Raw genomic sequence first — 114,658 nt, 5'->3', positions numbered from 1 at the left:
CCAGCCCGGCAAACATTCTTGATCCCTTACAATATTTGGACAGGCGCCTGAGTGGGTCACCCAGTGGTCATCGTTCTCTCAGGCTGAAGGCAAAAGAACAAAGAACTCCATGCTGGGCTTCATTTCTAGGGAGTCTAAGAAACACATTGAATTGGGGTCTTACAGCAGAGACACCTACTTTTAGGAATAAATAGTGTAGGACACACATAGCATGTCAGGAGTACATAGTTTAACAGACTCAGACTCTCAGGTGGCATTGCTCATTTCTCAGTCTTTAAAACATTAAGCCCTATTATATAAAGTATTGAAAAAAATTTAAATCACATTACAATTACACAAAACAAAACCTGAAGATTGCAGAGCACATGACCTTCTGCACAGTTCGGATGGACATTCAGAATAGAATCTAATGCATTCACATTTGATTAAGACAGTCTCCACTGACTATCTTTTATGCGTTTATATACCATGAAAACCAAAATCCACCATGGACATGAAGATTGATAATCAGTTATCTTATTTCCTCTTGACAACCAATGTTCATTACCTTCTTTAAATCTTTCCTCGTGCCCTAATAGTTAACCTTTATTATTCTCTTTTCTAAATGACATACTTATTCTAAATACATTTTAAATGTGGACAGATTTTAGTGATCCCTAGCTAGATCCCAAATGAATCCAATAGAGAATTTAAGGTTTATGTGATAAGCTTTATAACACAATAACTGGGCAGTTAATCTATTCGAATCCTCTAAGGTAATCTGGCTACCTCCCTGCCCAAAAACCCTGAGATACTTGTATTTTAGTTTTGATGTTGCTCTCTGGGATTCAGGTGTTTTTCCATGATGTCTCTCCTGGACTGCTTCCTCCTGGCCTGTCCTCTATTCTTCCTTTGTCTAACAGAAGTCCCGCCCTATTCTCTCTTTTGCCTAACCATTGGCTGATCAGCTTTTATTAACAAGTCAGATAATAAGTGGGGAATAATGTTTGCACACACTTGAGAGGGGAGATACTTAAAATAAGCACTACAATGTCATGTCTGGATTACAACCATATATGGGGGCTGAGAAATCAGGATTTGAATAATACAAGGATAATCTTTACACAGCGTACAATAACATTATGCCTGCAATATACTGTACCCACATGAAAATTTCTTCACATATATACATATAGTACTGTCTAGATTAAACACCTAGAAGAACATGCAGTGTTTACCTTTATAAAACTAAGTAATATCAATATCATACATACTATGTCAGTCCATTTCTTAGTAAAATTTGTGATTACAGTATCTTAGATCCAAAGAGCATCTCTCTCTCTCTCTCTCTCTCTCTCTGTAATAAATATTTATATTTACCAAATTGTTTTCCATTAATATTTTCATGGATATCTATGTTGATTCTGGTTGTTTACTGTTGGGAATAAAGAGCAATAAACATGGGGGCACAAATACACCTACATACAGCAAATTATCAGGTTCTCTGAGTATAACCACAGGATTGAATTAGTAGTGAGAGTGCAGAGACTGGTTCCATTCGGTTGAGGTCATTATGGGAATTAATCTGTAAGGTTCCAGTGTTTATTTCAGCACCCATAGTCTATGCTTCTGTACTCTTAGAGGCTACTTTGGGTCTGTGTTCCACAGTGGAGTAGACTCCACTGCAGCTGATGTTTTAGTACCTGCCTTTAGTTCACAGGATCTAAGGAATGGCCAAGGCATTGACTCCATGTGATCCCCTGGCTGTTTTGTGAGCAGTCCCATGTACACTGATTTCTGAGGGCTCTCAGAAAGAAATCCTAGTTGCAGGTGAGGGTGGATACCAATTTAAAATGTTTGTGCTCTGTATACTCTTGTTTCTACAGTACAACTCAAAGCCTTTGCATTTATGTCTCAACTACATACAACAAGTTGGAGAAATGACTGGATGTGTGACCTGCTTTTATTACAGACACCTTTCTACCAACAGATCAACAGTAGTAGTCTCTGTTGGACATAGGTAGCCTGTTAGCTGGTTTTAATCAATGCCTCCTTGGGCTGCTTGTTGATCTCCTTTCCAATGTCTGAGAGTCTGGGGCATTAACTCGGGACAAGAGATTTAGAGGAATGTTAGATAGACACTTGCTTGGGTGTGGCTTGGGAATGTCAAATTTTATCTTCAGAGTCAACCTCCTTGGCCTGCTCAAACAGCATGTGTTCCTGTATATGTAATATTAGCAATGCCCTGGAGGAATTATTTCTATATATTCGAAAAGTAGAAACACAAACAACAGTATACAAGTTTGTTGGGGCAGAAACCAAGCCAGCTTTGTACCGCAAGTCCATTTGTCAAAAGTTACTGAGGAGCTAGGAGCATAGTCAGGCACACCAAGGTTGGTTTCAAACATCCTTTTATAAAGTTACGTTTCCTTCCCACGTAGGTTAGTGTATTGCTTTGTTATTTTAACGAACTACTAAGTCAACGTTTTTTGTTTTTTTGTTTTTTTCAAGAAGTAGTAATATTAAACTTACAACTAGAAATGACTTGTAAGCCATATGTTTCTGTCAAAGGCTCGACTCATATCCGTACATCTCCGATGTGGTTCTGGGGTCCGAAACCAAATGGGGTCGCATTACCCATAGCTTTTCTGCAGAAAAGGCTTCCTCCTTCAACCTTCTACTTTGTGTTACCATCCACGTACCTCTCCAAACAGTAGAAGTCACCCACCCTGGGTTCTGGGATTTCCTTCGCACAGACTTCTGGGAGATGTAGTCCGCACCGCTGTGACCACTGGGAGCCTTCCAGGAAATCCCCTTCTGACTTCAGGTTTGTACTTGTGCCTCTTCCTCAAAGTTGGGCGGAAATCCTATGCGGCTATCTATTCCAGTTGTCTCTGACAAGAAGGTTGGTCCAGTCAGCAGCGTTGCTTGGGGCTCTGTGCGGGGTCTGTGTCAGGGAGGTTGGTTCAAGGAAGCAGCATAGACTGGGGTGGGTGCCAGAGCAGGGCTCTGTCTTGGAGGGAGCGCTTCTGGGCTGGGTGGGAGGGCGGAAGCAGCTGCCAGGACTTGCTGTGCTGAACTGGCTGGGACCGCTGAGGCTGCAGTTTTGGAGTGAGGGGACTGGCCTTTTGGGATTGTGTCCTGAGTGAAGGTTTCCTTTAGAACACCGAGAGCAGCCCGAGTCTGCCTTGGTTCTCTGGTACACTGGAGCAGCTTGGTAGTGGGGGACTAGATTGCAAACTAATGGTGATGAGCTGACTACCTGCTCCTGAGAGAGTGCCAGAGCCCACAGACCTGCATTGCTGGAAACGCGCATTCCTGGCTGCCCCCATCTCACCTGGATGCTGCCAGAGTCCTTTGTGTCTTTAGAGTAAAAGGGTTTCTGGTCCCCGTGTACTCTGTAGCCAGCTTATAGCAATGGCCTTGAGGTCTGACTGTGTTCACTTTTCTCTGCCAGTAAAGAATTAAGAGAGGAAAAATCCGAGGTACTACAGGTGTCGTTTAGGGGAATTCTGGGACACTGCCAACAGATCTGCCTGAATGCACTGAAAATCTTGGACTAGGGTTGAAGAAACGCATGGAGTGGATACACTGGCAGGAATGTCTACAAGGCAGAGTGGGATCGAGACGAGCTCACATCATGTTTCACCTTGAGGGCTGTATTTTCTAAACTTTTGAAAGGACCTCCATCCCTACTTTACAGTTGAGAGTTTTAAAAAAAGAGATAATGTCCGCTTGGCCCACAATGGTTCCGGTCAACATGACATTATCAGGGCTTGGACTTGTTGAAGAAGTTTATGAACATTGTGTATATTTCTGCCAGTGTTTCTGTTATCTTGTAGCTTTGCTGCCCATGGTAATATGAGGTATAAAAGGGCGGTGAATAATAAACTTGAGGCTGCTGTGGTATTGACCAGCAGTCCTCCCAAGTCTATTTCTTGGCTCTGCATCTTTTTTCGGCCTCTCCTGTCTTTAATCCTCACTCCACACTCAGAGACTCTTTGACACTTGGCACAACCTAGGAGTTGCTGCTTCATGATCTGTGTTGTATGTATTTTAAGCACTGTGTAGTATAGACAGGCTGGTAGGGAATGGGGAGTCTGTATTGTTTGGAACCTGATCAGGAATCCATCGTTCTCTTTGCCTCTCTCTCATGTTTACTTCCCATCAATGTCCTGTTAATCTTTAGATCTGCCCGACTCTCTGAAAATTTATCTCTGATTGTCACTGACAGGAGATGCAAGAGTTCTTAAAACATCTGCGCTGTCCTTTCTGTTGCTCTAGACTTCCTCTAGGATGGGCTTCCATTGAGTGGAATGTAACCATCGAGCTCCCAGTTATTGGAAGGATAGGTAGTAATTGTTAATGGGTGGAACTGTTCCTGCCTCAGGTCAGACATTATTTGCATTTCTTTCCCATTGAAAGTGAATTTTGCAAGTCTCTGATTCCCCTGCAATGTTTGCTGTTAATTGTACTGGCTATAATCCCCACAAAACGGTATCCTGTTTACAGGTCCCCGGACCTCCACCCCCAGGGTCTCACAGGAGATTGTACTCAAGACAGCAGACACTTGCCCATGCAGAATGGAGGAAGCCAGTGCTGGCCAACATAGGGAGTGAGCCCCGCAGTTAATTCTCCATTGTGAGCATGCTCTGATTCTCTCACAGAGAGTTGTTTTGGTCTTTGCTCTGCTCTGGGCTCCTGCCATTCTCCACATTGCTGGTTTTCCCGTGGCCTTGGTGATGCAAACATTAAAAAAAGTGTAATCTGCTTTTTCATACTCGTAAAGACAGGATCTTTCTCTACTAGCTGTACAGAAGGTTTCAAGACCTTTCAATTTATTTTTCCCTTGAGAAACTCCTATTCACCAAAGTGCTTCATTATGCCGGTTAATTTTGGAGATGTTCTGGCCTCTTTATTGCTGCTGAATGCTGCTCATTAGACAAAAGACTATTTTCTGCGCAGTCAATCTTTAAAGAAAATATAATTTTGTTGTCCTATAAACTCTTGTGACAATAGCTATTCCCTCTTCCCAAGGGTGCAATCACCTTGCACTTCAGACAGAAGACTCACGGGATTGCAGTTGGATCTGACATGAAGATCTGAACAGGGACGAGTTATCCATACAGATTTAAGGTGCTTTGCCAGGTTCCAAGGGAGAGAAGAAATCAGTAGCCCTGCTTAGCTCTTATACCAGTGTGCCACAGCAATGTCCTGTATGTCATTCCAGCCGTAAAGATGCCACAGTGCCACTCAATATCTGACCTATGCAGAAGCTGTCCAATGGGACTTAAAGCCTCATCAATAGAAGTTACATCATGCTTAGAAGCTGCCGCAGGTGACTTGTTAGGTTGAAACCTTAGAGGGGAACATACTAATGCCATGTTATTAGAGCATCCTAAGATCTCACTGCATTCTGATTGCTTTTCCTTAGACCTACACATGAGTGTGTAGCTCTTACTGTTCAAAGCGCTCCTACACATGAGTGTGTAGCTCTTACTGTTCAAAGCGCTCCTACACATGAGTGTGTAGCTCTTACTGTTCAAAGCACTCCTACACATGAGTGTGTAGCTCTTACTGTTCAAAGCGCTTCTGGCTGCATCAGAGAGAGCTCTGCAGAAAACTGAAACTTAACAAAGCCCAGAGGACTATGTATGATCTTGTGATCTGACCCAATAGGTATGTCTACAATTTCTGCACATACTAGCCAGGGAATATTTCTGGAGCAGGAGCAGTTTGAATATGAGGACCAGAGGTCCATGTCAAAACCAGAGGTTTGCTGTGAGTTTATTGATGATTTTAATTAATTATAGTTGTGATATTATTCATTGGTCTTTATTTCAGGAAATGTTGTCCTTCTGGGATGTAGCCATTGATTTCTCTCCAGAAGAGTGGGAATGCCTGGAGCCTGCTCAGTGGGATCTGTACAGGAATGTGATGCTGGAGAATTTCAGCCACCTTGTGTTCCTGGGTGAGCATTGTATCTATAGAGAATTCCTATCTCACCCCTACCATCAACATGTCTCTTCCCCGCTTTGTACAATATCTCATGGAAGTATTTCAACAATGAGTTTCATACCCATCATTTGAAGAAAAATGAGGGAGGTTGCTGTACAGCTAAGAAACATGTCATTGTTTTTCCTCACTGTGTTTGAAATGTCTGTGTTGGAAGCATGCCTCCTTTGCTCTTGTGGGACTGTTAGAAATGCACCGGCATCAGGCGTGGACCACATTTGTTAATGAAATTGTTTCTCTATTCAGTTTCATGTTTTCCCTCTAAAGAAACTCAGAATCAGGATATTGTACATTCCTTTCTGTATTTTACTGTCCATGTCAGAAACCCTTGAAGGAACTAATTGTCTGCAGTTATTTATTGTATCATGTCTTTCCTTATAAACACTGTACTGAAAGAGAGAGTAAAAGAACACTGAAGCAATCTTAACCTCTTGTTCTCCAAACAGGTCTTGCTGTCTCTAAGCCATTCCTGGTGACATTTCTGGAGCAAAGACAAGGGCCTTGGGATATGAAGAGACAAGGAGCGGCCACTGTGTACCCAGGTATGTAGGAAAGTGGGTGTCAGGGGACAGAGTTCAAGTCCAAAGATCCAACAACCACCCAGGCTTTCCCAAGTGCCTTGAAATATGTATTATGAACATCATTCTTTAGGTCTCTCTTAAACATCTCTCAGACATTTATGGTGGTTTAAGTCTCTTAGGATTTATATTTTGCAAACAGTGTGCCCTGTGCACGAATTTACAGGGACTTCCAAGGCTTTTCTTGTTGCTGAGTCTCTATTGTAGTGTTTAACACTCAGGGAAATGCAACTGAGTATTGGTCAGACCAGGAGTCACTTTTTTGATGGTGTTAAGGCAGACTTGTGCCAGAAAGCTCTCATACTGAAGTGAGCATGTCTTGGTTAATAAAATCAATGATACGGCCGGGCGTTGTGGCACACGCCTTTAATCCCAGCACTCGGGAGGCAGAGGCAGGCGGATTTCTGAGTTCGAGGCCAGCCTGGTCTACAGAGTGAGTTCCAGGACAGCCAAGGCTATACAGAGAAACCCTGTCTCAAAAAAAAAAAAAAATCAATGATACGTTCCCATGACACAGAGGCAGGCAGAAGCAGGGAGCTCATCAATTTCCATTCTGTTGATTAGGACAAATTGGGCTGGGAAGCAGTTGGATAAATTCAGACTAACAGGAGTCCCTTTGGACATTTCATTTCTCACTGATCTTATGTAGCATCTGTCGAATATTGTCTCACAGTCTGCTGAGGACTGCTTATAGAATCAGACTCAGCTCCAGGGCAGGGATTAGCTTTGGTAGGGGGAGGAGAAATGAAAGCAACGGACAGGGCAGGGCCATTTGAACTTGCATGTAGTTCCCATACCATTCGGGTGGCAGTGTTGGTAGGAGGTTCCTCTGTACACAGTATCCTCAGTTTTCATATAAAGAGACACTGTGTGCAGGGTAATTGCATTGAGTGCTTGCATTTGAGACATCTAGACTGTGGTGCTGAGTCCAAGATCCTCCTCAGCATGAGAGGATCCATCCCCTGCCTTGTGAGACAGGAGGAGTAATCCATCTTCCCTGCAGATTAGGAGTAGGAGTTCCTAGTCTGGCTTACAGGTCAGAGGGAGACAGGCGCAGCAGATGCTGGCAAGTCCTGTTCCCCATGCTTCCTTATCCTATGATGAGGCTAGCATGCATTTCCTCTGATAGGTCTGTGTCCCATTGGACAGTGTGCTAATAGTAATCGTGTTCTTCTACCCTGGATGTGTTCTGTCATGCAAGCTCAGTGGTATGTTAGCCTTCTTCACTCAAGCGTTCAGTTTCATTAACCAGTTTATAAACCACACCGGATTTTGAATATTATGCCATACTGAGTAAACTTTAAGGTGACTATAAATTTGTTTGAGCTCCCTGTTTTAGGCTAAACTTTGACATGTACAGAGGACTGTATAATGGAACATTGGTATTAGTCACTTACTTCAGTATTGTCTCTATGAATGAATTACATTTGAATTCAGCATGAATCCAAACACAATTTGGGCACATTGACTGTCACTCATTAAGTGGATCATCATTACCAGATATGGCTTAAATATATTTTCTGTGGCACTTACAGTGGATTAGTGACTCTCATCAGATTAAAATTTTAATAAATGAAAGAAATTATCTCTATTAAAATTTTCAGCCTCAAAAATTACAATTGTTGGGACTTGAGAAATGGCTCACCAGTTAAGATCACTGGTGAACTCCCGAGGAAGAGTTCAGTTGCCAGCGTCCACATGGCAGCTCACAAGTGTTTGTAACTTCAAATCCAGGAGATCTGACACCATCACACAGACATATATGCAGACACGCATTTAGCAAAACACCAATACATGTGAAATAAAAATTAAATTAATAAAAAAATTACAGTTTCTGAACTGCAAACCTCTTATCTCTTAGTAAACTTGAACATAAATACACCCTGGAGGAGCTGGGGGCCTCACTGTCCTGATCTCTTTGTGGTGCCCCTTTCCACAGTCCAGGTCAGTCCTCCAGACAGTCTCTGTGCCTTGTTTCATTTCATCAGGAAAAATACAGAAAAGACAATAGTATGTCTGGCCTTTCCAAGAATGAAAAGGCATATAAGTAATTATCATTTCTTGGCATGACACCATTTTCCATGTACTTAAAGTTTAAGAAAGTTAGTGAAGACATAGTGACTAGATAGACATCTTTAAGTCAGAAGTGTTTTCTAACCTGAATAGAAGTTTATAACTTAGGAACATAAATAAATTTGACCACTGACTGTATTTTCTTTAAATCTCTTTTCCTATAATGCCTATGTTTCTTAGTCTGACCTAATGTGACCTAGCCTCATGGTTTTGTACATTTGTCCCCCTCTTTATTTATATGATGAGCATTATTTTAAATAATTTAATCTTTTTATTAGAGGTATAATTTCAAATATGAATTCTTTGAATCTTCTTAAAATATTTACACTGACCTACACAGAGAAAAGTTATATGCCAGCAAGAGGTTTAGAGATGTCAGTAGACTTGGAAGAGAGGCATCTTTTGTGAACAAAGATGGGAAGGAGAGTATAGCAGTTCAGTCTGTAACTGACTGAAGAATCAATTAGCTGACCTTGCCTATTACACCCATTTCTGAAGGAATCCGAACATTGAACAAGGCCAGCTGTGATTGTATTTAGCAGGCACAACTAGACTTATGAAGATGGTAGTTGTTCAGCTTAGTAGATACTGTGCAACATCGGCTGAATAAAAGAAGGTTCCAAGCAACCTACACAGCGAGGGTAATTTGATGAATGAATTTGACCTGTGCACGTACTGGTAACCTATTGTGCCTTGACAGTTTCCAGGGAAACCCAAGATGGTCCTTATGGTTTAGTTAGCATGTAGACTTACCATAGTCACTAAGTTGATGATTATAGCATCATCAGAACTTAGTTATGATTTTGGAGTTATTATCAAGATACTTTAGCATCTTTAATCTAATTTAAAGGTGTGCATTCCCTTAGTTGTTCTTACTTTATACAGCTTTCTACCATTATATAATTACTAGCAGCCTCTTCTGGAAACAGTTCACCTCTTAGCTGTTCTCAAATGCATGGTATCTTTCCCCAGACTGTCCTGATGTTGTCCTTCTACCTGTCACAGAGTCAGGGAGCCAGTCTGTCCCTGGACAGATACTGTCGGAGAAACTTGAGTCAGTTATACTTGAGCCTTGACTCGGTGGGGCTTATCCTATCCCTGGAACCAGGTTTTCATTGAGCTAAAAAGCCAGAGAGAAAATACCTTCTTGGAGGACCAGAAGGACTAGGTCGCATTTTGGTGTGAGAAATGACATCGGTCATTCCAGTACCCTCTGGCCCTCATTTACTTGGTTTTAAAAGCTGACCCACAGTTGCATGATACCAGAGGCAGGCCAGTGTCCTGAAATTTCAGACGTTTTCATTCTATCTATTCAGACCATTCAAAGAGTGGCTCTTCCCAAGCTCCAGGTTTGGAGGCCGCAGGACAACATTTTCTCAGCAGTATTGCTTAGCTTGGGTGAGCTGTCGGCTAAAAGTCAGGCCAAATGGAGTCACACTGGGCAGTAGCAGTCTCTGCACTGTTTGCACACAAATGAAAATTTGTGTACTTTACTGTATGAAATCATTGTAAGAAACTAACAGCACACTTAAGTGTGTCTCAAGTCATTTACGCTCATGCTAGTGAAACTGATGTCAAGAGCTCTTTGTGAAGGATGAAAAGTTTCTAAAATTTTTTCCTATCACATAGTCAATAATAAGAATTTAACATGCATGCCTTCTGTGGATACATAATTTGAAGATTAAACTATGCCACTTGGAGTGTGTGTTTAATACCTCCTCAATAATTTTCAGAATTTTGTGGATCCAAGATTTTTTTCCTTTGTCCTTTGGTCTTGTGTATCGTTGTTTCTGAGTGGGCGTTGCCTATCATCACATGGTATGCTCACCCTATATATTTTGTTCTATTTTTAAAATACCTTGATAGAACACTTGAGGAGAGTGTAAGATAAAAATACCTATAATCTTTGCTTCTGTTATATTTCCCTTTATGGATAACCACGGATCTGCCATTGTCATGCCTTGTTCATTGTCTCTCTACACTCAGTGCTCAATGGTTATTTAATCTGATAAATTAATTAGTTTTAGAAATAGGTAATTTTATTGGCAGGACTGGTGTCCTTGGCTGCCATTAATACCAGCACTTGAATCATGGTAGCAGGTAGATCTCTGAGTTCAAGGCCAGCCTCATATATGTACCAATTTCCAGGACAGGCAGTTCTACAAAGAAACCCTGTCTCAAAAAAATCTGAGACCACCCAAACAATATAACTAATAGATAATTGAGATATCTATTCATTGACACATACGTTGCTCCAGCAAAATTTCTGTTACTCATGGGTGAGCTTGATATTTATTATTCTGCCTTGATATTTCTCAAGTATATATTTTCCATTCATCAGTATAAATCATAAAATACTGTCCCAAATCCTTAGGCTATATGATTTAATCTTGATGTGGACAGTGTACTTGTTATGCAACATATCTTTTATACCTTCCATAATAAATCTTTTTACTTAAGATAAAAGTGTGTTCATCCTATCTCACACAATCATAATTAACTTTTTCTTTGTTTAGGCTTGGCTACTTTAAAATTTCATGGATGTGTGGCCTCATAATATCTATATTGCTTGAAAGGCTTACTTCTGGTAGTAAAATGACCTTACAACTTATTTAGGCATTTACCTTTGAATAATATGCCATTATTTCTATGTTCTCTTTGATTATACTCTTGCTCCAGTCAAAATACACATTGTTTCAACCTACTATATTTGTGAATTTTCCTCAGTGCCACACGCATTGAAATATACTGTGGATTTTTATTTATGCTTTAATATATATGAGTTAATGTCTTCATTCTTAAAAAATAGGCCTTCTAATAAAAAAGAATATTGCTTAACTTTTGTTCATATCTCATCTTTGGCTCAACAGGAATAACACCCAATGATCCTAACAATTACAGCAAACTGACTAATTGTAAATCGCTCCTTATTACACAAAGAAGAAATCATATAGGGGAGAAACCCTACAAGTGTGGAGAATTTGGTAAGGCCCTTAGTTCTCATAAAACACTTTCTATACATCAGAGACTTCACACTGGAGACAAACCTTACAAGTGTAAAGAGTGTCATAAGGCCTTCAGTACTCGCTCATCACTTTTTATACACATGAAAAATCATACTGATGAAAAAATCTACAAGTGTGAAGACTGTGGCAGAACATTTTACTATCTTTCAATGCTGAAGCAACATCAGAGAATTCATTCTGGAGAGAAACCCTACAAATGTGAAGAATGTGGGAAATGCTTTGGCTTTCCCTCGTTCCTTAAGCAACATCAAAGACTTCATTGTAGAAAAAATGCCTACATGTATGAAGAATGTGTCAAAAGATTTCCCCCTCCTCTACCGCTTCAGGAACATGAGCAAATCCGTACTGAAGAGAAACCCTACAAGTGTGGAGAACGTTATAAAACCTTTCGTTATCACTCAGCCCTTAGGATACACAAGGCAGTTCATACGGGAGAGAGACCTTATAAGTGTGAAGAGTGTGGCAAATGTTTTTCCTCATCTTCCTGCCTTAAAAAACATCAAATACTTCACTCTGAAGACAACCCTTACAAGTGTGAAGAATGTTATAAAGCCTTTCGTAATCACTCAGCCCTTAGGATTCACAAGACAGTTCATACTGGAGAGAGACCTTACAAGTGTAAAGACTGTGGCAAATGCTATTCCTCATCTTCCTGCCTTAAAAGACATCAAATACTTCACTCTAAATACAACCCCTACAAGTGTGAAGAGTGTGGCAAATGTCTTTCCTCATCTTCCTGCCTTAAAAGACATCAACCAATTCACTCTGAAGACAAACCCTACAAGTGTGAAGACTGTGGCAGATGTTTCTGCTCATCCTCATCTCTTAGGCGACATCAAAAATTCCATTCTGAAGGCAATCCCTATAAGTGTGAAAAATGTGACAAAAGGTTTTCATGCTCTGGAAGTCTTCAGGAGCATCAAACAACTCATACTGGAGAGAAACCATACACTTGTGAAAATTGTCACAAAGCCTTTTGTTATCGCTCATCCCTTAGGAAACATAAGACAGTTCATACCAGAGAGAAATCCACACAAATGTGACAAGTGTCCTAGGGGCTTTTCCTCATCCTCATGCTTTGTACAACATCAAACAATTCACTCTGAAGACAATCCACACAAGTGTGTAGAATGTGTCAAAGCCTTTGTTAATGTTATAGCCTGATCGACACATGACAGTTCATCCTGGAGAGAAATCCTACAGAGGTCTCCTATCATTATCAATTGGTTCTGAAATTATTGTATTTTCATCTTGTAAATTGAGAATTTATTGATACATAAATCTGATTGGTTAATTATGAGCTTCTAGAGACTTGTTCCTACTGGATAAATGGATGTTGTCATGGCTGACCACAGAGTGGACAGTCATGCGGTGGGGGTGAGGGGGTGGGGGCTAGCCAAAGAGTTTCCAGTGGCAGGAGAGTTGGAAGCCTGTTAATCCAGCCCTTGACAGAGAGTTGGCAGGCTGAGAGAAACTGAAGCATGGAGAGTTGGCAGTTTCTTTTTTAATTCCCTCAATGGTCATTAAAAGTTTATACTTCTTCAGCCCTCAAAAGACCTCAACTAATTCATACTGAATAAAATTTTGTGTGGCCTGTGGTAAAAATCATTCCTTTGCTTCAAAGCTTATCCAACTCAAATCAACCCATAGGGTAGACTATTAAGTGAATTAGTTTGGAATGTCAACACCACCATCTTACTCCCAGGAGCACAAATGTTGAGAATGTCATCAGAGAACTGTAGAGACTTCTCTTTACTATAACCTCCCAACCAGTGTGTTCTATAGTGTGCTTGAATATGGCATGGGTTGTTGCATTTCTTTCTTCTGTAGCTACAGGCAAAACTGTTATTATTTTGTAACGTGAGATCTGGCCCATTGTATAGTTACTGTCTTTTTCCTCAGTGGGGTCACGCAAGCTCCCCCAATAATGTTTCTCTTGAGCATGTAAAAAGCTCGATAAACTCAGATGTCTCACTTTTTGTAAATTGATCTGCACTGGTTCTAACCTACGTTGAATGGGCGTTAGTGTTTCTCTCTCCAGGAAATTCTAACAGAACACACTGAAGTCATATTTAGTTCCAGAATGAAGGATCTTTATTCACTTTGATTACAGAACAATGTTTCTCTTCTTATTCCAACTTTCATGTCATAGAAACTTGACAGCGAATTGAAATATGCACATACTCAGTAGAAGGGATGCATTTGATTGGTGAATATCTGATGTCAGTTGTGAAACATAGTGCAGTTCTTATTTTATTATTGATACAGATCCTAAAAAGTCATCTCAAACTTGAGTTTACTAATTTGGGTAATATGGGCAATTAAAACCTAAAAGTTAACAATTAATTTTTAAGTGACTAAATGTCTCTAGTATACCTAAAATTGTAGTTTTAGTCCTGGTAAGTACAAGTGAATTTTAATTATGGAGATAAGTTAGGATGGAGAGGCCAATTTATATCTCTCAATCTTTAGTCTTCTGTCTATGCTATTGAAGTATATCTTAAAAACACATACCTCAATACAAGATTAAAATTAACTTAGTGTATTGAATATAACATAAAATTTAAAATCAACTGTAATTATATTTTTAAAAATCTTGGTCTGAGAAATATTTTGGAACTAAAGGCATTAAATCTACAATATTCTTAGACGGCAGGACAACCCCAGGCTCAAGAGTACCACTCCTCTTGGACAGGAAATAGACCCTATCAGAGTAAATTGCAGGCTAGCCACATACCATAACATGCTAAAGATGTAAGGAAAAAGGCTTTGTTCAAGTCTGGTGCTCTTGTCTGTTGTGCTCCATCGGATCTTACAACTGGGCTCTGATGAATTAACTGGTTGTTAATCTTTTTCAAATTTTAGGTTGCCTCAAGAAAAATGAGTCCAAGGGCCCAGTTCCTGCCCCTTCATAAAATTCAAGGATTCGAAAAGAACTAATAGAACTGGGGAATAAGGTGACTTAGGCCAGGCCAGGTTATCCTGACACTGTACCTCATAGCCTCTGGAGCCTCCTCAGGGAAAGAAATTGTATCTCCCATCTTCTGAAAAAGAAATTTGTCTTTGCTGAGTCAGGATTTATATGGATACAAAGGATCCCTTCTGAAAACTGTCCATTGTGCAGGCGTACAGTGAAAAACCAAACAATAACAAAAAATCAACCAAACAAAACAGAACCCTTTGTGTGCATCTCATGTGATGTGAGTGCAGCCTTTTGACCTTTAAAACTCTACCCCTACTCCCTTTCCTGTTAAGATCCTTTCTGAGTGGAAGCCCAAGCTTGCTCACGAGTACCCTTATTGACTTAATAATAAGGAAAAGTTGTAACTCTCACATGGTCTATTTCATTTGCCAGTTCTCAAGTCAAGATAGAATTCTCATTTGATGAATAGTGGCTGTTCATTTATACCCTCAGCTGGTACCAACTGAGAAGCTTGCTGTCTGCTGGCTACCTTTCATATTGGTGGCACAATCTAGGTATGCTACCATCGAAGTACCTGAATAAACAGTCTTACCCAGCAGTGAACACAGGGAGTAGAATAAATGGTCAGGCAAATTGAAGTGCCAGTGGAACAATAGGGACAGCAAAATTATGGGAGTGACCAATTATTTTCTGGTTGAATTCAAAGCTCATTCCATGGACAGTAACTAATAACTGGTGATGTTAATCAGATGATAAAGCTGGATATATCTAGGTGCTATGCCCTAGGGAGAACCTATTCCTTTTTTTCTTATGGGTGAAACTAGTAACTAAATGACCCCAAGCTCTTATTTTTGTACCCACAGACTCAGGCACCTTCTACCACCCAACAGAAAATTTAATTGTGTGGTAGATGGAGAATAATCCAGTGACTCACAGTTGGTCAAAGTGTGGAGGGCACTGATCTAGATGCTATACCTTTATCAAACCACTAATGCTGAAACTCAGGAATGTCTTAGGGAGAAGTGGTAGAAAGGTGGTGAGAGCCAGGTAGAGTTATATCTACAGTGAAACCATATTTGCTAGAAATGTCAGGACCATTTCAATCAGGATCACACTGTGACTAATACTCCTTGGACAATATGTGCAGTAGCTAAAACCAGCTATGCAACAAGCATGGTTGCATAAGGGCTTCATAATATCTCACCCTGTGTGGAGGAGCTATGGTTCTTGAGGGAGACAGTCATTTTTGAGAGGATTCCTTTCTACAGTAGATTGACCTCCACTGATGTGTTCATAAATAGACAAAAAGAGAGGAGATAAGTTCTATGGAGGTGTGGTGAGGTATGGGGGATGAAGTTGTTTCAGCAGGCCCATGCAGAGGCATCTCTTCCCCCTGAGGGACTAGGCACAGGATGGTATAGTATACAATAGAGTTTATTCAGGGCATGGGGAGGGGAATTAAGAAGGTAATAGAGGCAGAGAAAGGCATAAAAGAAACAGAGACAGATACAATGAAAAGAGTAGAGAAGTAGAGACCAGCCATGAGCATGTGGAGAGGGGGGAAGGAAATGGAGAGAGAGAGGAAAGGGATGAAGGGACAGAGAAGGAACAAGAAGGCAAGAGAAAAAGGAGGGGCAAGTAGCCCCTTTTAAAGTGGGTCAGGCTTACCTGGCTACTGCCAGGTAACTGTGGTGGGAGTTTACCTAGCTATTGCCAGGGAACTGTGGGGTGGAGCTTAGACAATGCTAAAATTCACCCCTACACAAAAGGGAGCACTGAGTGGTAACAAGAAATTAAGAAAGTCAAATCAAAGACATTGGAGCATAAATTGTTATAAAGGGTAAGCAGTGGGAGTCTCCTCAGGAGAGTGATGCACAGACTTGGCTCCCCTGGGGCCCGCCCTCCTGCCAGCCTTGGTATGGTCTCTATTGCTCCCTGAGGTGGCTGAGCGCTGAGCAGAGGGCCCTGGGTAGAAGGCCTGGGGTGACTGGGCGCTGAGAGGGAGGGAGGGCAGGCGGCCAGTGGGGGTGCCGCGGATCTCTATATGGCAAAGGCTCTATTGTGTTTGGCTTTTTAACTGGTAGCAATGGAGTATTTCAGGGAGACTGACAAGGGACCAAAACACCTAGTTCTATGAGCCTTTGAATGTGAGGTCTGATGCCCTCTCGGGCCTCTTTGCCCATGGGGTATTGTCGTACCCCAAGAGGAGTTGCACCAGTTTTTAGCGTCAGAACGATGGGGGGCACCCTCTTTGCCTCTCTCATACCTCCAGTCTCTACCCAGGCTTGAGGATATCTCTCTAACCAGGTCCCTTCTAGTACTTTTCTTGATGGGGCTTGAGGCTCATGTAATCTATATTCTTCTTTTAATTTTAAAGCTAAAATTATAGAGATAGGGGCTTGCCAAGAGACTGAAGTTCCTTCCAAAGAGAAGCTTATTTGGGCTTTTAATTTTGATAGTAGTCTCTCCCCAACAATGGGATGGGGCATTCAGGAATGACGAGGAAGGAATGAGTTACTTGGCTTCTTCCCAAATCAACTTTCCTATCAGTGGTCCAAGAATATGGTTTCTGACCAGTAGCCCCAATTACTACAGTTTTTTTGTTCCTCGATTTCCCCAGTGGCTCTTTCAGGACTGAAAACTCTGCTCCGGTATCAACAAGGAAATCCGTGGGGGTCCCCGCTACAGTTAGGGTTACCCTAGGCTCGGGGAGGGGGTCTGAGCCCTGTCTCTCCTAGTCATGATCCTCTAGGGTAAGAACCTTGGGCGGTCTGGTATCTGTCTCTTTCTTGGGGCAGTCTCTTGCCCAGTGTCCCTTTTCTTTACAGTATGCACATTGGTCCTTATCTAGAGGTGGTCGTGAAGGTCCTCTGGAGTTCTGAGGTCTTCTCGGCTCTGTGTTGCCCAGGTACCCTGTCTGCCTACTTCCTCTCTGCCTACTTCCTCTACCTTTTCTATAAACTTCCTTATCACCTGCGAATGTAGCCAAAATCTTAGTTAAATTTCTTTCTTGCCTTCTATCTCGTCTACTTTCTCTTGCCTCAGCCTCTCTCTTTTCTCTTTCTCCTTTTTTCTTTTTCAGTCTCTCTCTTATGGTACACTTTCTTTGCCTCCTTAACCAGATCTTGCAAAGATAATGTTTGCAGACTCTCTAGATGCTGTAACTTTCTCCTAATGTCAGAAGCAGACTGCCCAATGAAAGCCATGGTAACCGCCACCTGTTGGCCCTCTGACATAGGGTCAAAGGGAGTGTAACACCTGTATGCTTCTAAGAGGTGCTCCAAATACAGTTAGGGGCTCCTTTTCCCCTTGTAGGATCTCTCTTACCTTGGCCAAATTGGTGGGGTACCTGCCAGCTCCTCTCAGTCCTGCTACCAGAGCCCGGTGGAAAACTGTCAACCGCTCCCTACCTTCAGGCCTGTTAGGGTCCCAGTCAGGACATGTCAGAGGGAAGCCTGCATCTATTTCATTCAGAAGCTGTGTTGTCCATCCATTGGCCCCCAGCACGTTCTTTCTTGCCTCCAGCAGAATCCTTTTCTTCTCTTCTGTGGTGAAAAGAACCTGTAAAAGCTGCTGACAATCATCCCAAGTGGGCTGATGAGAGAACATGAGAGATTCCATTAGATTAGTAAGGCTAGAGGGGTTTTTAGAGAAGGGGGTGTGATTTGCCTTCTAATTATAGAGATCAGAGGAGGAAAAAGGCCAGTACTGAAGGGGCTGCAGTTGTCCAGGGTCCGCTGGAGGAGTGCCATAAGTACATAAAGGCAGTGTGGTGTTTGAGTCTGGTGCCTCTGGGCTCCGCACCCGCCAGCTTTAGGTTCCAGCAGCTGATGCCTCCCCCGTGTCTCCAGCAGCACCCTATTGAGAGATCTGGGAGGGGACCGGTTGGGGATATGGGGGTGGGGTGTTATGCCATTCTGGAGGTTCTTCTATCTCTGGATAGATCCTAGGAGGAGCCGAGGGTTGTGGTTTAGCCCCTGCCATTTTTATCTTAGTTTTTTTTCTCTGAGTGGCGGAGAGCCAGGACTCGGAAGCCCGGCTTGTTCCTCTGAACCCAAGGCTTCAACCAGGATGGGGTGTCCTGCGCTAAATTTTTCCAGATGAGAATGTAGGGCACTTGATCTGGCTGAGACCCCATCTCTTCTGCATAACAATATCTTTTTAAAAAAGATTTATTTATATTTATTATATATAAGTACACTGTAGCTGTCTTCAGACACACCAGAAGAGAGCATCAGATCTCATTACAGATGGTTGTGAGCCACCATGTGGATGCTGGGATTTGAACTCAGAACCTCTGGAAGAGCAGTCAGTGCTCTTAACCATTGAGCCATCTCTCCAGCCCAACAATATCTTTAATGGCAGAAATCAAAATCAAATCAAGTACCCTCTGTTGGCCAACCAACATCAAAAGCTGGCCATTCTGTAGAGCAGAAAGCTCTCTAAAATCTTTCTGACATCCACAGACAGATTGTGAGTCCTAGTCTTAATTTCAGTCCAATGCTCAAGAGTCAGTCCAAGGGGAGTGCTAATATTCTGTCCCATCGTCAGAGTCACATACAGAGAAACAAACAATATATACACACACAAAGATTACAATAACCGAGACCAGGACCCAATCAGACGGCTGAGTGAGCACACTCTCACTTGGCACCTCGATGGGAGATCTCCAGGTGTCCCTGGAGCTCCCTCAGACTTCCTGGGACGTCTCCCAGGGTGGCAGCCAGTTACTCCTGACACTTCTGTCAGTAACCCTCCCCTCCTTCCCGGACAGGGAGTTCGTTGCTCTCACGAGCACGGACTACTGCAAACTAGAATACTGAATTCAAACACAGCTGGCAGACAAAGATACAGACAAAAATATAGACAAAGATAGGATCCTACCTCCAAGCGGGGTCTCTGAGAACTGGGGTAGGCCACAAATCCCGCGGACGAGCCCCCATATGTAAGACTCCCGAAGCTGGGCCTCCGCTCAAGTCCAAGGATGAGCTGGCCAACGCCCTAACATCCCAAGAGATAACCACACCTGATGCAAACTGCAAGAGGTTTTATTATCAGCTAGCTGAGGACAAACCCCTCGCACCTCACAGGGCAGGGGAGTTCGACCCTGAGCGGTGACAGTAGGAGACTTTTTAACAGCTAGCTGAGGAGTTGAGAGGAGAGTTTGGAGGAGTTGGGAAGAGTTCTTCTCTTCCGGGTGTCCTTGGTGAAATTTACATGGCAGGAGTGGGGAGTGAGTTCTTTCTGAATTTTCATCTCCTTGTCCTTGGCACAGGAAGGCAGGCATCTCTGGTTGTACAGTATAGAAACAAAAAAGCTTTTTGTTGCCTATAGAGAACAAAGAGCTTATTTCTAGCTGTATTTTTAAAGATCAGGAAAAACAAGCTTGGGGGAATATCTAGGGGCTTTACCTTCCAGGGAGAAACGCTCTAAGTCGGGGTCTCACAATCCATTTATGTCTCATGCAGAGTGTCAGTACAGAGGAACAAGTGTTATTTATTTATTTGCAATACTGCGTATTAAGACAGAGTCTACATTAGAGTCAAGCGCTTTAATGTAGGCCAAGTTCCAATATAAAGACAGAGAGAAGGCTACAAATCTAAGAACCAGGTAAAGACCACATTCAGTTCCAGGAATACCTTCGCACAGACTTCTGGGATATGTAGTCCATGCGACTGTGCCATCATGAGGAGCCATCCAGGCAATCCCACTTTAGCTTTCTTTCTGTACAAGTATATCTTCCTCAAAGTTTTGCGAGAGTCCTGAACGGCTGTACACGCCTGTTGTCTCTGTCATGGAGGTTGGTTCAGGAAGCAGCATAGCCTGGGGCTTTGTACAAGCATTGGGCTGGGAAAAGGCGAGTAGAGTGGGGGTGTGGAAGGTGGGGGCTGAGTGGACCTGGGCTAGGAGGGAGGGCTGAAGAAGCTGCTGGGATTTGTTGTGCTGAACTGGCTGGGTCACGGGACATTGAAGTCCTGGACAGGGAATGGGGCGATTGGGATTGTGTCCTGGGTAAGGGTTTTCATAGGACACCACAGGGTGTTCTTGGACATAGGAACATTCTGGTAGCAGGGGCCAGGATTGCAAGCTAGTGATGGTGAGATGACTACTTGCACCTGAGGCAGTGCTGGGAACTCTTTGACAGCTTTGCTGGGAAGCATGCTCCCCTAGCTGCCCCATTCTCAGGTGGATGCTGTCAGATGCCTCAGTCAGTACCTTTACAGCAAATGGGGTACCTGGTCCCCCTATACTCTGTATCTGGCCGCTTTCAACAATCCATATTATGTTCATTTTCTCTGTCAGTTAAGGAATTAAGCGAGAATAAAAATCCAAGGCACAACAGGTCATAGATTGGAAAATCTGGAACACAGCAGAGAGATCTGCCAGAATGGGAGGTCACTGAGAGTCTTTGACTATGGGTGAGGAAACACATGTAGTGGATACACAGAGGGAAGTCAGCAAAGCAGGCAACCTGCTACCTGGTTTCACCTTGAGGGCTGGGTTTCCTTAAGTCTTGGATAGGTTTCCTGTCCATAAAGTAGGGTTGCATAATTGTAAATAAGACACAATGTCTGCTTGGCACACTATGATTATGTCAACGTCATTGATCAGGCCTTGAACCTGAGAACGTTTATGAGCAGGGTATTAGGAGCTGGTGAAAACTAACGTGTCCTTGTTTTAGGGGGGCCAGGCTTTTGTGTCAGGTCAGCAGGGTGAGGAAGAGCTCACAGACCTGTGTGTATTCTTGTGACTTAAAGTAAACAGACCTGTGATAGAAAGAAGCTTGAGCCTACTGTGAGGCACATCTCTGTCATCTCTGCATTTGTGAGGGGGAGAGGGCAGGACCCTCTGGTCATCCCCTGCTTCATAGCAAATTCGAGGCCAATGTATATATATAATCCTGGCACTTGGGAGGCAGAGGCAGATGGATTTCTGAGTTTGAAGCCAGCCTCATCTACAAAGTGAGTTCCAGGAGAGCCAGGGCTACACAGAGAAACCCTGTCTTGAAGAAAAAAAAAAAGCCAAAAAAAAAAAAAATTCAAGGCCATTGTAGGCTGCCTCAGGCTGTGTCAGAAAACATTTAAACATGCTTGATGGATGTGAGAAATACTCTGTATGATTCATTCCATGTCTTCCAGTGAGAGCCGTGGCAAACCCCTTTGGTGTCTTACAAACTACATGTGCTTCCCTTCTGCTGACTCAATCCATGTGGGGATTCAAACTTTGTTTTCACTAACATGCTCTTGTTAAAGATGGTACATTTGGGTGATTAGTTGTTTGGATTTACTGTGTGAGGAAGGACTCTCCTCTTTCCCTTGCTTGAATATTCTGCCTATTTGCAGCAAATATCCATCCTTTTTGGATAGCTAGCTTGTGTTAGATCATGCCATGACCTGAGAATGCTTCCTTCTGGTCTTCCCTGAATTCTTCCAGTTTGGTCCTTCCATATCTAGGCAGAGACTCCTTCATTTCTTCATTGCCTTTCTGCAGTTCTTTTTTTTTTTTTTTTTTTTTTTGGTTTTTCGAGACAGGGTTTCTCTTTATAGCTCTGGCTGTCCTGGAGCTCACTTTGTAGACCAGGCTGGCCTTGAACTCAGAAATCCGCCTGCCTCTGCCTCCCAAGTGCTGGGATTAAATGCGTGCGCCACCACACCCGGCCTTTCTGCAGTTCTTGACTGATGCAGGCTACTGTGGCTTACGTCTCTGTGTCTTTTTCTGCATCTTCATCTGGGATACCTTCCTGTGTCCCTGTCCCACAGGTTTAGCTGCTTGTAGAGGCTTCTTACAGTTAGCTGGAACAAACCCACGTCCTCCACGGTCCCTCACACAGGTACTGCCGTCTGCAACCAGTAAAGCAAACTGCTAGTGTGGGATGCCGTCCTCTTGCACAGGTTTAAGTCTAGGTCTTAAGTGCAGTTGTCCCTCTGTCCTCCCAGGCTTCCTAATGTTAGTATGAGGTAAGGAGTTACTTGTCTTTACAACTCATGCATGAACCTTGCTGTATTAGACAAGTCATATCTAGAAACTTCTGAGGGGGTGATGGGTGATGGCAGTCAGATCCTGCTGACGTGTGTGATTATATCGAGGCCATGAAGACAAAGTACAAAGGATTGGAACAGGAGTCAAACACATATGCAAAGAATCAACCTGAGGAGTGCAGATTCTTATTACATTGCCATTTTGTGTTATTAAAGTATTTTTCATAGTGTCCTCCATAGTCATCATCCTATGTAGTATCCTATGTAGTAACTATGTGAAAGGAGTCTGGTCCCATGCCAATTCTCTATAAGTCTCCTTTCCATTGTTCTCCTCTTTCCAGAATCCATGTAAAAATAAGTCAGATGGATCAGGGTGCGAGTCCCCACGCTTAACTGAATACACTCCATGTACTGGTGCTTTCAGACTCAGAAAAATACATGGGATCTTTAAAATCCACAGATTCATCTAGACATCTAATGTACACAGCCTAGCATGATATATTTATTTTTAAATTAAAATTACACAATTCCTGTTTCCAAAGCAGATTCTGTATATTGCGGTCTCCCATATTTTTTTTCATGGTTTATTCATTTCTCAGTCATAAAGTTGCAAAATGTATTTCCTTGAAGCAAAAATTAATGATTGTTTCATACCACTCTTATGTGAATTAAGCCTTGGGGCAAAAGTCTAGGAGGTGCTGCTTTGTGATGTGTGTACTGTGCATTTTAAGCACTATGGTGTTTAATGTACATAGGCTGGGTTTGAATGGAGAGTCAGTATTGTTTGGAACCTAATCAGGAATCCAATCCTCTCTTTGAATCTCACTTTGACTTCCCACCAATATCCTGCTAGTCTTTACTTTTGTGTGACTTCTCTGAAAAGATATCCGTGAGAGACACTGACAGGAGACGCAAGAGTTTATAACACATCTACTCTGTTCATTCTTTTACTTCTAGGGTTGCTTCTGGGACCAGTCTCCATACAAGTGGAGTATAGATATTTAGCTCCCAAGTATTATAAGAATAAGTAGTAGTTTTGATGAATAACAATTTGCCTCTCTCTGGAACAGACATTATTTGCATTTCCTCCTTAATGAAAATGAAATTTTCAAAAATTTCTCTTTAATGATTCTCATTAATTATATTGGCAAAAATCCCTTCTAAGTTCAAAGACCTACCACCCATAACCCACAGAATCCCCAGCACACTGGCCTTACAACAACAGACACTTTCCCATGTTCCCAATGCAGAATAGTGGTGGCCTGTGTGAGGTGACATAGGGAGGGATCTGCTGCAGACCCCTCTGGGCCCCTTTGTCTGCGTGGAACGGGTCTCTAGTTGCAGGTGGGCAAAGCGTCGGATGAATTGACAGATGCACACAGGAGAGGTTGTGTAGAATTTGAATGCATTTTGTCAAATCGAGCATCAGACTTTTTATACAGAAGGCAATAAGGAAGTTGGGTGACATACCCACAAGGTACAAATGAGGCTGCCGGATGCTTAATGACTCTTACACAGAACAGAGGAATGAAAACGCAAAGACTGGAAGGAACTGGGCAATAAAATTAACTGAGACAAAGTCAGCCCTATCTAAGGTCAGCTATAGTCTTAGAAGCCAGGTGTGAGGTCTTTTCACTCCTAGGCCAAGGGCTTTCACACCCAAGTCATGGTTCTAACTAGGGAGTTCCGTTCTAGCTAACCATCTCATGAATAATGCAATACTCTAAAACCACAGCCAGATCTACTTCCTAAACCATTGTAAATTCCTGTATATGGGTGTAACTCAGTTTCAGTTCTAAGTATCTATTCTGGTTTCTCCTACGGTCAGAAACTTCTTTCTTCCTTGGTGATGGTAGATTCCTGTGAAGGGCAGTGACCTAGCTTTTACTCAAAGTGGTAGTGTAATACCAGGGGCAGTACTGAATGTCACTGAATAGCAACATTCTTACTGAATTCCAAGTCCAAGGTCTTGCTCAAGGACATTCTAGGACTGTTGGAACACTGGCTTTAGCTATGTCAGAATTCAATCTTAAAAGGCACTTATAATACGGTAATACTAAAAGAGAGCACATGGATCCATACACTAGACTAACGCGGGAATGGAAAATTAATGTATGGGTTAGAGAGAACGCCAGACTCCAGGAGTGAGTTTCTGTGAAACTCTTTTGCTTTGTGAGTAGCTTCCAAGCCTTTCGGCTTGTCACACTGACTCGACCGGAGAGCGTGGCAGGCATCCTTGCAGTTAATTCTCAATACTGTTTCCCTCCTTCCTGGGGACTTGCCCTTCTCCATGCTGATCATTTTTCCATCTTCTTTGTGATTCCCTAGTTCAGCCGACTCACCTTTCTTAATGCTGTGACCCTTTAATACAGTTCCTCATCTCGTGGCAAGCCCCATCAAAATGTTTTTCGTTGCTACTTCATAATTGTAGTTTTGCTACTGTTATCTTAATATAAACAAATATTTTTGGAGACAGGTTTGCCAAAAGGATTGTCACAGGTTGGGTATCACTGACCTAAGATGAAACAAAGTAGGGTCTGTCCCCCACCTACCAGTCTACCCTTCTGCTTGCTTATAAAGTCAGGAAGCTGCTGTGTTTAACTAGCTATGAAGAAGCTTTCAAGACAGTTGAATTTCCTTTCCCTTGAGAAATTGCTGGGTCTCTATTCATCAGACTGCTTCATTCTTCCTGTGTCTTTTAGATCTGCTGGCCTCCTCATAGTCACTTAACTATGCCCTGTAGACAATAGACTGTTTTCTGAGCAGTCACTCTTTAAAGAACATGCATTTAAGTTGTCTTAAAGCCTTATGACCGATAGCTATACCCTCCTTCCTGCAATGAAATCACCTAACACTTCAGACACAAGACTCAGAGGATTACAGCTGTACCTGACAGGAAGGTCTCCCAGCTAAGGACCAGTTATCATAGTGATAGAAGCTGCCTTGCAAGCTTCCAAATGAGAGAAGCAGTAATGATCCTAGTTAGCTGTTAGCTAGTTCTGTGGCAGTGGACCACAGAAACGTCCCATATGGCGTGATATCCCTAAGGTGCCACAGTGCCAATCACATCTTGACATTAGCAGTAGTATAATTGGACTTAAAGGTTGATCAAGTAGACATACATCATGGATAGAAGCATGGGCTGCCACCCATGGCTTGTTAGGTCTTGCATCCTGGAGGACAGGCTAATGCCACCTTTCTAAACCATCATAAGTTTAACTGCATTCTGAAGACTTTTCCTAAGGTCTATACATACGTGAAACTCTTACTGCTCCTCAAAGTACTTCTTGCTGCAGCACAGAGAACGTTAAAAAAAACCTGAAACTTACCCAAATGCAGAGAACTGTAATCTGTGTCCAGACCCAATACATGCATCTATACCACATTTTCTGCATATAGTCATCAAGGACTGTTTCTGGATAGGGGCAGATCGATTATGAGAGTCAGAGGTCCAGGAGGTCGGCTGTGAGGTCGAGCAGCTTAGAGAGTGAAGGGAAGCTGCACCCTTAAACATGACTGACTGAGCAATGACAATGGCTCATGGTTCCTGCAGGGGGAGTCTCCTGGGTAGACAAAGATGTATGGGCACCTAAGAATGGCTGAGAGAGGGGGGAATTAGCCTTTCCCAGGGCTGAGTCCACTCACTATTCAAAGCTAACTCACACAATTATAACAAAATACTGCATTAATACATAAATTCCTGATGTCATGAAGTGGTGAAAAAGGAAAAGTAACATGACTCATTTTATAGGTAATTCTGGGACTTTACTCAAGGAATTATGAAAAGTGGGTCCTGAAATACCAAATTCTTGAAATAATAAACTAGCATCAGGAAATTATTTCATAAAGTTACTTTTCCTTCCCACGCTGGTTACTGTATTGCTTTGTTATTTTAAGGAACCACTAAGTCAACTTTTTTTTTTTCCAAGAAGAAGTAATATTAAAATTACAACTAGAAATGACTTGTAAGCCATATGTTTCTGTCAAAGGCTCGACTCATATCCGTACATCTCCGTTGTGGTTCTGGGATCCGAAACCAATCGCATTACCCATAGCATTTCTGCACATAAGGCTTCCTCCTTGCACCTTCCACTGTGGGTTACCATCCACATAACTCTCCAAACAGTAGAAGTCACCTAACCTGGGTTCTGGGATTTCCGTCGCACAGACTTCTGGGAGATGTAGTCCGCACCACTGTGACCACTGGGAGCCTTCTAGGAAATACCCTTCTGACTTCAAGTCTGTACTTGTGCCTCTTCCTCAAAGTTGGGCGGAAATGATATTCGGCTATCTATTCCAGTTGTCTCTGACAAGAAGGTTGGTCCAGTCAGCAGCGTAGCCTGGGGCTCTGTGTCAACGAGGTTGGTTCAGGAAGAAGTGTAGACTGGTGTTGGGTGCCAGGAGCAGGGTTCTGTCTTAGAGGGAGCGTTTGTGGGCTAGGTGGGAGGGCGGAAGCAGCTGCCAGGACTGGCTGTGCTGAACTGGCTGGGACCGCTGAAGCTGCAGTTTTGGAGTGAGGGGACTGGCCTTTTGGGATTGTGTCCTGAGTGAAGGTTTCCTTTAGAACACCGAGAGCAGCCCGAGTCTGCCTTGGTTCTCTGGTACACTGGAGCAGCTTGGTAGTGGGGGACTAGATTGCAAACTAATGGTGATGAGCTGACTACCTGCTCCTGAGAGAGTGCCAGAGCTCACAGACCTGCATTGCTGGAAACGCGCATCCCTGGCTGCCCCACTCTGACCTGGATGCTGCCAGAGTCCTTTGTGTCTTTAGAGTAAAAGGGTTTCTGGTCCCCGTGTACTCTGTAGCCAGCTTATAGCAATGGCCTTGAGGTCTGACTGTCTACAAGGCAGAGTGGGATCTAGAGGAGCTCACACAATGTTTCACCTTGAGGGCTGTGTTTTCTAAACTTTTGACAGGACCTCCATCCCTACTTTACAGTTGAAAATTTTTAAAAAAGAGAGAATGTCCGCTTGACCCACAATGGTTCCGGTCAACATGACATTATTCGGGCTTGGACTTGTTGAAGAAGTTTATGAATATTGTGTGTATTTCTGCCATTGTTTCTGTTATCTTGTAGCTTTGCTTCCCATAGTAATATGAGGTATAAAAGGGCGGTGAAAAATAAACTCGAGGCTGCTGGCTGCTCGTGGTATTGACCAGCAGTCCTCCCAAGTCTATTTCTTGGCTCTGCATTTTTTTTTTCCTGCCTCTCCTGACTTTAATCCTCACTCCACACACAGAGACTCTTTGACTCTTGGCACAACCTAGGAGTTGCTGCTTCGTGATCTGTGTTGTATGTATTTTAAGCACTGTGTAGTATAGACAGGCTGGTAGGGAATGGGGAGTCTGTATTGTTTGGAACCTGATCAGGAATCCATCGTTCTCTTTGCCTCTCTCTCATGTTTACTTCCCATCAATGTCCTGCTAATCTTTAGATTTGCCCGACTCTCTGAAAATATATCTCTGATTGTCACTGTCAGGAGATGCAAGAGTTCTTAAAACATCTGCGCTGTCCTTTCTGTTGCTCTAGAGTTCCTCTAGGATTGATTTCCATTGAGTGGAATGTAACCATCGAGCTCCTGGTTATTGGAAGAATATGTAGTAATTGTTAATGGGTGGAAGTGTTCCTGCCTCAGGTCAGACATTATTTGCATTTCTTTCCCATTGAAAGTGAATTTTGCAAGTCTCTGATTCCCCTGCAATGTTTGCTGTTAATTGTACTGGCTATAATCCCCACAAAACGGTATCCTGTTTACAGGTCCCCGGACCTCCACCCCCAGGGTCTCACAGGAGATTGTACTCAAGACAGCAGACACTTGCCCATGCAGAATGGAGGAAGCCAGTGCTGGCCAACATAGGGAGTGAGCCCCGCAGTTAATTCTCCATTGTGAGCATGCTCTGATTCTCTCACAGAGAGTTGTTTTGGTCTTTGCTCTGCTCTGGGCTCCTGCCATTCTCCACATTGCTGGTTTTCCCGTGGCCTTGGTGATGCAAACATTAAAAAAAGTGTAATCTGCTTTTTCATACTTGTAAAGACAGGATCTTTCTCTACTAGCTGTACAGAAGGTTTCAAGACCTTTCAATTTATTTTTCCCTTGAGAAACTCCTATTCACCAAAGTGCTTCATTATGCCGGTTAATTTTGGAGATGTTCTGGCCTCTTCATTGCTGCTGAATTCTGCTCATTAGACAAAAGACTATTTTCTATTCAGTCATTCTTTAAAGAAGATATAATCTAGTTGTCCTATAAACTCTTGTGACAATAGCTATTCCCTCTTCCCAAGGGTGGAAACACCTTGCACTTCAGACAGAGGCCTCAGGGAATTGCAGCTGGATCTGACATGAAGATCTGAACAGGGACGAGTTGTCCATACAGATTTAAGGTGCTTTGCCAGGTTCCAAGGGAGAGAAGCAATCAATAGCCCTCTTAGCTCTTATACCAGTGGGCCACGGCAATATCCTCTATGTCATTCCAGCCATAAAGATGCCACAGTGCCACTCAATATCTTGGCATATGCAGAAGCTGTCCAATGGGACTTAAAGCCTCATCAATAGAAGTTACATCATGCTTAGAAGCTGCCGCAGGTGACTTGTTAGGTTGAAACCTTAGAGGGGAACATACTAATGACATGTTACTAAAGCATCCTAAGCTCTCACTGCATTCTGATTGCTTTTCCTTAGACCTACACATGAGTGTGTAGCTCTTACTGTTCAAAGCGCTCCTACACATGAGTGTGTAGCTCTTACTGTTCAAAGTGCTCCTACACATGAGTGTGTAGCTCTTACTGTTCAAAGCGCTCCTACACATGAGTGTGTAGCTCTTACTGTTCAAAGCGCTCCTACACATGAGTGTGTAGCTCTTACTGTTCAAAGCGCTTCTGGCTGCATCAGAGAGAGCTCTGCAGAAAACTGAAACTTACCAAAGTGCAGAGGACTATGTATGACCTTGTGATCTGACCCAATAGGAATGTCTGCAATTCCTGTACATAATAGTCAAGGAATATTTCTAAGCAGGAGCAGTTTGAGTATGAGGACTAGAGGTCATTGTCAAAACCAGAGGTTTGCTGTGAGTTTATTAATGATTTTAATTAATTATAGGTGTGATATTATTCATTGATCTTTATTTCAGGAAATGTTGTCCTTCTGGGATGTGGCCATTGATTTCTCTCCAGAAGAGTGGGATTGCCTGGAGCCTGCTCAGTGGGATCTGTACAGGAATGTGATGCTGGAGAATTTCAGCCACCTTGTGTTCCTGGGTGAGCATTGTATCTATAGAGAGTTCCTATCTCACCCCTACCATCAACATGTAGGGTACAAACCGCTTTGTACAATATCTCATGGAAGTATTTCAACAACGAGTTTCATACCCATCATTTGAAGAAAAATTAGGGAGGTTGCTGTACAGCTAAGAAACATGTCATTGTTTTTCCTCGCTGTGTTTCAAGCATGCCTCCTTTGCTCTTGTGGGACTGTTAGAAATGCACTGGCATCAGGAGTGGACCACATTTGTTAATGAAATTGTTTCTCTATTCAGTTTAATGTTTTCCCTCTAAAGAAACTCAGAATCAGGATATTGTACATTCCTTTCTGTATTTTACTGTCCATGTCAGAAACCCTTGAAGGAACTAATTGTCTGCAGTTATTTATTGTATCATGTCTTTCCTTATAAACACTGTACTGAAAGAGAGAGTAAAAGAACACTGAAGCAATCTTAACCTCTTGTTCTCCAAACAGGTCTTGCTGTCTCTAAGCCATTCCTGGTGACATTTCTGGAGCAAAGACAAGGGCCTTGGGATATGAAGAGACAAGGAATGGCCACTGTGTACCCAGGTATGTAGGAAAGTGGGTGTCAGGGTACAGAGTTTAAGTCCAAAGATACAACAGCCAGGCTTTCCCGTGTGCCTTGAAATATGTATTATGAACATCATTCTTTAGGTCTCTCCTTCACATCTCTCAGACATTTATGGTGGTTTAAGTCTCTTAGGATTTATATTTTGCAAACAGTGTGCCCTGTGCATGTATTTGCAGGGACCCCGAGGTTTTTCTTGTTGCTTAGTCTCTATTGTAGTGTAACACTCAGGGAAATGCAACTGAGTATTGGTCAGACCAGGAGTCACTTTTTTGATGGTGTTAAGGCAGACTTGTGCAAGAAAGCTCTAGTACTGAAATGAGCATGTCTTGGTTAATAAAATCAATGATACGTTCCCATGACACAGAGGCAGGCAGAAGCAGGGAGCTCATCAATTTCCGTTCTGTTGATTAGGACAAATTGGGCTGGGAAGCAGTTGAATAAATTCAGACTAATAGGAGTCCTTTTGGATAGTTCATGTCTCACTGATCTTAGGTAGCATCTGTCGAATATTGTCTCACATTCTGCTGAGGACTGCTTATAGTATCAGACCTAGCTCCAGGGCAGGGATTAGCTTTGTTAGAAGGAGGAGAAATGAAAGCAACGGACGGGGCATGGCCATTTGAACTTGCATATAGTTCCCATACCGTTTGGGTGGCAGGTGTTGGTAGGAGGTTCCTCTGTACACAGTATTCTCAGTTTTCATATAAAGAGACACTGCGTGCAGGGTAATTGCACTGAGTGCTTGCATTTGAGACATCTAGACTGTGGTGCTGAGTCCAAGATCCTCCTCAGCATGAGATGATCCATCCCCTGCCTTGTGAGACAGGAGGAGTAATCCATCTTCCCTGCAGATTAGGAGTAGGAGTTCCTAGTCTGGCTTACAGGTCAGAGGGAGACAGGCGCAGCAGATGCTGGCAAGTCCTGTTCCCCATGCTTCCTTATCCTGAGATGAGGCTAGCATGCATTTCCTCTGATAGGTCTGTGTCCCATTGGACAGTGTGCTAATAGTAATTGTGTTCATTTACCCTGGATGTGTCCTGTCATGCAAGCTCAGTGGAGTGTTAGCCTTCTTCACTCAAGTGTTCAGTTTTGTTAACCAGTTTATAAACCACACCGGATTTTGAATATTATGCCATACTGAGTAAACTTTAAGGTGACTATAAATTTGTTTGAGCTCCCTGTTTTCTGCTAAACTTTGACATGTACAGAGGACTGTATAATGGAACATTGGTATTAGTCACTTACTCCAGTATTGTCTCTATGAATGAATTACATTTGAATTCAGCATGAATCCACACACAATTTGGGCACATTGACTGTCACTCATTAACTGGATCATCATTATCAGTTATGGCCGAATTATATTTGCTGTGGCACTTACAGTGAATTAGTGACTGTCATCAGATTAAAATTTTAGTAAATGAAAGAAATTATCTCTATTAAAAATTTCAGCCTCATAAATTACAATTGTTGGGACTGGAGAAATGGCTCACCAGTTAAGATCACTGGCTTCTCTTCCCGAGGAAGAGTTCACTTGCCAGCATCCACATGGCAGCTCACAAGTGTTTGTAACTTCAAATCCAGGGGATCCGAAACCATTACACAGACATATATTCAGACATGCATTGAGGCAAAACACCAATACACGTGAAATAAAAATTAAATTAATAAAAAAATTTACAGTTTCTGAACTGCAAACCTCTTATCTCTTAGTAAACTTGAACATAAATACACCCTGGAGGAGCTGGGGGCCTCACTGTCCTGATCTCTTTGTGGTGCCCCTTTCCACAGTCCTGGTCAGTCCTCCAGACAGTCTCTGTGCCTTGTTTTATTTCATCAGGAAATAATACAGAAAAGTCAATAGTATGTCTGGCCTTTCCAAGAATGAAAAGGCATACAAGTAATTATCATTTCTTGGCATGACACCATTTTCCATGTACTTAAAGTTTAAGAAAGTTAGCGAAGACATAGTGACTAGATAGACATCTTTAAGTCAGAAGTGTTTTCTAACCTGATAGAAGTTTATAACTTAGGAACATAAATAAATTTGACCACTAACTGTATTTTCTTTAAATCACTTTTCCCATAATGCCTGTGTTTCTTAGTCTGACCTAATGTGACCTAGCCTCATGGTTTTGTACTTTTGTCCCCCTCTTTATTTATATGATGAGTATTATCTTAAATAATTTTAATCTTTTTATTTTAAATATGAATATAATTTCAAATATGAATTCTTTGAATCTTCTTAAAATAGTTACACTGACCTACACAGAGAAAAGTTATATGCCAGCAAGAGGTTTAGAGATGTCAGTAGACTTGGAAGAGAGGCATCTTTTGTGAACAAAGATGGGAAGGAGAGTATAGCAGTTCAGTCTGTAACTGACTGAAGAGTCAATTGACTGACCTTTCCTATAAGGTCCATTTTTGAAGGAATGCTAACATTGAACAAGGCCAGCTGTGATTGTATTTAGCAGGCACAGCTAGACTTATGAAGACAGTAGTTGTTCAGCTTAGTACATACTGTGCAACATCGGCTGAATAAAAGAAGGTTCCAAGCAACCTACACAGCGAGGGTAATTTGATGAATGAATTTGACCTGTGCACATACTGGTAACCTATTGTGCCTTGACAGTTTCCAGGGGATACATCATAGAAAGCCCAAGATGGTCTTTATCGTTTAGATAGCATGTAGACTTACCATAATCACTAAGTTGATCATTTTAGCATCATCAGAACTTAGTTATGATTTTGGAGTTATGATCAAGACACTTTAGCATCTTTAATCTAATTTAAAGGTGTGCATTCCATTAGTTGTTCTTATTTTACACAGATTTCTTCCATGACATAATTACTAGCAGCCTCTTCTGGAAATAGTTCACCTCTTAGCTGTTCTCAAATGCATGGTATCTTTCCCCAGACTGTCCTGATGTTGTCCTTCTACCTGTCACAGAGTCAGGGAGCCAGTCTGTCCCTGGACAGACACTGTGGGAGAAACTTGAGTCAGTTATACTTGAGCCTTGACTTGGTGGGGCTTATCCTATCCCTGGAACCAGGTTTTCATTGAGCTAAAAGCCAGAGAGAAAATACCTTCTTGGAGGACCAGAAGGACTAGGTTGCATTTTGGTGTGAGAAATGACATCGGTCATTCCAGTACCCTCTGGCCCTCATTTACTTGGTTTTACAAGCTGACCCACAGATACGTGATACCAGAGGCAGGCCACTGTCCTGAAATTTCAGACGTTTTCATTCTATCTATTCAGACCATTCAAAGAGTGGCTCTTTCCAAGCTCCAGGTTTGGAGGCCTCAAGACAACATTTCTCAGCAGTATTGCTTAGCTTGGGTGAGCTGTCGGCTAAAAGTCAGGCCAAATGAAGTCACACTGGGCAGTAGCAGTCTCTGCACTGTTTGCACACAACTGAAAGTTTGTGTACTTTACTGCCAACCCAGGTATGAAATCATCGTGAGAAACTAACAGCACACTAGTGTGTCTCTAATCATTTACGCTCATGCTAGTGAAACTGATGCCAAGAGCTCTTCGTGAAGGATGAAAAGTTTCTAAAATTTTTTCCTATCTCACAGTCAATAATAGAATTTAACATGCATGCCTTCTGTGGATACATAATTTGAAGATTAAACTATGCCACTAGGAGTGTGTGTTTAGTACCTCCTCAATAATTTTCAGAATTTTGTGGATCCAAAATTTTTTCCTTTGTCCTTTGATCTTGTGTATCATTGTTTCTGAGTCACCCTATATATTTTGATGTATTTAAAAAATACATTGATAGAACACTTAAGGAGAGTGTAAGATAAAAATACCTATAATCTTTGCTTCTGTGAAATTCCCTTCACAGATAACCACGGCTCTGCCATTGTCATGCCCTGTTCATTGTCTCTCTCCACTCAGTGCTCAATGGTTATTTAATCTTATAAATTAATTAGTTTTAGAAATAGGTGATTTTATTGCCAGGACTGGTGTCATTGGCTGCCATTAATCCCAGCACTTGAATCGTGGTAGCAGGTAGATCTCTGAGTTCAAGGCCAGCTTCACATACGTACCAATTTCCAGGACAGGCAGTTCTACAAAGAAACCCTGTCTCAAAAAAATCTGAGACCACCCAAACAATATAACTAATAGATAATTGAGATATCTATTCATTGACACATACGTTGCTCCAGCAAAATTTCTGTTACTCATGGGTGAGCTTGATATTTATTATTCTGCCTTGATATCTCTCAAGTATATATTTTCCATTCATCAGTATAAATCATAAAATACTGTCCCAAATCCTGAGGCTATATGATTTAATCTTGATGTGGACAGTGTACTTGTTATGCAACATATCTTTTGTACCTTCCAAAATAAATCTTTTTACTTAGGATAAAAGTGTGTTCATCCAATCTCACACAATCATAATTAACTTTTTCTTTTTTTAGGCTTAGCTACTTTAAAATTTCATGGATGTGTGGCCTTGTAATATCTATATTGCTTGAAAGGACTATTTCTGTTAGTAAAATGGTTTTACAACTTATTTAGGCATTTACCTTTGAATAATATGCGATTGTTTTTATGTTCTGTTTGATTGTACTCTTTTTCCAGTAAAACTACCCATTGTTTCCACCTACTGTATTTGTGAATTTTCCTCAGTGTCACAGGCATTGAAATATACTGTGGATTTTTATTTATGGTTTAATATATATGAGTTAATGTCTTCATTTTAAAAAAATAAGCCTTATAATTAAAAAGAATATTGCTTAACTTTTGTTCATATCTCATCTTTGGCTCAACAGGAATAAAACCCAATGATCCTAACAATTTCAGCAAACTGACTAATTGTAAATCACTCCTTATTACACAAAGAAGAAATCATATAGGGGAGAAACCCTACAAGTGTGGAGAATGTGGTAAGGCCCTTAGTTCTCATAAAACACTTTCTATACATCAGAGACTTCACACTGGAGACAAACCTTACAAGTGTGAAGAGTGTCATAAGGCCTTCAGTACTCGCTCATCACTTTTTATATACATGAAAAATCATACTGATGAAAAAATCTACAAGTGTGAAGACTGTGGCAGAACATTTTACTATCTTTCAATGCTGAAGCAACATCAGAGAATTCATTCTGGAGAGAAACCCTACAAGTGTGAAGAATGTGGGAAATGCTTTGGCTTTCCCTCATTCCTTAAGCAACATCAAAACATTCATTGTAGAAAAAATGCCTACACATATGAAGATTGTGTGAAAAGACTTTCCCCTCCTCTACCTCTTCAAGACAATGAGCAAATCCATACTGAAGAGAAACCTTACAAGTGTGGAGAATGTTATAAAGCCTTTTCTTATCACTCAGCCTTTAGGATACACAAGACAGTTCATACTGGAGAGAATCCTTACAAGTGTGAAGAGTGTGGCAAATGTTTTTCCTCATCTTCCTACCTTAAAAGACATCAAACCCTTCACTCTGAAGACAAACCCTACAAGTGTGAAGACTGTGGCAGATGTTTCTGCTCATCTTCATCTCTCAGGCGACATCAAAAATTCCATTCTGAAGGCAATCCCTATAAGTGTGAAAAATGTGACAAAAGGTTTTCATGCTCTGCAAGTCTTCAGGAGCATCAAACAATTCATACTGGAGAGAAACCATACACTTGTGAAAATTGTCACAAAGCCTTTCGTTATCGCTCATCCCTTAGGAAACATAAGACAGTTCATACCAGAGAGAAATCCTACAATTGCAAGAAGTGTCCTAGGGCCTTTTCCTCATACTCATGCTTTGTACGACATCAAGCTATTCACTCTGAAGATAATCCACACAAGTGTGTGGAATGTGGCAAAGCCTTTGTTAATGTTTATAGCCTGACTCGACACATGACAGTTCATGCTGGAGAGAAATCCTACAAAGGTCTTAAAACACTTATACTTCTTCAGTCCTTAAAAGACATCAAATAATTCTTACCGAATAAAACTCTTTGACTGTGTGGAGTGTGGTAAAAAACGATTCCTAATCCTTCAAACCGTATCCAACTCAAATCAATCCATAGGGTAGACTATTAAGTGAATTAGTTTGGAATGTCAACACCACCATCTTACTCCCAGCAGCACAAATGTTGAGAATGTCATCAGAGAACTGTAGAGACTTCTCTTTACTATAACCTCCCAACCAATGTGTTCTATAGTGTGCTTGAATATGGCATGGGTTGTTGCATTTCTTTCTTCTGTACCTACAGGCATAAAGCAGAACTGTTATTATTTCATAATGTGCGCCTGAGATCTGGGCCATTTTATAGTTACTGTTGTTTTCCTCAGTGGGGTCACGCAAGCTCCCCAAATAATGTTTCTCCTGGGCATGTAAAAAGCTTGATAAACTCAGATGTCTCACTTTTTGTAAAATTATCTGCATTGGTTCTAATCTAGGTTGAATAGGTGTTAGTGTTTCTCTTTCCAGGAAATTCTAACAGAATGCACTGAAGTCATATTTAGTTCCAGAATGAAGCATCTTTATTTCCTTTGATTACAGAGCAATGTTTCTCACCTTATTCCAACTTTCATGTCATAGAAACTTGACAGCAAATTGAAACATGGACCCAAGCCACATGCACTTACTCAGTAGTAGGGATGCATTTGATTGGTGCATATGTGATGTCAGTCATGAAATATAGTGTAGTTCTTATTTTATTATTGATAGAGATCCTAAAGAGTCATATCATTCTTGAGTTTATTAATTTGGGTAAACAATTATATTATGGGCAATTAAAACCTAAAAGTTAACAATTAATTTTTAAGTGACTAAATGTCTCTAGTATACCTAAAATTGTAGTTTTATTCATGCTAAGTACAAGTGAAATTTATTTATGGAGATAAGTTAGGGATGGAGAGGCCAATTTATATCTCTCAATCTTTAGTCTTCTGTCTACACTATGGAAGTACATCTTAAAACACATACCTCAATACAAGATTAAAATTAACTTAGTGTATTTAATATACCATAAAATTTAAAATCAACTGTAATTATATTTTTAAAAATTTTGGTCTGAAAAATAGAGTATTGGAACTAAAGGCGTTAAATCTACAATATCCTTAGACGGCAGGACAACCCCAGGCTCAAGAGTACCACTCCTCTGGGACAGGAAATAGACCCTATCAGAGTAAATTGCATGTGAGCCACATACCATAACATGCTAAGGATGTAAGGAAAAAGGCTTTGTTCAAATCTGGTGCTCTTGTCTGTTTTGCTCCATCGGATCTTACAACTGGGCTCTGATGAATTAACTGGTTGTTAATCTTTTTCAAATGTTAGATTGCCTTAAGAAAAATGAGTCCAAAGGCCCAGTTCCTGCCCCTTCATAAAATTCAAGGATTCGAAAAGAACTAATAGAACTGGGGAATAAGGTGACTTAGGCCAGGCCAGGTTATCCTGACACTGTACCCCATACCCTCTGGAGCCTCCTCAGGGAGGCTCTGAAAAAGAAAATTGTCTTTGCTGAGACAAGACTTATATGTATACAAAGGATTCCTTCTAAAAAACTGTCCATTGTGCGGGGGTACAGGGAAAAACCAAACAACAACAAAAAATCAACCAAACAAAACACAACCCTTTGTTATACATCTCATGTGATGTGAGTGCAGCCTTTTGACCTTTAAAACTCTACCCCCACTCCCTTCCCTATTAAGATCCTTTCTGAGTGGAAGCCCAAGCTTTCTCACGAATACCCTTATTGGCTTATTAATAAGGAAAAGTTGTAACTCTCACATGGGCTATTTCATTTGCCAGTTCTGAAGTCAAGATAGAATTCTCATTTGATGAATAGTGGCTGTTCATTTATACCCTCAGCTGGTACCAACTGAGAAGCTTGCTGTCTGCTGGCTACCTTTCATATTGGTGGCACAATCTAGGTATGCTACCATCGAAGTACCTGAATAAACAGTCTTACCCAGCAGTGAACACAGGGAGTAGAATAAATGGTCAGGCAAATTGAAGTGCCAGTGGAGCAATAGGGACAGCAAAGTTATGGGAGTGACCAATTATTTTCTGGTTGAATTTAAAGCTCATTCCATGGACAGTAACTAATAACTGGTGATGTTAATCAGATGATAAAAAGGAGTATTGGTGAAGGTGTAGCCTCATTGGTAGTTGAAAGCCCAGGATTGAAGAGGTCATGCAAAAGAGTTGATGCATGTCACCATGAGGAGAGCCTATGAGAGGTGATTGGTGAAATTACAGCCTAGTTGCAATGGAAAACCCCAGTGCATTGAAGATGCCAGTACCATAGGATAATCTCCAACAAGTGAAGTACAAATGGAGTGGAACCAGCCAGAGCTTAAAGGGCTACAGAGCACAGAGCTGGAGAATTGAAACTATTCCTTTGGAGGAGTCCTGATTGTGGATCCCAAATGTTGTAGACTTTGAACTTTGCTTTTAAACACTGTTGAGATGGTGATAGACTGTGGAGAGTTTTCAAGATGGACAAAATGCATTCTCCATTGTGTTATAATCAGAGGCTTATGGGCACCAGGACCTGAAATGTGATATTTTGTAAACGTTTTTTTCTCCCATAAACTCATATCTTTGAATGCTAATAGGAAATGGGGCCTTATTGGAGTCGGTATGGAGTTTTAGAGGAAGTGTGTCACTGTAGAGACAGGCTTCCAGGTCATTCATGTGTGTGTGTGTGTGTGTGTGTGTGTGTGTGTGTGTGTGTGTGTGTGTGTATGTGTGTGTGTGTCTTCACGTATCACTACCTATCTCCAATGTGGGACATAAGCTGCTTCTGGCTGACTTTGGATCAAGATGTAGAAGTCTCAGCTTCCTCTCAGGCACCATGTCAGCCTGCATGCTGCCATGCTTCCCACCATGATTATAATGGAGTAAACCTCTGAAACTTCAAGCCAGCCAAAATGGTAGACATGGGGTTCTTGAGAACTGCACTAGGAAGGGCTCTATTTCAGTGGGCTTTTGCTGGTGAAAGTATCTATCTTTTAAAATGGCAATTGGTAGGTGTTTAACAATTTGTGTTATGTTTAAACAGTTAAAAAAACAATATTCCTTTCAAATATCATTGTTTTCTAAACATGAAGCCTTGGTTTTACTTCTTATTGTTATTGTACTTGTTCCAGACAGGGTTTCTGCATTGATATTCTTGAAATTCACTCTATAAATTGCCATCCTCCAACTGAGAGATCCAGCTCTCTCTGACCCCTGTCTAGTCAAAATAGGTGGATGTACCACCATCGGCAGCATAAATTTTCAATTATACATTTTATTTCACTTTACTAGAAATTTGTTTCCGTGTGTGTCTGTCTGTGTGCCTATCTTTTCTACAACTGATGCCTGATGATGTGAAAAGAAGATATCTGATCCTCTAGAACTAATGCTTATATGTGCTTGAAAGCCATTACAAGTGTGTTAGAAGACAAACTCATCTTTTATAAGACAGTAATTACTCTCAACTATTGAACAATCTCTTTAGTTTGTAAGCAAAGATTTTAAAGTGATTTTGTCAAACATGGCACCTATTGGAGAATGTTTCAAAGGGAGAAAACTAAATGGTCAGGATGTTAAAAAATGACAGTAGAAAATAAACTTAAAATGGTGAACTTGGTCTAAACAAACATATTAGGCCTGAATATCTGGTTCCATTAGATGTTTTGATAAGTATGCCTGGGTCCCTAATATTCTGCTGAATTAGGCTCTTCTTTGATCACATGTTCAGGTTGTGACTACACTATGGTAGCTCCTCCTCCTATTGAATCACACAATTACAATGCAAAGAAATGGAGACTGCAGAAGACTTGTAAATGGATGCTGCAACTTCAAGGATGGGCACATCTCACGTGAATGACGACCCTCTAAGGTAGGTGTGCATGTAGCAGACACAAACATAGATGTACACATATACATGTGTAATATAACCAATTTAAGGTTACGCCTTACAAATAAACTCAATTCGGATTAGGGTTATTTCATTTGGCTTTGACAATTACTGAGCTGCAACCCTTAATCTACTCTTCTAACTGCTGTCCTGGCTGCCTTCCCAGTGGAAGTTGCAGTTTCTCCTGGCCACATGCTCATGGTCCGTCTGCTCCAGGGCAGCTTCGTCCTTTTTTTCCCATTCCTCCTCCTTGTCCTGGTGTCTCTTCCTTCTCTCTCTTCTCCACCTCCTACCAGCTAACTCAAAACTCACCTGCCTCAAATCCCTCCAGTAATTGGCTGTAGCCAATTTGATTTATCCAGTAGTTTTAAATCAAGGAACAAGGTTTACACAACAGAACCTTGTAAATGTGAGAAGTCAGTAGAGAGTCTAGACCTTTGAGTAGAGAATTTAGCATAACAAAACATAGCAACACACCGAACCTCAACACATACACATATTAGAAAACTTGCTATGCTCAGAAATTCTGTCCTTGTGGTTGCTGACAATGCCTTCCACTGCAATATTCAGGAGGAGGACAGACCACTCATGACCTCATTCTAAACAGACATGCCAATCAAGTGTCCAGGTGAATGTACTGCTTCTTGACTCTAGTTTCTCTAAATCGAGGAAGGTGTTCTGCATCCATAGGTAAACACACTCCCTGACAAAGAACTCAATAGGGACTCTGCACAGTCTTTGCTCTGAAACAGCTTCCTTTTGAATCATAATATATCAGGGAAGTATGAAGCCTTTTCTGCAATGGGGTTTGTAACTTTGACTCAAGCTTGAACTTCACAGGAATAAACCTTCCCAAGAAGAGATGGGAATTCTCAATATTGTATGTTTCCAGTGTAACTTCTTTAATATACCGACCTCATTTGGCAATGCTATGAACATATTTCTGATACCTTTGTATTCAAGAAGGAATTATCTCGGTGTTCTGCTTCGGAGAAATAACGGAAGTTCAAGGCGGATACCACTGATGTTCAAATATTGCCAAATATGAACGATGACAGGCTCACATGAGAGACGGAGAATTCAATACGGAACATCAAACCTAACACAGGCAGAAATCCTATAATACAAAATGGACCAAGAGTTAGGACATACACCACTGCGATCCCAGGAGCTCTGCTCCTCCTCTTGGGAGAGATGCAGAGGAAAGCAAGTGCTCAGAAAATACCTGATGGTTGCTGGCTTTGAATTCTAAGTCTTTTGTCTTAAGCACCTGATATGCTGCGTAGCAGGCAGGGTCACCAAGGATGGTTTCAAGAGCACCTTAAATTAGCTCTTGCTTCCATATTTTTAAGTAAAGCAAGTCATGAAAGTGCGAGTTTTCCATGTGGTAGTAAGATAGTTTAAAATCACGGTGTTCTAGCAGAAATAACTAAGAAACCTGATAAACATCACTGTGAAAGGGTCGACTCACAGGCTAACATTGCGTGCTGGGACCACAGAACTTTAAATGAATCCAAATGCCCTGTGACTGCCCAAGTGCAGAAGACTGTTTCTTCCCAACTTCAAGGAATCACAGTCAGGATACCAGCAGGTGAACAACCCAGTTCTGTGGGTTCATGGAAGTTCTTCGCACTGATTTGTGGGAAATGTAGTCCGGATGCCTGTGACGTCATCAGAAGGCTGGCCGTTGCTATCAAACTTCCGCATTTGATTTTCAAACTTAACTTCTCCCCAGAGTTAGGCGTCTGTCCTGTTGAAACCTTCGTTTGGATCTCTGACATGGAGGTTGGTGCAGGGAACACCGCAACCTTGCAGATCTGAGGGACTGTGCAGGGTGGCGTATCGGGCACGGAAGGAGCTTATCTGGGCTTGTTATGAGACAGGGCAAGCTGCTGACCTGGAGATGTTGTGCTGACCTAGGCTAGGGAAGAAAGTTGGAAACAACAGGATGGCAAGGGCAGGCTGGGTCTGCTGACTGCTTATTTCTGAGATGCTGAAAGGAGCGCACTCATCTTTACTGGGGAAATATGCTCTGCCTAGCTGACCCGTTCTCACGTGGCTGTAGTCAGATTCTCAGGAGATTTAGAACACTTGGACATCTAGCGCCTCCTATACTCTGTGTTCTATCTAGTACTGGAGTTTGACTTCACAAATCTTCCTAAAGTTCCTAGTGCCAGGGACAAAGAGTCCCGTGAGGGTGATTGTTGTGTGGAATGTTAGTTCCTTTTCCTTTGGAATAAAGTGTTAGATTTATGGATGCCTCGGGTTGAATAAGAACTCAGGATGTATAATCCTGTACCTGAATCACCACAATACATGGCTGTATAGCCACAGAGTAGTCCTGTAATTGATATGAACCAGTGTTTGCACAATCCAAATAATTATGAATTTTGCCCTTCTGCTAAAAAAAAAAAACACTAGACAATAATACTCAACAATTCTTAGTATGTGTTCTGTCCAAAATTTGGACTCCTTCTCAGATATGAGAGATGACTTGGTGAGATGAGAGAAATGGAACTCATGATCTCTGGAAGGGACTGGAATGTCTCTGAAAGAGAAAGGAGATGGCCCTCCTCTGGTCACATGATTTTCTTCTGTCTGTTCACATTATCAGAAATATCTAAATTCTCTTAAATGCACTCTGTCCCTGTATCTGGCACCCAGCTTTACTGCTGCTCACTGGACATTTCTAGAATGATTTCCTCATGTTTTCCTGTGGTTGTAAGAAAAATTCAGAAAGCTCTGGCACACTTGGGGTCTTATAATTTTCACATAGGTTCCTGTCCATGCAAAATGCAGTTCTCCTCTTAAAGGGTTAAGAGACAGTTTAGTCAGCCTTTTGAGTGGCCATTATCTGAGAATACAGACTTAGGTTAATCCAAATTCTGTGCTTCAACACAAGGCAGTTTCATGGTTTTACAGAACAGAGAATGTCATTAACCAAGGAAAATTTAAAATACATTGGTGTGTGTCTCATAGAGTCATCGGAGATATTCTATTTACCTAAGATACCATCTGATGAGGTTTTAGCTTTTGGACTGATAGAATTTCATGTTCTGCCTTGTCAGTGGATTCTGAGAGGTTTTTTATCTATTGTCACAAGCTGTGTGGTCCACTATAGAGTGAGGTAATGACTGTCCCTGAAGAGAAAACCAACCCAAGGTAAGACAGCTAACCCTGAACCTGCAGAATTCCAGGCTCTGCCCCTCCGTGAACTTCCACATGGGCCACCAGTGTCTGCACACAAAGACTCCTTGTAAGAGTTTTGCATTCACAGAGTACACACAGGTTTTTGTGTGTGTGTGTGTGTGTGTGTGTGTGTGTGTGTGTGTGTGTGTGTTTTGCAGGGTTTCTCCTCCACAGCTCCTATCACTATTTTCAGTGATCTTGCTTATATTGTCACTCCTCAGTCCAATTGAGTGTTAGTGAGCCGGAGCCTGGCTTATGGCATTGAAGTCTACTCCCAGAAAGCATGGGCTTCAGACAACCTTGTTCTACTAATGGGATTTTCAATGAGTTTCTTGCCATATCTAGAGTAATAGATATTTCCTAATAAATGTTGCTAAACTGTAGGAAAATTATGAGTATATGAAGTTGGAATCTTGTGCTGCCTTGTACATCAAAACATGTTCCTTACAATGTAGAGAGGGTACAGCCGCATGCTATATATAACTTCCAGGTACCAAATATTCATATATATTTTAAATTAAACAGCTCTATGGCAGATAAGTGAACTTAAGCCTAGTCTGTAACTCATTTCTGACAGCTCTGCTTTTTGAGGAGGAGTCAGGAATCCTGGGGTTCAAAATCACCCTCTCCTTCATAGTCAATTCATTGTGAGCCTAGGCTATTTGAGACACGTGGTTTAAAAAGAATATTAAAACGTAGGGTTTTTTTTTTAATGTGGTAATTACTTCTTCTGGTTGGTCTCAGTTCTGAGCACCAGTGACCTGACAGAAATCCATCCAATTCACTTCTTCTAATTATGACAACTTACAAATGTGCTTTAAGAAGTTGTATCAGATATATTTGAAATCTTAAATCCAAATTCCACTAGCATCCTTCTGTTAATGACTAGTGTTTGGGGATTAGAAACTTGTTTCCACTGACTGTGTGGGAAAGGATTCCCCTCTTTGCCTGGCTTGAGTATTCCTCTGTATTTGCAGGGAATGGTAGTTTTGTTTGCATACTCTTCACGATTATTTTCTGACATGACCTCGTGGTGACTTCTGCTGAATTCACATGAATCTTTTGAGAACAGCACTACTGCTGTTCTACAGATAGAATATGACAGCTTATCTACCACTGTCCTTCGCATCTGAAACTGCTACCATCCAGGCAGTAAACTGTCAAGGTGGGCATCCTTCCTCTTCCTCAGGGAGGAGTCCAGTCTCCTATGCTGTGCAGTGCCTCCCTTCTCCTTGCAGGCTCTTTTCATTTCATCCGAATCTACTCTGACTGATGATACGAATGAAGGACTCAGTGATTTAAACAGACTGACTATGTTGGTCTTTTGTTGAGCCCATATCCTTTCCTTGTCCTACAATACTTCCACTAACTCTTCTATGAGACTCCCCAAGCCCCTTCTAATAATTTGGTTGTAGGTCACTGCATCTGTTTCAGTCAGATGCTTGGTTGATCCTCTCAGAGGACATTTAACGGAAACCCCTGCCTGCAATACTAACAGAGTACTATTAATTGTGTTAGTCATTGGTTCTTGTCTGTGGGAAGGGTCTCAAGTTGGATTAATCAAGGGTTGGCCACTCCCTCAGTCTCTGCTCCATCTTTTTCCTTGCACTTCCTGTAGGTAGGATGAATTTGGGGTCAGTTTTTCTCCTTGGATCTGTGTCCTTATCTCTCCAATGGGGGTCCTGCCTGACTACAGTAGGAAGCCACATTAGGCTCCATATTCCCCACTGCTAGAAACTCAGCTAGAGTAACCCTCATAGACTCCTTGAAGCCTCTTGCATCCCTGGTCTCAGACTTGTCCCAAAGATCCCCCTTCCCCTGCCCACCATCGAATTCCATTCACTCTACTGGCCCTCTCTCCCAGGCTCTCTCTCCACCTGATCCCCATTACCCATACCCCTGCCTATCCCCTTCCCCACCCACCTCCTCCCCTCCATCCACTCCCGATGACTTTTATTTCCCCTTCTGAGTGAGATCCGAGCATCCTCCCTTAGGCCCTCCTTGTTATTTAGCTTCTTTAGGTCTCTGGAATATAGCTTAGTTATCCTGTACTTTATGGCTAATACTCACTTATAAGTGAGTACATACCATGCATGTCCTTTAGGGTCTTGGTTACCTCATTCAGGATAATGTTTTGTAGTTCCATCCATTTGCTTGCAAATTTCATGATGTCCTCGTTTTTAATAGCCGAGTAGTATTCCATTCGTCCATTGTGGTATATCTGATTGTTTGCAGTTTCTGCCTGTTGTGAATAAAGCTGCTATGAACACAGTTGAGCAAGGGTCCTTGTGGTGTGCAGGAAGATCTATTGGGTATATGCCCTGGGTCTTGAGGTAGAACTATTTCCAGTTATTTGAGAAAGTGCCAAATTGATTTCTGTAGTGGTTGTACAGGTTAGCAAACCCACCAGCAGTGGAGGAGGGTTCTCCTTGATCCACGTCCTTGCCATTCTGTCATTCTGATGGGTGTAAGGGAGAATCTCAGAGTCACTTTGATTTGTGTTTCCCTAATGACTAAGAATGTTTAACCTTTTAAAAGTGTTACCTACCAATTAGAAATTCCTCTGTTGAGAATTCTCTGTTTAGCTCTATACCCCCTTTTAAAAGAAAAATCTGGGTTACTTGGTTTGTTGATGGCTAACTTCCTGAGTTCTTTGTTTATTTTGGATATCAGCCCTCAGTGGGATGTTAGGTTGGTGAATATTTTTGCCCATTCTCTAGGCTGCCATTCTATCCTATTGACAGTGCCCTTTACCTTTCAAAAGCTTTTCAGTTTTATACAGTCCCATTTATTAATTGCTGATCTTAGTGCCTGAGCCATTGATATTCTGTTCAGGAAGCTATCTCCTGTACAAATGTGTTCAAGGATATGCCACACTTTCTCTTCTATTAGATTTAGTGTATCTGGTTTAATGTTGAGGTCTTTGATCCACTGGGACTTGAGTTTTGAGCAAGGTGATAAATATGAATCTCTTTTCATTCTTCTACATGCAGATATCCAATTAGACCAGCACAATTTTTTGAAGATACTTACTTTTTTCCAGTGTATGGTTTTGGGTTCTTTGTCAAAAATCAAGTGTCTATAGGTACACGTGTATGTTTATTTCTGGCTCTTCTTTCTGATTCCATTGATCAACATGTCTGTTTCTAAACCAGTACCATGCAGTTTTTATTACTATTGCTCTGTAGTATATTAAGAAATCAGGGACGGTGATACATCTAGACGTTTTTTTATTGTACAGGTTTGTTTTAGCTATCCAGGGATATTTGTTCTTTCATATGAAGTTGAGAATGGTTCCTTCAAGGTTTGTAAAGAATTGTGTTGGAATTTTGATGGGAAGTACATTGAATCTGTAGATTGCTTTTGATAACGTGGCCATTTTTTACTATGTTAATTATTGCCCGAGCTTTTGTTCCACCGGCAAGAACACGCTCAGGACAACCGGAATCTTCTGCGGCAAAAGCTTTATTGCTTACTTCTTTAGGAGCAAGGGAGAAAATGGCGAAACCCGTCCCTTTTAAGGAGAATTATCCTCCGCCTAGGATGTGTTGCTCCCTGATTGGCTGCAGCCCATTGGCCAAGTTGTCGTCACGGGGAAGGCAGAGCACATGGAGTGGAAAACTACCCTGGCACATGTGCAGATTATTTGTTTACTACTTAGAACACAGGATGTCAGCGCCATCTTGTAATGGCGAATGTGAGGGCGGCTCCCCACAGTTAATCCTACTTATACATGAGTATGGAAGATCTTTTCATCTTTTGATATCTCCTTCTTTTTTTTTTTTTTTCCTCCGAGACAGGGTTTCTTTGTATAGCCCTGGCTGCCCTGGAACTCCCTCTGTAGACCAGGCTGGCCTCGAAATCAGAAATATGCCTGCCTCCTGCCTCTCCTGTCTCTCCTGCCTCTCTTCCTGCCTCTCCTGCCTCTCCTGCCTCTCCTCCTGCCTCTCCTCCTGCCTCTCCTGCCTCTCCTCCTGCCTCTCCTGCCTCTCCTCCTGCCTCTCCTGCCTCTCCTCCTGCCTCTCCTGCCTCTCCTGTTTCTCCTGCCTCTCCTCCTGCCTCTCTTGCCTCTCCTATCTCTCCTGCCTCTCCTGCCTCTCCTGTTTCTCCTGCCTCTCCTCCTGCCTCTCTTGCCTCTCCTATCTCTCCTGCCTCTCCTGCCTCTCCTCCTGCCTCTCCTGCCTCTCCTGTTTCTCCTGCCTCTCCTCCTGCCTCTCCTGCCTCTCCTGCCTCTCCTCCTGCCTCTCCTATCTCCCTGCCTCTCCTCCTGCCTCTCCTATCTCTCCTGCCTCTCCTGTTTCTCCTGCCTCTCCTCCTGCCTCTCCTGCCTCTCCTGCCTCTCCTGTTTCTCCTGCCTCTCCTCCTGCCTCTCCTGCCTCTCCTCCTGCCTCTCCTATCTCTCCTGCCTCTTCTCCTGCCTCTCCTATCTCTCCTGCCTCTCCTGTTTCTCCTGCCTCTCCTCCTGCCTCTCCTCCTGCCTCTCCTCCTGCCTCTCCTATCTCTCCTGCCTCTCCTCCTGCCTCTCCTATCTCTCCTGCCTCTCCTGTTTCTCCTGCCTCTCCTCCTGCCTCTCCTCCTGCCTCTCCTGCCTCTCCTGCCTCTCCTGCCTCTCCTGTTTCTCCTGCCTCTCCTGTTTCTCCTGCCTCTCCTCCTGCCTCTCTTGCCTCTCCTATCTCTCCTGCCTCTCCTCCTGCCTCTCCTCCTGTCTCTCCTCCTGCCTCTCCTGCCTCTCCTCCTGCCTCTCCTATCTCTCCTGCCTCTCCTGTTTCTCCTGCCTCTTCTGCTGCCTCTCCTGCCTCTCCTGCCTCTCCTCCTGCCTCTCCTGCCTCTCCTGCCTCTTCTGCCTCTCCTCCTGCCTCTCCTCCTGCCTCTCCTATCTCTCCTGCCTCTCCTGCCTCTCCTCCTGCCTCTCCTGCCTCTCCTGTTTCTCCTGCCTCTCCTCCTGCCTCTCCTGCCTCTCCTGCCTCTCCTCCTGCCTCTCCTATCTCCCTGCCTCTCCTCCTGCCTCTCCTATCTCTCCTGCCTCTCCTGTTTCTCCTGCCTCTCCTCCTGCCTCTCCTGCCTCTCCTCCAGCCTCTCCTGACTCTCCTATCTCTCCTGCCTCTCCTGTATCTCCTGCATCTCCTGCCTCTCCTGTTTCTCCTGCCTCTCCTCCTGCCTCTCCTATCTCTCCTGCCTCTCCTATCTCTCCTGCCTCTCCTCCTGCCTCTCCTGCCTCTCCTCCTGCCTCTCCTATCTCTCCTGCCTCTCCTGTTTCTCCTGCCTCTCCTCCTGCCTCTCCTGCCTCTCCTGCCTCTCCTCCTGCCTCTCCTGCCTCTCCTGTTTCTCCTGCCTCTCCTCCTGCCTCTCCTGCCTCTCCTCCTGCCTCTCCTCCTGCCTCTCCTGCCTCTCCTCCTGCCTCTCCTGCCTCTCCTCCTGCCTCTCCTCCTGCCTCTCCTGCCTCCACCTCGTGCTGGGATTAAAGGCGTGAGTCACCACTGCCCAGCATATTCTTTCTTTAGAGATGTGAAATTCTTGTTATACAGGTCTTTCACTTGCTTGATTACAATTATACTGAGATATTTTGTATTATTTGTGGATATCATTAAGGTGGTTGTTTCCCTGGCAAACAGTCCCAGTTTCCCATTTCTTCTTCATTTTTGTATAAAAGATGTCTACTGATTGATTTTTTAAAATCTGTTTTGAATCTAGTCCGTTTGCTGAAGGTGTTTTTCAGCTGTTGGAGTTCTCTGGTAGAGTTTTTGTGGTCACTTATGTATACTACCATATTATCTGCAAATAGCCATCCTTTGACTTTTTCTTTTCCAAATTATATACCTTTGATCTCCTTTAGTTGTCTTACTGCTCTGGCTAGAACTTCAAATGCTCTATTGAAGACGTATGGAGGGAGTGGAGAGCCTTGTTCCGGATTTTAGTGGGATTTGCTTTAAATTTCTTTACATTTATTTGATGTTGTCTATGGCTTACTGTATATTGCTTTTATTATGTTTACATATGTGCCCTGTATCCCTGATCTCTTCAATACTTTTAACATGAAGGGGTTTTGGATTTTATTCAAATGGTTTTTCAGGATCTGAAGAGATTGTTATGTCATTTTTGGATTTCTCAGTTTATTTATATTTGTATTATGAGGAATAGTGGTTGAGATACTCTTTGTCTGTTGAGTCTTTGTGTTGCGTAGGCATCAGAATGAACACTGCTCGTTTGTCCAAAGTGGCTGCAAGCTAACAGGGAGTTGGGATAAGAGCTCCAAGGTTCCTTTTAAAATCCATATACATACATACATACATACATATATTTACATACATATGTATGTATGTATTTAACCTCCTTGTGAATCCATCTGGGCACAGATTTTTTTTTTAATCTGGAAAATATTTTATTACACTTTCAATCTGCCCATCCTTTTGAATCCATTTAGATTGTTAATTTCTTCCTCATTAATGGTTTTTTTCATAAAATCATAAGAAAACTAAATCTTTGGGACCTGTTGAAGACAATCTAGCAGGTGAAGATTATAGCCCAATTGTGTGAAACTATGAGAAAGATCACAGAGAGATGATTGGATGAGACATTGAAGAAATTTGAGAAAAACAAAAACAAACATAATTCTAATCCTGTCAATGGCCAATAATTTTTAAAATATTTAGAAGAAAAATAATTGAAACTAATTCACAGAAAAATATTCAAATGATCAACAAAGTCACATCAGGTTTATTTAGAATATAAACAAGTTTGAGGGACACTTGATCCAGCTATCCAACAGAAACAGGACCCAAATGATCAGATTCAGAAATAAATTGGGACATATTACAACAGATACCAAAAAATTCAGAATATCATAAGGGAATATTTTAAAACCTGTATGGTTTCATTGGAAAATCTAAAAGACATCACTCATAGCTACTTGTTTTAGACAACATAAAGTTGGATTTGTTTCTTGATCCATTCTCCTGGCCTGTATTTTGTGAAAGGAGAACTGTGGGTGGGCATCACTTGCTCTGGTATGTGAGTATTCATTGTCAGTATGTTCCTCATTTACAGTGTTGTGTTCTCAGTGGCCCTTTGTGGTTTTGTAATTTTGACTTCTGATTTCTTTCCACAGTGTCTGGGCTATGCTCATCTCTCTCATCAGCCTAACATGGTGGTTTCTGTATTTTCTTTTTTTATTTATTTATTTATTTATTTATTTATTTATTTATTTATTTATTTATTTATTTATTTATTATATGTAAGTACACTGTAGCTGTCTTCAGACGCACCAGAAGAGGGCGTCAGATCTCATTACGGGTGGTTGTGAGCCACCATGTGGTTGCTGGGATTTGAACTTCGGACCTTTGGAAGAGCAGTCGGGTGCTCTTACCCACTGAGCCATCTCACCAGCCCCCTGTATTTTCTTTATGTTTGGTTTGTAATATATAATTTTTTAATGCTCGTTATTTTATGGATGGTTTTTCTGTCTCTTTCAATCACTGCAGATAGTTGTGTGGTGTGCAGTGTCTTAAGTTGGATGTCATTGTCTTTTAGGAGTTGGAATGATTACTCCAGGCTCCTCTGCCTTTCAAAGTTTCTTAGAGGAATTGCCTATTATCCTAATAAATGTGTTCTTTCACTTGCACATTTCAGTATGCCATGAGGAATTTATTTCTGATCTTGTCCAATTAAGTATTATGTGTGCTTTTTATGTTATTATGGGTTAGTATTCCTTAGTTTAGGGAAGATTTCTTTTATGGCCTTCTTGAGATCATATCTATATAGCGGTAATTTAGTTAACCTGCTCTGGATTCAAGAATAAAAGACACACACACACACACACACCAGTTAATTTTCATATGCTTTGGCTAGGTCAATGGTTGGTCACTTCTAAGCCTAGCATATATTTCCCTCCGGAGTTTCTGGTTTAACACCTTGTAATTCTGTGTTTTATCTTTGCTGTCCTATTACCTTCTGGCAGCTGCCCCCATAGGGCTGCTTGCTCCTTCCACTTACATTTTGGATGGTTTTTCTTCCATAGCTCCTGAATCTGAGCCCTCTGCCTCTGAGTCATGAAGAATCTGCCCTTTCTCTCTCTCTCTCTCTCTCTCTCTCTCTCTCTCTCTCTCTCTCTCTCTCTCTCTCTCTCTCTCTCATCTGTCCCAAGCCCAGGAATCCTAAAAGTCCCACCTCTCGCTGCCCTGCCAGGCTATTTGCTGCTGCCATCTTAATTTATCAATTAGAACCAACCGGAAGGCAAGGTCCTTATTGTTTCAGGAGCCTACAGTTGTGTAAGCTGTTTTGGGAGCCAAAATTAACACTAGAATACAAGCAGCACGAGGCCAAATCCACTTCTTCTATGAAACTTCCTGGTCTTTTCACCTTGTCCTGTATGTTTCCTTCCCACAGGTTTTTTTCTTCATTTATTTCATATGCTCTGCTTATTTTATCTAGATCATTCATTTTATTTGTAAATACTTATGCTATTTTTCTATTTTAATTCTATTCTATTTTAAGTTTTTCCTTTAAGTTTTCTGTTAGGATTACTGGGATAGATTTTGGATCATTGCTAGCAGAATCCTCTTCAGTGTTTCTCTTTATTGAATTCCAGTTTCAAATCCTGCATTGTGTTGTCATTTCCATCCTTCTAAAGTTTTTGGCTTCTTGAGCATCACAGAAGCATTTATTCTCCTGAAGGTCGCTGTCTGCTATGGCACTGAGATGCTTCTTCGTGCCGTTTTGAAATGTTTGTAGTCTTTGATGAAGGTTATGACTACTCCTAAAGTCTGTGTCCTAGTGCTCATCTAAGCCATGTGTAATGGCAAGTATTTCTATCAAGTATGGTGGTGGGATTAAATGCCAGCATGATCTTTTATATTGTTTATTTTTATATGCGATCTGGCCTTATGGTTTTCAGGAGAAAATGCAGGCATAACCTAGCAGTTACTGTACCTACAGAAAACTTAAATGTTGTTTGTTTGTTTTGTGTGCTTGACAATATAGCAGCTTCCTTTATGCTTTCCTATTATATTCCTTAAACCTAAATTCATTATTTTCCTTAATATTCCCCTCTTCTATGATTTTAAGGTCATCATAAAGTGGTTGAATATGAACTTCATTCATTTGAATGAACCTTAATTAAATCATAAAAGTAAAATAATCAGGAAATTGTGGTACAGGTGGTTAATTTTGGACACTATTCAGTGCCCTACAAGGATGCAATATGGTCATTTTTGACAATATGGATGATGTTAGATTTGGGAGCTCAGTCCAAAGAGAAAAAAATTAGGAAAGCGGCTGAGAATAAGAGATGGGACTGTTTGTTAGTACACACAGAGAGGGGCACCAACTCACCTGGAAGTATGAGATGGGGGATTGAGTGAGGAGAGAAACCTGACTTGGACATTTTAGAGCCACAGGTGAGGGGCGTGGGAATGAGGAAGTTGATGCAGCTCTAGGAGCCCCCTGCAGGTCTTCGGTCTCTCCTTCCTGGTGATGTCTGCTTAGGCAGGAAAGATTATCTTGAGAGACAGGAGGTTCCCAAAAACATCCCTCCCTGGGATATAGCAGACAAGTAAGGTTAAGGAACTTCAGCAGTATTCACATAGGAATTAAGTTTTTAAAAGCAAGAAATCTAATCAAGTCAGTAAGACTTTGAATCTAAAGGATTGTAAATCAAGTGAGAGATGCGATTTTTATCCCATTGTCCAGTTATCTCAGGATGAGGAAACCTGGAGAAATATTGATCAGTGGATACTCTTCTTCATTTAGATAAGATGAAGGAATGCTAGGGTACTGATGCTGTCCTGAATCCAAGGAATTTAAGATCTCAGATGGCAAAAAAAGTGGAACGGGTAGACCAGGGATGGAAAAATAAAGAAAAAGGCTTCTTAAAGAAGATAAAAGCGATAGCTGGGAACAGGATATCTTGTATAAACAGTTGACACAAAGGCAGCAAGTTTATTAAAATGTCCAGCATGCAATATTTTACTGGTAGATGAAAATTGGCCAAGTTCACCAGAGGCCTAAATTATACAATGTGGGCAATGAGAGCACTGGGTACCTCAGAAACAGCAGCCTTAGGGCAGATATCCCCAGTCGCAAGAGAAGTGTGGGATCCCCTTTAACTGAATCAATGACTCCTTCATGGCACTGTATCCTCTGTCAGATTTGCCTGGAGAAGTCCACTGCTGGATGAAGACAGCGCACTAAAGTTCCCTTTGTCCTTTCATGAGGCCTCTGAAAGTGTTGATTTGGTATAAGTTCCCACTTGACTGAACTTACTGGTTAATTTTCTCATTATACTGTGTTTAGTATAATTTGTTTCCATTTATCTATGAATTCATTTATTGTTCTACCCATTGGGTGCTCAAACTCCTGACCCTTTGTGCATTGTACATGTTCTCTTTGTAAATGTTCAAGAAGCCAGCCCTTTGCAAGTACATCATAGAATATATGTGGATCTTCATTGTATTTGACATTTGTGATTGTGCATATTTGGGTTGAGAAGTACTTGCACCATCACCATGGCTCTCTACCGTGAAGAATATACATGGTGTGTGCTGTATTACAATATAATTATAGGACACTAAAGCTTCATTTTTTCCAAGATTTAACTATTTGTTTATTTTTATTGTACTAACTAGAGTATTTTGCACTTGAAACAAACTATACTTATGAGAGTATAGGAATTGTTAATTTTGGAAATACTCTGTAAGATGAGGCTGTGTGCCAGCCTGTAGAGCAATTTCCTAGTCACTGATGGAGCATGACACATACTGATATGAAAGGTGGAACTCTGAGATGCTAGCAGACTCAGCAAGCCATTTATAGGAAGCCTATGAGCTAAACCACTCCATTATCTCTAAATCACCAGGTTCCTGTCCTGTTTAAATCCCTGCCCTGACCTCCTTCAATAATGAACTATGCTGTGCTATGGAACCGTAAGCCTAATAAAATTTTAATTGGGGAGCCAGTTTTACACAAAAATTACTGGTGAACTCATGGGAATTCACTTGTCTTGGTGTAGCCAGATACCAGGAGGGGTGGGCTTGGGGGGGGTACAGAATTTTATCATTTGAATACATGAAAGCACCAGACCAACCATAAACAATAATGTCTGATATTTACTCTTTTTTTAAATTTTATTTTCTTTAGGATATGCTGTCATTCTGGGATGTCGTAATATATTTCTCTGCAGAAGAGTGGGAATACCTGGGTCCTGCTCAGTGGAAATTATACAGGGATGTGACATTGGAGAATTACAACAACTTTGTTTTTCTGGGTGAGAATGCCTTCCATGATGAATTTTTAATTAATGATAACCACGAAAGTTTCTCCCTTTGTACAGTATCTCGGGGGAACTTCTACACCCCTCTGTGAGATCCATAGGACTACTTTTATGAAAAATTTAAATTATTCATATAGCTTTGAACTATTTCCTCTTGTGTTCATTCCACCCCCTTAAATGTATTGTTTGTCTTAGAATATAAGTGATACACCTTAAAGAGAACATTACATACTTCATTTGTAAAAGTTCTTGTAACTGAGAGTGTGAAACTCAGGACTTGCAATTTCTAAGTTCCTTCTCACCATTCTGATGTGGCGTTCAGAAAACATGTAACAACTAGTCCTCTTGTACTGGCTATTTTTATGTGTCAGCTTGAAACAGGCTGGAGTTATCACAGAGAAAGGAGCTTCAGTTGGCAAAGTGCCTCCATGAGATCTAGCTATGGGACATTTTCTCAATTAGTGTGTTTGGTACCATCTCTGGGCTGGTAGTCTTAGGTTCTATAAGAAAGCAAGCTGAGCAAGCCAGGGGAAGCAAGCCAGTAAGCAACATCCCTCCATGGCCTCTGCATCAGCTCCTGCTTCCTGACCTGCTTGAGTTCCAGTACTGACTTCCTTTGGTGATGAACAGCAGTATGGAAGTGTAAGCTGAGTAAATCCTTTCCACCCCAACTTGCATCTTGGTCATGATGTTTGTCCAGAAATAGAAACCCTGACTAAGACAAATTGGTACCAGGAGTAGATAGGGTATTCCTGTGACAACCTGACCATGTTTTGGGGAGGACTGTGGAAGGACTTTGGAACTTTGGGCTAGAAGATCCATTTGGTGTTAAGAGCTCTGTGGGGTGTTGTGTAGGATCTTGGAAGATAATGTTGAAAACAGTGCAGAAGATGGAGGCCTGGCTTTGTGAAATTTCAGAGGGAAGATTAAAGACTCTTTTCAGGGATGTTGCTATTTTGATTGTGAAGATTCTGTGGATTTGGTTAGCTGAGGCTGAAGAATCAACTGTGATTATGAAAATACCAGAACTACCACATCGAAAACTTTGCATTACTGGGACTATTGATGCTGATTAGCTGGAGCTAAGACATTAGTGGTGATTAAGAAGAGACCAGCATCATTGAAGTGAAATCTTCTGAGAAATGTTTTCTGCGATCACAGAGGCTGTGTTCCAGAGATAACCAAGGCTGTACCTAGTGCTGTGGCTGGACTTGGTAATGTGTAGGAGTCACCCAGGTAGTACTTACTGGTTTTGAAGGCATGAAGGGGTCATGAAGAGCAGTTGAGGCTTGGCACTGTGAGAGGCCAGAGAATGCCATTGGTGAAGGTGCAGCCTCAGTTGCAATTGATGGCCCAGAACTTGAAGGGGTCATGCAAAGGAGTTGAGGCTTGGCACCATGAAGAGAGCCTATGAGAGGCTATTGGTGAAGCCTAGTTTCAGCCAAAGACAGCGGTGTTTTGGAGATGCCAGTACCATGAGATGACCACCAAGAACAGCAGCAGCAGTGGAGTACAGGCATCTGGAACCTAGAGGATGAGGTGTGTGCTACGAAGGGCAGAGCTGGAGAAGTAACCCAAGCCTTTGGAGGAATCTGTAAGATCATGAGTGGATCCTAGACATTGGACAGTTGGAGTTTGAGTTTGCTTTTGATTGTGACCGCACCCTGATATTTTTCCCTCTTGAAGGAAGAACGTATTTTTAATGAAGCCCACAGTTAAGAGACTTTGAATTTTTAAAATATTTTGAATTTTAAAAGACATAGGATATTTTAAAGGAATTGAACTTTTAATACTTACAGACTGTGAGACTTTTAAAGTTATTTAGATCTTGGGAATGAATAGGAAAGTAAGGGTTGAGGCTTAATAGTGATATGTTTGTGTGTCAAGTTGACAAGGGGTCACTTGTACTGGCTGGTTTTGTGTGTCAACTTGAAACAGGCTGGAGTTATCACAGAGAAAGGAGCTTCAGTTGGCAAAGTGCCTCCATGAGACCCAGCTGTGGGACATTTTCTCAATTAGCGTGTTTGGTACCATCTCTTGGCTGGTAGTCTTAGGTTCTATAAGAAAGCAAGCTGAGCAAGTCAGGGGAAGCAAGCCAGTAAGTAGCATTCCTCCATTGCCTCTGCATCAGCTCCTGCTTCCTGATCTGCTTAGTTCTAGTTCTGACTTCCTTTGGTGATGAACAGCAATGTGGAAGTGTAAGCTGAATAAACCCTTTCCTCCCCAACTGACTTCTTGGTCATGATGTTTGTGCAGGAATAGAAACCCTGACTAAGACACCTCTATTCTCCTTTATTGTGTCTTCTCATTCCTTATACACACAGTCTTGGAGGGACATTTTATTTCCCATGTGACCACAGTAACAATGTTGTTCCATTTTTCTGCCAACAGATCTTGTTTCCTCTACGCCATACCTGGTCAGATTTCTGGAGCAAATACAAGAGCCTTCAGATGTGAAGAGTCAAGCAGACATCTCTATGTACTCAGGTGTGTGAGAAGGAGGGTGTCAGAGAACAGAGTGGGAAACTCTGAGATCTAACATAAATCACAATATTTATCTTTTTAAAAATTAAATCTTTTTAAAAATTAAATTATTATTATTATTTTTTTTTACTTATTTACCTCACATCTGGCTCACTGCTCCCTTCCTGGTCACCTCTTCCCACAATTCTTCCTTTGTCTGCCAGCCTCTTCTGCTCTAAGTCAGTGAGCACATTCCTGCCCACTCCCCAACCCCCTACCCTGGCACTTCAAGACTCTCTACTGCTGGGTGCTTCCTCTCCCACTGAGACCAGTCATGGCAGGCCAGCTTGTAGAATATCTTTCACATACAGGCAACAGGTTTTCAGTTAGCCTCCTTTCTAATTGCTCAGGACCCACATAATGATCAAACTGCACATCTGCTACATATGAGCGGGGATGCCTAGGTCCAGCCCATGTATGTGCTTGGTTTGTTGGTTCAGACTTATGGAGGGCATAAGCTAACGTTTAGAATGTTTTGAGTTTCATTATCTTTACTTTCTTCTATCATGAGATTAACCTGGATTCCCCATGACAGCCAAAGCTCTGTCATTTCTATGCAATCTTTAACTTGGGTATTTATGTTTTTTATAAGATATATGTACATACATTTAAAAAAGTGATGAGTTATCTCAGCAAGCTCCCAAATGACTGAGACAGGGACTGTAAGATTTATTTGATATGCTTTACAACACAATTACTGGAACATTAATAATTAATTCTAATCCACTAAGATAATCTGGCTAGATCTCAGGTAAAGTACCCATGATCCTGGCATTGTCGTACTGGTCTGGTTCTCTGAGCTTCAGGGGATTTTCCAGCCTCCTTGTCTAGACCTCTTCCTTATAGTGAACCACCCCCACCCCCGTTCATTCCTGGGATAGCAGAAGTCCAGCATATTCTCTATTCAGCCCAGCCATTGGTTGATCAGCTTTTATTAACAAATTAGAGCATAAATGGGGAACAATGTTTACACAAACTTAAGAAGAGAGATTCTAAGAATCCACTACAATGCCATGTCTGTCTGACACAAACATATGGGGCCAGAAAAATCAATCATTTGAATAATACATGATAATCTTCACAAAATGCACAAAACCATTATACTTATAGATGTGCATAAACCCTTGTTCTTGACTCTTTATTTAATATTATTAAAGAAAGTCTTCTTCAGTCACCATTCAAAACTTCTGAAACAAAACTCTACATTTAGACTATAGATATAATATTATATACATGCATAATATATAGCTATTGTTTATTCAGGTGTTTTCCAAATTAGATTAATTTATACTTTGTTTTTAAGTATTGATGAAATTTCAGTGTCTCTTTAAGGAGCTGACTTTGCATTTGCATAATGCCATTATGGGTTTTCTTAGTGAATATTACGCTTTCATACATGTTTGATTTTATTTAATATTCTATTCCTTCCTTGTTCTATGTTGCCATTGTCTTCTTTGTTCAAGGGAGTCTACGTGATTTTCACTTATTCTGTGTTTTAAATTGTAGTTCACTGAATACAGGTACAGAAAATTGAATATAGCATCTCATTAATACAGACCAATGCAAATAGGAGTAAATGTTGTTTTTAAAAAACTATCAGTATAGATATACAGATTTTGGCAGTGTTTTCATCATTTCTCAACTCTTACTCACCAGGGGGAAAATGCTATACGTGCAAAGAATGTGGCAACATCTTTGTGGGGAAAGAAGTATTTCAAAATCATCTGATAATTCATTTAGGAGGGAAGCCCTACAAGTGTGAAGAATGTGGCAAGTCCTTCCGTTTTCCATCATTACTTTCTCAACACAAACTAATTCATACAGGAGAAAAACCCTACAAGTGTGAAACATGTAATAGGGCCTTCCATGTTCCATCAAAACTTTTTCAACATAAAATAATTCACACAAAAGCAAAACTCTACAAGTGTGAAGTATGTGGCAAGGCTTTCAATTATTCATCAAGACTTTTACACCATAGGACAATTCATACAGGAGAGAAACCATACAAGTGTGAAGTCTGTGGAAAGGCCTTCCACTCTTCACCATCACTTTATCAACACATGGGAATTCATACAGGAGAGAAACCCTGCAAGTGTGATAAATGTGGCAAGGCCTTCCGCTTTCCATCATTACTTTTAAAACACAAGATAAGTCATACAAACCAAAAACCCTACAAGTGTAAAATATGTGGAGATTTCCTCCGCTCTCAATCATCACTTCATGAACACAAGTTAATGCATAAAGGAGAGAAACTCTATAAGTGTGATGTATGTGGCAAGGCCTTCGAATATCCATCAAGACTTTCAAAACATAAGAAAATTCATACAAGAGAGAAACCATAAAAGTGTGAAGTAGGTGGCAATGCCATCCATTATCCATCAATACTTTCTTTTTTTTTTAAATTTATTTTTTTATTAGGTATTTTCCTCATTTACATTTTCAATGCTATCCCAAAAGTCCCCCATACCCACCCCCCATCAACACTTTCAAACTGTACGAAAATTCATACAAGAAAGAAACCATACAGTTGTGAAATGTGTGGCAAAGCCTTTGATTATCCATCAGGACCTTAGAAACATAAGAAAGTTCAAACAGAAGAGAATCCCTACAAGTGTGAAGTATGTGGCAAGGTCTTCAATTATCAGTGGCGACTTTACAAACATAACAATCCATGCAAGAGAGAAGTCCTACAAATATGAAGTACGTGGCCTGACCTTCTATTGTCCATAAGTACTTTCTGAAAAGAGAATCCACACAGGTGAGAAACCCTAAACTTGGGATGTATCAGGTAAATCCTTTAGAACTTTCCAGATTCTTTTTCCTTATTTGATAACTCATTCTGGAAAGAAAATATGCAAAAGTGAGGATCGTGGAAAAGCCTCCTTTACAAAGTTATACCTGTATCTAGACCAATTAACTCACAATGTAGAGAATATTTACAAATGAAAAGAACACGTCAAAATGCTCAACAAATTTAGGGATCATCAAAGAATTCATTCTGGAAAGAAACCATACAAATGTAAAAAAATGTGGCAAATATTTTTGAATTCCATTGCATGGTCTGAACACAGAATAATTCCTATTGGAGATAAACACTATGCATGTGAAAAATGTGGCAAACACTGTATTACCAGTCTTTGGGTCTTAAGCAACATCAAAGAATTCTTCTATGAGAGAAACCACACAGTGTGAAGAATGTTTTACAGAAACCTTGGGGAAAACCTCATAATTCATACTAGACTGAAATGTCACAAGTGTGAAAAATATTGCAAACCCTTTAATAAGCATTCTTATATTTCTGAACACAAGGTAGATTAAACTGGAATGAAATAATACAAATGTTAAAATGCTCATAACATCTTAATACTTCTCCAGACCCTCAAAATTTATCAACAGCTTCATGCTGAATCGAAGTCCTATAAGTTTAGGGGATGTGGTAAAGGCTTTGGAATCATCCATACTACCATGCCAAAAGGAGAGCGATCGGGCTGTGTGGTTGTCATTCTCAATTTGGGGCTGATCCTTTCTTACTGTCTTTTGTTTCTTCTGTTTTAGAATTGAAACTCTTGTTCTATACCAGTATGTGGAAAAGTAGTCACTTGTTCTTATGTTTAGGAGCTCACAGTCAAAAGATTGCCTTGAATCTCATGTGACACATGGACTGTGGTCTTTTATAGTGTTGTAATTGTTAAATCCTTTGGGGACCTTTCAAGTTGTAGCCTATTTTACTTATGAGGTGAAAGTTAGGTTGGAGAAAGGGAAGGGATGTTACGACTTAAAGCTTTATGGGTAGAGCTAGCATGTTGACTTTGGGAACATACTGAATGCCAAGAAGACCCACACCCATGTTAGCATTCCCAGTATCCTCACATAGAAAGAGGTAATTACCTCTAAAGCTTGTCCTCTGACCTTCTTGCATGGACCCCCACACAAACATAAATTTCTGTGCCCAGAAATAATATAAACCTAGATCACACTTTTGAAATGACTTTGTGTTTTACATGGAAAAGTGTAAACTAATGATACAAACTCAGTTGTTAGCAGCATGAGTTCTAGAATCATTTGAATTGCAAGCCTCTTGTTGGTTTGTTGAATTTCTCTTGATTAATTAAATTGATTTCAGGAGGTCTGTTGATTGCAGTTTTAATCATCTGTTTGACTGAGATGCTGCAGTATCAGATAATACCCTGAGACCAACTATTTATCCATCTCCTGCTTCCTGACTGTGGAAGAAACATGACCAGCTGCTTATGTTCCTGATGTTTTAACTTTCTCACCATGTGTTGTGGTTGGAATAAGAATTGCCCCAAGGGCTCATAGAATAGATTTGAATGCTTAGTCATCAGGTAATAACACTGCTGGAAAAGGATTAAGAAGTGTGGCATCATTGGTGTAAGAGTGTCACTGGGGGACATATATTTGAGGTTTCAAAGGTTCAGACCCAGTGTCCCCCTCTTTTCCTGACTATGGGTCAGTATGGATAATTCTCAGCTACTTCTCAAGCTCCATGTCTACCTACATGCCAATGAGCTCCCTAGCTTGTTCACCACAATAATAATGGACAAACCTCAGAAACTGTTTACAAGCTCCAATTAAGAAATATAAGAGAAAACAGTCTCATTCCCAAAAGGCAGGGTGGATTTTTCCATGTATGATGAAAGTTTGTAATTGTTTAAGGGGATTTTGGTCAATAGTTGTTAATGGTGTTTGAGAGGAAACAAAGCAAAAATGGCAAGATTCAAGAATCTCTTCTTTTTCCTTTCTTTGTCTTTCTTTCATCCTTCTTTCTTTTCTTGCTTGTCCTAGGGGAAAAGTAGTGGAGAGGGGATGAAAAGAAAAAGGGTATATATAAATAATAAGATGAAAGGGTAGATTTTTGAGTCTGTTTAAACTAAAGACCATCAAGAGGTCAAATAACTTACATTGGTATAGAATTGATTGATTTATTGATACAAATTTAAGGTTCTTTACATTTCAAAATTCTATATTATGTTTTAACCATGTTTTAGGTATCCTACACAAACAATTACAGTCTTTAAAGGCTACTATGTCAAACTGTTTTGGATAATTATAATAATACAAGTTGGTAGTCATTTAATCAAAGTCTTGTTAGCTACTTCTTTAGTTATTTATGAAAATAAGCTTTGTTTGCCCTCCTGTAGCTGTTTTCAAAGTTAAACAGATAAATGGCTAGAAAAAACCTACACACTCAGATCTCTTTGACATATAGGTAGTTTTTAAACACTTCAGAGATCTACAGGCTATGGCATTTAAGATGCTTTAATAATAAACGTCTTTTCGTGACAGCAAGACACATCAGCTTCTGACAGCACCCCCAATCTACTTCCAAGAAGATGATGGGCACCAAAGAACCTCCCACTGTAGTCTACTTCAAATATGGCAAAGGTAGCTACTGGTTAAAAACCTACCTTTGCCTAGACTGCACAAAGTATGTCATCCAAAGTGTGGACAAATAGGACACCGGGAAGTTGACTGACTAATTTTGCAGGGACAAAGTATGACTATCCTTCTATATCCCTGCTTAACAAGAATCCTGTCAGGTATTCTAGACTTCTAGGCTAAATATGGATGCCCAAGTGTTGCAGAGGAATGTGGGTAACTGTCCAGGCAGCTAGTGGTCTCTGTTGTTTCTATAATTTTGGAAGTTTCTTGCTCTGCATTTCCTGTTTTCTCAGGTAATTTTATCCTTGTCAGGTCTCTGATGAGGATGAAGAGAGATCATGAAATTTTTCATCTAAAATGTATTGATTTTAGAGAAAAAAAGACATTCATTAGACTAAAAAGGAAGTGATACTGGGATAGAATTTTGTACAGTGTATAAAGGTTTTCTTTGTATTATTCAGACATTGATTTGTCTACCAGGAGAATGTCGACTGATGCCTGGACTTTGGTGTTGTTATTTTTATGGCTCATTCCTTGCATCAGTGTTTTGTAAACATATACCTCTCTTACTTTCGGATTGTCTCAATAAAGAACTGATGGCCAATAGCTGAGGCTGGAGAAGAATGATGTCACTTTGGGGGCAGAGAGAGGCTCTGTGGGAAGAATCAGTTGCCAGGTTTATTCTCCAACATCACACTGAGGTGGAAGGAACAGGTGCCAGGACTGACTGAATGAAAAGTAACAGGTCATGTAGCAGATATGGACTAGAAAACTCAGGTTAATTTAGACATGCTAGCTGTGAGGTAGCCAGCTAAGCCCTAAGATAAAATAAATATTAATACGATTCTGTGTCATTATTCTGAAGTTTAAAGGTCCTAGAGATATGACAATACCACTTTCTGATATCCTCTTCAATTTATTTTTTCAAAGATGTGACACTTTTGTCAAACAAGTCTTACATTTGCCATATAAAATTTTCACAATATATTATATGTTATTTTTGGCTATTGTGAAGAGTGTTGTTCCTCTGATTTTCCTTAGTCCATTTGTTGTTTGTATCTCTCTACACATAATGATATTTGACTTCTGCCTTTCTTATTTGGATCCCCTTATTTCATTCAGCTTACTAATTATTCTAGCCACAACTTCAGATACTGTATTCAATAGATATGGAAGGAGGGGAGAACCTTGCCTCATTGCTGATTTTACTGAAATTTCTTTGAGTTCCTCTCTGTTTAATTTGCTGTTGAAAATAGGCTTGATGTAAATCACCTGTATTATATTTAACTATGTCCAATGTATGTCTACTCTTTCCAAGACTTTTGTCATTAAGATGTGTCAAAGGACTTTTTTGTTGTCTAATGTGATGATCATGCAGTTTTATTTTAAGTTTATTTATATGGTACATTACACTAACTTTTTTAAAAATGTGGAACCATTCCTTTATATCTGGGAGGAATGGTCTTAGATGGTCATGCTATATAACATTTTTTGATGTTTTCTTATATTGGCTTTGAACAAACTTCAATGAGTATTTTTGCATCTATGCTGATTTTGTAATTATCTTTCTTCATTGAGTCTTTGTGTAGTTTGATTATCCATCTTTTTTGTTTGTTTGTTTGTTTGTTTGTTTGTTTTTTCGAGACAGGGTTTCTCTGTGTAGTCCTGGCTGTCCTGGAACTCACTCTGTAGACCAGGCTGGCCTCGAACTCAGAAATATGCTTGCCTCTGCCTCCCAGTTGCTGGGATTAAAGGCGTGCGCCACCACGCCCAGCTTTGATTATCCATCTTACTGCGGCCTCATAAAATGAATTTTGAAAAATTTCCTTCATTTCTATTTCTCTGAAATAATCAAGGATTATTGGGAGGCAGAGGCAGGAGGGTTTCTGAGTTCGAGGCCAGCCTGGTCTACAAAGTGAGTTCCAGGACAGCCAGAGCTATACAGAGAAACCCTGTTTCGAAAGAAAGAAAGAAAGAAAGAAAGAAAGAAAGAAAGAAAGAAAGAAAGAAAGAAAGAAAGAAAGAAAGAAAGAGAGATTATTGGCTTTAGCTTTGCTTTGAAAATCTATTTCATTCAGGAGAGAGTTGTTTAGAAAATGCCCTCTTCCCAGCCTTAAGTGGGCTGAATGAGACCTTGTTTTGCCCACCTTTACAAGCCCACCTCGGGTAGAATATTCTGACCTAGGTAAAGCCTATTGTCCTGCCACATCTCCAGCTTCCTGCAAGAAGCCACTACCTGCTGAGCAGCTGAGCTTGTTCTGATCCTGACAAAGCAAAGCGATCCTGGCATAGTAGGGGATGGGTCCCCCCCCCCAGCCCCCCTTTAAAATTTAGACTCAAGGATTAAACATTGGGTCTTGATCAGAAACTTTGTCTTGATCCCACTCTTCTCTTGCTGTCCATCCCATACAGCCCCAGCTTTCCTTTCAGGAAAAAGTTCTCTGTAGAGCTGGTGGCTACATTTAGATTTCCTATGATTTTTAGGATTTCTGTTGTTTCTGTTGTTCTTAAAATTCTGGTCTAATCCATGGTGGTCTGAATGGACGCAGTAGGTTATTTCAATTTTCGTATGTCTGGTGAGAGTTGCTTTGTGACAGAGTACGTAGTCAATTTGAGAGAAATTTCCATATGAGCTGAAAAGAAGGTATATTCTTTTGTTTTTGGGTGAAATGTTCTGCAGGTATCAGACAGATCTATTTGTTTTAATGTTTGTTATTGATGCTATTCTTGTTGGTTTGTTTAGCTTTTGAATGGATAACCTGTCCATTTAGTAATAGTGGGGAATTGAACTCTCTGCCAATTAATATGTTAGGGCCAATGTTGGACTAAGCTTGGTAATGTTTCTCTTTTAGTCATGGGTCCTTGTATTTGTGATATAGATGTTAAGAATTGAAACATCATCTTTATGGATTTTTCCTTTCATGAGTTTGGTTTCTTTGGTTTCTTTTATTAATTTGGGTTTGGATTCTATTTTGTTACACAATACAATACAATAGCTATACCATCTTCTATCTGACATTCATTTGCTTGGACAATATTTTTATAAACCTTTACTCTGAGCTGACAGCTATCTCTGATGTTGAGGTGTATTTCTTGTAGATGGCAGGATGGTCTTTTTTGCCTTGCAACCATTCAGTTAGTTTATGTCTTTTTACTGAAAATTTAGTTTATGCCTATTTATTGAGAAATTGATTCTAATCTTTAGTGTTTTGATTATTGTATGACAAGGAGACAGCAGTAGTTTGAACATGCTTGGTCCATGGGAAGAGGCACTGTTAGGAGGAGTGGCCTCATTTGAGGTAGAGTCTTGCTACAGGAAGCATGTCACAGTGGAGGTGTGGCTTTGATGTCTGAAACATCTAGTCAAGTCTGGCCAGTGTGATCCAGATCCTCTTCCTTGCTGTCTCCAGAAGGCAGTCACGGATAAAGATGTAGAACTCTTGGCTCTGCAAGTGCCATGTCTGGCTAAACTCTACCATGTTTCCTACCATGATGATAATGGACTAACCCTTGAAAATATAAGCCAGCCCCAATTAAATGCTTCCTAAGAGTTGCCTTAATAATATTGTCCCTCCAGAGAAATGACACCCTAAGTAAGACAGAACTTGGTACCAGGGACTTGGTTATTTTCTGTGATAGGCCTCAGCATGTTTTTGTTTGGCGGAATATGGATTTGGAGAGTGTGGATTTGGAAAGCAGTGGAGTGCTTTAGGAAGGGCTTAATGGGAAATGCTAGTAGGAATATGGAAGACTTTGGTGCTGAGGGTGACTTGAACTGTGGGGGACTGGCTCAAAAGATTTCACAGACACCCCCCCCCCCCGTGTGTGTGTGTGTGTGTGTGTGTGTGTGAGAGAGAGAGAGAGAGAGAGAGAGAGAGAGAGAGAGAGAGAGAGAGATGTTTGATGAAGAATTTAGCTACTTTGTTTCCTGATCAAAATACTCTGCCTGAGGATGAAGCAATTTAAAGGGATTTAGATTAAATGTATTAGGTAAAGAAATGTTAAACATCCTAGTTGTTTTGGTTAGGGTTTTATTGATGTGAACAGACGCCACAACCAAAGCAATCTTATAAAGGACAGCATTTAATTGTGGCTGGCTTACAGGTTCAAAGGTTCAGCCCAGTATTATCAAGGAGGGAACATGGCAGAGTCCATGCAGGCAAGGTAAAGGAGGAGCTGAGAGTTCTACATCTTCATCTGAAGGCTTCTAGCAGTAGCATTCCCAGGCAGCTAGGACAATGGTATTAAAGCCCATACCCACAAGGCCACATCTACTCCAACAAGGCCACAGCTCTCAATATTGTCATTCCCTGGGCCAAGCATATACAAACCATCACATTCCACTCCCTTGCCTCATAGACTTGTTCAAACACAAGTCTCAGTGGGTCAGATATAGCCATAGCATAATTTAAAAAGTACATTTAGTCCAACTTCTAAAATCTATGCTAGTATCAACAATGTCATAAATCCAAAGTTCAAAGTCTCTTCTGATATCCATCCAAACATTTAACTGTAATCCTTGAATCAAGATAGGAAACCAGCTCAACAAACTCCAAACTCTGCATTTTCATGTCTCATGACAAAGTGGTCTTCAGATCTCCAACTCCATTTTTTTTTTTTAATCTTTGTTGACTACAACAAACTTGTTTTCCTGGATTGATTCCACTCCTATAAGTAGTATTCCTCCAGAGATATTTTATGAATCTGGCATCTCGAAAATCTTGCAGTCTCCAAGGCAACTTCAATATTGTAGCTTCTTGTTTCAGTGTCTGATATTCACAGACAATCTTCTGGCCTCCTTCAAAGGGTTAATATCCCTTCTCCAGCTCTGTTATCTGTAGCATTTGAGGCTCAGGTTGATCCACTCCACTGCCACTGATGTTCTGGGTTATCATCCCATGGTAATGACATCTTCAATACACTGGGGTCTTCTGCTGAAGCTAGGCTTCACCAACAGTAGCTTCTCATGAGATCTCTTCATGGTGCCAAGCCTCAAATCCTTTGCCTGACCCCTTCATTCCTGGGCCAACAACTGAGGCTGCACCTTCACCAATGTCCTTCCATGACCTCTCACAGTGCTAAGCCTCAGCTGCTCTTCATGACCACTTCATGCCTTCAAACCCAGTACCACCTGGGTGACTCTTACATATTACCAAGTATAGCTGCAGTACAAGGTACAACCTTGGCTATCTCTGGAACACAGTTTTTTTGTGTGCTCAGAAAATAGTTCCCAGAAGATTTCACCTCAATGATACTGGGCTCTCCTTAATCACCACTAACATCTTAGTTCCAGGTAGCCATCAATTATCCCAGTAGTACCTTCTGTTTTTACTCTAAAGCCAGAGCCACATGGCTAAAGCTACCATGTTCTACTGCTTACTGGCACTGGAACATTGGTGCCCTTATTCTATTACCGGCTTTCTGTTTTCCAGCTACCTCACTGTCTGAACTTGGCTTCCCTGGAACTTGCACTGTAGGCTGGCCTTGAATTCAGAGATCTGCATGGCCTTGTCCCTTGTAATGATGGGATTAAATGTGTATACCACTTTGCCTGGATCTAAACTTAGCTGGATGGAATCTTGTCCCAAAATTCTTCAAGCTGTTATTTTCAAGAACATAGGATTCAGCTCCATTTCACTTCTTGGTGTCCCTTTAAGACTTGAACCATATATTTTATTTGTTTTTCCTATGCTTGCTAAGCTTGTTCAAAATGCTCTTCATGAAACTTAACCAGAGAACAAAGTCTCTACTGGGCTATTTTCAGACTTCTTTTGTCAATACAATTAATATAAATCTCTTTACCTTAGACTCAGGTAGACTCATCAGACAAGGACAAAAAGCAGCCACATTCTTCACCAAAATACCACAAAAACTGTCTGTAGGCCACATCACTATCAGCAACAAAGTCTTTCATATTCTTTCTAGGATAGCCCCTTCAGCCCCATTTGAAGCATTCTACTGCTTCCCAATCCAAAGTCCCCAAATCCACATTCTTCCAGACAAATGCGTGGTCATGCCTATCACAACAATACCCCACTCCTGGTACCAACTCCTGTCTTAGTTCAGTAAATAGTACATAGCCTAGTTGTCTTAGGGTTTTAGAGCTGTGAACAGACACCACAACCAAGGCAAGTCTTATAAAAGACAACATTTAATTGGGGCTGGCTTACAGGTTCAGAGGTTCAGTCCAATAATAAGGAGGGAACATGGCAGCATCCAGGCACGCATGGTACAGGAGGAGCTGAGAGTTCTACATGTTCATCTGAAGGCTGCTAGCATACTACTGCTCCCAGGGAGCTAGCAATGGGGTTTGTAACTTTGACTCAAGCATGAACTGCACAAGAATAAGCCTTCCAAAGAAGAGATGGGAATTCTCAATACTCCATGTTTCCAGTGTAACTTCTTTAATACAGTGATATCATTTGACAGTTATATGAACACATTTCTGATACCTTTGTATTCAAGAAGGAGTTATCTTGATGTTCTGCTTCAGAGAAATGTGGGAAGTTCAAGGCAGATACCACTGATGTTCAAATATGGTGAAATATGAATGATGACAGGATCATCAGAGACACAGGAAAATTAATAAGGAACATCAAACCTAACAAAGGAAATCCTATAGTGCACAATGGACCAAGGACGCTTGCCATCCTGTTGTTTCCAACCTTTTCCCCTTCAAACCTGTGCCCAGGGATAGTGGCCTAGCCTTGGTCCACTGTGCACTATAGAATTTCCTGTGTTAGGTTTTGATGTTCCTTATTAATTTTCCTGTCTCTCTGTACATATACCTCTGTGATCCCAAGAGCTCTGTCTGCCTGCCCCCTTCCCCTTGGGAGAGATGCAGGGGAGGAAAGCAGTGCTCAGAAACCACCTGGTGGTAATTAGCTTTGAATTTTAATTTGTTTCTCTTAACCACCTGAGATGCTGCAAGACAATCAGGGTCACCAAGGATGGTTTCAAGAGCATCTTCAAGAGATAATGCTCAGTCCTAAATTAGCTTCCATATTTTTAAGTAACTGATGAATTTTCCATATGGTAGTAAAATACTTTAAATTCCTTTAAAACCACAGCGTCCTAGCAGAAATAACTAGGAAACGTGGTAAACATCACTGTAAAAGGTTCGATGCACAGGCTAACATAGGGTGCTGCGACCACCGGACTTTAAGAGTCCAAATGCCCGTGTCTGCCCATCTGCAGATCCTTGTTTATTCCTAACTTAACCTACTCACGGGTGGCAGGAATTCTGGCGGACAACAAACTAGTTCTGTGGGTTCCTGGAAGTTCTTCGCACTGACTTGTGGGAAATGTAGTCCCTACCACGTTGACGTCACCAAAAGGCTGGCTGTTCTTATCAAACTTCCGCATTTGATTTTCAAACTTAAGCTTCTCCCCAAAGTTAGGCGTCTGTCCTGTTGAGCACTGCGTTTGGATCTCTGACATGGAGGTTGGTGCAGGGAACAGCGCCATCTTGCAGATCTGAGGGACTGTGCAGGGTGGCTGGTCGGGCGCTGAAGATGATTTGAGCTGACCTGGAGATGCTGTGCTGACCTAGGCTGGGCCACTGCCCCTGGGCACAGGTTTGAAGGGGAGAAGGTTGGAAACAACAGGATGGCAAGGGCAGGCTGGGTCTGCTGACTGCCTCTGCCTGAGATGCTGAAGGGAGCGCACTCATCTTTACTGGGGAAACGTGCTCTGCCTGTGCCTACATAGCTGTAGTCAGATTCTCGGGACATACAGAACACGTGGACGTCTAGTGCCTACTAAACTTTATATCCCGTCCACTACTCCAGTTTGATCTCACAAATCTTCCTAAAGTTCTTGATGTCCAGGGACAGAGAGACCTGTGAGGGTGATTGTTTTATGGAATGTTAGTTTCTTTTCCTTTGCAATGAATTGTTGGATTTATGGATGCCTCGAGTTGAAAAGAATTCTGAAGGTACAATCCTATACCTGAATCATCACAATACATGGCTACATAGACACAGAGTAATTTTGTAACTGGTATGAACCAGTGTTTGCCCAAATATGGAATTTGCCCTTCTGCTTAAAAATCGTTAGACAATAATCCTCTTAATAAGTGTTCTGTCCAAAATTTGGACTCCTTTTCAAATATAAAAGATGAGTTGATGTGTGTGTGTGTGTGTGTGTGTGTTTGTTTTTTTCAGGGTTTCTCCACCACAGCCCTCCCCCCTATCTCAGGTGATCTTGCTTATATTGTCACTTTTCAGTCAAACCAAGGGTTAGTGAGCCAGAGCCTGGCTCGTGGCATTCAAGTCTACTCCCAGAAATCATGGGCTTCAGACCACCTTGTCCTATCTACTGGGATTTTCAATGAGTTTCTAACCATACCTAGGATAACAGACATTTCCTCGTTAACTTTGCTAATCTGTAGAAAAAAAAAATAACAGTATATGAAGTCGGAATCGCAATGCTGCCTTGTACATCAAAACATGTTCCTTACAAAGTAGAGAGAGTACAGCATTGTGCTCATATACAATTTATAGGCACCTTATGTTCATATATATTTTTAATTAAACAGCTCTATGACAGAAAAGAGAACTTAAGTGTAATTCTATGACACATTTCTGTCACTTCTGCTTTTTGGGGAGGAGTCAGGAATCCAGAGAATCAAAATCATCGTCTCCTTTATAGCCAACTCAAAGTGAGCCTAGGCTACATGAGACCATGTGTTTTAAAAAGATTCTTAGAACATAGCTTTTCTTTTTCTACGTGGTAATTACTTCTGGTTGGTCTCAGTTCTGAGCACCAGTGCCCTGATAGAAATCCATCCAATTGACATCTTCTAATTATGAAAACTTACAAATGGGCTGTAAGAAGTTCCGTCGAATGTATTTGAAATGTTACATCCAAATTTTCACTAGTATCCTTCTGTTAATGACTAGTGTTTGGGGTTAGAAACCTGATTGCATTTCTTGTGTGGGAAAGGATTCCATCTTTGTCTGGCTTGAGTATTCCTCTGTATTTGCAGGGAATGGTTGTCATCTTTGCATCATCTTCTCTGTTGTTTTCTGTCATTACCCCCCTGGTGGTTTCTTATGATTTTAAATGAATTTTCCCAGAACAGCATTCTGGCTCTACAGATGGAAAATGATAACCACATCTACCACTGTACTTCACATATGGTATCACCACCATCCAGACAGTAATCTGTGGGATTCCTTCCTCTTCCTCTTCCTCTTCCTCTTCCTCTTCCTCTTCCTTTTCCTCAGGGAGGAGTCCAGTCTCCTATGCTTGCAGTCCTGACCTTTTTCTTGCAGGCTCTTATTTCCTCCTAATGTTACTGTGACTGATGATATGAATCAGACTGACTATGTTGGTGTTTTGTGGAGCCCATAGCCACTCCTGATCCTACAATACTTCCCCCTACTCTTCAACGAGTGTCCCTGAGCTCCTTGTAATATTTGGCTGTAGTTCTCTGCATCTGTTTCTGTCAGATGCTGGTAGATACCATTCTCCTGTCTGCAAGACTAAACAGAGTATTAGTAATGGTGTTAGGCATTGGTTCTTGCCCAGAAAAGGGGTTGCAAATTGGGGGTAATCAGGGGTTGGTCATTTCCTGTCTCTTCTCTGTCTTTCTCCCTGTACTATTTGTAGGTATGACACATTTTGTGTCTAAGGTTTTCTTCACAGGTTGGTGTCCTTATCTTTTCAATTGGAACCCTACCTGACTACAGGGGAAAGCCACTTTACTTTCCAAATTCCCCACTGCTAGGAACTCAGCCAGAGTCACCCCCATAGAATCCATGGAGCCTCTTGCATCCCTGATCTCAGACTTTTTCCAGAGATCCCCCCTTCCCCTGCCCACCATCAAATTCCATTCACTCTTCTGGTCCTCTCTCCCAGAATCTCCCTATCGTATTCCCTGCCCACGTCCAACTGTCCATCCACGTCTGATGACTATTTTATTTCCACTTCTGAGTGAGATCCAAGCATTGTTCCTTAAACATTCCTTGTTACTTAGCTTCTTTGGATCTGTATATTACAGCACGTATATCCTTTAATTTATGGCTAATATCCACTTCTAATATGCATACCCATTTGGGTCTGGGTTACATTTCTAGTTCCATCCATTTGCTTGCAAATTTGATGATGTCCTTGTTTTACTGATTCCTTGTGAGATATCTGGATTGTTTGCAGTTTATACCTATTGTGAGTAAAGCTGCTATGAACACTGTTGAGCAAGGGTCCTTGTGGTGTCCTGGAAGATCTTTTGGGTATATGCCCAGCAATGGTATAGCTGGGTCTTAAAGTAGAACTATTTCCAGTTATCTGAGATACTGCCAAACTGATTTCTATAGTGGTTGTACAAGTTGGCACTCCCACCAGCAATGGAGGAGTGTTCTCCTTGATCCACATCCTTGCCAGCATGTGCTGTTACTTAAATTTCTGACCTTAGCTATTCTGATGGGTGAAAAGTAGAATCTCAGAGTCACTTTGATTTGCATTTCCCTAATGACTACATATGTTGAACCTTTTAAAAGTGTTACCTAGCCATTCCTCTAGTTCTCCTGTTACCTAGAAATTCCTCTGTTGAGAATTCTCTGCCTAGCTGAGTACCCCATTTTTTAAATGGGTTACTCAGTTTGTTGATGTCTAACTTCCTGAGTTCTTTGTTCATTTTGGATATCAGCTCTCTGTGGGATTGGCAAATACTTTTTCCTATTCTGTAGGCTCATGTTTTATCCTGTTGACAGTGTTCTTTGCCTTTTAGAAGCTTTGCAGTTTCACAAGGCACCATTTATTAATTGTTGATCTTAGTGCCTGAGCTATCGGTGTTCAGGAAGCTATATCCTATTCGAATGTATTCAAGGTTACTCCACATTTTCATTTCTAATAGATATAGTGTATATGTTTTATGTTGAGGTCTTTGATTCACTTGGTCGTGAGTTTTGTGCAGGGTGATAAATATGTATCTTTTAAAATTCTTCTACATGCAAATATCCAGTTAGACCAGCACCAATTCTTTCTTTTTTCCAGTGTATGGTTTGGGATTCTTGTCAAAAATGAAATGTCCATAGGTGTGTAGGTTTATTTCTGGCTCTTTTTTTATTCCACTGATCAACATGTCTGTTTCTACACCAATACCATACAGTTTTTATTACTATTGCTCTATAGTATATTAAGAAATCAGGGATGGTGATATGTCTAGAAGTTTTTTTATTGTCCAAGTTTGCATTAGCTATCTAGGGATTTTTGTTTTGTCATATGAAGTTGAGAATGGTTCCTTCAAGGTCTGTAAAGAATTGTGTTGGAATTTTGATGGGAAGAACATTGAATCTTTAGATTGCTTTAGATAAGGTGGCCATTTTTTACTATGTTAATCCTATTTATACATGAGTTTGGGAGATCTTTTTATCTTTTGATATCTTCTTCTTCTTCTTCTTCTTCTTCTTCTTCTTCTTCTTCTTCTTCTTCTTCTTCTTCTTCTTCTTCTTCTTCTTCTTCTCCTTCTCCTTCTCCTTCTCCTTCTCCTTCTCCTTCTCCTTCTCCTTCTCCTTCTCCTTCTCCTTCTCCTTCTCCTTCTCCTTCTCCTTCTCCTTCTCCTTCTCCTTCTCCTTCTCCTTCTCCTTCTCCTTCTCCTTCTCCTTCTCCTTCTCCTTCTCCTTCTCCTTCTCCTTCTCCTTCTCCTTCTCCTCCTCCTCCTCCTCCTCCTCCTCCTCCTCCTCCTCCTCCTCCTCCTCCTCCTCCTCCTCCTCCTTCTTCTTCTTCTTCTTCTTCTTCTTCTTCTTCTTCTTCTTCTTCTTCTTCTTTTTCAAGACAGGGTTTCTCTGTATAGCTCTGGCTATCCTGGAACTCACTTTGTAGACCAGGCTGACCTTGAACTCAGAAATCCACCTGCCTCTGCCTCCCAAGTGCTGGGATTAAAGGCGTGAGTCACCACTGCCCCGCATATTCTTTCTTTAGAGATGTGAAATTCTTGTTATACAGGTCTTTCACTTGCTTGGTTACAGTTATACCGAGATGTTTTGTATTATTTGTGGATATTATTAAGGTGGTTATTTCCCTGGGAAATAGTCTCAGTTTCCCATTTCTTCCTCATTTTGTATAAAAGATGTCTACTGATTTTTAAAATCTGTTTTGAATCTAGTCCGTGTGCTGAAGGTGTGTTTTTTTTTTTTTCAGCTGTTGGAGTTCTCTGAAAGAGTTTTTGTGGTCACTTATGTATACTACCATAAAATCTGCAAATAGCCATCCTTTGACTTTTTCTTTTCCAAATTATATACCTTTGATCTCCTTTAGTTGTCTTACTGCTTTGACTAGAACTTCGAATACTCTATTGAAGAGATATGGAGGGAGTGGACAGCCCTGTTCCAGATTTTAGTGGGGTTGCTTTAATCTTCTTTCCATTTATATGATGTTGTCTATTGGCTTACTGTATATTGCTTTTATTATGTTTACATATGTGCCCTGTATCTCTGATTTCTTCAAGACTTTTAACATGAAGGTGTTTTGGGTTTTTTCCAAATATTTTTTCAACATCTAAGCAGATTATTATGTCATTTTTAGTTTTCTCAGTTTATTTATATGTTGTGTTAAGTTGATGGGTTTACATATATTGAACCACCCCTGCATTCTTAAGATGAATACTGAAGACTGCCTGATCATGATGGATGCTCTTCTTGATGTGTTCCTGGATTTGGTTTGTGAGTATTTTAGTGAGTACTTTTGCATCAATGTCCATAAGGAGAAGTCATCTGAAATTCTTTCTTTGTAGAGTCTTCCTCTAGTTTGGTATCATGGTGATCACTGCTGGGTTTGCCCAGAGTGACTACAAGTTGGTAGGGAGCTGGGGTAAGAGCTCCAAGGTTCCTCTTAAAATCCATATATATCCATCTAACTACAGAATTTATTTACTTAGCTGGAAAACATTTTACTACACTTTCAATCTCCCCATTCGTTTGAATCCATTTAGGTTTTTAATAATTTCTTCCTCATTATTTTATTTTATTTTATTTTATTTTTGGTTTTCTGAGACAGGGTTTCTCTATATAGTCCCGCTGTCCTGGAACTCACTTTGTAGACCAGGCTGGCCTCGAACTCAGAAATCCACCTGCCTCTGCCTCCCGAGTGCTGGGATTAAAGGCGTGCGCCACCACGCCCGGCTCATTAATGTTTTTTATTCATGTGTAATCCATACATAGGATTGAAAAGGAAATCATAAGAAAGCTAAATCTCTGGGACCTGTTGAAGGCAGCCCAGCAGGTGAAGATTACAGCTCTAATTGCATGAAACTATGAGAAAGACCACAGAGAAATGATTGGATGATACATTGAAGAAATTTGGGGAAAACAAGAACAAACATAATTCTAATCCTGTCAATGGCCAATAATTTTAAAAAGAATGAGAAGAAAAATAATTGAAACTAATTCAGAGAAAAAGAATCAAATGATTAACAAACTCACATCAGGTTCACTTAGAAGATAAACAAGGTTGAGGGACACTTGATCCAGCTAATCAACAGAAACAGGACCCAAATGATTAGATTCAGAAATGAAATGGCAGATATTACAATAGATACCAAAATATTCAAACTATTATAAGGGAATATTTTGAAAACCTGTCCTGTTTAATTGGAAAATCTAAGACACATCACTCAAATCTCCTTCTTGTAGACAACATAAAGTTGGATTCGTTTTTTGATCCATTATCCAAGTCTGTGTCTTTTGAATGGAGGACTGTGCACATCACTTGTTCTAGTATGTGAGTGTTCACTGTCAGTATATTCCTCATTTTCAGTGCTGTTTGTGTCCTCAATGGCCCTTTGTGGTTCTGTCATTTTTGGCTTCCAATTCCTTTCCACAGTGTCTTGGCTATGCTCATCTCTCTCTTCAGCCTACAAGAGTTTATTTGTGTATTTTTTTATGTTTGGTTTGTAAAATATGATTTTAAAAAAAAATACTCTTTACTTTGTGGATGGCTTTTGCATATCTTTCAACTACTGCAGATAGTAGTGCAGTGTGCAGTATCTTAAGTTGGATGTCATTGTCTTTTAGGAGTTGGAATGATTAATCCAGGCTCTTCTGGCTTTCAAAGTTCCATCCAGGAATTGGCTGCTCTCCTAATAAGTATATTCTTTCCCTTGCACATTTCATATGCCACAAAGTTTTAATTTTCCAATCTTGTCCAATTGGTGCTATGTGTGTTTTTTATATTCTTATGGGTGTCCCGGTCCATAGTTTAGGGAAGCTTTATTTTATGTTCTTTTTGAAGATGATATTTATGGCATTGCCTGGGCATTTTTCTTCCTCATGTATGCCTGTAATTTGAAGGTTTGGCCTTTTCAAAGTGCCTATCATTTCTTGTATGTTTCCTTCCCACAGATGTATTTTCTTCATTTACTTTGTAGACTTACCTTGTTTTATCATCTGGTTTAATCGTAAGTCCTTTCGTGCTACCTTCAGATTTCTTCTAGTGTAAGTTTTGTTATTTTCAGTTTCTTTCTGGATTACTGGGCTGCATTTTTGGATCATTGCTGCTACACTCCTGTTCAGTGTTCCTCTTTATTGAATTCCAGTTTCAGGCCCTGGATTGTGTTGTCATTTCCAACATCCTGACATTTCTGGTTTCTTGAGCATCATAGAAGCATGTGTTATCCTTATCATATTCGACTTTAATGGCACTAAGATGTTTCTTCATGCCTTTTTGAAATGTTTGTAGTCTTTGATGAAGGTTATGACTATACTTCTAAAGACTGTATCTTAGTGCTCATCTAAGCAATGGCAAATATTTCTATCATGCAGGGTATTCAGGAGAAATGCCAGCATGATCTTTTATATTGTTTAGTTTTTCTATGAGAATGGGTCATGAGATTTTTAGGAAATAATGCAGGCATGTCCTAGCAGTCAGCCCATCTGCAGCAAAAGTAAATGTTGTTTTATTAGGTTTGTGTGTCTGACTTCATAATGGCTTCCCTTATTCTTTTCAGTTATAAAATAGCTCTATATTCTTTTAACACAAACACATTGTTTTTCTCTATATTCCCCTTTTCTGTGATTTTGAGGCCATCATAATGTGGTTTGATATGAACTTCTTTCATTTGAATGAACTTTAATTAAATCATAAAAGAAAAGTAATCAGGGACTTGTGGTACACATGTTTAATTTGGGATACTATTCAATGGCGTTTAAGGATGCAGTATGGGGTCATCTTAGACCATATGGATGATGTTCAATTTGTGAGCACAGTCCAAAGAGAAGAAAGACAAGAAAAAGGCTGGGAACAACAGATGAGACTGTTTGTTAGTACACACAGAGAGGGGCACCAACTCACCTGGAAGTATGAGATGGGGGATTGTGTGAGGAGAGAAACCTGGCTTGGACATTTTAGAGCAACAGGTGAGGGGCTTGGGAATGAGGAAGTTGATGCAGCTCTAGGAGCCCCCTGCAGGTCTGCAGTCTCCCCTTCCTGGTGATGTCTGCTTAGGCAGGAAAGATGATCTTGAGAGACAGGAGGTTCCCAGAAACATCTCTCTCTGGGATATAGCAGACAAGGTTAAGGAGGTCAGCTATATTCACATAGGAATCCTGGTTTTACAAGCAAGACTCTTATCAGATGGGGCAAGACATCATTATTTCAAGCATAACAACATAAGTGTGACATATTGTGCTACCAAGCTTCTTGTGCACTAAAACTAACTTTTTATCAGGAACATTTCTGGGTGAGATCACTAGAACTCCTCACTCTGCTTGGTGGTAAAGTTAGACTGTTCTAAGATCACAGGTGACTTTACCAACTTATCTGCTCTTTCAAGAAACAAATGTCTGAAGAGTTAAACTGTCTACTTTGGAAAACAGTTTGATTAAGGAGAGTCTTCAGGAGATAAAGGTGAACTTTGTGCCTCATTCCCCAGCCCCTAATCTGTTCCTTTAAATGGTTGCAGCCTTCTTCCCCCACTGTTTTTAGACTCCTGTCTCTTCTGTCTTTTGGATCTTTATACTACCTCAGATATCTAACAAAGTCAGTAAGCTGTTTAATCTACAGGATTGTAAATTAAGTGAGAGATGCAATTTTCATCCCATTGTTCAGTAATCTCAGGAAGAGGAAACCTGGAGGAATATTGATCAGTGGATATTCTTCTTCATTTAGGTAGGGTCCTGATGCTGTCCTGAATACAAGGAACTTAAGATCTCAAATGGCAAAGCGTGGAATGGATGTACCAGGGATGGAAACTAAGGAAAAAGGCTTAAAGATGACAAAAGCAATAGCTAGGAACAGAATATCTTATATAAATAGTTGACACAAAGGCAAGCAAGTTTATTAAACAGTCCAGAATTCAATATTGTATTGGTAGATGAAAATTGGCCAAGTTCACCAGAGACCTAAATCATACAATGTGGGCAATGGGAGCACTGGATACCTCAGAAACAGCAGCCTTAGGGCAGATATCCCCAGTTGCAAGAGAAGTGTGGGATCCCCTTTAACTACATCAATGACTCCTTCATGGCACTGTATCCTCTGTCTGATTTTTGGAAAAGTCCACTGCTGGATGAAGACAGTGAACTAAAGTTCCCTTTGTCCTTTCATGGGGCCTCTGATGCAGTGTTGGTTTGGTATAAGTTGCCACAGTGACTGAACTTACTGCTAATGTTTAAAAAAAATTTTATTAGATATTTTCTTTATTTACTTTCAAATATTATCCACTTTCCTCATTTCCCCTATCCCAGCCTCCCTTCCCCTGCTCACTAACTCACCCACTAGTGCTTCCCTGTCCTCGCATTCCCCTACACTGGGGCATCGATCCATCACAGGACCTAGCGCTCTCCTCTCACTGATGTCCCACAAGGCCATCCTCTGCTACATATGCTGCTGGAGTCCTGAGTCCCTCCATGTGTACTCTGGTTGGTGGTTTAGTCTCTGGGAGCTCTGGGGGTACTGGTTGGTTCATATTGTTGTTCCTCCTATTGGGATGCAAACCTTTTCAGCTCCTTGGGTCCTTTCTTTAACTCCTCCATTGGGGACCCTCTGCTCGGTCCAATGGATGGTTCTGAGCATCCACTCCTGTGTTTGTCAGGAGTGCTTGCTGACAGGAGCCTGATATAACTTTCTTCTGAGTGGCTCTGCCAGTGCCTGATAGATTTTCTAATTATAGTGTTGTTAATATAATTTGATTCCATTTGTCTACAAAATAATTTATTGTTCTACCCATTGGGTGCTCAAACTCTGGACCCATAGTACAGTATGATTTGCATCTCTCTGCACATGCTCAAGAAGCCAGCCCTTCGCAAGTACATCATACAATATATGTGGATCTTCATTGTATTTGACATTTGTGATTGTGCATATTTGGGTTGAGAAGAACTTTTACAATCGCCATGGCTCTCTACCGTGAAGAATATACATAATGTGTGCTGTATTACAATACAATGATAGGACACTAAAGCTCCATTTTTTCCCAAGATTTAATTATATCTTTATTTTTTATTGTGTTAGTGTAAGTATTGTGGACTTGAAATTATCTACAGTTATGTAAGTATAGGAAATGTTAATTTTGGAAATACTCTGTAAGATGCCAGCCTGGAGAGCATTTTCCTAGTGACTGATGTAGCATGATACATACTGATATGCAAGGTGGAACTCTGAGCTGCTAGCCCTGGGTTCTATAAAGAAGCAGACTGAGCAAGCCATTTATAGGAAGCCTATGAGATGAACCCCTCCATTATCTCTAAATCATCTCCTGCCTCCAGGTCCTTGTCCTGTTTAACTCCCTGTCCTGACCTCCTTCAACAATGAATTGTGCTGTGCTGTGCTGTGCTGTGCTGTGCTGTGCTGTGCTGTGCTGTGCTGTGCTGTGCTGTGCTGTGCTGTGCTGTGCTGTGCTGTGCTCTGGAAGTGTAAGCCTAATAAACCCTTTCCTTGACAATCTGATTTTTGGTCATGGAGTTTCATGGCAGGAATAGAAGCTCTACCAAAGGCATTTATGTGTTTGTATTTTGTTACCATTCATGTCTAAGAGATTACCTGATCCTCTTTACCTGGAGTTATAGACAGTTGGGAGCAGCCATGTGGCATCTAGGAATCAAACCCCATGTCCTTTGGAAGATTAGCCAGTGCTCTTGACTATTGAGCCATCTGTCTCACCCCAACACACTGGTTTTAGTTTCCCTTGTCCTCCATTTTATGGTTCTTACATGCATTATACCATAGGAATTTTGGGGATCTTCTGTGATCCACTTCCCTTAGAGATGCGCCTTGTGTTGCAAACATTACCATATCAAGAGTACTTTACTATTCTTCCTTACTATATCAGAAGTGCTTCAGCTGTCCTCTCACTTAGGCTCACCTTTTGATTTATATGCATAAGCACATGATGACTCTTTGTTATTATTAATGGTTAGAATTAGCATAATGTGTAAGTTAATTGGGGTTATATCTATCCCATATAGTTTCCAAATGAATGAAACTCAGACTCTGATTAATTTATTTGGCTTTTGCTCAACTACTGGGGAATTATTACTCTTAATCTATTTTTTCTAAAGCTAGACTGGCTACTTCCCCACCCATGCTCCCTAAATTCTTGATGTTTGAGTCTTTCCCAAATTATCTCTGTTCCATCAGTATGGGATGGGGTTAGGGGCATTTCCCTTGGGCATTGCTGCTGATCTATCATGACTATTGGAGACCTGTCCTCACATCTTTCCTTCCCTCCCTAGTTCTCTTTCTCCTTGTGTGGATCTTGCTTGCAACCCCCAGTCCATTCATTGAACCCTGCTTACCTCTATCCTCCCCCATCATTGTCTGCTGCTAGTTTTATTTCACCAATATTTTAAACTGGGGAGCCAGTTTTATACCAAAATTGCTGGTGAAGTCATGGGAATTGACTTGTCTTGGGGGCAGCCAGACATTGGGGTACAGAATTTAGCATTTAAATACATGGAAGGACCATACCAACCCCAAACAATAATGTCTGATATTTACTCTTTCTAAATTTTTTTCAGGATATGCTGTCATTCTGGGATGTGGCTATGTATTTCTCTGCAGAGGAGTGGGAATACCTGGGTCCTGCTCAGTGGAAAATGTACAGAGATGTGATGCTGGAGAATTACAGCAACCTTGTGTTCCTGGGTGAGGATACACTCCATGATGAATTTTTATTTAATTGTAAGCATGAAACTTGCCCCCTTTGTACAGTATCTCATGCAAGTTTCTATGTCAATCAGTGACCATAGGGCTACTTTTAAGGAAAATTTAAATTATTCATATAGCTTTGAACTACTTCTTCTTGTGTTCATACCACCCCGTTAAATATATCGTTTGTCTTAGAATATAAGTGGTACATATTAAAGAGAACGTCACACACTTCTATTGTAAAAATTCTCCTTGTAACCGAGGGGTTTGAAGCTCAGAACCCACAAATCCCAAGTTCCTCCTCAGCATTCTGACATGGCCATCAGCAAACACGTAAGAGCCAGTCCTCTGTATTCTGTTACAGTGTCTTCTCATTCCTTATACACACAGCCCTGGAGGGACATTTTCTTTCCCACCTGACCACAGTAACAATGTTGCTCCAATTTTCCACAAATAGGTCTTGCTTCCACTAAGCCATATCTAGTCACATTTCTGGAGCAAAGACAAGAGCTTTCAGATGTGAAGAGACAAGCGGCCACTGCTAAGTACTCAGGTATGTGAGAAGGAGGGTATCAGAGAACAGAGTGGGACACTCTAAGAGCTAAAATAAATCCACTGAGACACCATGTTCTGGTATAAATCATCTATTTTTAAAATTATCTATATATACGTATATATATACATATACATATATATTATTTAACTGGTTCACCTTACATCCTGCTTATTGTCCCCCTTGTGGTCACCCCCTACAACAATCCTTCCCCCATCTACCATCCCCATTTCTTCTGAGCAGGTGCACACTGCCTGTGTATCCCCCCCATCCTGCTACTTCAAGACTCTTCAAGGCTAGGCTCTTCCTCTCCCACTAAGGCCAGACAAGGCAGCACAGCTTGCATTATATATCCCACATACGGGCAACAACTTTTGGGATATCCATCTGTCAAGTTGTTCAGGACCCACACAAAGATCATACTGTACTTTGGGTACATATGAGCAGGGAGGCCTCGGTCCAGCCCATGTATGTGCTTGGTTTGTTGATTCAGACTCAGAGCTGCACGGATCTATGTTAGTTGATGTCTTAGTTAGGGTTTTACTGCTGTGAACAGACACCATGACCAAGGCAAGTCTTATAAAAAACAACATTTAATTGGGGCTGGCTTACAAGTTCAGAAGTTCAGTCCATTATCATCAAAGTGGGAACATGGCAGTATCCAGGCAGGCATGGCGCAGGAGGAGCTGAGAATTCTATGTCTTCATCCAAAGGCTGCTAGTGGAAGACTGACTTCCAGGCAACTAGGGTGAGGATCTTATACCCACAACCACAGTGACACACCCATTCCAACCAGGTCACACCTATTCCAACAAGACCACACCTTCAGATGGTGCCACTCCCTGGTCCAAGGATATACAAACCATCACAGTTGACTTCATTGGTCTTCCTGTGGAGTTTCTATCCCATATGGGTCCCGCAATCTTTCCTTCTCTTCTTCTGCAGGGGTCCTGAACCTCCATCCACTGTTTGAGTCTAGGTGTCTATATCTGTCAGCTGCTAGGTGGGGCCTATTGGAAGACTACATGCTCGTTTGCTTTTTAAAATCTAATTTTCTGTCTTTTTCTCTCAAAGGAGGACATATCCTAACATTTAGAATGCTTTGATTCTCATTATATTTGTTTTCCTCTGCTATGAGATCAACCTGTGTTTCACATGACAGCCAAAGCTCTGCCATTGCTATGTAATCTTTAACTTGGGTGTTTTTTTTTTTTTTTAATAAAATATGTGTACAGCTGTTTTAAAAGTGATGAGTTTTCTCTATCTTGGCTAGCTTGGAAATTAATGAAACAGAGGCTATAAGATTTATTTGATATGCTTTACAACACAATTACTGGGACATTAATTATTGAGTCTAATCCTCTAAGGTAATCTGGTTAGATCCCAGGCAAAGTACCCATGATACTTGCATTTTACCATGGGCCTGGCTCTCTGAGCTTCAGGGGACTTTCCATGATGTCTGTTTGGACCCCTTCCTTATAGTGAACCCCCCTCTCTGTTCTTCCCTGGGATAGCAGAAGTCCAGCATATTCTCTCTTCAGCACAGCCATTGGCTGATCGGCTTTTATTAACAAGTTAGAGCATAAGTGGGGAACAATGTCTACACAAACCTAAGATGGGAGATTTTAAGAAGGAGCACTACAATGCCATGTGTGGATGGCACAAACATATGGGGACAGAGAAATCAAGCATTTGAATAATACATGGATAATCTTTACCAAATGCACAAAACCATTATGCCTAAAAATGTGCATAAAACTTTTTTGAATCTTTATTTAATGTGATTAAGGCAAGTCTTCTTCAGTCACCTTTCAAAACAGCCAAAATAAAACTCTATACTTAGACTATAGTTACAATATTATACACATATAATATATAATATATAAATATTACTTATTCAGGTGTTTTCCAAATTAGACTAATTTATACTTTGTTTTAACTAGCCATGAAATTTCTGTATTTGTTTAAGGGGCTGACTTGCATTTTCCTATTCAAATTATGGGTTTTCTTAGTGAATATTATGCTTTTGTATATGTTTGCTTTTGTTTACTATTCTATTCCTTCCTTCTTCTATGTTTTCATAGTCTTCTTACTTCAAGGAAGGCTATATAATTTTCACTTATTCTGTGTTTTAAATTATGTTTCACAGAATACAGGTACAGAAAATTGGGTGTAGCTTATGATTTGTACAAATAAATGCAAGTGAGTAAATGTTGGTTTTTAAAAAACAATTCGTATAGATATACAGATTTTTTTGCTCTCTTTTCATTAATTTCTCAACTCTTACTCACCAGGGGGGAAAAGCTATACGTGTAAAGAATGTGGCAAAGTCTTTGAGGCGGAAAAAGGATTTCAAAATCATCAGATAATTCATTTAGGAGTGAAGTCCTGCAAGTGTGAAGAGTGTGGCAAGTCCTTCCATTTTTCATCACTACTTTCTGAACACAAAAGGATTCATACAGGAGAAAAACCCTACAAGTGTGAAATACATAGCAAGGCCTTTCATGTTCCATCAAAACTTTTTCAACACAGGATAATTCACACAGGAGAAAAACCCTACAACTGTGAAGTATGTGGCAAGGCCTTCTGCACTTCATTATTCCTTTCTAAACACAAGATAATTCATATGGGAAAGAATCCTTGCAAGTGTGAAGTATGTGGCAAGGCCTTCGAATATCCATCAAGACTTTCAAAACATAAGAAAATTCATACAGGAGAGAAACCATACAAGTGTAAAGTATGTGGAAAGGCCTACCGCTCTCCATCATCACTTTGTGAACACAAGAGAACTCATACAGGAGGGAAACCCTACAAGTGTGAAGTATGTGGCAAGGCCTTCCACTATCCATCATTACTTTCAAAACACAAGATAATTCATACAGAAGAAAAACCCTACAAGTGTGAAGTATGTGGTAAGGCCTTCCATTATCTGTCAAGACTTTCTAACCATAAGACAATTCATACAGGAGAGAAACCGTACAAGTGTGAAGTATGTGGGAAGGCCTTTCATGTTCCATCATCACTTTCTGAACACAAGAGAACTCATACAGGAAAGAAACCTTACAAATGTGAAGTGTGTGGCAAGGAGTTTCGTTGTCCATCATTATTTTCTAACCACAAGAGAATACATACAGGTGAAAAACCCTATAGTTGTGAAGTATGTGGCAAGGCCTTCCATACTACAACTTTATGTTCTATACACAAGAGAATTCACACAGGAGAGAAACCTTACAAGTGTGAAGTATGTGGCAAGGCCTTCCATTATTCATCAAGACTTTCCAACCATAAGAAAATTCATGCCGGAGAGAAACCATACAAGTGTGAAGTATGTGGCAAGGCCTTCCATTATCCATCCATACTTTCTAAACACAAGACAATTCATACAGAAGATAATCCCTACAAGTGTGAAGTATGTGGCAAAGCATTTGATTATCCATCAAGACTTTCCAACCATAAGAAAGTTCATACAGAAGAGAAACCATACCAGTGTGACATATGTGGCAAGGCCTTCCATTATGCATCATTACTTTCTAAACACAAGATAATTCATATTGGAGAAAAGCCCTATAAGTGTGAAGTATGTGACAAGGCCTTTCATTACCCATCAAGACTTTCCAACCATAAGAAAATTCATACAGGAGAGAAACCATACAAGTGTGAAATATGTGGAAATGTCTTCCGTTTTCCATCATCCCTTTCTGAACATAAGAGAATTCACACTGGAGACAAACCATACAAGTGCCAAATATGTGGCAAGGCCTTCCATTATCCATCATTACTTTCTAAACACAAGATAATTCATACAGGAGAAAATCCCTACAAGTGTGAAGTATGTGGCAAGTTCTTTAATTATTCATCAAGACTTTACAAACATAAGAAAATTCATACACGAGAGAAGTCCTACAAATATAAAGAATGTGGCCTAGCTTTCTATTGTCAATAAGTACTTTCTGAAAAAAAGAGAATCCATACAGGTGAGAAACCCTATACTTGGGATGTATCAGTCAAGTCCTTTAGAACTTTCCAGATTCTTTCTCCTCATTTGATAACTCATTATGGAGAGAAACTATAGAAAAGTGAGGAATGTGGAAAAGCCTCCTTTATAAAGTCATACCTATATCTAGATAAATTACCTCATAATTTAGGGAATATTTACAAATGAAAAGAATATGTCAAGATGCTCCACAAATTTAGGGATCATCAAAGAATTCATTCTGGAAAGAAACTATACAAATGTAAAAAAAAATGTGGCAAATACTTTTGAAATCCATTGCATAGTTTGAACACAGGATAACTCCTATTGGAGATAAACCCTATACATGTGAAGAATGAGGCAAACACTATTATTACCAGTCTTCTATCTCTTAAGCCACATCAAAGAATTCATCTATGAGAGAAACCACACAAGTGTGAAGAATGTACTAAGGTCTTTGTCCTTACTAAAAACTTGGGGAAACCCTCTTAATTAATACTAGAGTGAAATGTCACAAGTGTGGAAAACATTGCACACCCTTTAATAAGCTTTCTTATATTTCTTAATACTAGGTAATTCAAACTGGAGTGAAATAGTACAAATGTTAAAATGTTCATATACTCTTAATACTTCTTCAACCCCAAAAAGTTATCAAAAGCTTCATGCTGAATAGAAGCCCTAGTAAGTTTGAGGAATATGGTAAAGGCTTTGCAATCATTCACACAATCATGCCAAAAGTGGAGCTGTCAGGCTGTGTGGTTGTCCTTCTGGATTTGGGTTTGATCCTTCCTTGCTGTCTTTTTCTTTCTTCTGTTATAGAATTGAAACCCTTGTTCTATACCAGTATGTAGAATAGTTGTCACTAGTTTTTATGTTGTAGCAGCTCACAATTAAGAGATTGCCTTGAGTCTCACATGATACATGGACTGTGTTCTTTTATAGTGTTGTAATTGTTAAATCCTTTGTGGACATTTCAAGTTGTAGCCTATTTTACTTTGGACATGGGGGTAAGTTTGGGGAAAGGGAAGGGATGTTATGATTTAAAGCTTTTTGGATAGAGCTAGCATGTTAACTTTGGGAACAAACTGAGTTGCCAACAAGACCCACACCCATGTTAGTATTCCAAGTACCCTCAAAATAGAATGAAGTTCTATCTCTGAAGTTTGCCCTCTGACCTCTGTATGTAAGACCACATGCCAACATAAATATGTGTGCCCAGAAAAAAATAAGCCAAAATTACATTTTTTAATTAACTGTGTTTTATATGTACAAAGATCAAGAAGTAATTCTTGTATCTCCATTGTTAGTACCATCAGTTCTAGAATCATTTGATTTGCAAGCCTCTTGTTGATTTGTAGAATTTATCTTGATTAATTAAATTGATTTCAGGAGGTCTGTTGATTGCAGTTGGAAGCATCTGTTTGACTGAGATGCTGCAGTATCAGAGAATACCCTGAGACCAGCTATTCATCCATCTTCTGCTTCCTGACTGTAGAAGAAACGTGACCAGCTGCTTATGTTCCTGTTGTTTTACCTTTCTCACCATGTGCTGTGGTTGGAATAAGAATTGCCCCAAGGGCTCATAGGCTTGAATGCTTAGTCTGAAGGTAGTAGCACTGCTGGAAAAAGATTAAGGAGTGCGGCGTCATTAGTGTAAGTGTGTAACTGGGGGTCATATTTGAGGTTTCAAAGTTTCAGACCCAGTATCTCCCTCTTTTAAAAACTTTAGTCAATACGTATAATTCTCAGCTACTCTTCAAGTACCATGTCTATCTGCATTCCACCATGCTCCCAAGCTAGTTTCCCACAATAATAACTTACAAGCCTCTGAAACTGTAAACACGCTCCAATTAAATGCTTTTTAAAATAGGGATTGTCATGGTTTGATGTCTCTTCATAGCAACCGGACACTGAGTAAGTCTCCATGGTAGACAATGGAATTGAACTATGATCCAAATTAAGCCCTTCTACTTGTGCTTGTGTGCATATATTATTGCCATGAGAATACTTACTAAATCTTCATGCCAAATGCAAGTTTCAATGTGATGTTTAATACGTATGAATCATGTGTGTTTTCCCTTTCCCCATTATTGCCCTCCCTTTTGCTCCCTTCTCTGAAAAGTGTTTCCACTCTTCTTTATTTACATACCTACACACATATCTACATTAACAAACACAGATGTAGAGCAAGCAGTGTCTAAAACTAGAGAAATATTAGTGACTGCTGGCTGCCTGCCAGTCACACGGGTGCCCCTGCAACACTGGAGCATTTATCTCTTCAACCTATTGGCCCAGAACATCTGACAGATTTTTCTCTGCAGCAGCAAATATGAAGGAGTTATCTCCCTTGACCTGGCAGAGTTTGGCTGTTGACTTTCTATGTTTTCTGCTTCTCCACAGCTTGCAGGTCAGCATTTGAGGTAAGGGCAGTTTCCTGTCTAGTGGCAGCTTGTCACATTTTTAACAAACTTCGTAAGGAAGTTCTTCAATGCTCATCATCATCTTTGAAGGACTTGCAGATTCTGCCAAGAGCTGGGATTTCTCATTGTCAAACATTAATAAAATATCTTTCAATGCCATATTTTATAGATTTCTGATGTTTCTGAAGACCATCTAACATTCTCAGGATATTTGAATAGGAATATATTGTTTGTCTCTAGCTATTTACTATCTCATTAACTTAGAAAACGTCTGTGATATAACTAAACAAGAATGTGTTGAGATTTTGTCTTTTACTGTCTATTCTAATCATAAGTGCAGGACTCCCAAGATCTGGAGTCTGCATTTAGTCCCTTGGACCCTGCTCCATGTTATTTTTGATTGGTAAATAAAGATGCCAGCAACTAATAGTTGGGTAGAAGATACGTAAGTGCCGATTAGGTTTCCTGGGCTTGGGGTCAGAGGAGAACCAGGAGAAGAAGAACATGTAGGAGGGAGAAGGAAAGGCTGCTGTGGGTTAGGTGCACCATAAAAAATGTGGCCCTGTGAGCTGGCTAATTGGAATTAAGAGTAGCCCAGATGACAAATATTAAATATGAAATAATAATTTGAGGTAAATATATCAATAGGGATGTAGATTCTGATAGCATGAATGCTTGGTATCTACCCATCATTTGTACTGTATAGGCTTATTGTAAATATGAAATTTGTGTTTGTTTTTATTTCATATCTAAATGGTAAAAGTGGGATAGAAACCCTGTGCCGGCATTAAAATAGTTCTACAACATATGGTGCCTCAACGTCTGCCCCGTTTTGGGTGCCAATTTGTTGCAGTAAATGTCAAACCCCAATAAACCTGTGTAAAAAACACAAAACTCAGTTAAAATGTTTATGTGCTGCATGCCTAGATTGGGCAGATTTACCACTACACTACTCTTTTTTCCACAGCTAGGAGATCCCTTGCTACTTGCAGCTTCTCTGGGCCACATGGTTCTGCTCCATCTTTCTTCCACCTCCTCTTCTTCCATCTTCCTCCATCTTCCTCCAAGGTTGCTTTGTGACCAAATATGTAGTAAGTTTGAGAGATAGTTCCATGAGAGCTGAGAAGAAGGTATATTCTTTTGTATTTGATGAAAGGTTCTGAAGGATCTGTCATGTCCATTTGATTTATAATGTATCAGTGATTTTTTTTGTTTGTTTGTTTGTTTAGCTTTTGGCTGAATAACTAACCTGTCCATTGGTGAGAGTGGGATATTGAACTCTTCAATGATAAATATGTTAGGGCTAATGTGGAATTAACCTTGGTAATGTTTCTCTTATGGACATGGGTCCTTGTATTTGTAACACAAATGTTAATTAAGGTTTGAAACATCATCTTTGTGGATTTTTCCTTTGATGAGTTTGATGTGCCTCCCCCTGTTTGGTTTCTTTTTTGATTAATTTGGGTTTGAATGCTATTTTGTTACAAGTTAGGATGCCTATACCAGCTTCCATCTGAGGTACATTTGTCTGGAAAAATTTTTTTATACACCTTTACTCTGAGGTGATAGCTATCTTTAATGTTGAGGTGTGTTTCTTGTAGTAGCATGATGGACTGTTTTCCTTGCATCCATTCAGTTAGTCTATGTCTTTTTTATTGAAAACTTAGTCAATGTCTTTTTTTTTTTAAAGAATTGATTCTTACCTTTAGTGGTTTTACTTTTATGTGACAAGGGAACAGTGTTAATTTAAATATGATTGGTCCATAGGAAGTGACACTGATAGGAGGTGTGGCCTTATTTGAGGTGTAGCCTTGCTAGAGGAATCAAGAATTCCTGGTGGAGATGAGGCTTTGACGTCTCATACATATGGTCAGATCTGGCCAGTGTGACCACCTCTTCCTTGCTGCTTGCAGAAGACATTTACTATCTGCTTCCTGCAGATAAAGATGTAGAACTCTTGTATCTGTAAGCACCATGTCTGCCTACACAGTATCATGCTTCCTACCATGATGATAATAGACTGACCTTCTGAAAATGTAATTAAATGTTTTCTAAGAGTTGCCTTGGTCTGCTTGTCCCGCCACAGAAAAGAAACCCTAAGACAGAACTTGATCCCGGGGACTTGGTTGTTTGCTATGGTAGGCCTCACCATGTTTTGGTTTGGAGGAATATGGATTTTGGGACTGTGGATTTAAAAAAGCAGTGGAGTGCTTTAGGATGGGCTTAATGTGCAATGCTAGTAAAAATATGAAAGACTTTTGTGCTGATGGTGATTTGAAATGTGGGGGCCTAGCTCAAGAGGTTTCAGAGGCAAAGAATGTCCCTCCCTCCCTTCTTCCCTCTCCCTCTCCCTCTCCCTCTCTCTCTCCCTCTCCCTCACTCTCTCTCTCTCTCTCTCTCTCTCTCTCTCTCTCTCTCTCTCTCTCTCTCTCTCCTCTCTGTCTTGGGTCTCTCTTTATCTTTCTCTCCCCCCCCCCGTGTGTGTGTGTGTGTGTGTGTGTGTGTGTGTATTTGGTGAAGGATGTGGCTGCTTTGTGTCCTTTTCTGAATACTCTGCTTGAGCCTAAAGTGACTAAGATTAAATGCATTAGCTAAGGAAATCTTAATCAGCCTATTATAAATAATATTTTGCAGTTAATAAAGTTCACCCTTATGAATAGTGTTTTGATAAAAGGGAGCAAGCCGAACAAATAAAATAAAATAAAATATAGGTTCTAAGGAAAAGTAGAGCACCGTGAAGTGGATTGGACCTAAATGCCCTGTTTAGATATATTAAATGAATGAATGGAGTGGTGACCTCTGGACAAGATTCCACCCAGCTAAGCTTATTGTTTATACTTTTGTACTTAAGAAAACGGATAGTTGTATCATGTTAAGTGTTATTGTGAGCTGGCTGTTGTTTTCATTTAGACATAAGGAGACATGATTGTATGTCAAATTGACAAAGAGTGGATTATAATGGCTATTGTCAACTGTCAAGTTAAGTTACTATATCTGGAATAAACTATAATCCAGAAATGGAGGGCATACCTGTGGTCCAGATCTTGAAGCTAGAAGACAGTCTGATTAGGAGTATCAGATTAGGCAGTAAAGGAAATCATTGAAAACAGGAAACTCGTTAAACTGTGTTCCAGAGAGAGATCACATTCTGGCAGCCAGACTTAGTGATGTGTAATAATCCCTCAGATGGTACTGGCTTTGAATGAATGAAGGAATCCTGAAGAATAACTGAGGGTTGGCACTGAGAGAGGGAAGGGCCATTGGTGGAGTTGTAGCCTCATGGGAAGTTGAAAGCCCAGGACTGAGGGGGTCATGCAAAAGAGTTGATGCATGTCACCATGAGGAGAGTCTATGAAAGGCTATTGGTGAAATTGTAGCCTAATTGTAGTGGAAGATGTCAGCACCATAGTATGACCACTAACAACTGAAGTACAAATGGAGTGGAGCCAGCCAGAATCTAAAGGGCTAGAGATCACAAAGCTGGAGAATTGAACTGAATTCTTTGGAAGAGCCCAGATTGTGGATCCCAGATGATGCAGACTTTGAAATTTGCTTTTAAACATTGTTGACATGGTGATAGACTATGGAGACTTTTCAAGATTGATGAAATGCATTCTCCATTATGTTATGGCCATACAACTATGGGGGCCAGGGCCTGGTATGTGATAGTTTGTAGAAGTTTTGCCCCCATAATCTCATGTGGTTAAACATTTGGCCCAGAGGGAGTTTCACTTCTAGGACTGGAGCCTTATTGGAGTCGGTGTGGACTTTTAGAGGAAGTGTGTCACTGTTGAGGCAGGCTCCAGGATATATATATATTTTCAAGTCCCGCCACCTATCCCCAATATGGGATATAAGCTCCCATAAGTCTATTGCCTTTGGATCAAGATGTAGCTCCTTCTCGGGCATCATGTCTGCCTTCATGATGCCATACTTTCCACCATGATAATAATGGAGTTAACTCCTGAAATACAAGATAGCCAATATTAAATGTTTGCCTTGTAAGAGTTGCCTTGGTCGTGGTGTCTCTTCACAGCCAAAAAAAAACCATAATGAAAACATACAGGTTGGCACAACCCCCTTGTCCCCTGAGAGGTATATTTTCCCTTCACCGTCATCTGAAAACTCCCTGACTGCAACTTACAATTAACCAGGTGGATTGCTAAACCGAGAGTGTGCAGGTAAATATTTACTGACTTGAGAGAGATGATATGGTAATCTGGATAGAGGGAACCTTGGCTAAAAGTGAACTTTATGGGATAAGCCTTTAGACAAGTCTATGAAGTAGTACAAAGATTAATGGTTATTTGGGGAGACCTCTGGCCACTGTTGGGCTTTGCATAACTGGAAAAGTGAACCTTGCTTTGTTTGGCAAGGAAACTGAGATATCCCTCGATGAGCTGGAGGAGTGGGTAGAGCCTGAATGCACATGTAGATGAGTTTAAACAAGATAAAATAACCACCACAGAGGTGTGAAGATAGACAAAAGACACATGTTCATTAAAGTAAACTTTGCCATATACACCAATAGATAGTACAATCATTACATTTTATGAAGAGGAATAAGAGAAGTATGTGGATGTATTATAAAGTCATATAGTGATGTTCAGTGATCAAACTTCTATGAAGTCACCATTTGTTATGTAATCAGCTCAGTATGTCTTCCAAGAAGGTATGGAAGTATCTACACATCTCATGTACCTTCCTGTAAGGGATGTAGTTAATGACAGGACCTGTAATGTATTGAGGGAATTGGTACAGGCTCAGGATGGTAAACCTAATGAGTATTGAGAACTGCTCTAGCAAGGAATGTATTTCAGTGGATTTTTGCTTATGACTGACAAATGGGTCTAACTTGTAAATGAAAACTGATAGTTTTTATTCATTTATGTATACATATATATATATATATACATATAAAAGAATATTCCTTTTAAAGATCATTTTTTTTCCTAAACATGAAACCTTTGTTTTACTTCTTCTTATTATTATTCTTGTTCCAGACAGGGTTTCTCTCTATAGCACTGACATATCCGAAATCCACTCTATAAACCAGGTGTCTCCAACTGAGAGATCCAACTCTCTCTGACCAATAACTAACGGAATTGATTGTATGTAGCATCATAAACAGTGTAAGTTTATTTAATTAAATATTTTATTTTACTTTGCTAGAAGCTTGTGTGTGTGTGTGTGTGTGTGTGTGTATCTATTCTACAATAGATTCGTGATGATTTATGAGCCTCGTGGTGTCAAAATATGGTATCTGATCCTCTAGAACTGCTGCTTGTATGTGCTTGAGAGTCATCATGTGCCTGTTAGAAAACAAACTCATATTCTATAAGACATTAATTACTCTTAGCCATGGAACAATCTCTTTAGCCTGTAAGCATAGATTTTAAAGTGATTTTGCAAAAAATAGAACCTACTAGAGTATGTTTCAAAGAGAGAAAATTAAATGGTCAAGATGTAAAAAAATGATAGTAGGCAGTAAACTTAAAACTGGGATCATGGTCTAAACAAACATATTAGTCCTGAGACTCTGGCTCCAGTAGACTTTTCCATAACTATGCCTGGGTTCCTAATATTCTGCTGAATGAGGCTCCTCTTTGATGATATGTTCAGGTTGTGACTACACCACCGTAACTCCTCCTCCTATTGAATTATACAGCCACAATGCACAGAAATGGAGACTGCAGAAGACTTGTAAATGGATGCTGCATCCTCACGGATGAACACATCTCATGTGAATGACTACCCTCTTACAAATGTGTGCATGAAAAGACACAAACATACATGTATACATATACCATACACACAACTAATTTAAGCTTACCCTTGACTAGCTTACAAATAAATAAGACTCAGACTATGGTTATTTCCATTGGCTTTGACAATTACTGGGGAGGGCAGCCCTCATTTATTCTTCTAACTGCTATCCTGGTGTCCTCCTTTCTTCCCGATGGTATACCCCAGATACTTGCTGTTTCTCATGGCCATGTCTCATCTTTGAGACATGGCATCTTTGTCCTCTTTCCCCATTCTTCCTCCTTTTCCTGGTCTCTCTTCCTTCTCTCTCTCTTCTCGACCCTCTACCAGGTAACTCAAAACCCACCTACCTGTAATTTCTCCAGTAATTGGCTGTAGCCAATTTGATTTAACTAATAGTATTAAATCAAGGAACAAGGTTTGCACAACAGAACCTTGTAAATGTGAGAAGTCTGTGGTAGGCTTAGATCTTCGGGTATAGAATTTAGCATTACATACATAGCAACAGACCAGACCTCAACACATAACACATATTGGAAAACTAGCTATGCTGAGAAATAATAACTTTTGTGGCTTCTGACAATGCCCTTCACTGCAGCATTCAGGAGGAGGACAGACCAGTCATGATGCTTGCCAATCAAGCACAGGTACACACACGTACTGCTCCTTGCCTCTAGTTTCTCTGAGTGAGCAAATGATCTGCATCTCTGGATAAACATACTCCTGAAAAAGAATAGGGACTCTGCACAGTCTTTGCGCTGAAACGGGTTCCTTTTGGATCATTAGGATTCCGGGAAGTATGAAGCCTTTTCTGTAATGGAGTTTGTAACTTTGACTCAAGTATGAACTACACAGGAATAAACCTTCCCATGAAAAGGTAGGGATTCTCAATCCTGCATGTTTCCAGTGTAACTTCTTTATTACAGTGACTTATTTGACAGTAATATGAACATATATCTGATACCTTTGTATTCAAGGAGAAAACACTCAAGTGTTCTATTTAGAAGGGAGGGAAGTTCAAGACAGATAACACTAATGTTCAAATATTTTCAAATATGACCGATGACAGGATCAGTGCAGAGACAGGAAAATCAATAAGAAACATCAAACCTAAGGCAAAGGGAAATCCTGTAAGTGCACAATGGCTCGACAGTCAGTACACACACCATTGTGATCCCAGGAACTCTGCCCCTCCCCTTGGGAGACAGGAAAGCCTGTACTAAGAAAACATCTGCTGGTGACTAGATTTGATCTCCAATTCTTCTATCTTAAGCGACTAAGATGGTTTCAATAGAATCGTAAAGAGATAATGCTCACTCCTACATTAACTTCCTGCTTCCACATTCTTAAATAAAGCAGATCATGAAAGCATGAATTTTTCATTCGTGAATGATTCTATACATAGATCAGAGTTGTAGCAGAGATAACATGGAAACGTGATGAACGTGATTACTGTGAAAGGCTCATCTTACAGGCAAACATTTCGTGCCATGACCAAGGATTTTAAAAGAGCCCAAATTCCATGTGCATGCCCATGTGCAGCTGCTCTCAGTGGACTGTAATCCAGGCAGTGTACAAAAGCTCTTCAGTGGGTTCCCGGAAGTCCTTCCAACTGACTTGTGGGAAATGTAGTCCCATCGCCTGTGACGTCATCAGAAAGAGCTGTCAGCAACAAAATTCCGTATTCTTTCTTCAAACTTCGCTTCTTCTCAAATTTGTGCAGCTGTCCTGTTGAGCGCTGCATTTGGATTTCTGCCATGGAGGTTGGTGCAGGGAACAGCACCATCTTGCAGATCTGAAGGACTGTGCAGGGTGGCGGATAGGGCACAGAGAGTGCCAACTTGGGCTTGTGAGACAGGAAGCTGCTGACCTTGAGGTGCTGTGCTGACCTAGGCTGGGCCACTGTCCCTGGGCACAGGTTTGAAGAGGAGAAGGTTGGAAACAGCAGGATGGCAAGGGCAGGCAGGGTCTGCTCACTGCCTGTGCCTGAGATGCTGACGGGAGCTCACGCATCTTTGCTGGGGAAACGTGCTCTGCCTAGCTGACGGGTTCTCCTGTGGTGGTTGTCAGATTCTTAGGACATACAGAACACGTGGACATCTAGCGCCCCATATACTTTATGTCCTAGAGATTACTCCTGGTTTGAGCTCACACAGCTTCCCAAAGGTCCTAGTGTCTAGGGACAGAGAGTCCTGTGACGGTGATTGTTGTGTGGGTTGTTAGTTACTTTTCCTTTGGAATGAATTGTTAGATTTATGGATGCCTTGGTTAGAGTGGGAATTTCCAATAGACATCTCTGTGACTTGAATCATCACAATACATGGCTATGTAGCCACAGAATAATCTTGTAATTGGTATGAACCTATGTTTGCCCAATCCAGATAATTATGGATTTTGCACATCAAATTAAAATCGCTAGACAGCAGTACCTCAACGGTTCTGAGTATGTGTTCTGTCCAAATTTGGACTTCTTTTCAGATGAGAGACGACTTGGTGTGATGAGAGATTGCTGGGTGGGGCTGGAAAGTCTGAAAGGGAAGAGGAAAATGGCTCTGCTCATCTGCCAGGCTCTGTAAATTGTTCTCTAATCTGCCAGGCTCTGTACATTGCTCTCTAATCTGCCAGGCTCTGTACATTGTACTATGTTTTCTTATCACATGATTTTCTTCTGTCTCTTCACATTGTCAGCAGCGTCTGAACTGTCCTAAATTTAACTGTCTTAAATATTAAATTTTCTGTCCCTCAATGTGACATTCAGGTTTACTGAGGCACCTTTAATAGTTTTAGGAAGAATTCCCCAAGTTTTTCAACTGCTTTGGAACAGCTGGAATATAAATTTGGAAAGCTGTTATACATTTGGGGTCTAATGATTTTTCACATAGGTTCCTGTCTATGCATAGTTCTCCTCCTGAAGGGTTAAGAGAATAGTTTAGTCCAGAGCCATTTGAATAGCCTTGATCTGAGAACACAGATTTACTTTAATCCAAATTCTATGCTCCAACATGGAATCAGTTTCATGGTTTTACAGAACAAAGAATGTCATTAACCAAGGAAAATTTAAAATACTTTGGTGTGAGTCGATAGAAGCATGTACTACGATATATGGGAGATATTCTATTCACCTAAGATACCATCTGCTGAGATTTTAGCTTTTGGATTCATAGAAACTTATGTTCTCCCTTGTCAGTGGATTCTGGGAGGTTTTTATCTATTGTCATAAGCTATGTGGTCCACTATAGAGTGAGGCAAGGACTGACCCTGAAGGTAAAACCAGCCCAAGGTAAGACAGCTAACCCTGAACCTGCAGAATTCCAGGCTCTGCCCCTCGGTGAACTTACACGTGGGCCATCAGACTCTGCACCCACAGACTCCTTACAAGAGTTTTGCATTCACAGAATACACACAGATTTTAGTGTGTGTGTGTGTGTGTGTGTGTGTGTGTGTGTGTGTGTGTGTGTGTGTGTGTGTTTCAAGATTTCTCCTCCACAGCCGCTCCCCCTATCTCAGGGGATCTTGCTTATATTATCACTCTTCAGTCAAACCAAGTGTTTGTGAGCCAGAGCTGGAGCCTGACCTACAGCATTCAAGTCTACTGTCAGGAAGCATGGGCTTCAGACCACCTTGTCCTAGCTACTGGAATTTTCAATGAGTTTGCAACCATATCTAGAATAAATAGACACTTCCTAGTTAATGTTACATATAACAGTTTATCAATTGGGAATTGTGTGCTGCCTTGTGCAACAAAACACAGTCCTTATAATATAGAAAGAGTACATGAGCATCGTCACATATAACTTACAGGCACCAAATATTTATTTATATGTATTTAAAATCAAACAGCCTAATTATTGAAGAGTGAACTTAAGTATATTCTATGATTCATTTCTGTCATCTCTGTGTTTTGAGGAGGAGTCAGGAGTCCTGGAATTCAAAGTCATCCTCTCCTTCATAGCCAACTCAAGGGAGCCTAGGCTACGTGAGACTCTGCATATTAAAAAGATTCTTAAAATGTTGTTCTTTGGGTGTTATAATAACTTCTTCATGTTCCTTTCACTTCTGAGCACCAGGGACCGGACAGAAATCCATCCAATTGACATCTTCTAATTATAAAGATGTTACATGGTATAGCATTGGAAATGTAAATGAGCTAAATACCTAATAAAAAATGGAAAAAAAAATAAAGATGTTACAAATGTGCTTTAAGAAGTTCTATGGGACGTACTTGAAATCTTAAATCCACATTTTCACTAGCATCCTTTTGTTAATGTTGGAGATTAGGAACTTGTTTCCATTTACCATGTGGGGAAAGGTTCTCCTCTTTGCCTGACTTGACTCTTCCTCTGATTTTCAGGAAAGATTAGTTATTGTTGCATATTCTTCTGTTTTTTTTTCCTGTCATGACCTCATGGGGATTTCTAATTTTACCTGAATTTTTCCTGAACAACTTGACACTCTGCAAATGGAAAATGACCACCACATCTACCACTATCCATCAAATCTGGTATCACCGACATCCATGCAGTAATGTGTCCTGGTGGAATACCCTCTTCTTCCTCCAGGAGGAGTCAGTCTCCTATGCTGTGCAGTCCTGACTTTTTCCTCGAAGGCTCTTTTCATTTCATCCTAATGTTACTGTGAGTGATGATATGAATGAAGGACTCACTGATTTTAACAAAGCCAGGCAGGAACCTTGTCACGTTTGATAAGTCATTTATGGAAAACTTTGAAGTGTCCTGTGTTGGGTGATGTCATTCAGTTCCTGGTGATAGTTGTGTACATGTCAAAGGTCATGAAATGAATACAAAAACCTTATTTGTGCTGATTTTGATGGGCATCAAAACAAGAAATGAATAACCCCGAGATGCATAGGTTGCTGTCAGTTTCTGCTTTTAAGTTAAAATATTTCAGTCAGTCTTTTGTGCCATGGAAATGTTAGTGATCCCCAAAAACACACAGGAGCCAATCTGATGCAACTCACAGCAGGGTCTTTATTCTACTCGAGCTGGCTGAGGTGCACCCCCCCTCCCCAGTGCACCACCATCATGCAGGACAGATTTTTTTGGGGGGGGGATGTCTACGGGGCAAAGCTTTATAGTAAGCAGCAAGCAGGGAATACATGTGCAAACATCTAATTGGAAAGCTCCTGTGGCCTTTAACATAATCGGCTGGTGCTGGGAGTCATATCATAAACTTAACTTCTGCTCCCCCTCTGCATTGGTGGTCATTAGGCAAGGGGTGGGTGTGATGGTTTGTATATTCTTGCACCAGGGAGTGGCACCATTTAGAGGTGTGGCCTTGTTGGAATTGGTGTGACCTGGTAGGAGTAGGTGTGTCACTGTGGGTGTGAGCTTAAGACTCTCACCCTAGTTGCCTGGAAGTCAGTCTTCCACTAGCAGCCTTTGGATGAAGACACAGAACAATCAGCCTCCTGCACCTTGCCTGCCTGGATGCTGCCATGCTCCCACCTTGATGACAATGGACTGAACCTCTCACCCTGTGAGCCAGCCCCAATTAAATGTTGTTTTTCATAAGACTTTCCTTGGTCATAGTGTCTGTTCACAGCAGTAAAACCCTGACTAAGACAGTGGGCTTGTAACCTGGGGGTGCAGGTTTGTTGGGGGAATAATCTATAGGCACTGATCTTGTTGAGGGTGTAACCTGGAAACTCTGGTCTTGTTTTGGATTAGCCTAGAGACTGGAACTAGGCTTGGGTTTTGTTGGGGGGGGGCAACTTGGAAACTAATGTTTGGTACCAGCCTGTTAGTTTATCTGAGTTCAAACTTAGGTCAGGGTCTCTAAAATGGAGTCTGAATTTAAAAGATTTGGCATCTTAAGTCCAAAGACACTTTTCTTCTTCTTTTTTCCCTCCCCCCTCTCTCTCCCCTCCCCTCCCTCTCTCCCTCCCTCCTTCCTTCCTTCCTTCCTTCCTTCCTTCCTTTTGATACTCCTGCTCTTGAAGGAACAACCCTCTAGTCCTACATTCTCTAGCACTTTTATCATGAAAGTATATTGGAGTACATTGAGGAATTTTCTGTTCCTGTTGACATGACCATGTGATTTTTGTCCATAATATTCTGTCATTTTTATTGACTTACACATTATGAACCATCACTTCTTTTAACAGATAAAGCCAATTTGTCATGGTTGATAATGTTTTTCACATGTGTTTGTGTTTTCTTTGTAGGTTTTTTTCCAAGTATTTTTTTTTAGACAGGGTTTCTCTGTATAGCCCTGGCTGTCCTGGAACTCACTTTGTAGACCAGACTGGCCTTGAACTCAGAAATCCGCCTGCCTCTGCCTCCTAAATGCTGGGATTAAAGCCATGAGCCACCACCGCCCAGCTTATTTTTTTTTTTTAGCATGTTGAATCTGACTACCTTATGAATATTGGCTACTGTGTTCTTTTGTTGTTGTACTTTGTGTTGGGTCTCTATCTGATTTTTTTTTATTACAGTGATAGTAGCTTCTTAGAAATAGTTTCTAGGTGGGCCTTCTGTTCTTATATTTATTTAATGGTTGAGGAAGGATTAGTTGTAGATCTTTGAATGCTGCAGAGAATTGTTGTGAACCCATAGAACGTTTTTTTCAGCTGGTAAACTGTTTATTGCAATTTCAATCTCCCCATTTGATTTGAGTCGGATTAGGTTGTTAATTTCTTCTCCTTTAATTTTGTTTATTTATATGTAAAACATACACAAGAATGAAAATAAAATCTCAAGAAGACTAAACCTTTGAGACCTGTTGAAACCATTCCTGTGGCTGAAGATTACCGTCCTAATTACCTACATGAAACTACGAGAAAGAACAGAGAGAAATGATTAGATGATACAATGAAGACATTTTGGATAAACAAGAACAAACATCATCCAAATCCTCTCAGTGGCAAAGAATAAAAGGAAAGAAAAAACAAAGAAACAAAAATAAAACTAAACAAACAAACAAAACAGCCAGAAGGGAAATAATTGAATACAGATAAAATAAAAAGAGTCAAACGCTCAACAAACTCACAGAAGGTTCATTAAGAAGGTAAAAAGATTGAGGGACACTTAGTCCAGCTCACCAAGAGACACAGGACACAAATGATCAGGGTCAGAAATGAATATGGAGACATTACATCCGATACCAAAAAATTCAGTCAATCATAGGGGAACATTTAGAAAACTTGTCCTCTTTGGAAAATAAAAAGACACCATCACGTAGATCTCCTCCCTACAACATAGAGATGGATGTGTTTCTTGATCCATTCTCCTGGATTGTGTCTTTTGAATGGAGCACAGAGGGCATCAGTTGTTCTGGTATGTGAGTGTTGTCTGTGTGTTCCTTATTTTCAGAGTCGTTTATGTTCTCAGTGGCCCTTTGTGTTTTAGTAATTTTGGCTTCCGCTTCCTTTCTAGAGTCTCTTGGCTATGCTTATCTCTCTCTTCAAGCTAAAATGTTGTTTTCTGTTTTTTCCATAGGTTTAATTGTAGAATATAATTCTTGTAATGCTCTTTATATTGTGGATAGCTTTTCTTCTTCCTTGAGGTACTGCAGAGAGTTGAGTGGTAAACAGTAGCTTAGGTTGGATGTCATAGCCTCTTTAGGACTTGGAATGCATTTCTCCAGGTTCTTTTGCCTTTCAGAAATCCATTTAGCTATCAGCTGTTATCCTAGTAAATGTATTCTTTCACTTACAGATTTTATTATTCCATGAGTATTTTATTTTCTGATCTTGTCCAATTAGTGGTGTGTGTGTGTCTGTGTGTGTTTATGGGTGTGTCTTTCCTTAGTTTAGGGAAGATTTCTTTTACAGCCTTCTTGAAGATCATATCTATGCCATTGCCTGGGGATGTTTTTCTTTCATCTATGCCTGTACTTTGAAGATGTGGTCTTTTCACAGTGTCTAACATTTCCTATATGTTCCCCTCCCACAGATTTTTTTATTATATTTCATAGTCTTAGCTTATTCTATCTAGATCATCTACCTTATCTGTTAGTCCTTATATGCTGTCTTTTGCTGATTAATTCTATTGTTAAGCTTTTCTTTTTACGTTTTCATTTTGGATTATTGGGCTTTTGAATTCTGTCTTCATTGCTGCAAGAGACCTCTTTAGTTTTTCTCTTTATTGAATTGCAGTTTCAAATCCTGGATTGTGTTGTCATTTCCATCCTTCTGATGTTTTTGGTTTCTTAGGCATCACTCAAGCACTCGTTCTCCTTAAGTTCACTGTCTTCTATGGCACTGAGATGCTTCTTCTTCCTGCCTTGTAAGAACGTTTTGTAGTCTAGGATGATGTTTATGACTCTTCTTCTAAAGTCTCTGTCCTAATGTTCATCTAAGCAATGTGTAGTGGCAAATGTTTCTATCTTGAGAATATTGAGGCGAAATCCCAGCATGATCTTTTCTATTGTTTATTTTTTTCTATGAGAGCTGGCCATAAGGTTTTAGGAGAATATGCAGGCATGTTCTAGCCCATCTACAGCAAAATTTAATGTTGTTTTATTAGGTTTGCATGTCTGACTTCATAAAGGCGTCCTTTATTCTTTTCAGTTATCAAACAGCTGTATATTCTTTTAACACACATTGTTTTTCTTTATATTCCCTTTTTCTTTGATTTTTATTTCATCTTAATGTGGTTGGAAGTGAACTTCTTTAAATAATATGACGTTTAACTAAGTCATAAAGAAAATAATCAGGGAATTGTACATGTGATTAATTTGTGACACTCTTCAGTGATGATACAAGATTCCATATGGTCATTTGCAACAACATGGATGATGTTAGATTTGTGAGCTTGAACACAGAGAAGAAAGTCAGGAAAAAGTTGGGAGCCACAGAGGAGACGGTATATCAGTACACACAAAGAGGGGCACAGAAGAATGGGATGAGGGTTGTGTGAAGTGAGAAGCCTGGCCTAGACATTGTAAAGAGAGAGGTGAGGGGCTAGTGTTCATCTAAGTTATGTGTAATTGGAAATAGTCTATCTTCTATCAGGTGAGGGAAATGAGAAAAATGCTACTGTTCTGGTGTGAGGCAAAAAATGGGGTCCCGCATCTGCTCGGTGCTAGGACCACTGGGTGAAGCAGATGAGGGGAGTATGACTGCGTGCAACCCCATGGAACTACCAGGCAGGAAGAACTGCCGGATAGGCATTGGACTCTGAGAAGCTGCGGGATCTGGTTCTGAGGGTGAGGAAAAGGTGCTCCAACTCTTGGGTACCACAGACGCCACTAGGCATCGCGGAGGAGCTGGTTTTGGGGTCCCTGTGTCACACGGAGGCCAGAGACAACAGGTTCTCATTCTTGAACATCCCAGACGCTGCTGTATGTGAAAGAGCTGAGAACAAAGTGGGGACCTGTAGTCTCCCCTCTCTCAGCCTGAAACCTGCTTGCTCAGGGGTGGAGCTTCCTGCTCAATCTTTCTGCCATGCCTACTGCTGGAACCTGCCGCTTTGCTGTTCGGAGCCGTGCACGTGGTCACCCTGCTATTGGACCCCAAGACTAATTGGCGGGAATCGGGCCCCTTCCCCTGCTTTATAATTGCGTGCGGAACAGTAAAATTGAGCTTTGATCAGAAAGACTGTCTTAGCTTCATTTCTTTATCTCGCCACCTAGCCCCTCTTCTCTTCCAGGTTTCCAAAATGCCTTTCCAGGTTAGAACCCAGGTTGTGGTCTGCTGGCTGGACACAACAATTGGCACCCAATGTGAGGCTGAGAAACGACAAAGGATTTTTGGAAGAGACACTGCTGGTTCGGAGCTCCATAAAATAAATAAAGGATAAAGGAAATTCATACTGGAGAAGGTATGGGCTAAGCTGAGACAGCGTTAAACCCGAGTGCTGGTTCACTTAGGTTCAACAGTAAAGCTTAAGAGGAGTTGGGTAACAGGCGGTAGGCCGTGGCTCTCCGAAGCTACATTAGGCGTGAGAAAAGAAAGGGTTTATTAAAAGGAACAGGCGGATTGCCGCAGTTAATAAAAACTGCATCATGAGAGAGGAAAATGTCCCAAAAAGCAGAAAGAAATTTCTCTCTGAGCCTTATAGCAAGAGTACTCTGTTCCCTTTTGTCTCTCGTCTAAGGTCTGGTGCACCAATCTGTTCTCGTGTTCAATTCATGTATGTTCGTGTCCAGTCTGTATAAATAAATGTTATATGTTTTATGTTAGATAATAAAGATGGTATAAAAAAACTTTATCTACAAAGCCGAGAGCTGCTACGTGTTTCAGCCAAAAATCAGACACGTGACAGAAGGGCCCCTGCTAAAAAAACTGTTTGTTTTAGGAAATAAGGGCGAGTGCACAGCCTCTTAGTTTCGGGGTAAAAAAGCTGATAAATGGTTTGTGACTAATGTGTTTGACAATGGTAAAGTGCCTTTTATTCTATGATTGTAGCTACAAAAATTAATATTCTCTGATTGGTCTAAATGTAATTGCTTCATTTGGTTCTTTTTTTATTAAAAATGTGCTCTGCATATTTTCACATTCAGCTCATAAGTTGTTGGTTAAGATTAATAATTGTTACATTGCTACAGATGGTTATTGTTAAATTTAATAACTCAAGTTTAGAGTCCTTCTGACACGTGGCATAAAGCAGGCCAAGAGGCTGGGTCTCTAAAGATATTTCTAGTTTAGATAATAATTGATGTGGTTCCTATCCTAAATAGTAAAATTTAAGATAAGATCTAAAACAATGCCTCTTTATAAAAGCAGTAAAGCTTGCTTTAATAGGTATTCATAAGTATTAATTGACATCCAAACTTCGTAATATGATAGTAATGCTTCTAATATTGATTTTAAAGATAATAAATTGTTTTAAACTTGGGTTTTGCTTTCCCAAGGTTATAGGTATTATCCTAACCTTGCACAAAAAACTTAAAAATTATAGTTAAAATTGCCAGTGTTCCATTGACTGCAGCTTGCAGTTCAATTACAAATTTAAGATTTTCTACTCACCCATATATTGTTAATTAAGATTATTACAAGAGTAATCATCTTATGAGAGCGCTCATATAGCTCACTTCATACAAAACTGTGACAGAGTTATCTAGTTATGTTTGTCTTTATAAATAGATTAGAACCCAGGTTGTGATCCGCTGGCCGGACACAACAGGGACCCTCAGGTGGACTCTGGCCCAGGGGCCGAAGGGAAAAGGGTCTGAGGAGAGCTCTGGCAGGTTACCTCTGGGGCTGTGGCTGGAGCACAGAAATGCTTCCTGGCAGGAGGTTAGATGCATGGCTCTTTAGAGGGAAACCTGCTTCACTGCTCCAGCACGGTCGTTCCGATGAAGAGACAGTCCATGGTTTTAAGGCATTTATAGTAGAAAGGCAGAGAGAGGGAGAAGTGTAGAGAAGTAGAGGGCGGATGGCCTCGTGGAGAGAGGCAGGAGCATTTCACTTAGGCACTTGCCACTGACCTAATGGGTCCTCCCATCTTCTTCCCCTCCCTATTTCTCCTCCTTGTCATGCTCCTTACCTTTGACCTCCAGCCTGGTCATCAAATTCCTACCTAACTCTATTTTCTCCTATAATGGACTATTGCCAGTTTTACTTAACCAATAGTTTTAAATTGGAGAGGAAGGTGTATAAACTAACACTGTATATGTGCTTGCCTTGGGGCAGCCAGATCTTGAGGTAGAGAAGTTAGCATTTGAATAGACCAACCCCCAACAATAATGTGTGGTATTTACTCTTCTTTTTGCTTCAGGATATGTTGTCATTCTGGGATGTGGCAATATATTTCTCTGCAGAGGAGTGGGATTGCCAAGGTCCTGCTCAGTGGGATCTGTACAGGGATGTGACATTGGAGAATTACAGCAACCTTGTGTTCCTGGGTGAGGATACCTTCTGTGATGAACTCTTAATTAACTGTCAGCATGAACGTTGCTCCCTTTGTACAGTACCTCATGGAGCTTGTGCTTCCAACAGGGAGGTTCAGAGGGCTACTCTTAAGGAAAATTAATATTATTTATATAGCTTACAAATATTTCTTCTTATGTTCATACCAACCCCTTAAATGTATTGTTTGTATTAGAACATAAGTGGTATGCCTTAAAGAAACTGTCACACACTTAGGTTTTAGAAGTTCTCCCCGTAACTGAGGGATGTGAAGCATGGAACCCACGAACTCTAAGTTCCCCCTAAGCATTCTGATGTGCTCAGCAGAAAACACATGAGAAGTAATCCTCTATACTCCTCTTTTTGTGCCTTCTCATCCTTGTACACACAATCTTGGAGGGACATCTTATTTCCCAAGAGAACATAGTAACAATGTTGTCCCCTTTTCCCACAAATAGGTCTTGCTTCTTCTAAGCCATACCTGGTCACATTTCTGGAACAAATACAAGAGCCTTCAGATGTGAAGAGACAAGCGGCCATCACTGTGCACCCAGGTGAGTCAGAAGGAGGGTGTCAGAGAACAGAGGAGGGAATTTTCAGATACAACATAAAGCCATTGAGACACAATATTTTGGTGTACATCATCTTTTAAAGATCTAATTTTCTCTTTCCTTCAGAGGAGGACATCCTGTAACATATAGGATGTTTTGGCTTCCATAAGCTTCGTTTTCTTCTACCATGAGAGTAACTTGTGTTTCCCAAAGCAGCTTAACCTCTGTCCTTTCCATGTAATCTTTAACTTGGCTATTTATGTTTTTCATAAGATATGTGTACATGTATTTTTTAAAATGATGATTTTTCTCTATCCCCAGCTAGCTGCCACATGAATGAGACAGAGACAATAGAGTTATTTGATAAGCTTTACAACATAATTCCTGGGCAGTTGATAATTGATTCTAATCCTCTAAATTAATCTGACTGCCTCCCAGTCAAAATCCCCATGATAGATGCACTTTACTATTGATTCTGTCTCTCTAGGGTTCAGATGTCTATCATGTGTCTGGACTCGTCCCTAATAGCTATATTCTTCTCCCCCTCTGTGTGTGTGTTTGTTTTGTGTGTGTGTGTGTGTGTGTGTGTGTGTGTGTGTGTGTGTCCAGTTCTATTTTCTCTTCAGCCCAGCCATTGGCTAATCAGCTTTGACTAACAAGTCAGGGAATAAATGGGACCAATATTTATACAAATTTGATATGGAAGATCCTGAGAATAGACATTACAATGCCATGTCTTGTTGTCAACAAGCTATATGTGCAGAGAAATCAGTGTGTGTATAATATGAGGATAATCTTTACACAATGTACAAAAACATTATACCCAAATTTATTCATAAACCCTTTCCTTTGAATCCTTGAAATTTATTAATTCATGTTATTATGGAAAAGTGTTCTAATGCTGCCGAGCTTTCATAACATTCAAAACAAAACTATATACTTCAAATATGTGTGTGTGTGTATATTAATTAAATGTATACACATATAAACACACATGCACACACACCCACACACCCACACATATATAAATGTAAATTGTTTATTCAGGTTTTATATATTCAGAAAAAAATTTTTTATTCAGATGTTTTCCAAGTTACACTATTTTATCTGTTGTTTTTAACTAGTAATAAAATTTTTGTATTTGTTTAAGGGGTTGATTTGTATTTATATAATGCTATAATGCATTTTCATGTTGATGTTATGCTTTCCTTACATGTTTGACTTTGATTAATATTCCTTTGTTTCCATGTTCCGTGTGGTCATGGTCTTATTTCAGTGGAAGTTTACATGGCTTTCACCTATGCTGTGTTGTACTTAGGCTTCAATGAGTACAGATAGAAATTTGAATGTAGTTAATCATTTTTATAGACAAGTGTGAATATGAGTTAATGTTTGGTTTTAAAAATAACCATTGTAAATATACAGAATATTACTCAGCTTCCATTCAATTCTCAATCCTTCTTCACCAGGGGGAAAATGCTATACATGCAAAGAATGTGGCAAAGGCTTTGAACATAAAAAAGTATATCAGAATCACTGGAGAATTCATTTAAGAGTGAAGTCCTACAAGTGTGAAGAATGTGGCAAGTCCTTCCATTTTCCATCGTTACTTTCTGCACACAAAAGAAAGCATACAGGAGAAAAACTCTACAGTTCTGAAGATAGTGGCAAGGACTTCCATTGTCCATCATTACTTTCTCAAAACAAGATTGTTCATACAGAAGAAAAACCTTACAAATGTGAAGACTGTGGCAAGGGCTTCCATTATCCATCAAGACTTTCTGACCACAAGAAAATTCATACAGGAGAGAAGCCACACAAGTGTGAAATATGTGGCAAGGCCTTTGATTATCCATCAAGACTTTCCAACCATAAGAGAATTCATACAGGAGAGAAACCCTACAAATGTGAATTATGTGACAAAACCTTCCATGATCCATCAAAACTTTCTCAACACAAAATAATTCATACAGGAGAAAAGCCCTACAAATGTGAAGTTTGTGGCAAGACCTTCCATTACCCATCCATACTTTCTAAACATAAAATAATTCATACAGGAGAAAAGCCCTACAAATGTGAAGTTTGTGGCAAGACCTTCCATTACCCATCCATACTTTCTAAACATAAAATAATTCATACAAAAGAGAATCTCTGCAAGTGTGATATATGTGGCAAGGCCTTCCATTATCCATTATTACTTTCTCAACACAAAATTGTTCATACAGGGAAAAAACCCTACAAATGTGAAAACTGCGATAAGTCCTTCCATTATCCATCAAAACTTTCCAGACATAAGAAAACTCACACAGGAGAAAAACCATACAAGTGTGAAGTATGTGGCAAGGATTTCTATTATCCATCCAGACTTTCTAAACACAAGATAGTTCATACAGAAGAAAATCCCTACAAGTGTGAAGTATGTGGCAAGGCTTTCGACTATCCATCAAGACTTTCAAACCATAAGAAAATTCATACAGAAGAGAAACCATACAAGTGTGAAGTATGTGGAAAGGCCTTCTGTTTTTTATCATCTCTTCATAAACACAAGATAATTCACACAGGAGAGAAACCCTACAAGTGTGACATATGTGGCAAGGCCTTCGGTTCTCCATCAAGACTTTCCAAAAATAGTAAAACTCATACAGGAGAGAAACCCTACAAGTGTGAAGTATGTGGCAAGGCCTTCCATTGTCCATCAATACTTTCTGTACACAAGAGAATTCATACTGGAGAAAAACCCTACAAGTGTGAAGTATGTGGCAAGGCCTTCAATATCCCATCAAAACTTTCTCATCACAATCGAATTCATACAAGAGAGAAACCATACAAATGTGAAGTTTGTGGTAAGGCCTTCCATTACCCATCAAGACTTTCCAAACATAAGAAAATTCATACAGGAGGGAATCCCTACAATGCTGAAATGTGTAGCAAGGGCTTCAATTATCCATCAAGGCTTTCCGAACATAAGAAACTTACTACAGAAGAGAAACCATGCAAGTGTGAAGTATGTGGAAAAGTCTTTCACTTTCTATCATTACTTACGATACATAAGAGAATTCATACTGGAGAAAAACCCTACAAGTGTGAAATATGTGGCAAGGACTTCCATTATCCATCATTACTTTCTTTTTTTTTTTTTGTTTTTTTGTTTTTTTTTTCTTTCCATTTTTTATTAGGTATTTAGCTCATTTACATTTCCAATGCTATACCAAAAGTCCCCCATACCCACCCACCCCCACTCCCCTACCCGCCCACTCCCCCTTTTTGGCCCTGGCGTTCCCCTGTTCTGGGGCATATAAAATTTGTGTGTCCAATGGGCCTCTCTTTCCAGTGATGGCCGACTAGGCCATCTTTTGATACATATGCAGCTAGAGTCAAGAGCTCCGGGGTACTGGTTAGTTCATAATGTTGATCCACCTATAGGGTTGCAGATCCCTTTAGCTCCTTGGGTACTTTCTCTAGTTCCTCCATTGGGAGCCCTGTGATCCATCCATTAGCTGACTGTGGGCATCCACTTCTGTGTTTGCTAGGCCCCGGCATAGTCTCACAAGAGACAGCTACATCTGGAATAACAAAAAACCTAGGATAGCAAAAACTCTTCTCAAGGATAAAAGAACCTCTGGTGGAATCACCATGCCTGACCTAAAGCTTTACTACAGAGCAATTGTGGTAAAAACTGCATGGTACTGGTATAGAGACAGACAAGTAGACCAATGGAATAGAATTGAAGACCCAGAAATGAACCCACACACCTATGGTCACTTGATCTTCGACAAGGGAGCTAAAACCATCCAGTGGAAGAAAGACAGCATTTTCAACAATTGGTGCTGGCACAACTGGTTGTTATCATGTAGAAGAATGCGAATCGATCCATACTTATCTCCTTGTACTAAGGTCAAATCTAAATGGATCAAAGAACTTCACATAAAACCAGAGACACTGAAACTTATAGAGGAGAAAGTGGGGAAAAGCCTTGAAGATATGGCCATCATTACTTTCTAAACACAAGATCATTCATACAGGAGAGAAGCCCTATACGTGTGAAGCATGTAGCAAGGCCTTCCATTATCCTTCATTACTTTCTAAACACAGAATCATTCATACAGGAGAGACTCTAAAGTGATGAAGTCTGTGGCAAGGCCTTCCATTCTGCATCAAGACTTTTCAAATATAAGAAAATTTATATTAGAGGAAAACTGTACAAGTGGGAAGCACATGGCAAGGCCTTCCATTATCCCTCTTTACTTTCTAAACACAGAATCATTCATACAGGAGAGAAACCCTAACATGGTGAAGTGTGTGTCTTGGAGGGGTTTTGAGAGAAGGGGTGTTTAGGAGCAGTAAAAAAATTAATTTGAACTCAAATTCTGGGTGCAAGCTAGTAGCCTATATTCAGCTCCCGACAACTTTTGAGACTGCTTTCTCTATGTACTGCTCCAGACAGTTCTCTAAGCAGTTCTCTCTTGGTCTTCTGAAAAATTTTCTGTATAGCTCATCTCTTTCAAATCAAAACCCAGACATTCATTTACAGATCAAGCCAGACATTTATCCAAGTTCACTTTTGATTATCCCATAAGACAGCGTCTCATAACACCAGCCCCTTGGTGATTGGAATCCATTTTTTTTCAACATTGCAAAAGAATTCAGACATCTGCCTGCTCCTGTTAAGCACAGGCAATAAGCTGGGTGTGTGGAACCTCATTCTGAAATTGCCATTCCTACCACAACTGAGACTAACTTTGCTCTGTACCAGGAAGACCGTAAACTCAGGAATCTGTCTGCCCCTGTAAGCAGAAACAAAAACTAAGCTGGGTGGGATCTTCTTCAATTACCACTCCCTAAATCTTTTTATCTCCTCCCTTAGTATTTTCTGACAAATTGGCTTTGAGTTGTTCTTTTAGATTTGTGAAGCCTCTTATATAATCCATACTACATCCTTATATTTTGCTTGAGAAATTATATATTTTTGGATTCATATTTTCAGAGTTTTTTCCCATAGCCTTAAAGGCTGGCTGGCTGGTCCCAGTATTTACCATTTTGCTGAGACATTAGCTGCACCTTTGACTCCTGGACTCATGCTGTTTCTAAGTATTATAGAGTCATTTAATTAACAGAGAGGACATTCCTTGAAGGGGGAGCATGTACATTATTATACAAACAAGCAGCCATCAATACTCATGCAGCCTCATGCTGGTCCTGTTCCAGGGGTGGGAACTATGTCATCCCAACCACAGCAACTGCCCACCTCACATCTCCCTTTGACTCATCCCTCCCACTGTATCCCCTTCAGAAAAGAGCAAGCCTTTCATCAACTGAGTTTCCACCAATCCAGTAGGAGGAAAGTAGTACCAAGAACAGGAAAGACATCAGAGACACCCCCACTCTGACTGTCAGGAACCCCACAAAAACCTAAAGTCTACAGCCGTCACATATGCTGCGGACCTAATAGAGACTTCTGCTGCCTCCATGATTCCCACTTCAGTCTCTGTGATCCACCATGAGCCCTGCTTAAATGATTCCTCAGGCAGTACTTCTGCAGTGTCCTCTACTCCTAGGAATCCTAGATACTTTATCCCTCCCTTCTGCAGGATTCCCCAAGCTCCAAGGAAGAAACCTGATGGAGACTTCCAACCCACACTCTCTAACTAACGTTTGGTTGTGGGTCTGTGCCTTCATTCCAGTAGCTTTCAGAGAACACTGCTCTAGTGATGAGTGGACTAGGCATGCATCTATTAGAATATTATGGTTGTGAATATGCAAGGCCCATAGACTCAACGTGGTTGAATTCTTGTCCCATAAAGAATGTCACTATTAGAAGGTGTGGGCTTTTGGAGTAGGTGTTTCCTTGTAGGATGTGTGTCATTGTGGGCGTAGGCTTCAAATTCTGTATTCAAGGTATGCCTGTTGGTGGAAAAAGTCTTGTTATTTTAAAAACAAATACGCCTGTCCAGTTTTACCAATGAGGACTCAGGAGCCAGATGTCATTGTAAAGCCTGCTGGCTCAGAGAATCAGAGAATGCACCCAACTGACCTTACAACTCCACTGGTGTCCCAGATGGAAAACGCTCTTTCTCTCCTTTTCCATCCTGTCTTAAATACACTTCTCCTCAAAGTCCTGCCTTTCTGTTTACTTGTGTTCACTCCCTGCCAGCTTGTTCCTTGCTCTGCCTTTTCACCTCTAGTTGAATTCATGTAGTTCTTGGATTAAAGGTATGTGCTAGGGCTAAGCCACACTACAACAAGGGTTTTCCAAATCACAGTCTTGGGTTTCATAATGTGATCAAATATCCTGCAACATTCCTGCTTTTTGTCTACATAAAACACTCTAACATCAATGAACTGCATAGTATATGGTAAGACTTACATTCACAGTGACCAGTCCATTTCTACTTGGTAACTTTAGAGAACATAGTGTGTCTTCTATTTCCATGAGTCTAATATTCTTTACCTACAGAACATTTTATCACAACTTGCATTTATCAACCTAAAACCAATTTTTATATCTTAAAATATTTTCTTAAATTCTAAACAACTGTGAGACTAAAACTATCTAGTCTTCAACCCCATTAGAGACCTGAGACGGGTAAATATTTCCTGAATAAACAGGAAGTGAAGAGCAAGCAACTTCCAAACTATAGAAATGGTAGGGACGTCTGGCAGCTCAGCAGCCTACAGAGATTCCTCTGCAACACTGAAGCATTTATCTTGTTGAACTATTGGCCCAGAATACCTTACAGATTTCTTTGTGACACAGGACATATAAAGGAGTTCTCTACCTTGCCCTGGAAGAGTTTGGCAGTTAACTTTCTTCGTGTCCTGCTTATCCACAGCTTGGACAGCATACGATCAACAGTTGAGGCAGAGGCAGTTTCTTGCCCAGGGGCAGCTTGCCACGTTTGCAGCAAACTCCATAAGGAGGTTCTTGCTGCTCATCATCATCTTCTTTTAAATAGTACAAGGATGATACCAAGAGCTGACATTTCTCATTGTCAAAAATTAATAAAACATCTTTTAATGCCATATTTTACAGATTTCTAATGTTTTTGAAAAACATCGAATAATCTTAGTATATTTGAATAAGCAAACGTTGATTATCTCTAGCTATTTACTATCTTGTTAACGTAGAAAATGTCTGTGTTTAACTAGTCTAGTGCCTAACAAATCCACAAGTTTGATTGACTTGAGAGGACTGAATTACCCAGAGCTGACTGACTCCATGACAGGCTGCAAACTGGCAGTTTGTGATACTAGGACTAAGTTTTTGTTTTCCAGATTAGAACTCGGATCCCAGAACCTGTGATCACCCAACCACAACCACCGGCAGCCAATCGGAGGACACCTTGTCATCTGGCCTGAAGTAAGAATAGGTAGCTAGAATGATTAAGCAACCCCCATGGAAAGTCTCCAAAGCCTAACCGATTGTAGAATCAGTTACACCTGTAGAGGTAGAGCTAACCAATCAAGGGTAAAGAGCACAGAACCCTTCCTGGAATTCCTCTAACTAACAATAAAAGCTGGGCCTGTGAGTCTACCACGTGTCTCCATTCCCAAATGCAGAGACCCCTGCATGCAGGAAATTCTTCTGAATAAATGCTTTTTGCTTTTGCATACTATTTGAGTCTGGAGTATCATTCTTTGGTGATTTTTGGACCCTAACATCTGACTATTAAATTGCATTTCTTAACTATCTTAAACAATTTTTAATGTCAACTTTCAAAAGGACTAGAACTTTACATTGAATATTTAATAATTACATAATTACAATACCTTAAAAGGAGTTGATATATAGTATGCTTTAACTAAAATATGACCTTAATTCTGTATCAAG

At 40.6% G+C, this 114,658-nt stretch overlaps 5 protein-coding genes and 1 long non-coding RNA gene across 17 annotated transcripts; 5 read left to right on the top strand and 1 right to left on the bottom strand.

Moving 5' to 3' along the window:
• The first annotated feature begins 2,662 nt into the window (after positions 1–2,662).
• Zfp429 (zinc finger protein 429) lies at positions 2,663–13,656 on the top strand. Of its 9 annotated transcripts, XM_030247427.1 has the most exons (7): positions 2,804–2,884; positions 3,437–4,620; positions 5,017–5,115; positions 5,210–5,317; positions 5,824–5,950; positions 6,441–6,536; positions 11,516–13,656. In XM_030247427.1, the coding sequence occupies exons 5-7, from the start codon at positions 5,827–5,829 to the stop codon at positions 12,712–12,714; spliced, it is 1,419 nt and encodes a 472-aa protein (XP_030103287.1). In that variant the 5' UTR covers positions 2,804–2,884; positions 3,437–4,620; positions 5,017–5,115; positions 5,210–5,317; positions 5,824–5,826; the 3' UTR covers positions 12,715–13,656. The 9 variants fall into 9 exon arrangements, with proteins under 9 accessions (XP_030103286.1, XP_030103290.1, XP_030103291.1 ...); XM_030247426.1 differs by having other exon boundaries at positions 2,663–2,806; positions 5,017–5,317; XM_030247428.1 differs by lacking the exon at positions 3,437–4,620 and having other exon boundaries at positions 2,799–2,884.
• A 13,160-nt stretch (positions 13,657–26,816) lies between these two features.
• Zfp456 (zinc finger protein 456) lies at positions 26,817–38,996 on the top strand. The gene is made up of 4 exons (NM_001001186.3): positions 26,817–26,890; positions 29,703–29,829; positions 30,308–30,403; positions 35,215–38,996. The coding sequence occupies exons 2-4, from the start codon at positions 29,706–29,708 to the stop codon at positions 36,369–36,371; spliced, it is 1,377 nt and encodes a 458-aa protein (NP_001001186.3). The 5' UTR covers positions 26,817–26,890; positions 29,703–29,705; the 3' UTR covers positions 36,372–38,996.
• On the bottom strand, positions 36,898–41,915 carry Gm17039 (predicted gene 17039). Its single transcript, NR_167764.1, has 2 exons — positions 41,517–41,915; positions 36,898–41,408 (listed from the first exon to the last, which is right to left on the bottom strand). It is a non-coding gene; the product is annotated as a predicted gene 17039 (long non-coding RNA).
• Positions 41,916–42,007: 92 nt separating this feature from the next.
• On the top strand, positions 42,008–63,271 carry Zfp953 (zinc finger protein 953). The gene is made up of 4 exons (NM_001038651.3): positions 42,008–42,076; positions 54,611–54,737; positions 57,135–57,230; positions 58,923–63,271. Exons 1-4 carry the CDS (start codon positions 42,071–42,073, stop codon positions 59,606–59,608), a joined length of 915 nt encoding a protein of 304 aa, NP_001033740.1. The 5' UTR covers positions 42,008–42,070; the 3' UTR covers positions 59,609–63,271.
• On the top strand, positions 59,626–89,595 carry Zfp595 (zinc finger protein 595). 2 transcript variants are annotated; one of them, NM_001374733.1, is made up of 5 exons: positions 59,626–60,024; positions 81,626–81,752; positions 82,213–82,308; positions 84,603–86,282; positions 87,671–89,595. In NM_001374733.1, the coding sequence occupies exons 2-4, from the start codon at positions 81,629–81,631 to the stop codon at positions 86,249–86,251; spliced, it is 1,869 nt and encodes a 622-aa protein (NP_001361662.1). In that variant the 5' UTR covers positions 59,626–60,024; positions 81,626–81,628; the 3' UTR covers positions 86,252–86,282; positions 87,671–89,595. The 2 variants fall into 2 exon arrangements, with proteins under 2 accessions (NP_001361662.1, NP_808290.1); NM_177622.3 differs by lacking the exon at positions 59,626–60,024 and adding an exon at positions 70,020–70,113 and having other exon boundaries at positions 87,671–89,582.
• Positions 89,596–96,167: 6,572 nt separating this feature from the next.
• On the top strand, positions 96,168–114,443 carry Zfp457 (zinc finger protein 457). Of its 3 annotated transcripts, XM_017315539.1 has the most exons (5): positions 104,075–104,249; positions 106,149–106,275; positions 106,738–106,833; positions 108,300–109,834; positions 114,103–114,443. In XM_017315539.1, exons 2-5 carry the CDS (start codon positions 106,152–106,154, stop codon positions 114,184–114,186), a joined length of 1,839 nt encoding a protein of 612 aa, XP_017171028.1. In that variant the 5' UTR covers positions 104,075–104,249; positions 106,149–106,151; the 3' UTR covers positions 114,187–114,443. The 3 variants fall into 3 exon arrangements, with proteins under 3 accessions (NP_001003666.2, XP_017171028.1, XP_011242842.2); NM_001003666.2 differs by lacking the exons at positions 104,075–104,249; positions 114,103–114,443 and adding an exon at positions 96,168–96,230 and having other exon boundaries at positions 108,300–110,130; XM_011244540.2 differs by lacking the exon at positions 114,103–114,443 and having other exon boundaries at positions 108,300–110,130.
• The last annotated feature ends 215 nt before the right edge of the window (positions 114,444–114,658 follow it).

The sequence above is a fragment of the Mus musculus genome, chromosome 13 (assembly GCF_000001635.26).
Source record: "Mus musculus strain C57BL/6J chromosome 13, GRCm38.p6 C57BL/6J".
NCBI lineage: Eukaryota > Metazoa > Chordata > Mammalia > Rodentia > Muridae > Mus > Mus musculus.
Note: the sequence above shows the minus strand (reverse complement) of the source record. Positions and strands in the feature narration are given on the sequence as shown.

What these genes read in the sequence shown, in the direction of transcription:
- Zfp429 (NM_001080941.1), top strand. Translation starts at nt 2,849, where the DNA reads ATGCGGCTATCTATTCCAGTTGTCTCTGACAAGAAG. An exon ending in CAGTTGTCTCTGACAAGAAG is followed by an intron (nt 2,885 to 5,823) that starts GTTGGTCCAGTC and finishes TCTTTATTTCAG; the next exon opens with GAAATGTTGTCCTTCTGGGA. An exon ending in AGCGGCCACTGTGTACCCAG is followed by an intron (nt 6,537 to 11,515) that starts GTATGTAGGAAA and finishes TTGGCTCAACAG; the next exon opens with GAATAACACCCAATGATCCT.
- Zfp456 (NM_001001186.3), top strand. Translation starts at nt 29,706, where the DNA reads ATGTTGTCCTTCTGGGATGTGGCCATTGATTTCTCTCCAGAAGAGTGG. An exon ending in CAGCCACCTTGTGTTCCTGG is followed by an intron (nt 29,830 to 30,307) that starts GTGAGCATTGTA and finishes TTCTCCAAACAG; the next exon opens with GTCTTGCTGTCTCTAAGCCA. An exon ending in AATGGCCACTGTGTACCCAG is followed by an intron (nt 30,404 to 35,214) that starts GTATGTAGGAAA and finishes TTGGCTCAACAG; the next exon opens with GAATAAAACCCAATGATCCT.
- Zfp953 (NM_001038651.3), top strand. An exon ending in CAACAACTTTGTTTTTCTGG is followed by an intron (nt 54,738 to 57,134) that starts GTGAGAATGCCT and finishes TTCTGCCAACAG; the next exon opens with ATCTTGTTTCCTCTACGCCA. An exon ending in AGACATCTCTATGTACTCAG is followed by an intron (nt 57,231 to 58,922) that starts GTGTGTGAGAAG and finishes CTTACTCACCAG; the next exon opens with GGGGAAAATGCTATACGTGC.
- Zfp595 (NM_177622.3), top strand. An exon ending in CAGCAACCTTGTGTTCCTGG is followed by an intron (nt 81,753 to 82,212) that starts GTGAGGATACAC and finishes TTCCACAAATAG; the next exon opens with GTCTTGCTTCCACTAAGCCA. An exon ending in GGCCACTGCTAAGTACTCAG is followed by an intron (nt 82,309 to 84,602) that starts GTATGTGAGAAG and finishes CTTACTCACCAG; the next exon opens with GGGGGAAAAGCTATACGTGT.
- Zfp457 (NM_001003666.2), top strand. An exon ending in CAGCAACCTTGTGTTCCTGG is followed by an intron (nt 106,276 to 106,737) that starts GTGAGGATACCT and finishes TCCCACAAATAG; the next exon opens with GTCTTGCTTCTTCTAAGCCA. An exon ending in GGCCATCACTGTGCACCCAG is followed by an intron (nt 106,834 to 108,299) that starts GTGAGTCAGAAG and finishes CTTCTTCACCAG; the next exon opens with GGGGAAAATGCTATACATGC.